Below are 144,179 nucleotides of genomic sequence, written 5' to 3'. Positions count from 1 at the left end.
AGGGGATCGTTGCAGGGGTTTGCTCGGAGGTGGCTGTGGTGATATGCATCACTGTAAATACACAAGGGGTTAATGTAAATACACTGAGACTAAGTAAACACTAGAGGGAGCACCGGAGATGTCATGACATGCAGACATACAGCTAATGAACACATAGAATAGGACACGACCAATGGGCAGTCAAGACACCCAGAGGTGACACTACAACAAGGGGGCATTACACAACCCATATATAAGGACAGGGCACACATGCTCTGTCTCTTTCCACAGGCGACACTTAGAGAGTAGGACAGGGGCAGATCAGAAGCATCACACCCACCATGTGGCTTAGAGCAGACTGGTTAGTTAGACTGAGTTACTATAGCAAGATTAGCAGGAGAGTCGAACTCATAGAGAACTGTGCTAATGGTTCAATAAATCACATTGAACTTACTTCAAAGTCTGGTGTATCTTTTGGTCAAAGCTGCATCGAGTTGCAGCTTGTGTTATCCCAGAGTACAGAACACAACATGGTACCAGTAGTGCCTGTTGAATCTATATAGTTCAACTCAACAAGATCCGTGACTACCAGCAACAGCACCCAGGCAAGACGATCAAGATTCCGGTTCCTCAGCAGCTCAGGTACCATGGCAATCTCAGTGCCAACTGGCGTGCACTCAAGCAGAGATTTGAGATTTACATGGTAGCATCCGACCTAGATGGCATGGCCGATGCTGAAAAGATAGATCTTCTACTCACCATTGCGGGTGAAAGTGCAACAGAAATCTTCAACTCCTTCAAGTACTCCAAAGGGCAGGACAAGAGAGACTTCCAGACAGTCCTGGACAAGTTTGAAAACTACTGCGAGGTGAACACAACAGAAATCGGTAAAACTGGCGCCTATACTCGCCACGAGGTAAAGGTAGGCTTGCCACAGAAACAAACGGCAATTTTGATTGGCAGCCATCTTGCGAAAGGAGCTACACATGCGCAGTTCCCGAGAAGACGCGAACCGGCGAAACAGTTGCGAAAAGAGCGCACAGTGAAGGAAAAGCGATCTGCGCATGCGCAATCCATTCCTACACTCTACGTCACAAGCGTCATGATGTCAGAGGCCCCGGACCACGCCCACTTAAAGAGGAAATGTCCGAAAATAGTGAAAAAAGATTTTAAAGCCAGAAAACACAATTCTTTCACCTGGAACGACAGCACAATGCCTGAACTTTGACCAGTAGCTGAAAGTAACCTCAGCAGAACCCTGCAACAAGCAGTTAGCACCGCCCTAAGAGATGATTTAGTCCTTGAAGACTACGACTCAGACGATGATTTCATCATTGGACGTGGCGACTTCAGTACCAAATCCGAACCACAACGAGATGTGTTGTACATTGAAGCATCCGACACAGTCATGGACGAGTTCTTCGGATTTGAGGATCCTCAGCCCAGCATAGACGACATCCCGACCCATGAGTACAGGATTCTGCTGCGGCCTGACGCCAAGAGACAGAGAGCGATACCAGCCTCCACAGCGAGCTCGTTGACAGACTCCACGATGGAAGCAACGCAAGACTCCAGAGCGCAGTCCTTGCATGAACAAGACCATGAAGGTCTAGCAACCTTATCTGAGCAACCAGCAGCAGACGATGCAAGTCTCTGACAGTCTACCCAGCTCATCTAACTGCCAAGAAGACACTGAAGGTCTACCCACTGTATGTGCGACAAGTGACAAAGGCTTCTCAATTCCCATACAAGATGTGCGACATCTCAGCGAGACTGACAGATCTTAGCTAGTATGTACAGAGGCACTCGACAATCAAAGTGAGGCTACTAGTGACTCCAGTGACACCATGTTAATTCAAACCTCATCTACTTGAGCCTCTCCACAAGAACCTGAAATGACTCCAGACGGGGAGCATCAAGAAACCAAAGGTGGGTGGGCAACACGGGAGCGCAGTGGGTTAGCCCTGCAGCCTCACGGCGCCGAGGTCCTAGGTTCGATCCCGGCTCTGGGTCACTGTCCGTGTGGCACATTCTCCCCGTGTTTGCATGGGTTTCGCCCCACAACCCATAGATTTGCAGGGTAGGTGGATTGGCCACGCTAAATTGCCCCTTAATTGGAAAAAATGAATCGGGTACTCTAAATTTATAAAACAAAAAAGAAACCAAAGGTGATTCAGGTGAACCAGAAAGGGCTCCAGCCGGGGAGCATCGACAAGCCAAAGATGATTCAAGTGAACCGGACATGACACCAGACGGGGAGCGCCGAGGAATCAGAGACGGCACGCTCAGTAGAACAGCAGATGCCACAAAGGACACTGACACAAGTAACTTTGTGAAGGACTCAAATTCTCCACTCGGTGTGGTCATTGAGCGCGACAAACACAACAAGCACGTCAATAACAACAATGACACCAACAATAGAACAACAACTGGTACGACATGGTACAACTCTGCCCATGAAGGACAATGTTACTGCTCAGCTCAGAACAATGGCGAGAGTGCAAACATACCATGGCATGTCAACGCAGCTTACCAATTCACGTTTGCTACACTATGGACAAGCAAACCAGCTTTCAGGAAAGATGTCATCAAGAATTGCTACCACAAGCATAAAAACAAAAGAGTCCACCTCAGACAATGAAATGATTTGACCATTTGAACACCTCCTGATGACTCCTTGGTTACGTAAACACCAGGACACTGACGGCGTTCACAAGGGAATGACAACATCAACATCGACACTTCCATAACACCACAAGAAAGCCACTCGACCATGTAAATTCATGAACTTTGGATTCATAACTATTATTTGTTATTGTATAATCCTCAACATCATTCTAACTATTATTTGGTATTGTATAATCCTCAATGTCATCATAACTATTCTTTGATCTTGTGGAAGGGAAGTTAATGAATTACCAATTTAGAAGCATGCTGGGAATATTGACTATATTTTAACACTGCTTTTGAGCGAAAATAAGTAGGTCAAGTAATGTAAACTAAATACTGCTTAGTATGTTGTACTGGCCTTATTATGATAAGTTGTTCTTCCGAAGGACAACAAAATGCGTACTCAAATTGTTTTTAAGCCAAGGGCAAAACATTCATATTTCCTCTTGCGTATGTCCCCAAGCTTTATCTCTTCAAAGTTGTTTATTTCACACTATAAATATAATGATTTTCGACTGTATTACTCAGAGTGCAGTGCACTAGCTTTTGCAGCTGGAACACTCTCTCTCCACAAATATATTTGTGTAAATAAATTTCCTTAAATCGAACCTCGAGGAATTTGTCTTCATTATGATTTCCACATCATCACAGTCATCATAACTTGTACATGTCATCACTTCTTTACCTGTTTTTGTTCAATTTTTCTTTAACACTGTACAGAAAATATGTAACACAAAAAAAGAGGGGGGTGTGGTGATATGCATCACTGTAAATACACAAGGGGTTAATGTAAATACACTACAACTAAGTAAACACTAGAGGGAGCACCGGAGATGTCATGACATGCAGACATACAGCTAATGAACACATAGAATAGGATACGACCAATGGGCAGTCAAGACACCCAGAGGTGACACTACCACAAGGGGGCATTACACAACCCATATATAAGGACAGGGCACACATGCTCTGTCTCTTTCCACAGGCGACACTTAGAGTAGGACAGGGGCAGATCAGAAGCATCACACCCACTACGTGGCTTAGAGCAGACTGGTTAGTTAGACTGAGTTACTATAGCAAGGAGAATCGAACCCATAGAGAACTGTGCTAATGGTTCAATAAATCACATTGAACTTACTTCAAAGTCTGGAGTATCTTTTGGTCAAAGCTGCATCGAGTTGCAGCCGTGTTATCCCAGAGTACATAACATAACAGTGGTGGCCGTTCATCAACTTCTTTGAGAAAAATTAAGCTGTCAGCAGGGGGGGGGGGGGCGGGGGGAGGGGAGCATGGGAGGTGGTTGGGGAAGGTGGCACTGTTTCTGTAAGCAATGTTGGCTGGGGTTTGTGACCGGGGGGGGATGTTGGTTACATTATTACGTTTTTGTTTTTGTTGAAATTGGATGTTTAAAATTGCAAAGATTATAAATGCCTCAGTAAAATATTTTCTAAAAAAAGGTTCCGTGGCTTCCGGAAATCCCTTCCCCGTCAGCCCCAAATTTTTCCCTTTGTGCCCCACACCCCGCTTCCCCACTGTCCTTACCCTGGGACTCCTTGAACTTATCTGGGCATCCATTTCCCGGATTTAGTCTCAGTCACCTTCATGTGTTTCCTCTTCTGTCCACTGCAGCACTGTCACTGCAGGGACTGGAGAGCTGGCAGCCAATCCGATTGGCTGCTCTCTAAGGCAGGGCTTCCTCCCAAGTGAGGGATGGATGTCTCGCCTGAAACCACTTAACACTCATTCGAGTGTGAAATGGCTGCAGGGATCTCGGAGTTGGCAGGTTTGTGGTCCCCACCAGCTCTTCGGATGGTGAGAAGCAATACCCCATCAGGCCCTGAACACGGTATAGAAACTTTTGCCCCTTTCTGTCCTTTACACTACTAAATCAAAGTTCCCATTAGAACTACTTCACAATGCTTTTACCTCTCGGCAATTTATTTGCAAGTTTGTTCCTCCATATCTTTTCCACTAGTTGGTGGCCCATAATTACATTCACCAATGTAATGATACGTTTATCGTTCCTTAACTCTGAACTATTTTGTCCTTGGCCCCACTAGGATATCATCTCTCTGGGTGGCAAAGTGGTGCAGTGGTTAGCTCTGCTGCCTCACGGCGCTGAGGACCAGGGTTCAATCCCTGCCCCGGGTCACTGTCCGTGTGGTGTTTGCACATTCTCTCCGTGTTTGCGTGGGGCTCACCCCCACAACCCAAAGATGTTCAGGATAGGTGAATTGGCCACGCTAAATTGCCCCTTAATTGAAAAAAAAAGGAATTGGGCACATTACATTTATTTTTTTAAATATATCCTCTCTGTCTGTACTACAGTGTTCCCTTTAATCCATACTGCCACTCCTCTCCCTTTCCATCCTTCGCAATCTTTCCGAAACACCTTGTATCCAGGAATATTTATTACCCAGCCCTGTCCTTATTTGGGCCACATCTCAATGACACATAACATCATATTGCTTTTAAAAAATAAATTTAGAGTACTCAATTATTTTTTTTCCAATCAAGGGGTAATTTAGCGTGGCCAATCCACCTACCCTGCACATCCTTGGGTAGTGGGGGGTGAGACCCACAAAGACACGAGAGAACATACAAACTCCACACAGACAATTACCCGGGGCCGGGATTGAATCCGGGTCCTTGGTGCCGTGAGGCTGCACTGCTAACCACTGTGCCACCGTGCCGCTCCCATGACATCATACTCCCATGTGGCTATCAACATCTTATTTTCCACAGTCCACACATTTATATACATACACAGTTCTTACTGCAATCCCTCTTATTCTGACCCTACGAAAGCCCAACGTCTCTACTTCATACGGAAGCTAAAGAAATTCGTCATGTCTGCATCGACTCTCATAAACTTCTACAGATGTGTGATAGAGAGCATCCCATCCAGCTGCATTACAGCCTGGTATGGCAACTGCTCGGTCCAAGATTGCAAGAAACAACAGAGTGTAGTGAACTCAGCCCAATGCATCACACAAGCTTGCCACCCCCACATTAATTCTGTATACACCTCCCGCTGCCTCAGGAAGGCAGACAGCATTGTCAGAGACCCCTCACATTGAGGCTTTGCCCTCTTCATTTTTTTTTTTTCATTTTTTCCAGACCCTTCCATCAGGCAGAAGGTACAGAAGTCTGAAGACCCGCACATCCAGACATAGGAACAGCTTCTTCCCCACAGCTACTAGACTCCTCATCGACTCTCTCTCAGACTAATCTGTTCCCTGTAAGAACACATATTCACGATGCCCTATGCTGCTCTTGCTCATGTATTTGCTTTGTTTGGCCTCTTATTCTGCACTGTAACCAATCACTGTTTGTCGATGTACGGTTTGTCAATGTACTCTGTCGATTATTCTTTTTTGTCTGCTAGCCCTCTGTCCAGGCTGATCACATAGAACGTGAGAGGACTGAAGGGGCTAGTCAAAGGGGCTCGCGTGTTCACGCATTTGAGGGGGCTGAAGGCAGACGTGGCAATGCTACAAAAGACACACCTAAAGGTTACAGACCAGACGAGATTGAGGAAGGGGTGGGTCAGCCAAGTGTTCCACTCAGGGCTGGACTCAAAGACCAGGGGGGTAGCGATCTTGATCAGCAAACGAGTGGCACTCGAGGCAGGGAGAATCGTGTCAGACAAGGGGGGGTAGGTACATAATGGTGAGTGGGAAGCTGGAGGGGGTGCGGGTGGTACTTGTGAACATACATGCTCCGAATTGGGACGACGTGGAATTTATGAGGCGGGTGTTAGGTAAGATCCCAGACTTAGAGTCACAAAACCTGATCGTGGGAGGGTACTTCAATACAGTCATTGATCCGGAATTGGACCGGTCAAAATCCAGGACAGGGAGGAAGCCGGCTGTGGCAAAGGAATTGAAGGGTTTTACAGAACAGATGGGGGGAGTAGATCCATGGAGGTTTGCACGGCTGAAGACGAAAGAGTTTTCCTTTTTTTCACATGTCCACAAAGTATACTCTCGCATCAACTTTTTTGTTCTGAGCAGAGCGCTAATACCGAAGGTGTTGGATACAAAGGACAAAGAACAAAGAAAAGTACAGCACAGGAACAGGCCCTTCGGCCCTCCAAGCCCGTGCCGACCACACTGCCCAACTAAACTACAATCTTCTACACTTCCTGGGTCCGTATCACTCTATTCCCATCCTATTCAAGTATTTGTCAAGATGCCCCTTAAATGTCACTATCGTCCCTACTTCCACCACCTCTTCCGGCAGCGAGTTCCAGGCACCTACTACCCTCTGTGTAAAAAACTTGCCTCGTACATCTACTCTAAACCTTGCCCCTCGCACCTTAAACCTACTGCCCCCGAGTAATTGACCCCTCTACCCTGGGGAAAAGCCTCTGACTATCCACTCTGTCTAAGCCCCTCATAATTTTGTGGACCTCGATCAGGTCGCCCTTCAATCTCCGTCGTTCCAGTGAGAACAAACCGAGTTTATTCAACCGCTCCTCATAGCTAATGCCCTCCATGCCAGGCAACATCCTGGTAAATCTCTTCTGCACCCTTTCTAAAGCCTCTATTCCTTCTGGTAGTGTGGTGACCAGAATTGAACACTCAGATACTGAGTACTCGGCAATCGCAGTGTCGGATCCAAGGGGTAGTGTGGAGAGAGGGCAATGCCCGCTGTGGAGACTGGATGTGGGGTTCCTAGCGGATGAAGCGATTTGTGGGCGGGTTAACAAGTCCATTCAGAACTACCTGGAAACAAATGATACGGGGGAGTGCTCTACAGAGATGGTCTGGAAAGTTTTGAAGGCAGTAGCCAGAGGGGAATTAATCTTGATACGGGCCCACAGAGAAAAGGCGGAACGGGCTGAGAGGGACAGATTAGTTGAGGAGATACTCCAGGTGGACAGGAGATACTCGGAGGCCCCGGACGCAGGGCTACTGAGGGAGCGGCGGAGGCTACAGGCAGAGTTTGGGCTATTATCCACAGGGAAAACAGTGGAACAGTTGAGGAAGGCAAGGGGGGTGATCTATGAGTACGGGGAAAAGGCAAGCAGAATGTTGGCGCACCAGCTCAGTAAAAGAGAGGCGGCTAGGGAGATAGGTAAAGTAAAGAGTAGAGACGGTAATACTGTCCTGGACCCAGTCGGGGTAAACGAGGTGTTTAAGTAACAAAGAACAAAGAAAAGTACAGCACAGGAACAGGCCCTTCGGCCTTCCAAGCCCGTGCCGACCATGCTGCCCGACTAAACTATAATCTTCTACACTTCCTGGGTCCGTATCCCTCTATTCCCATCCTATTCATGTATTTGTCAAGATGCCCCTTAAATGTCACTATCGTCCCTGCTTCCACCACCTCCTCCGGTAGTGAGTTCCAGGCCCCCACTACCCTCGGTGTAAAAAACTTGCCTCGTACATCTACTCTAAACCTTTCCCCTCGCACCTTAAACCTATGCCCCCTAGTAATTGACCCCTCTACCCTGGGGAAAAGCCTCTGACTATCCACTCTGTCTATGCCCCTCATAATTTTGTAGACCTCTATCAAGTCGCCCCTCAACCTCCGTCGTTCCAGTGAGAACAAACCGAGTTTATTCAACCGCTCCTCATAGCTAATGCCCTCCATACCAGGTAACATTATGGTAAATCTCTTCTGCACCCTCTCTAAAGCCTCCACATCCTTCTGGTAGTGTGGCGACCAGAATTGAACACTATACTCCAAGTGTGGCCTAACTAAGGTTCTATTCAGCTGCAACATGACTTGCCAATTCTTATACTCAATGCCCCGGCCAATGAAGGCAAGCATGCCGTATGCCTTCTTGACTACCTTCTCCACCTGTGTTGCCCCTTTCAGTGACCTGTGGACCTGTACACCTAGATCTCTCTGACTTTCAATACTCTTGAGGGTTCTACCATTCACTGTATATTCCCTACCTGTATTAGACCTTCCAAAATGCATTATCTCACATTTGTCCGGATTAAACTCCATCTGCCATCTCTCCGCCCAAATTTCCAAACAATCTAAATCCTGCTGTATCCTCTGACAGCCCTGACATCGCTATCCTCAATTGCACCAACCTTTGTGTCGTCTGCAAACTTACTATTCAGACCAGTTACATTTTCCTCCAAATCATTTATATATACTACAAACACCAAAGGTCCCAGCACTGATCCCTGTGGAACACCACTGGTCACAGCACTCCAATTAGAAAAGCATCCTTCCATTGCTACTCTCTGCCTTCTATGATCTAGCCAGTTCTGTATCCACCTTGCCAGCTCACCCCTGATCCCGTGTGACTTCACCTTTTGTACTAGTCTACCAGGAGGGACCTTGTCAAAGGCCTTACTGAAGTCCATATAGACAACATCCACTACCCTACACTGTGACCTCCTCGAAAAACTCTATTAAGTTAGTGAGACACGACCTCCCCTTCACAAAACCATGCTGCCTCTCACTAATGCGTCCATTTGCTTCCAAATGGGAGTAGATCCTGTCTCGAAGAATTCTCTCCAGTAATTTCCCTACCACTGATGTAAGGCTCACCGGCCTGTAGTTCCCTGGATTATCCTTGCTACCCTTCTTAAACAGAGGAACAACATCGGCTATTCTGCAGTCCTCCGGCACATCACCTGAAGACGGGGGGGGGTCCCCATACCAGGCTGATTACATGGAACGTTAGAGGGTTGAATGGGCCGGTCAAGAGTGCTCACGTGTTCGCGCATTTGAGGGGGTTAAAGGCGGACGTGGCGATGTTACAAGAGACCCACCTAAAGGTTACAGTCCAGACTAGATTGAGAAAGGGGTGGGTTGGCCAAGTATTCCACTCAGGGCTGGACTCAAAGACCAGGGGGGGTAGTGATTTTGATTAATAAACGGGTGGCATTTGAGACAGGGAGAATCTTGTCAGACATGGTGGGTAGGTATATAATGGTGAGTGGGAAGCTGGAGGCGGTGCGGGTGGTACTCGTGAACGTATATGCTCCAAATTGGGACGATGTGGAATTTATGAGGCAGGTGTTAGGTGAGATCCCAGACTTAGAGTCACATAACTAGATCATGGGGGGTGATTTTAACACAGTCATTGATCCGGAATATGACCGGTCAGAATCCAGGACAGGGAGGGTGCCGGCCGCGGCAAAGGAATTGAAGGGTTCATGGAACAGATGGGGGGAGTAGACCCATGGAGGTTTGCACGGCCAAGGACGAAGGAGTTTTCTTTTTTCTCCCATGTCCACAAGGTACACCCTCAGATCGGCTTTTTTGTTCTGAGCAGGGCGCTAATACCGGAGGTGTTGGATACTGAGTATTCGGCAATCGCAGTGTCTTAGTGGAGAGAGGGCAATGCCCGCTGTGGAGGCTGGATGTGGGGTTGTTAGCAGACAAAGTGTTCTGTGGGCGGGTGAACAAGTCCATCCGGAACTATCTGGAAACAAATGATACGGGGGCGGTCTCTGCAGCAACGGTCTGAGGCAGTGGTCAGTGGGGAATTAATCTCGATCCGGGCCCACAGAGAAAAGATGGAACGAGCTGAGAGGGATGGTCTGGTTGGGGAGATACTCCAGATGGACAGGAGATACTCGGAAACCCTGGACGCGGAGTTACTGAGGGAGCGGCGGAGGTTACAGGTGGAGTTTGGGCTGTTGACTACAGGGAAGGCGATGGAACAGCTGAGGAAGGCAAGGGGGGTGATCTAGGAGTATGGGGAAAAGGCAAGCAGAATGTTAGCGCACCAGCTCAGAAAAAGAGAGGCGGCCAGGGAGATAGTGTTAGACGTTAGCTGCTGTTGTATAAAGAGCCAAAGGTTCTGCTCCTTTCACAAACAGCTTTATTTCATTTTAACAGACTCTGCACAAAACTCTATCACAAAACCTGACACAAAGGCCACCTGAAGCCTCTTTACATCTCAGTGTCAATTATTGGATACTTAACATAAATGAGACAACTAATTGGAATGTCTCTTAACCCATTACTTAACAGATAGGGAGAGTAAAGGGTAGAGGTGGGATCACGGTCCTGGACCCAGTGGGGATGAATGAGGTGTTTAAGGACTTTTACAGCAAATTATATGAGTCGGAGGTGGAGTGGATGAGGCAGATTTTGGGTCAGTTGAGGTTCCTCGGGTGGATGAGGATCTGGTGGAAGGGCTGGGAGCCCCAATTGAGAAAATAATGGAGGGGCTGGAGGGCATGCAGTCGGGCAAGGCCCCGGGGCCGGACGGCTACCCGGTGGAATTCTATAAGACGTTTTCTTAGGGCAGCACGGTAGCATTGTGGATAGCACAATTGCTTCACAGCTCCAGGGTCCCAGGTTCGATTCCGGCTTGGGTCACTGTCTGTGCGGAGTCTGCACATCCTCCCCGTGTGTGCGTGGGTTTCCTCCGGGTGCTCCGGTTTCCTCCCACAGTCCAAAGATGTGCAGGTTAGGTGGATTGGCCATGATAAATTGCCCTTAGTATACAAAATTGCCCTTAGTGTTGGGTGGGGTTACTGGGTTATGGGATAGGGTGGAGGTGTTGAACTTGGGTAGGGTGCTCTTTCCAAGAGCCGGTGCAGACTCGATGGGCCGAATGGCCTCCGTCTGCACTGTAAATTCTATGTAAATCTATGTTCTCGGAGATAATGAGCCCACTGCCGGTGAGGACATTTAATGAAGCAAGAGAGAAGGGAGTCCTCCCCCCAACAATGTCGCAGGCCTCAATTTCATTGATCCTGAAATGGGAGAAGGATCTGGAGCAATGGGGGTCATACTGGCCAATTTCTCAACTGAATGCGGACGCCAAAAAGGGTTGGTTTGGGGAGAGCACCGGGTCTCGCTTTACGCAGATGACCTGCTCTTGTATATTTCAGACCCATTGGAGGGGATGGGGGAAGTTATGCGGATCCTCGGGGAATTTGGTAATTTTTCAGGGTATAAATTGAACATTGGGAAAAGCGAGATGTTCGCGATACAGGCGAGAGGGCAGCAGAAGAGATTGGGAGAGTTGCTATTTAGAATGGTAAGAAGGAGCTTTTGATATCTGGGAATCCAGGTGGCTCAGGAATGGGAGGCACTGCACAAGTTAAACCTATCCCGGCTGTAGAACAAATGAAAGAGGACTTTAAGAGATGGGACATGCTCCCGCTATCACTTGCGGGGAGGGTACAGACCGTGAAAATGACGGTTCTCCCCAGATTTCTGTTTGTCTTTCAGTGCCTCCCCATCTTCATCCCGAGGGCCTTTTTTAAACAGGTAAATAGGTTATTTTGGGCTTTGTGTGGGCGGGTAAAATCCCGTGAGTGTTGCTGGAGCGCAGTCAGGGGAGGGTGGGTTGGTGCTGCCGAACGTTTGTAATTATTACTGGGCGGCTCATCCAAATTAAAAGAAAAAAACTGAAACTGGTTAGCTCTAACTGGGGGGACCTTCCTCGTTCACAGCAAGGCCAAACTAGCCCTACTGTCATGTGAGAGTACCTTTAAGAAATAGGTGTTTAAGAAATGTACCTTTAAGAAATGGGTGTTTATCAGTGATGTCAGCGTGCGGGTGGAGCTGGGCTGTCTGTCAGCTTTTTACTTTCATTTTAGGCTGTTTGCTGCAGGGTATGTTTTAGTTTCGTTTTCAGTGTTGGAGCTAAAGCCAGACAAAGCAAGTGTACTGCTGTTCTCTCTGCCATGAAAAGACTATCTCTTGATCATTTGGTGAATTCAGAATTATAAATGTTTTCAGTAGTGAATGTAAACCTGATGTGCTTCTGTTAAAAGGTGTTTCTTTTGTCTTCTGGACGTTGTTTGGGAAGTTATTAAGGATTACTTAGTGTTGTATTCTTTGGGGGTGTTTTTGAATTAATGGTTGCTGAGATGTTCACTGTATGTTTTAAAAAAGTTAACTTGAGTTCATAGAATAAACATTGTTTTGCTTTAAAAAATACTTTTCTATTTCTGCTGTACCACACCTGTAGAGTGGGCCGTGTGCTCCCCATACTACAATCTAGTAAAAGTTGTGGGTCAGGTGAACTCCATGATACACTTTGGGGTTCTTTAAACCCTGGCCCATAACACTACCATCTCCAACCCTCCATCCCACATCCTGCTCCACTTATCTTCCCCAGGGGGGGATAACAAAAAGGACCCCCCTCCCTCCACCACAAGGATTGTCAGACATTATAAGGCCCAAACACATTTAGGATAAAGAGGTGCACAAATCCTGCATTCAACATTCAGCTTAACATGATATGAACTTATAAAATCAGGATAATCAATGGCACAGGCCTCACACCCACATTATTCACTACCCTGTAAACGGAAAAAATTGACATCAAGCAGGCAACATGATCATCAGGGAGCAAAGTCCAGGATGAAACCGAGATGCAGAAGTGCAAGGCAGTCCTCAGGATAAAGACTTCTTCACTGGCGCACGGATATAGTTAAAATCAAAGATGAGGCAGGATCAAGATCAATGAGGACTCTTCAGGATCGTTCAAGGATTCTAACGATTGAAGCACAAAACACAAAACACACACACTTCCACCATGCCATCTCACCAGAGCCCAAGTGGTCAACAACCTTGGCTCCAGCCCGGGGGGATGACTCAACCTATTTGGCCACGCCCAATCCCTCATAACCGACATCTGGAAGAGGACAACACCGGACCAATGGTCGGAAGACCACACCAAACCTTCAAAGACAGGATTAGATGTGCTCCATTGAATTTAATTTGCCCAGCCTCCAGATAGATTCCTGAAACATAGCGGCCAATTCTTGAACTCAGCTGGAAATGTCTCCACCACTTCACCTCAGGGACTGGGCTCAGCAGCACTCTTCTCCTGTTTCCCCTCCTCTCTCCCGTTCCCATCAGGATTGACGACAGGCCATGCAGTGAAACCCGACCAAAGGGAGGCGGGCTCCCCTATTGCAAGAACCTCCTCTTGTGCCTCCAGTAAAGCATCCTGTAATTCTTGGAATTGTGCCCTGATGTCGTGTACTTCAGAGCCAAGACTTTCAGCCAGATCAGCATCTTCGTTGGCAACCATCATAGAACAATAGTGCAAAAGAGGCCAATCGGGTCTGCAGCGACTCATGAGAAAAACCTGACCTGCCTACCTAATTCCATTTGCCAGCACTTGGCCCATAGTCTTGAATATTATCACGTTTGTCGATGCACACTGCACTGTCAGTGAAGCTCACAGCCCATGAGTGAATATAAACAAAACTCTGGGGGAAAGTAAAAGGATCATAAAAAATTGTGTTTTCTTTTCCATTTTCTTTTACCACCTGTGTTTTATTGAGAAATATCGGAGATGGGAAAAGGCTGTTTATCTGATAGCTATCATCCAATTATAATCAGGTGTGCAAAATCATAAGGACAGATTGGATAGGGAGAAACTGTTCCCACTTGTAAAAGGATCGAGAACAAGAGGACACAGATCTAAGTGATTTACAAATGAAGAAATTGTGATGTAAACAAAATTCACACCATGAATGGCCTGGGTCTAGAATGAACTGCCTGGACGTTTGGTGGAGGCAGGTTCAATCTGATGTGTTGGGTAGGCTGGGTCGAGGTGAACTGCACCTGATGCAGTGTAGCGAGAGACAGACTTCCAACACTTGATAAAATGCAACACGATTTTATTCAACATCCAAACTATTATACATGTTCAACTGTGGGTTCACACTATGCTGACTTGACTGGAGACCTGACACTACCTGACCAGACTAACCGAGCTACCACATGGTATAGGTACAGGCTAACTCACGAGCTCTGACTGTCTCAGAGGCTGGGTCCCGAGAGCGGGAAAACTGGTGCCCTCTGGCTTTATATTGGTTGTGTCCTGTCTGGTGATTGGCTGCTCTGTTCTGTGTGCTTACTGGTCATCCTGTGTGTCAATCACTGCCTGTCTGCACTCCATTGTATACATAGATGCATATTATGACATCTCCCCCCCTTTTTTTTTCTATATTGTGTGTGTTGAGATAATAAATATTAAGGTGCATGTGCGTGTGGATGTGTATATGTGCGTGACTATATACAGAATGTGCTAAAATGACTTTATGTACACAGGAAGGTGTCACTAGTGCAGATATAGGGCAGATGAAATGGTAATGATATTTACAGAGGTCAAAACGATAAGGTAACACAGTTGTGCAAAAGTTCAGTCTATAAGTTTAGTCTCTGCGGCGGGCGACAAATTCTGGTTGACCGAACGAGCACTTGGCTCTGTTGTGTCGGATTCTGTGGAATACCTGCTTGAGGCGATCGATGTGTTCTTGAGGAGTTGTGGACCAGATTATGACATTGTCAACATACACGCGCACCCCCTCGATACCCTCCATCATTTGTTCCATGATGCGGTGAAATACCTCTGAGGCAGAGATGATGCCAAAAGGCATCCGATTGTAGCAGTAGCGACCGAACGGGGTATTGAATGTGCACAGCTTGCGACTGGATGCATCTAGCTGTATTTACCAGAACCCCTTGGAGGCGTCCAGCTTCGTAAAGAGTTTGGCATGAGCCATGTCACTGGTCAACTCCTCTCATTTTGGTATCGGGTACCCTCATGATGTCGCGGTTTAAATCCTTGGGGTCGATGCAGATTCGAAGCTCCCCTGACGGCTTCTTGACGCAGACTATGGAGCTGACCCAGTCCGTGGGTTCTGTGACCTTTGATATGATGCCCTGGTCCTGGAGGTCCTGATACTGCTGCTTGAGGCGGTCCTTGAGGGGTGCCGGCACCCGACGTGGTGCGTGGATAACAGGGATGGCATTCGGTTTGAGCAGGATTTGGTATCATTATGGGAGTGTGCCCATGCCGTCGAAAATGCTGTGGTACTGCGTGATGATGTCATCAATTTCAGCTTGGAAGTTCTCATCAGGTGAGGCCATCGCCTGTGAGGATGACATGGTGTGGACTCGCTGAACCAAGTTCAGGAGTTTGCAGGCCCGAGCACCGAGCAGGGATGCTCTGTCAGGTCCCACGATCTCAAATCGCAGTGTCGCTGTAAATGACTTGTTGGAACTGCGACTTGGCATTAGCCACTGGCAGCTATGGCATTGCTATTGTTGTCAAGGAGCTGGCAGGCCGGTGGAAGAATGCTTGGTCTGACGCGGATGGTGTCGAGATCGGATTTGGAGATGAGGTTCGCCGATGCGCCGGTGTCCAGTTTGAACCGGGTGCGAGTCTTGTAGACTGTGAGGACAGCACACCACTCATTGTCGGGATCCACACTGAGGATCGGGAGGTGCTTCGCTGTCTTGGAGAAAGGCAGCGCATGCTTCGTAATGATGCCCACCCGGTCTGGAGATTTGAGGCACGCAGCATCAGGATCTGTTGGGCTGTTGGGGTCGGAGTCTGGCATGGCCTGCTGTATTGAACAGCGCTTCTGCGCCGTGGCTGGGATCGCTGGATGCTGGGCAGTGGAGCAGATCTGCAAATGGCTGCGTAGTGGCCAAGCTTGCCACACTGTAGACACCGTCGTGATTTTGCCGGACATTGCAGCTTTAAATGGGCGGAGCCACAATTCGGACACGTCAGGACGATATGAACTGGATCGGGCTCATCGGTCGTGGAGGCCTGTACCAATGGCAGGCTCATCGGTCATGGAGGCCTGTACCAATGGCAGGCTCATCGGTCATGGAGGCCTGTACCAATGGCGAGTGAGCCGCCAAGGGTAGTGACTCTGTGCTTCCGTAGGTACATCGTGAAGGAGAAGGTCCTGTGCTGGGCCAAGCAGAAGCGGGTGGTGCAGTGGGCTGGAGCTGGTATACGTGTATACCAGGACTTTACGGTGGAGCTGGCGAGGAGACGGACTGCCTTCAACCGGGTGAAGAGGGCACTGTACATTAGCAAGGTGCAGTGCGGCATTGTATATCCAGCGAAGCTGAGGGTGACTTACAAGCTCAGGGACTTTTATTTTGGAACGGCGGAAGCAACGGAGGAGTTTGTGAAGGCAGGACTGTGGCAGAACTGAGAAATTGAGAAATGGCCATGTGCCGATGTGACCTCATGACTGACTGTATTTTCTTCTTTTTTTGTTTCACTGCGTGCAGGTGTATGGGCTAAAGGAGCCAATGTTGTATAGATTGGGACAAGGGAAGTGATGGGACTTTCACTCGAAATTAGGGCTCTTTGGGGTGTAGGTGGATATGCGGGGTTTGTGTGCTAAAAGGGGATTTCTGGGCTTTCCTAGGGCCGGGCAAGTGGGAAAGGGACCCGGGCGGGGGCCTCCACGCTGGCCGGTTTAAGCTGGCCAGTGAACGGGAGTGAGGTGGGTGGAGGGGCTGCGGCCATCGGAGCCTGGCAGAACAGGGTCCGAGTGGTCTAGCCGGGGTGGAAAGTTGGGAGGAAGAAACCGAGGTTGGGGGGAGGAGTTTTACAAGAGGCAGTGGACGGGAGGAGTTGGTGACTGGGGGGGGGGGTTATACAACTCTTGGGTATCATGTACGGTACTCTTTCAGAGGTTGGAGGGTGTTGAGTGTAGGGGGGGGGCGGAGTGGACTCTATAGGTCAATGGTGACCATGGGCGGTCCCGGACTCCTTTTTCTTTTTCTCCTTTGCTTTTTGTTGCCACCGTGGGAGGGTTTGTTTTATTGGAGGCATATATTGCCAGGTGGGCCGTTGTTTGGGGTGGTGGAAGGATGGGATCGTTGGTATTGTTAAGGGGATTGATTTTGTATTTGTTACCGTTTACTGGTTGTGGGTGGGGTGTAAAGTTTGAAGGAAAATGTGAAAATGGAGAATAAAAACATTTAAAAAAAAAGAAAATCCTCTAGTCGCCACATTCCGGCACCTGTTCGGGAAGGCTGGTACAGGAATTGAACCGTGTTGTTGGCCTGCCTTGGTCGTCTTTAAAAGCCAGCGATTTAGCCCACTGTGCTAAACCAGCCCCAGATTCAGATAGTACATCGGATAGTGAACAGGTCTGCAGGAAAAGGTCGAGAACTATTGAAAGGACATCCCACAGCAGAAGGGAAAGATCAAGCAGTAGCAGTACAGAACGAGATACCAGGCGGGAGAGGGGACATAGTTTATCAAGATCTCGGAACATGAGTAAGACTACGAATACCAATAGGAGTAGAAGCCCACATGCACGTGAGATTTTGGTGGCTTCAAATAAATTAGATGAAAAAGTTATTAAAGAAGCTAAACAGCACAAATTGCATAGTTGGATTGAATTTTGGGTATACACGGAAGTACCGGATAGGGGACAAAGAGCTCTATCCCACAGATGGATTTGCACGGAAAAGGTTCTTCCGGATGGAACTTATAAGGCAAAGGCCAGGCTCGTGGCAAGGGGATTTGAAGAAAACTTAGAAGATCAGGATTTAAGGGTAGATTCACCTACAGCAGGAAAAGGTTATTTTAAAGATCTTCTTGGCTCTATAGCCACAAAGGCATGGGAATGCAAATCTATAGATATAAAAGCTGCCTTTTTGCAGGAGCATCAGCTCCAGAGAGACATTTTTCTCCGTCCTCCTAAAGAAGCAGCTAACACAGAAGGGGTATTCTGGAAGTTGAACAAATGTGTATATGGATTAAATGATGCATCTAGAGTCTGGTATTTTTCGGTAAGGTCAGTTTTGTTAAAGTTAGGCTGTTGCCAGTTGAAAGCAGATCCTGCAATGTTTTACTGGCACTATAAAGGAAATCTTTCTGGCATTTTTATGATGCATGTTGATGATTTTTTGTGGGGTGGGACTAGTGATTTTGAAGCTATTGTAATCTCTGGTTTGAGGAAAGAATTCAGGGTTGGAAGTCAGGCTTCCGGTGCATTTAATTATATTGGACTGGAAATTGGACGACTAAGTTAGGGGCAACTTTACGTCAGCAATCCTATTTGGGAAGCATCAGCCCAATAGCAATTAGTCGTGGCCGAGTTTCACAAAAATACGCATCCGGTGCAGACTTGATGGCCCGAATGGCCTCCTTCTGCACTGAAAATTCTATGTTCTATGAACGTCAGCGCATTCCATGCGCCATCGCGCATGCGCAGTGCGGTCGAACAACGTACGCACCTGCGCAGTCTGGGCGTCGGGTCTCGCCGTCCCTTTGGTCATGCCGCACATGCGCAGGGGCCCCGGGAAAAGCGTGCGGAATGGCCACTCTCGTCGATACTTAGGCTCTGCATTTGTGCGATGGCCTGCACCCGTTCCATCTCGTGGGAGGTTAGCTTTGCCGTTTCTGCTGCCCTGATGTGGGAGTACCGATTGTTTGTGGAGAACGCGTGTTTCGATGGCGATGGTGAGGGTGAGCTGCTTGTCTTTCAGAAGCTGCTGGCGAAGGGAATCGGAGTGGACCCTGAAAACGATCTGATCCCGGATCATGGAATCAGTGGTCGAGACATAGTTACATGACTGCGCGAGGATGCGGAGATGGGTCAGAAAGGATTGAAAAGGTTCATCCTTACCCTGAATCCTCGGCTGGAAAACGTACCGTTTAAAGCTCTCATTCACCTCAATGTCGCAGTGGCTGTCGAACTTCAGTAGGACTGTTTTAAATGTTGTCTTGTCTTCAGCGAATGTAAGGGAGTTGTAGATGTGGATGGCATGGTCCCCGGCTGTGGAGAGGAATAGTGCGATTTTCCTGGCGTCTGATGCGGCCTCAAGATCGGTGGCTTCGAGATAGAGTTGGAACTTTTGTTTGAAGATCCTCCAATTTGCACCGAGGTTGCCGGCAATGCGGAGCTGCGGATGAGGGCGGACGTTTTCCATGTCACCGGATGGCAGTTTGATGGTCAGCGCTGATTCACTCAAGGTAGGTCTGTCAAATTTTCAGCATCACTCAGCTGGTACCATGAAGTGTTGGGTAGGCTGGGTTGAGGTGAACTGCATTTGATGCAGTGTAGCGAGAGACAAACCCCCAACACTTGGTAAAATGCAACACGATTTTATTCAACATCCAAACTATTATACATGTTCAACTGTGGGTTCACACTATGCTGACTTGACTGGAGACCTGACACTAGCCTGACCAGACTAACCGAGCTGCCATATGGTGTAGGTACTGGCTAGCTCACGAGCTCTGACTGTCTCAGAGGCTGGGTCCCGAGAGAGCGGGAAAACTGGTGCCCTCTGGTTTTATAGTGGTTGTGTCCTGTCTGGTGATTGGCTGTTCTGTTCTGTGTGCTTACTGGTCATCCTGTGTGTCAATCACTGCCTGTCTGCACTCCATTGTATACATATTATGACACAATCCAGGTATTCAAGAGGACATTAGGTGATTATTTGGCTAGTTTTATAAGGCCAAAAAGGAGTTCACACTGAATAGTCCAAAGGAAATTAGTTTATTTACGATAACCATTATGTACATCACACGGTAGATCCCAACTGGATCTGCCTTGCCGTCGCCTGCTGGCTTTATATATCATACTAGACTTTGTTTAGAGCCTTCCCCGCCCCCTAAATAAGGGAGCTCATATTCTGCAAGGTATTGTTCTCACCCCGTAAGATACGAGTGGGTAAAAACAGATAGAAACAATATGTGCAAGGGTATGGGAAAAGCACTAAGTCATAATGGTCAGTTGGAGAGCACGTGCAGACATGATGACCCTAAACGCCTTTCTGTGTCGTAACAATTCTATGATTCTGATAATAAAGTCTTTATACTTTCCAATGAGTGCAGGAAGGCGGTATGCCACGTGTTGGCCAGGCCAATGGCATGGGTGTGGAGATCGGACAGTTGGAGTTTATATGGTGAATCCTCTATGTATATATTCAGCCAGAGTTCATAACTATACCTGCTCTGATCAAAGCAAATTACTGCGGATGCTGGAATCTGAAACAAAAACAGAAAATAATAGACAATCTCTTTGTCAAAGCTTTGACAAAGTCTCCAGACTTGAAACATTAGCTCCCTTTTGTCTCCACAGATGACCGGCTGAGATTGTCCAGTATTTTTTGGTTTTGTACACCTGCTCTGTACCGTCTTGTTACAAAAACCAGCAAATGCTGGAAATGGTGACCAAGGAGCGAAGTTTCTGTTGTCATTGACACTGCGCCTGGCCTCTACCTCACTGCTAACACCAGGCAATAACCTGTAATTAAATAGCGCCTTTCACGATCTCAGGACCTTGTTCATAGTGGCCAGAGACTTCAACAAGGCCAACCTCAAGAGTGTACTGTCAAAATTCCACCAGCACATCTCCTGTCCCACCAGGGGCGACAACACTCTTGACCACCGATACTCAAAAATCAAGGGCACCTACCGTTCAATCCCCCGACCGCACTTTGGGAAATCAGACCATAAGACGGTGCTCCTTCTCCCGGCATACAAGCAGAAACTCAAGCGGGAGAATCCAGCTAAGAGAGACAGCGGACTGGTCCATATTTAAGAACTCAGTGACCAACTTAAATGAGTATGCCACCACCGTGACAGACTTCATCAGCAAATGTGTGGACGACTGCGTGCCGAAGAAAGCAGTACGTACGTTCCCCAACCGGAAACCATGGCTCAATCGCGAGATTGACTCCCTACTGAAGGACAGACCTGAGGCGTTCAAGTCAGTCAACCCTGACCTATACAAGCAATCCAGGTAGGCAAAGCCATCCGAGATGCCAAGAGAGAATATCAAACCAAGCTAGTCACAGACTCTCGGCGATTGTGGCAAGGATTAAACAAGATTAACGGGCTACAGAGCAAAGCCAAGCAGTATCTCCGGCAGCAGCACACCCCTCCCCGATGAACTCAATGCATTCTATGCTCGGTTCGAGCAGGTAACCAACAGTCCGCTGTCGAGTGCCCCAGCAGCCCATAACTCACCCATACCCACCATCACAGCTTCCGAAGTCAGATCGGCCTTCCTGAAAGTGAACCCTCGGAAGGCGACGGGCCTGGACGGGATCCCTGGTCGTGCACTCATAGCCTGCACGGACCAGCTGGCAGAGGTGCTCGCGGACATCTTTAACCTGTCCCTACTCCACTCCGAGGTCCCCACCTACTTCAAAAAGACCACCATCATACCGGTACCAAAGAAGAACCAGGCAACGTGCATCAATGAGTACCGCCCGGTGGCCCTGACTTCAGTTGTAATGAAGTGCTTCAAGAGGTTGATCATGAAGCGAATCACCTCCATACTCCCAGAATGCCTTGATCCACTGCAATTCGCATACCGTCGCAACCGGTCCACAGCAGACGCCATTTCCCTGGCCCTACACTCATCGCTAGAGCATCTCGACAACAAGGACTCCGACATCAGACTCCTATTTATTGACTACAGCTCCGCCTTCAACACCATAATCCCAGCCAAGCTCATATCAAAGCTCCAAAACCTAGGACTTGGCCCCCCACTCTGCAACTGGATCCTCGATTTTCTGACCAACAGACCACAATCAGTAAGAATGAACAACACCTCCTCCACAATAGTCCTCAATACCGGAGCCCCGCAAGGCTGCATACCTAGCCCCCTACTCTATTCCCTGTACACACACAACTGCGTGGCAAAATTTGGTTCCAACTCCATCTACAAGTTTGCTGACGATATGACCATAGTGGGCCGGATCTCGAATAATAACGAGTCAGAATACAGGAGGGAGATAGAGAACCTAGTGGAGTGGTGCAGCGACAACAATCTCTCCCTCAATGCCAGCAAAACTAAAGAGCTGGTCATAACCTTCAGGAAGCAAAGTACTGTACACACCCCTGTCAACATTAACAGGGCCGAGGTAGAGATGGTTAGCAGTTTCAAATTCCTAGGGGTGCACATCTCCAAAAATCTGTCCTGGTCCACCCACGTCGACGCTACCACCAAGAAAGCACAACAGCGCCTATACTTCCTCAGGAAACTAAGGAAATTCAGCATGTCCACATTGACTCTTACCAACTTTTACAGATGCACCATAGAAAGCATCCTATCAGGCTGCATCACAGCCTGGTATGGCAACTGCTTGGCCCAGGACAGCAAGAAACTTCAGAGAGTCGTGAACACTGCCCAGTCCATCACACGAACCTGCCTCCCATCCATTGACTCCATCTACACCTCCCGCTGCCTGGGGAAAGCGGGCAGTATAATCAAAGATCCCTCCCACCCGGCTTACTCCCTCTGCCAACTTCTTGCATCGGGCAGGAGATACAGAAGTCTGAGAACTCGCACGAACAGACTCAAAATCAGCTTCTTCCCCACTGTCACCAGACTCCTAAACGACCCTCTTATGGACTGACCTCATTAACATTACACCCCTGTATGCTTCATCCGATGCCAATGCTTATGTAGTTACATTGTGTACCTTGTGTTGCCATATTATGTATATTCTTTTATTTCCTTTTCTTCCCATGTACTTAATTGTCTGTTGAGCTGCTCGCAGAAAAATACTTTTCACTGTACCTCAGTACACGTGACAATAAACAAATCCAATCCAATCATGAGGTGAACCTTTCTTGAAATGTCCTCACTAGTGATTTTGAAAAGTTGACAGCAATAAGCGAGAGAAGGAGATAACCAATGTTTAGGGGCGGTAGTGTTGGCGGGCTACACTGCGCCACCGTCCGGTGGGAGGACCGCAACAGCGCTCCAAAAGGCACATGCGCAATGAAGAATTTCACACCCGACGCACGCGCAACTTAGGAAGAGCCAGGGAGCCATTTTGTTGAGTCTGGCATTCCGGTGTTGCGTGAGGCCGAGCGGTTATAATGGCGGCTGAGAGCGAGGCCGCAGTGCACAATATTACCGAGCTCAGCACGGTGGACTTGAAAGGCGATGCGCAAATAACAAATGTGAATGCGGAAGGCAATAATAGCGATCTGTCAGAGCGGTTACATCAGGTGAAGGGTTGGGGAAGGAAGGGGGCGCGGGAGGAAGAAGGGCCTGAAATTGGGAGGCTCGACGCTGGGCGGTACTGATGCCTGTGTGGAGAGGGAGGCAGCCCAATTTGGGACGCGAGTTGCTGAGGGGGCGGAGCGTGCGACGGCCAAGGGGGGGAGGGGCGTGGAACGCGCGGCGGCTGAGGGGGCAGGGCGGCTGAGGGGAGCGCGCCCAAATTGGGCGGGTATGTTACGATGGTGTGATGGATTCGCAAGGCTGGAGAATACCCAGGGGTGGGTTGCAATGGCTGACTTGGTTCATTGTAAACTTGATGCGGGTCTAATGCCTTGGTGCCGAAGGAAAATTAGTGTCGCTGTCCAAAGCCTTAAACGAATTGACCAATGTTAATAGGATCACTGTTTTGTAGATGAGACTTCCTAATCAATAATATTGTACATTGGCTGTAAAGCTTTGCAGTGTTGGAAATATTTTTTAAAAAAGTATTTTAAGGTTTTGCAGAATTTTTCATAGTAAAACAGTCGTAACAAAACAAACTAGAGTGAACATTAATGTAGTGCAAAAAGAGAATATACAATAACAATCAAATAGATATTATCCCACGTGACTCAGTCTTCCCACACCATCCCAAGGAAGCACTATGGATTGCTGCTGCTGACATTTTAATTTTCCCCGAGAAAGTAGACGAACGGCTGCCACCTCCGAGACAACCCTAGTGTAGACCCTCTTAAAGCAAACTTTATTTTCTCAAGGCTGTGAAACCCAGCCATGTCGTTAACCAAAGTCTCTACACTCAGGGGCTTCAAGTCCCTCCACATTAATAAAATCCATCTCCGGGCTACTAGGGAGGCAAAGGCCAAGACGCCGGCCTCTTTTGCCACCTGAACTCCCGGGTCTTCTGACACTCCAAAGATCGCTATCTCTGGACTCGGCACCACCCGTGTGTTAAGCACCTTGGACATTGCCCTTGCGAACCCTTGCCATAACTCTCTAAGCTCCTGGCATGCCCAAAACATGTGGACATGGTTTGCAGGGCTGCCCTTGCACCTCATACAACTGTCTTCTACCCCAAAAAACTTGCTCATTCTCGCTGCTGTCATGTGTGCCTGGTGGACCACCTTAAATTGAATTAGACAGCCTAATCAGACATGATGAGGAGGAATTAACCCTGCCCAGGAGACCCGCTTCCAACTCCTCACCTAGCTCCTCCCACTTGCCTGTGAGCTCCTCCACCGGGGTTTCCTCCACCTCCTGTAGTTCCTAGTAGATATCCAACACCTTCCCCTCCCCCACCCAGGTGCCGGAGATCACCCTGTCCTGTATCCTCAGTGGCGGCAGCGTCGGAAAGGCCACTACCTGTTTTTTCAGGAAGGCTCGTACTTGTGGATATTTAAAGGCGTTTCCTGGTGGCAGATTAAATTTGTCCTCTAGCGCCTTCAAACTGGGAAAGCTTCCGTCCCTATGAACAGATCTCCCATCCTTCTGATGCCTGCCCTCTGTGCCAGCTCTGGAACCCACCATCCATCCTACCCGGGACAAACCTGTGGTTGTTACATATCGGGGTCCAGACCGACGCTCCCTCCACCTTCTTGTACCTCCTCCACTGTCCCCAGATCCGCAGTGTCGCCACCATCACCGGACTTGTGGAGTAACGGGTCGGCGAGAACGGCAAAGGAGCCGTTATCAAAGCTCCCAGACTAGTACCTTTACATGACGCCGCCTCCAGCTGCTCCCACGCCGCCCCCCCCCCTCTCTTCCCCCACCCCACCCATCGCCCACTTCCTAATCATAGCTATATTGGCGCCCCACATCGCCCACTTCTTAATCATAGCTATATTGGCCGCCTAGTAGTAGTTGCAAAAGTTCAGCAGCGCCAACCCCCCCCCACCCCTTCCCGACTGCGCTCCAACAGCGATCTCCTCGCGGGGTCTTATTCGCCCACACAAAGCCCGAAATGATCCTACTCACCCGCTTAAAAAAGGCCTTGGGGATGAAGATGGGGAGGCTCTGAAAGACAAACAAAGATCTGGGGAGGACAGTCATTTTCACGGTCTGCACCCTCCCTGCCAGTGAGCATGTCCCACCTTTTAAAGTCCCCTTCCATTTGCTCCACCAACCAGATCAGGTTGAGCCTGTGCAGGGCATCCCATTTCCTGGCCACCTGTATGACCAGGTAACGAAAACTTTTCTCTGCCACCCTGAGCGGCAGCTCTTTCAGTCTCTCCTCTTGCTCCTTGGCCTGGATCGCAAACAACTCGCTCTTTCACATGTTCAGTTTGTACCCTGAAAAACTACCAAAATCCCTCCGGATCCGCAGAACCTCCTCCATCCCCTCCACAGGGTCCGAAATGTACAGGAACAAATCATCCGCCTATGGTGAGACCCGATGTCCCCGCCAGTTCCTCGAGGCTCTCAGTGCCATAGCTAGCGGTTCTATAGCTAGGGCAAATAGTAATGGGGTGAGGGGACACCCCTGCCTCGTTCCCAGGTGAAGCTCGAAGTACCCCGACCTCAGCCGGTTTGTACATACACTTGCTACAGGCGCCTGGTACAGCAATTTCACCCAGCCAATAAAGCCCTCACCAAACCCGAACCTCCCCAGCGTTTCCCACAGGTACTCCCACTCCACCCGGTCAAAGGCTTTCTCTGCGTCCATTGCTATTACCAACTCTGCCTCCCCTCCCTCTGAGGGCATCATAATAATATTCAAAAGTCTCCGGACATTGGTATTGAGCTTGTCTGCCTTTAACAAACCCAGTCTGGTCTTCCTCTATCACCCCTGGGACGCAATCCTTAATTCTTGTGGCCAGAATCTTAGCTAGCAATTTGGCATCCACGTTTAAAAGCAAAATCGGCCTGTATGACCCGCAATGTTCCGGGTCCTTCCCTCGTTTAAGAATGAGTGAGATCAAGGCCTGTGACATTGTTGGGGGGAGGGTTCCTTTCTCTCTAGCCTCATTGAAGGCCCTCATCAGGAGCGGGCTCAATATTTCCGAAAATTTCTTATAGAATTCTACCTGGTAACCGTCTGACCCCGGGGCTTTACCCGATTGCATGCCCTCTACACCCTTGGCAATCTCCTCCAATTCAATCGGAGTCCACAGCCCCTCTACCAGGTCCTCTTCCACCTTTGGAAACCTCAACTGGTCCAAAAATTGCCTCATCCCTTCCGCTCCTGTCGGGGGCTCCGACTTGTATAGTTTACAAGACTGGGAGGAGGTAGTGGAAGCAGGGACGATAGGGACATTTAAGGGGCATCTTGACAAATATATGAATAGGATGGGAATAGAAGGATACGGACCCAGGAAGTGTAGAAGATTGTAGTTTAGTCGGGCAGTATGGTCGGCACGGGCTTGGAGGGCCGAAGGGCCTGTTCCTGTGCTGTACATTTCTTTGTTCTTTGTTTACGAAAGAACCCCTTAAAGACTCCGTTCACCCCGCCCCCCTGGATCCAAGACCATGTTACCCTCCTTATTCTTTACTCCCCCGATTTCCCTGGCTGCCTCCCTCTTTCGCAGTTGGTGTGCCAGCATTCTACTCGCTTTCTCCCTGTACTCATAGACTGTGCCCCTTGCCTTCCTCAGCAGTGCTACCACTTTCCCTGTGGTCAGCAGTTCAAACTCCGCCGGCAGACTCCACTGCTCCCTCAGTAGCCCCGCCTCGGGGGCCTCCGCATCTCCTGTCCACTCGGAGTATCTCCTCCACCAGTCTCTCCCTCTCTTTTCCCTATGGGATCGAATGAGCTCCCCTCTGACAACTGCCTTCAGAGCCTCCCAGACCGTTGCCGCTGCTACCTCACCCGTATCGTTTGTTTCCAGGTAATCCTGGATGTTCCTGCTAATCCACCCGCAAACCTCTTCGTCCAGCCCCACATCCAGTCTCCAGAGTGGGCGCTGCCCTCTCTCCTCACTAAGCCGCAGGTCCACCCAGTGCGGGGCATGGTCCGAGACTGTGATTGCTGAGTATTCTGTCCCTGCCACCTTTGGGATTAATGCCCTGCTCAAGACAAAGAAGTCTATGCGGGAATAAACCTTATGAACGTGGGAGAAAAAAGAACTCCTTCGCTCTCATCCCCAGCGAACCTCCAGGGATCCACCCCCCACCCCCATCTGCTCCATAAAACCCTTCAGTTCCTTAGCCACTGCTGGTTGCTTCCCTGTCCTGGACTTCGACTGGTCCAGCTCGGGGACAATGACTGTGTTAAAGTCTCCCTCCATGATCAGGTTGTGTGACTCTAAGTCCGGGATTTTGCCTAGCATGCGTCTCATAAATTCCACATCGTCCCAATTCGGATCGTAGACGTTCACAAACACCACCCGGACCCCCTCCCACTTTCCACTCGCCATTATATACCTGCCCCCCCCCTTATCTGCCACAATTCTCCCAGCCTCGAATGCCACACCCTTACTGATCAGAATTGCTACTCCCCTGGTCTTCGAATCCAGCCCTGAATGGAACACCTGGCCTACCCATTCCTCTCTCAATCTCATATGATCTGCGAGCTTTAAATGTGTCTCCTGAAGCATTGCTACGTCTGCCTTTAACTCCTTTAGATGCGCGAACACGCGCGCTCTTTTGACCGGCCCATTTAAACCCCTCACATTCCACGTGATCAGCCTGGACGGGGGGCTAACCCCCCCCCCCCCTGCCGACTAGCCATCGCACTTTTTTGGCCAACCTCCAGCCCGCGCCCTTCGCTTCCTCGAGCGCCCCCACAGGGAGCCCCCGACCCTCAATTGGTACCCCAAAATTGATACCACCTCTGTCAGCAAAGCAGCATCCCCCCCTCCCCTCCCCTGCCCCCCCCCCCCCCCCCCCCCCCAGCAGCCCCACAACCCAAAAACCCCCACCAACCACCAGCTGAGCACTTGCTCACCCCCCCCCCCCCCCCCCCCCCCCCCACTACGCTCCCAAGAGTCAGCTGACCCTAGCAACTCCCGCCCCTGGCGCCGATCAGACTGTCGCCTCATTGTCCGGACCCCTCTCCCCACATGAATAAACTAATTAAACTACCTCTCCAGCCCCAGTGAGTAAATAGTAATACGAAACGAAAAATAAAACCGAAGACACTAACATTGCCCCGTGAGGAGACACTTGTTGAACCAACTTCCCGAAAAATCGCACTAAGTACAGGGCCCCCTCCGTATCTCAACTTTGCTGAAAACCACTGCACCCTCCAGCCACCACCGCAGCCCTTACACGCACCCAACATTGTACACGATCTTATATTAGAAACGGTACTGTGTTACCCAGCCCCACCGCCGCATTCCACCAAAGCTTAACTGTCTTTTAATTCGAGTCCAGCTTTTCTTGTTTGACGAATGACGACGCCTCATCCGGCGTCTCAAAATAGTGATGCCATTCCTTGTACATGACCCATAGCCTCGCTGGGTGTAGCATCCCAAATTTCACCCCCTTGCTGAAGAGGGTCGCCTTCACCTGGTTGAATCCAGCACGCCTCTTGGCCAGATCCTGGTATGTGTATCACGCTGTTCTCCCACCTGCTGCTCCATTTTTTTGCCGACCACAAGCCAAGTTCCTTGTCCGAGAAGCGATGAAATCGCACCACCATGGCCCTCGGTGGTTCATTCGCCTTGGGCTTCCTTGCGAGGGCTCTGTGCGCCCCGTCCAGCTCCAGGGGTCGAGGGAATACCCCCATCCCTATCAGCGTCTCCAGCATCTTGGACACACATGCTCCCGCTTCCGACCCCTCCACACCTTCGGAGAGGCCCACAATTCTCCAGTTCTGTCTCCTGGGCCTGTTTTCTAGGTCCTCCAGCCTCTCCTGCCACTTCTTGTGGAGGTCAAACTGCGCCTCCGCCTGAAGGGCCAATACGACCAACTCGTCCTCATGGTCGGATAGCTTTTTCTCCATCTCCTTAATCGCTTTCCCTTGTGTCGCCTGAGTTGCGATCATTTGGTCTATTGATGCCTTCATCGGGGCCAGCATGTCCTTTTTTAAGATCAGCAAAGCAGCCCCTAAGGAACTCCTGTTGCTCCTGTGACCACTGCGCCCATGGACCCTGGTCTATACCGGCCGCCATGCCATGCCTCAGCGCCCGCTCCGCACACTTCTGTCTGTTGGGACTTAAACGCTTCACCTGGCCACTCCTGGCCCAGCTATCCATACAACAGAGAGGGAATCCTTTTGGCAGTGTTCGCTTCACTAATCTGCCCCAAAAAGTCCGTGAAAACTCCTAAAAAAGGTCCGAGAGTCAGTTCCAGACGGCAGCTGCCGTGACCATGGCCGCCACCGGAAGTCTCGTCACCGCTTCTTCAATGGCCTTTGCAAGATCTTTTCGCAGTTGTTCCCTCTGCTGCTGGGATTCAGCTTTAATAAAGGCCATCAAGTCAGTTAGAAGCCTTTGAGCTTGCCCTTCTCCTGCCTGCATGCTTTAAGAAGCTTTTGTCTTTGCTGCAGCACCAGCCAAATCCCTCACTGTTTCTGCCGGGTCTGGTAACCAAGCGACATAAAATTCCTGGGGGAAAGTTCTCCTCCAACATTCACCTACATCTTTTCAACAAAATTCAACCCCGTATTGATTTAAAAAGAGCTCTTTTCTGTAACCTTGGGCAGGAGCTGCCTTGTATGTGACCACTTACTCCATGGTCCACACCGGAAGTCGCAGCGTTGGAAATATAACATCCCATCAGTGCTGATGGAGGTCATTCGGCCCATGGAGTCTGCACGTCTGAAAGAACACCTCCCTGGCCCCACTCCCCCACCTTATCCCCTAAGTCCACCTACCCTGCACAGATTTGGACACTAAAGGGCAGTTTTAGCTTGGCCAATCCACCTAACTTGAACATCTAATAATAATAATAATAATCCTTATTGTCACAAGATGGCTCACATCGCAATGAAGTTACTGTGAAAAGGTCCTAGCTGCCACATTCCGGTGGCTGTTCGGGTACACCGAGGGAGAATTCAGAATGTCCAAATTACCTAACAGCACGTCTTTCAGGACTAGTGGGAGGAAACCCACACAGACACGGGGAGAATGTGCAGACTCCGCACAGACAGTGACTCAGCCGGGAATCGAACCCGGGACCCTGGTGCTGTGAAGCCACAGTGCTAACCGCTGTGCTGCCCTCTGGACTGTGGGAGGAAACTGGTGCATGCAGAAATGAGAACATGCAAACTCCATACAGTCCCCCAGAATCTGCTGTGAGGCAGCAGTGGTACCCCAATGTGCCACCGTGCCAAAAAGACTACTTGTAAAACTCATAGTATTTCACATTGTTATTCATGAAGGCCCGTCTTCTCAACCTTGCTCCTCGCTTGAGATAATAAATGTGATCATCAGGTTAAATCACCACCAGTCAGCACCCTCCCCTCAAAGGAGAAAGCAGCCTATTGTCATAGAATCATAGAAGTTTACAGCATGGAAACAGGCCCTTCGGCCCAACCAGTCCATGCCGCCCAGTTTTTACCATTAATCTAGTCCCAGTTGCCCGCACTTGGCCCATAACCCTCTATACCCATCTTACCCATGTAACTATCTAAATGCTTCTTAAAAGACACAATTGTACCTGCCTCTATTACTACCTCTGGCAGCCCATTCCAGACACTCACTACCCTCTGAGTGAAGAAATTGCCCCTCTGGGCCCTTCTGAATCTCTCCCCTCTCACCTTAAACCTATGCCCTCTAGTTTTAGACTCCCCTACCTTTGGGAAAAGATGTTGACTATCTACCTTATCTATGCCCCTCATTATTTTATAGACCTCTATAAGATCACCCCTAAACCTCCTACGCTCCAGGGAAAAAAGTCCCAGTCTATCCAGCCTCTCCTTATAACTCAAACCATCAAGTCCCGGTAACATCCTAGTAAATCTTTTCTGGACTCTTTCTAGTTTAGTAATATCCTTTCTATAATAGGGTGACCAGAACTGCACACAGTATTCCAAGTGTGGCCGTACCAATGTCTTGTACAACTTCAACAAGACGTCCCAACTCCTGTATCCCATGTTCTGACCAATGACACCAAGCATGCCGAATGCCTTCTTCACCACCCTGTCCACCTGCGACTCCACCTTCAAGGAGATATGAACCTGTACTCCTAGATCTCTTTGTTCTATAACTCTCCCCAACGCCATACCATTAACTGAGTAGGTCCTGGCCTGATTCGATCTGAGACGATGGTGACTTTACCATTACCTAATATTTTTGCATTGTAAGAGATATGTATCAAGATGGCCCTCGAGATGTGAAGCTTCATTGTAAACCCCAAATAGGCAGCTGGATTAATCAGTGGAAGCAAATTGGTTTATTCCTGTTTTCACTGTCAAATATTTCAAACATGAATTTCAACAGTCTGGCAGCAAAACCCAACAGCTTGTATTTATATAACATTTATAATGTAACAGCAATATCCCATGGTAGCAGAAAAAGTCCTGTGCCCTAATTGGCATTGAAGAGTGAAAATTTACCCAGATCACCGACCAACTTTTTTCTCAAGCAGCACCACCAAAAAACAAATTCACTTCTTATTCATCTCAATCCTGCACCATGCTGTGCACTTATTGACTGCCACTTTTGCCTATAAAAAAGAATAATGTCACTCATAAAGTAATTAATTGTGATATGTCTTGGGGAAGCTTTGAGAACAAGAAAGGCACTTAATGAATTTTCATTCCCTCTGTGAGGGAGTTGCTACAAGTCGAGACTGAACTGACATATTCATCATTGCTAACTCTTGTTAAGGAGAGGTAAATATCACAGAATTGTTATGATGCAGAGGCCATTTGGCCCATCGTGCCTGCACCAGCTCTCTAAACTAACATCATGACTTAGTGTCATTCCCTTGCCTTTTCCCATACCCCTGCACATTGCTTCTATTCAAGTAATCATCTAATGACCACTTGAATGCCTCGATTGAACATATCTCCATCACACTTTCAGTCAGTGCATTCAAATCTCCACTTCGCTGCCTTCTCTCCAAGGCGAATAGTCCCAACCTCTCCAATCTATCTTCATAAAAGAAGTTTTTTATCCCTGGAAACATTCTTGTAAACCTCTTCTGCACTCTCTCTCTTGCATTCACATTCTTCCTATAGTGTGGTGCCCAGAACTGTACACAATATTCCAGCTGAGGTCTAACTAGTGTCTTGTATAAATTCAGGAAAACTTCCTTGCTCTTGTATTCTATATCCTTATTAATAAAGCCCAGAATACTATATGCTTTATTTTTAAAAAAATATATATTTTATTCAAATTTTTCGGCCAAACAAAACAATACAAAGGTTTTCCCTTTTCACAACAATAAAACAATATAAATAACAGTGACCGTTTTAACAAGTAAAAAAATAATATATAAACTAAATGGCAACTGCCATAACAAAAATAATAACTCTCCAGATAATAAAATCAAACAATCCAATATACATAACCAAGTACAAATATCTATACAAAAACCGCCCCTGAGGACCCCCCCCCCCCCCCTCCCCCCCTGGGTTGCTGCTGTCACCTTCCCATTTCCTTTATCGTTCTGCGAGGTAGTCAATGGAACGGTCGCCATCGCCTGGTGAACCCTTGAGCCGAACCCCTTAGCGCAAACTTTATCCGTTCTAATTTTATAAACCCTGCCATGTCATTTATCCAGGTCTCCACGCCCGGGGTTTGGCTTCCTTCCACATAAGCAATATCCTTCGCCGGGCTACTAGGGTCGCAAAGGCCAAAACATCAGCCTCTCTCGCCTCCTGCACTCCCGGCTCTTCTGCAACCCCGAATATAGCCAACCCCCAGCCTGGCTCGACCCGGACCCACACCACCTTCGAAAGCACCTTTGCCACCCCCACCCAGAACCCCTGCAGTGCCGGACATGACCAAAACATGTGGGTGTGGTTTGCTGGGCTTCTCGAGCATTTCCCTCACCTATCCTCTACCCCGAACAATTTACTGAGCCTTGCTCCGGTCATATGCGCCCTGTGCAAAACCTTGAATTGTATCAGGCTTAGCCTGGCGCACGAGGACGACTAGTTTACCCTACGTAGGGCATCAGCCCACAGCCCCTCCTCAATCTCCTCCCCCAGTTCTTCTTCCCATTTCCCTTTCAGCTCATCTACCATGATCTCCCTCTCGTCCCTCATTTCCCTGTATATATCCGACACCCTACCATCCCCCACCCATGTCCCTGAGATCACTCTATCCTGAATCTCCTGTGTCGGGAGCTGCGAAAATTCCCTCACCTGTTGCCTCGCAAAAGCCCTCAGTTGCATGTACCGAAATGCACTCCCTTGGGGCAACCCATATTTTTCCGTCAGCGCTCCCAGACTCGCAAACGTCCCATCTAAGAACAGATCTCTCAGTTGCACAATCCCAGCTCTCTGCCATGCTCCAAATCCCCCATCTATTCTCCCCGGGACAAACCTGTGATTATTTCTTATCGGGGATCGCACCGAGGCTCCCGTCCTTCCCCTATGCCGTCTCCACTGCCCCCAAATTTTCAGTGTTGCCACCACCACTGGACTTGTGGTGTATTTCTTCGGTGAGAACGGCAACGGCGCCGTCGCCAGTGCTTGTAGGCTGGTTCCTTTGCTGGACGCCATCTCCAGCCTCTTCCACGCCGCTCCCTCCCCTTCCATCCACTTACACACCATTGAGATATTGGCGGCCCAGTAGTATTCACTTAGGCTCGGTAGTGCCAGTCCCCCCCTATCCCTGCTACGCTGCAAGAACCCCCTCCTCACTCTCGGGGTCTTCCCAGCCCACACAAAACTCATGACACGTTGCTCGATTTTCTTGAAAAAAGCCTTCGTGACCATCACCGGAAGGCACTGAAACACAAAAAGGAATCTCGGGAGGACTACCATTTTGACCGCCTGCACCCTACCCACCAGTGACAGGGGCACCATGTCCCATCTCTTAAAATCCTCCTCCATCTGTTCCACCAATCGTGTTAAATTAAGCCTATGTAAGGCTCCCAACTCCTGGCTATCTGAATCCTTAAGTACCGGAAATCTCTTGTTACCTTCCTCAGCGGTAAATCATCTATTCCCCTGCTCTGCTCCCCCGGATGCACCACAAACAACTCACTCTTCCCCATATTCAATTAGTACCCTGAGAATTCCCCAAACTCCCTGAGTGTCTGCATTATCTCAGGCATCCCCTCCACTGGGTCCGCAACATACAGCAATAAATCATCTGCATACAATGATATCCGGTGTTCTTCTCCTCCCCTGAGTACTCCCCTCCACTTCCTGGAGCCCCTCAGTGCTATGGCCAGGGGCTCAATCGCCAATGCAAACAGTAGCGGAGACGGGACACCCCTGCCTCGTCCCTCTATAAAGACGGAAGTAGTCAGACCTCTGCCTGTTCGTGACCACACTTGCCACCGGGGCCCTATACAGCAGCTGTACCCATCCAATAAACCCTTCTCCAAAACCAAATCTCCTCCGCACTTCCCACAGATAGTCCCACTCCACTCTGTCGAATGCTTTCTCGGCGTCCATCGCCACCACTATCTCCGCCTCCCCCTCTGGTGGGGGCATCATCATCACCCCTAGCAGCCTCCGTATGTTCGTGTTCAGCTGTCTCCCCTTAACGAACCCAGTTTGATCCTCGTGGACCACCCCCCGGGACACAGTCCTCTATCCTCGTCGCCATCACCTTGGCCAGGAGCTTAGCATCTACGTTTAAAAGGGAAATGTTCTTGTAGGACCCACACTGCAGCGGGTCTTTTTCCTTCTTCAAAAGGAGCGATATCGTCGCCTCCGACATAGTCGGGGGCAACTTCCCCCTTTCCCTGGCCTCATTAAAGGTTCTCGTCAAAAGCGGGGCCAGTAGGTCCATATATTTCCTATAAAATTCCACTGGGAATCCGTCCAGTCCCGGGGCCTTCCCCGCCTGCATGCTCCCAATCCCCTTTACCACCTCCTCCATCTCAATCTGTGCTCCCAGTCCCGCTCTCTCCTGCTCCTCCACCTTCGGGAATTCCAGCTGATCCAGGAAACACATCATTCCCTCCTTCCCTTCCGAGGGCTGAGCTTTATATAACCTCTCATAGAATGCCTTGAGCACCCTGTTCACTCTCTCCGCTCCCCGTTCCATCTCTCCCTCCTCATCTCTCACCCCACCTATCTCCCTCGCTGTTCCCCTCTTCTAGAGTTGGTGGGCCAATAGCCCACTCGCCTTCTCTCCATACTCATACTGTACTCCCTGTGCCCTCCTCCACTGTGCCTCTGCCTTACCTGTAGTCAGCAGGTGAAATTCCACATGTAGCCTTTGTCTTTCCCTGTACAGTCCCTCCTCTGGTACTTCTGCATATTGCCTGTCCACCCTCCGAAGTTCTTTCAACAATCGCTCCCTTTCTTTACCCTCTTGCTTCCCTTTATGTGCCCTTATGGATATCAGTTCCCCTCTGACCACCGCCTTCAACGCCTCCCAGACCACTCCCACCTGAACCTCTCTGTTGTCATTAAGCTCCAAGTACCTTTCGATACACCCCCTCACCCTTAGACATACCCCCTCATCCGCCAGTAAGCCCATATCCATTCTCCAGAGTGGGTACTGTTCTTTTTCCTCTCCTACCTCCAGGTCTACCCAATGTGGAGCGTGGTCCGAAATGGCTATGGCCGTATACTCCGTCCCTGTCACCTTCGGAATCAGTGCCCTTCCCAAGACAAAAAAGTCTATCCGTGAGTATACTTTGTGAACATGGGAGAAAAATGAGAACTCCTTACTCCTAGGCCTACTAAATCTCCAGGGATCTACTCCTCCCATCTGCTCCATGAAGTCCTTGAGCACCCTGGCAGCTGCCGGCCTCCTCCCGGTCCTGGACCTCGACCGGTCCAGCCCTGGATCAAGCACCGTATTGAAGTCTCCCCCCATTACCAACTTTCCCGCCTCCAGGTCCGGGATACGTCCCAACATACGCCTCATAAAATTTGCATCATCCCAATTCGGGGCGTATACGTTCACCAGAACCACCGCCTCCCCTTGCAATCTGCCACTCACCATCACATATCTACCCCCACTATCCGCCACTATGGTCTTTGCCTCAAACAATACCCGTTTCCCCACTACGATAGCCACCCCCCTATTCTTCTAAACCCGAATGAAACACCTGCCCCACCCATCCTTTACGTAGTCTGACCTGGTCTATCAGTTTCAGGTGCGTCTCCTGCAACATAACCACATCTGCCCTTAATTTCTTTAGGTGTGCGAGTACCCGTGCCCTTTTAATCGGCCCGTTCAGCCCTCTCACGTTCCACGTGATCAGCCGGGTTGGGGGGCTCTTTACCCCTCCCCCTTGTCGACTAGCCACCCCCTTTTTTAACCCAGCTCCTCACCCGGTTCCCACGTACCCGTATATCCCACCGACGGTGCCCTCCCGCCTCGACCACCCCATCCCATAACAGCTCCCCCTTCTCCTTAGCAGCAGCAACCCAGTTAACCGCCCCCTCTCTCCGCTAGATCCCCCTCTAGCGTAGTTGCAACCCCCATGTTGCTCCCAGAAGTCAGCGAACTCTGGCTGACCTCGGCTTCCCCCCTTATCCTCGGCCCCCACTGTGCGAGGCCCCCTCCTTCCTGTGTCCCCGTTCCCGCCACAATTACCATAGCGCAGGAACAAAGCCCGCGTTTCCCACTCGGCCCCGCCCCTAATGGCGCATTTCCCTTCCCCTTTCCGTCCCACCGACGCCCACAGTTCCTCATACTCTTTCCCCCCCCCCCCCCCAAACATGGGGAAGAGAGAAAAGTTATAGGATCACAGAATTAACAAATTGAAAAATCCTCTCCCCCCCCCCCCCCCTTCCCCTTCCTCGCCCCACATAATCACCCCACCACTTTGTCCCAGAAGCTCTTTCTCTCGCCAGACTATTCCAGCTTCTCGTCCACAATCAATGTCCACGCCTCTTCTGCCGTCTCAAAGTAGTGGTGCTTCCCTTGGTGTGTGACCCACAGTCTCGCCGGTTGCAACATTCCGAATTGAACCATCTTTTTGTGAAGCACCGCCTTAGCCCGATTGAAACTTGCCCTCCTTCTCGCCACCTCCGCACTCCAATCCTGGTATACGGTGATCACCGCGTTCTCCCACCTACAGCTCCGAGTTTTCTTTGCCCATCTGAGGACCGTCTCTCTGTCATTGTAGCGGAGAAACCTCACCACTATAGCTCAAGGTATTTCTCCAGCCTTTGGTCTTCGCGCCAGAACTCGATAGGCTCCCTCCACCTCCAAAGGGCCCGTCGGGGCCTCCGATCCCATTAGTGAGTGAAGCATCGTGCTCACATATGTCCCGACGTCCGCCCCTTCTACGCCTTCGGGAAGACCCAGCATTCTTAAATTCTTCCTCCTCGAGTTATTCTCCAGTGCTTCCAACCTCTCCACACACCTTTTGTGCTGCGCCTCGTGCGTTTCTGCCTTCACCACTAGGCCCTGTATTTCATCCTCTTTTTCAGCAGTCTTTGCCTTCACGACCCGAAGCTCCAGCTCTTGGGTCCTCTGCTCCTCCTTTAGCCCTTCAATCGCCTGTAATATCGGGGCCAACACCTCCTTCTTCAGCTCTTCCACACAGCGCCGCAGGAACTCTTGTTGCTCCGGGCCCCATAACAAACGGCCACCTTCTGACGCCATCTTGCTTTGAGCTTCCCTTCCTTGCCGCTGCTCCAGAGGATCCTCCGTAATCCGGCCGCTATCCTCTCCCTTTTCCATGCGTGTCCGGGGGGATTCCCTTCTGGTTTACCGCACAGTGTTTTTAGCCGTTTAAATTGCCGTTGGGGCTCCTATTAAGAGCCCAAAAGTCGGTTCCACCGGGAGATGCCGAAACGTGCGACTCAGCTGGTCATTGCCGCACCCGGAAGTCCACACTATATGCTTTATTAACTGCTCTCTCCACCTCCTGTCCCCTTCAATGATCTATGCACATAATACACCCAGGCCCCTCTGCTCCTGCAACCCCTTTAAGAATATTACCCCTTATTTTATGTGTCTCCATGTTCTTCCTACCAAAATACATCGCCTCTTGGTCTCCTCTGGAGGTTCCCAGCATCACACATGTCAGTCTTCAACCAATATGATTCACTCCATGTGATATCAAGAAACTGCTGAAGGCGCTGGATACTGCCACGGCTATGGGCCCTGACAATATTCCAGCAATAGTACTGAAGACTTGTGCCCCAGAACTTGCCGCATCCCTAGCCAAGCTATTCAATACAGGTGCAGCACTGGCATCTACCCGGCAATGTGGAAAATTGCCAAGGTGTGTCCTGTACAGATAAAATGGGACAAATGCAACCCAGCCAATCATCGCCCCATCAGTTTACTGTCCATCATCAGCAAAGTGATGGAAGGAGTCATTAACAGTACTCTTACTCCGCAATAACCTGCTCACGGAAGCTCAGTTTGGGTTCTGCCAGGGTCACTCAGCTCCTGACCTCAGTACAGCCTTGGTTCAAACATGGACAAAAGAGCTGAATGCCAGAGGTGAGAGTGACTGCCGTTGCCATCAAGGCAGCATTTGACTGAGTATGGCATCAAGGAAGCCTAGCTAAACTGGAGTCAATGGGAATACTTTCCAATGGCTGGAGTCATACCTGCACAAAGGAAAATGGTTGTGGCTGGAGGTCAATCATCTAAGCTCCAGGACAACACTGCAGGATTTCCTCAGGGTAGTGTCCTCGGCCCAACCATCTTCAGCTGTTTCATCATTGACCTCCCATAATTTATTTTTAATATAAATTTAGAGTACCTGATTTTTTTTTTTTCCAATTAAGGGGCAATTTAGTATGGCCAATCCACCTACAATGCACATCTTTGGGTTGTGGGTGACGCACACGCAGACACGAGTAGAATATGCAAACTCCACACGGACAGTGACCCAGAGCTGGGATCGAACCCAGGTCCTCAGCGCTGCAGGCAGCAGTGCTAACCACTGCACCACCGTGCCGCGTCTACCTCCCTTCCATCATAAGGTTAGATGTGGAGATGTTTGCGAACGACTGCACAATTTGCAGCACCATTCGCGACTCCTCAGAAAAGGAAACGGTCCATGTCCAAATGCAGCAAGACCTGGACGATATTTAGGCTTGGGCTGACATGTGGCAAGTTACATTCATACCACATAAGTGCCAGGTAATGACCATCTCCTGCAAGAGTGGATCTTACCACCACCCCAAGACATTCAATAGCATTACCATCGCTGAATCCTCCACAATTAACATAATGAGGGTTACCATTGATCAGAAATTGAACTGGACTAGCAGGTCAAAGCATAGGAATCCTACGGCAAGTAACTCACCTCCTGACCCCACCCAAAGCCTTTCCACCATCTACAAGGCACAAGTCAGGAATCTAATGGAATACTCTCCACTTGCCTGGATGAGTGCAGCTCCAATAACACTCTAGAAGCTCTACCCCATCCAGGACAAAGCAGCCCGCTTGATGCTCCTTCCACAAACATTCAAACCCTCCACCACCAACGAACTGTGGTAGCTGTGTGTACCATCTACAAGATGCACTGCAGTACTCACCAAGGTTCCTAAGACTGCACCTTGCAAACCCATACCACCACCGTCTAGAAGGACAAGAGCAGCAGATACTTGGGAATGTGACCACCTGGAGGTTTCCCTCCAAGTCACTCACCACTCTTGACTTGGAAATATATTGGCGTTCCTTCACTGTCACTGGGGCAAAATCTGGAACTCCCTCCCTAACAGCACAGTGGGTGTATCTACACTTCTGAGGACTTCAGTGGTTCAAGAAGGCAACTCACCACCACCCTCTGAAGAGCAACTAGGGATGGGCAATAAATGCTGGCCTAACCAGCGACACCCACATTCTGTAAATTAATTTTAAAATAACCCTGGTAAACCTCTTCTATACCTTCACCAAAGCCTCCACAACCTTCTGGTACTGTGGTGACCAGAATTGAACGCTATATTCCAAGTGTGGCCTAACTAAGGTTCTGTACAGTTGCAGCATGACGTGCCAATTTTTACACTCAATGCTCCAGCTTATGAAAGCAAGCATGCTGAAATGATGAAGTTGTTTTAAGTATTCTTTCTTGACTACCTTCTCCACCTGTGTTGCCACTTTCAGTGACCTGTGGACCTGACCACATCCCTCTGCCTACTCAACCTTTCCTCATAAGACAACCTCTTCATTCCAGAAACCAACTTAGTTGGTCACCTGCTTCTGTGTAGTGTACTGTATGATCGAAGAATATCACTGGAGTTATACTGGACATTCCTAGTCTGTTGAATTAGTAATGAGCAAATGGACCACTTGGATCTGCTCATTTTTGTTTTTAGTAACTTGACTCACACAATGTTAATTGCTGTCAACAGTCAAAGGAAGAGGCAAGAGGAAATCCTAATGAAATTTCAGGCACTCCAGAAACTCCTGTCAATAAAATACCAGAGGAGATGGGGAAAGGTAGGAAATTAAGTAACTTTCTGAAAATGGTGAAGTTGTTTAATTTTCCGTATTGGTGTATTTTTCTAGGTGTTGGTAAATATAAGACATTTCCATGCTGGCAGTTACAATGTTGAAATTAAACTGGAAATCAGGTGCTCGATTCAAGTTTACTATGGGTTATATGTATGAAATGAAAATTGCTTATTGTCACAAGTAGGCTTCAAATGAAGTTACTGTGAAAAGCCCCTAGTCGCCACATTCCGGCACCTGTTCGGGGAGGCTGTTACGGGAATCGAACTTTGCTGCTGGCCTGCCTTGGTCTGCTTTCAAAGCCAGTGATTTAGCCCTGTGCTAAACAGCCCCTATGTAGAGCAAAACTCTGATGACATTGCTTCAGCTTCAGAAGAGTCTTATTTTTGACCAGACTTCTGAGAATGCTACATGAGATTGGCTAAGTGGTTGCATGTCTTGTTAATTGTTTGATTGATATTTATTGTCACATGTACCGAAGTATAGTGAAAAGTATTTTCTGAAAATATGTACACAGTATGTACATAGTAGACAAAAGAATAATCGACAGAGTACATTGACAGTGGTGCATCAACAGGTAGTGATTGGTTACAGTGCGGAACAAGAGCAGCATAGGGCGTCGTGAATAGTGTTCTTACAGGGAACAGATCAGTCCAAGGAAGTAGCGTTGAGGAGTCTAGTAACTGTGGGGAAGAAGCTGCTCGTATGTCTGGATGTGCGGGTCTTCAGACTTCTGTACCTTCTGCCTGATGGAAGGGTCTGGAAGAAGGCAATGCCTGGGTGTGAGGGGCTTCTGACAATGCTGTCTGCCTTTCTGAGGCAGTGGGAGGAGTAGACCGAATCAATGGAAGGATGGCAAGCTTGTGTGATGCGTTGGGCTGAGTTCACCACACTCTGTAGTTTCTTGCGATCTTGGGCCGAGCAGTTGCCATACCAAACTGTAATGAAGCAGGATAGGATGCTCTCTATGGCACATCTGTAGAAGTTTGTGAGAGTTGATGCAGACATGCCAAATTTCTTTAGCTTCCGTAGGAAGTAGAGATGTTGTTGGGCTTTCTTGACTGTTGCATCAACGTGAGTGGACCAGGACAGACTGTTTGTGATGATGACCCCCCCCCCCAAGGAACTTAAAGCTGTTGACCATGGGGGGGGGTCATGATATGCTTCCTGAAGTCGATAATTAGTTCCTTGATCTTTCCAGCATTTAGAGAGAGGTTGTTTTCAGTACACCATGCAACCAAGTGATCTATCTCTTTTGTAGTCTGATTCGTCGTTGTTTGAGATACCACCCACGACAGTCATACCATCTGCAAACTTATAGATTGAATTGGAGTTGAATCTTGCCACACAGTCGTGTGTGTACAGGAAGTACAGTAGACGACTGAGCACACATCCTTGCGGGGCCCCGGTGTTGAGGACTATTGTGGAGGAGGTGCTATCCTATCCTGTCAGATTGCAGTCTGTTGGTGAGGAAGTCAAGGATCCAGCTGCACAGGGAGGGGTCAAGTCCAAGATTGTAGACTTTGGTTATTAGTCTTGTTGGGATAATGGTGTTGAAGGCGAAGCTGTAGTCTATGAACAGCATTCTGACGTAGGTGCCCTTGTTGTCGGGAAGTTCGAGAGTTGATTGTAGGGCCAGAGAGATAGCATCTGTCTAATCCACAGATAGCATCTGTGATGATCCACAGTAACCAGGTCACTGACCCAAAATATTTTGCTGGAGACTTTTATGTCTGTGAACAAGAAGCTTCCTACTGAACAGTAAGCCCAACTCTCCAAAGTTTAAGGACATTGGTCTAACCCATAGAATCATTATTAGCCAACAATCTGATGAGGGATTTTGATAGATGGGTCAAGACACCTCTATTGGGATCAGTAACCAGCGGACACAGATATAAGATAATTGGTTACATTTCTGCATGGAAACAGGGAATCTTTCAGCATGTTACGCAAAGCCTGAAAAGATGATGGAAGCAAATTCGGTTTTTTAAGTTTAAAAGGAGCCATGCACCTGTACGGAAAAGGAAATGAAAACAAAAGAGAAACGGCAAAAAGATCAGAGGACCCAGAAGCAAAACGACAGTACACAGGCACAGAAGAAGCAGGACATGGGCAAATTTCCCAGAACAGAGGAAGTCCCAACAAACTAGGGAGGGACAGGTTAAAGTCTGAAGGCGGCAGATAAGTCAAAGAACAAGGACAGGAATCGTGAACTGATCCTGTTCAGTGAAGTTGAGTGAGGAGCAGAAGAAGGCTCCAGGTTTAAAATTAGAACTGCTGGAAGCAGACTTGAAGGAAATAAGCTGTGAGAAGCCAGGAGGTCATTGGACTCAACCAAAGGTTGGTGACTCCTTATGTGGCCAGTAAAGCAGTGGTGTTCTGTTGGCACAGCTGGGTATCTGAGAGATTGCATGGAAGGCAATGCTTAAATGCATGTGGCAATCCAGGGGAGAGGAACATCAGAAGGAGACGTTGTAACCCTGGAGGTGGATCTGTGGTGAAATCATCTGAGAGGGAATGTTGTTTGGGAGAGGTGTTCAAAGTTAGTTCTTAGAGAATGCCTGCTGTGAAAAACAGAGTTCCAGTGAGACCAGCTGGCTCCCGATGTGACAAACATCTGAGGAAGTTGATGAGATGCATCTAGCGTTGCATCTGTCACTTGGCTTCAGAGTGTGTCTATTAATTTGCATGGACTGTGTACTGAGAGCATAAGATAGATGCCACCTCCGGGCGAACGCTGACAGCGATCCTCTCGAGGCAAACTTAATTTTCTCCAGCCCGAGAAAGCTCGCCATGTCCGGAAGCCATACTTCAGACTTCGGGAGCTTTGAGTCCCTCCATGCCAACAGTATTCATCGCCGGGCTACCAGGGAAACAAAGGCCAAGACGTCGGCCTCTTTCTCCTCCTGGACTCCCGGGTCCTCCGAACCCCAAAAAATTGCCACCTCCGGACTCATTGCTACCCTAGTTTTCAATACCCGGGACATGACGTCCGCAAATCCCTGCCAGTACCCCCTTAGTTTAGGACACGCCCAGAACATGTGTACATGGTTCGCTGGTCTTCCGGCACACCTAGCATACTCGTCCTCCAGCCTAAAGAATTTGCTCATCTGGGCCACCGTCATGTGGGCCCGATGTCCGACCTTGAACTGGATCAAACCGAGCCTGTCGCATGTTGCGGTCGTATTTACTCTACTCAAAGTGTCTGCCCATATGCCGTCCTCTATCTCCCCCCGAGCTCCTCCTCCCACTTATGCTTCAGTTCTTCGGTCTGTGGCTCCTCTGCTCCCATTAGTTCTTTATAAATGTCAGAGACTCTCCCTTCTCCCACCTCCCCTCTGGAAACTACCCTGTCCTGAATCCCCCTTGGTGGGAGGCGTGGGAAGGATGGCACCAATCTGCATATGAAATCCCGCACCTGCAAGGACCTGAAATCATCCCACCGCCAGCCCGAACTTCTCCTCCAACACCTTCATGCTCGGGAAGCTCCCTTCCAGGAACAGATCGCCCATCCTTGCAATCCCGCCCTCCGCCATAATTGGAACCCACCGTCCATATTCCCCGAGGCAAATCGGTGGTTACTGCACATTGGGGACCAAACCGATGCTCTCGCCTCCCCTTTATGCCTCCTCCACTGGCCCCAGATCCGTAGAGCCCCCACCACTATAGGGCTGGTGGAGTATCGTGCCGGTGGGAGCGGCAGAGGCGCCGTAACCAAGGTTGCCAAACTGGTGCCCCTGCACGAAGCAGCCTCCATCCGCTCCCAAACCGACCCCGTACCCACCATCTATTTCCTTACCATGGCTATGTTAGCTGACCAGTAGTAGTTGCTAAAGTTCGGCAATGCCAGCCCCCCCATCCCCTCGGTTCGTCTCGAGCATCGCCTTCCTCACCCATGGGGACTTTCCTGCCCAAACAAATCCCAGGATAATTTTATCCAGCCTCTTAAAGAAGGACCGCGGAATTAAAATGGGGAGACATTGAAATATGAACAAGAATCTCGGGAGGAACGACATCTTCACCATCTGCACTATCCCCGCCAATGACAGCGGGAACGCATCCCATCTCCGGAACTCGTCCCTCACTTGCTCCACCAACCGGGACAAGTTTAGCTTATGCAACTTACCCCAGTCTCGTGCTACTTGTATCCTTGGATATCTGAAACTTTCCCCTTCCAGCCTGAAGGACAGCCCCCTCAGCCTACTCTCCTGACCTCTCGCCTGCACTACCCGTATCTCGCTCTTTGCCATATTCAATTTATATCCTGAGAACCGACCAAATTCCCTCAGGGTTTCCATGATTCCGTCCATCCCCGCCATTATTCTCTTTATTCTCTCTCTCTCTCTCTTCCCCCCCCCCCCCCCCCCCTGGACCAGCCCTTTCCCGACCCTTGAAGCTCTCCGAGCATTTGCCAGCGGCTCTATAGCCAGCGCAAACAGCAGTGGGGAGAGGGGGCATCCCGCGGGGCAGTCTGAAGTAGTCAGATGTCGTCCTGTTCGTCCTCACACTACCCTCTGGGGCCGATTATAGCAGCCTAACCCAGTCAATGAATCCCATTCCGAACCCAAAACGTCCCATAAATAATCCCACTCAACCCGGTCGAAAGCCTTTTCGGCATCCATTGCTACCACTACCTCTGCCTCCCTGCTCTCCGGGGGCATCATAATCACATTGAGCAGCCTCCTTAGATTGACCACCAGTTGCCTGCCCTTTACGAACCCGGTTTGGTCCTCCGCAATCACGTCCGGTACACAGTCCTCAATTCTAGACGCCAAGATCTTGGCCAGTAACTTAGCGTCTGCGTTAATCAAAGAGATCGGCCTATCGGACCCACATGCCTCCGGGTCTTTATCCCGTTTCAGTATAAGCGAGATAGTGGCCTGCGACATCGTCACGGATAAGACCCCTCTGTCTCTTGCCTTGTTGAACACCCTGACCAGCACCGGCCCCACTATCTCTGAGAACTTTTTATAAAACTCCACCGGGTATCCGTCCGGCCCCGGGCTTTACCCAACTGCATGACCTTCAGGCCCCCCAGTACTACTTCGGTCCTGATCGGGGCCCCCAGCCCGTCTACCAACCCCCTACCTACTCTTGGGAAGGTCAGTCCGTCCAAAAGGTGCCTCATCCCCTCTGGTCCCGTGGGGGGTTCCGAGGTGTACAGATTGCTATTGAAGTCCCTAAACACCCGTGTTCAGTCCTACCGGGTCCCCCACCAGGTTTCCCTCCCCATCGACTACCTTTCCTATTTCCCTAGCCACTTCTCTCTCTCTTAGTTGTTGTGCAAGCATTCTGCTAGCCTTCTCCCCATGCTCGTATATTGCGCCCTTTGCCCTTCTAAGCTGCTCTATGGCCTTCCCTGTAGACAACACCCCAAACTCGGTCTGCAGCCTCTGTCGTTTCCTAAGTAACTCTGGCCTCGGGTACTCCGCATAGCTCCTGTCCGTCCGTAAAATTTCCTTAGTCAGTCGGTCCGTTTCTGCCCTGTCTGTCCTGTCCCTATGGGCTCGGATTAAAATGAGCTCCCCTCTCACCACTGCTTTCAGCGCCTCCCAGAGCACCGCTGCTGAGACTTCTCCAGTATCATTTACCTGCCGGTAATTATGCATGCATTTCCTCAGCCTCTCGCACACCGCCTCGTCTGCCAGCAGCCCAACTTCCAGCCTCCTTCTATGGAGGCGCTGAAAGCTATCTTTGCAAATCTGCAGATCAACCCAGTGCGGAGCATGGTCCGAGATGGTAATTGCCGAATATTCTGCACCCGTCATCCCTGTCAGCAAGTCCCTGCTCATGATAAAGAAATCGATTCGGGAATACACCTTGTGGACGTGAGAATAGAATGAAAACTCCTTCACCGACGGCCGACTAAATGTCCATGGGTCAGCTCCCCCATTTGCTTCATGAATCTCAGTTCCTTTGCCATCGCTGGCACCCTACCCGTTTTTGAACACAACCGGTCCAGGCCAGGATCAAGAACTGTGTTAAAGTCCCCGGAAGTGCGTCGTCTTTCATTAACAGGCAACTAGTATAAACTAATGTTTGGTCTATGTTGAATTTTAATTGTTCATCACAGTAAATATCTTAATATGAAATCTTGTACTTTGGTTCTTTCCATTGGTCATTAGGAAATTCGTCTCTCTTTAAAAGTTTTTGGTATCTCCCAAGGGTGAAGAGCAGGGGAGTGGAAATGATTGAGTAAATACTTCAAAGAGCCTGTACAGAGACATGATGTTCATAGAATTATACAGCACCTTTTATGCTGTATGAATCTATGAACAAACAGTGGCTTCTAATGTCCCCCTGGCGAATTTGTTTTCTGGCAATTTTTAAACTCCATAATTTTTCCGATCCTTAATTTGAGTACAACGAAATACTAGCTTCATATTTATATTTGCTGTAACTGTAATAATTTAAACATGTTCTCTTCTATCCCCCCCCCATAGAAAAGGAGACTATAACTAAAGATTTGAGGGAAGCTCATAATTCCGTTCTTACGGAGACACCAGCTGAAGACTTGCAGCTATTGGCACAATATATGATTGTCACAGACTCCTATCAGGATGAGGATCATTCCTTAGTCAAGCAGCAAGTGGAGAACATGCTTACACTGGATGCGGACAATGACATGCAGCTGGATGCACCCAAGGCAGATTCTACACAAGTCACCAAGGAAAAGATTGTGTTTATGATTGGAAATTCAAGTGAGATGGAAAATTGCCAGCACAAGTGTCAAATGCAAGAGGAAAGCATTGAGAGTACAAAGAAAGAACTGTATCCAGAAACTGAGCAGAACAATGGCAAAACCATGAAAGATGAAGGAGCTGGAAAAGCAGATGAGAATGATCCTTCGATTGTAGTGGATCGGGAACCTAATAAGAGGTTTGCTCATTAGTTCTCAACCTTATTTCTATTCATACTAAGATGATTCTGATAAAATATCTGAAATGGGCCTATGTAACAGTGTTAATTGTGACCTTTATGTGCTGGCTAAAAGTTCTTATTAGTTTATTTCCTGTTCTGTTAGAGGCTGCATCATTTTTCTTTTTTTTCCTACTCTCCTGTAACTCACCAGATTAGCCACATAGAATCAAAATGGTGCCATTCGACCCATCTTGTCCATGCCAACCCAAAGACACTTTTTTTAATGATTTCAGGAAGTTGATGAGAGATCCAAAGCATCTAGGGTTGCATCTGTCACTTGGCTTCAGAGTGTGGGGTGTCTTACCACCAACCCGGGCAGCAAATTCCAGACTCCCATTATCCTCTGCATAAAAAAAGTTGTTCTTCATGTCCCCTCCGTCTACTTATCATGTCCCCTTCTGCCGCTTATCTTGAATCTGTGTCCCAGGGTTCTAGAATTCTCCATCAAGGGAAACAATTTTATCCTGTCCACTCTATCGCTCCCCCTCATAATTATGTATACCTCAATTAAGTCACCCCTCATCCTTCTTTGTTCCAAGGAGAATAACCCCAATCTTTCTTCGTAGCTGACATTTCTAGCCTGGCAACATTTTTGTAAGCCTCTCTCCAGAGCAATTATGTCCTTGCTGTATTGTGACCAGAATTGCGCACACTACCAGTATTTTATACAATTCCAACGCTGTATCCTTACTTTTATTTCCTATATCTCTTCCAATGAAGGAGACCATTCCAAAACAACCGTGTCTACTTGAACTGATGCCTTTAGGGACCTGTGTACTTGTACGCCAAGATCTCTCACTTCATCTACCCCTCTTAGTATATTCCCATTTATTGTGTACATAACTGTTTGACCTCCCTAAATGCATGACCTCTCACTTCTGTGTAAAATTCCATCTGCCAGGGCAGCATGTGGCGCAGTGGACTGCGGCGCTGAGGACCTGGGTTTGAATCCCGGGTTTGCACATCTTCCCCATGTCTGCGTGGGTTTCAACCCCACAACCCAAAGATGTGCAGGTTAGGTGGATTGGCCACGCTAAATTGCCCCTTAATAGGAAAAAAAATAATTGGGTACTCTATAAATTTTTTTTTTTTTAATTCCATCTGCCACTTATCGCCCACTTCACCAATCCATCTATAACATTTTGGAAATTATGGGCGGATTTCAGTGGAAATATTTCTCAGTTCATTTGTGGCGTGAGGTTCTGGGAGTTTCCCGCCGGCTCTGCTGGTGAGTTCCCCACCGTTATCCAATGACGCCCTAGTCACTTTTTGGGGGACTTTCTCACAGGTTTAGCCCACACTTTGAATTTCTTTCAGCACTTGGAATCAGAGATCGGACTGCCATTTTGAAAGGGTGCCCCGATCTCTTAGTGAGTTTGTGGGTCCCCCACACTCCCCACCCATGGCCAATGTCACCCCCCCACACACATGGGCACGGCCCAATACCAGCCTAAGTGAGGACACCCTGTTATGTGGTTCCTGAGGGTACCCCCTCTTCAGACCCCCCCTTTCCAGGACCATCACCCATCACCCCCCCCCCCCCCCCAAATCTCCCAGAGACCCCTATGTACCTGCCATGAACGCCCCCCACCCAAATCTGCACACCCATCAAATCCCTCCATCCACCCTCCCTTCATGGGCATGCTCTCCCCTGCCCCTTATCCTTGGCAGTGCCACTTGGGCACCCTTGTACTGGTAGTGCTCCTGTCAGCTTGGTAGTCTAGAGTGGCAATGCCAAGATGCCAGCTGGGGCAGTGCCATGGTGCCTGCGTGCCAGGCAACCACCCTGCACTGACCCTGACCACCCAGAGGTCTCCAATAGCCCGGGGGATTTCCGAGGCGCTGTTCCATTTGTGTGGACCAGGGCTGAACGGAGCCTGGCTGCAGCCTCACTGGGGAGGCCGGTAGATCCCAGGTAAGCTCGCCAAAGTCAGTTTAAAACCGACTTTGTCGAGCACCGTTTGGTCACGCCCCTTTTGGGCGTGATTCTGATTCCGATGCCTCGTGGGACTTGGGGAGATCCGGTGAGGCGTGAAGGCTGCTGGGAAACCCGCGGGAGGCCTCTCCCAGCATCTACTGGCCATACCGCGCTTGAGCAAGAGCGCAACACGGATGGTGGATCGTGCCCTATAGCTATCCTCTAAACTGTCCACCACTCTGCCAATTTTTTGTGTCATCTGCAAATTTCACAATCGCGCTCCACACATTCATTTATTTCCTATATCTCTGCCAACGAAGGAGACCATTCCAAAACGACCGTGCCTACTTGAACTGAGGCCTTTAGGGACCTGTGTACTTGTACGCCAAGATCGCTCACTTCATCTACCCCTCTTAGTATATTCCCATTTATTGTGTACATTATTGTTTGGCCTCCCTAAATGCATGACCTCTCACTTCTGTGTTAAATTCCATCTGCCAGGGCAGCATGTGGCGCAGTGGACGGCGGCGCTGAGGACCCGGGTTCGAATCCCGGGTTTGCACATTCTCCCCATGTCTGCGTGGGTTTCAACCCCACAACCCAAAGATGTGCAGGTTAGGTGGATTGGCCACGCTAAATTGCCCCATAATTGAACAATAAGTAATTGGTACTCTAAATTTTTTTTTTTTTTTTTTAATTCCATCTGCCACTTATCGGCCACTTCACCAATCCATCTATATCATTTTGGAAATTATGAGCGGATTTCAATGGAAACATTTCTCAGTTCATTTGTGGAGTGAGGTTCCGGGTCTTCCCCGCCAGCTCTGCTGGTGTGTTCCCCACCGCTATTCAATGACACCCTAGTCACCTTTTTGGGGGACTTTCTCACTGGTTTAGCCCACACTTTGAATTTCTTTCAGCCCTTGGGATCAGAGATCGGGCCGCCATTTTGAAAGGTTGCTCCGATCTCTAAGTGAGTTTGTGGGTCCCCCACACTTCCCACCCATGGCCAATGTCACCCCCCCCCCACACACACTCATGGGCATGGCCCAATACCAGCCTAAGTGATGACACCCTGTTATGGGGTCCCTGAGGGTACCCCCTCTTCAGGCCCCCCATTTTCAGGACCATCACCCCACCCCAACCTCCCAGAGACCCCCATGTACCTGCCATGAATGCCCCCCACCCAAATCTGCACACCCATCAAACCCCTCCATCCACACTCTTTTCATGGGCATGCTCACCCCCCTGCCCCTTATCCTTGGCAATGCCACTTGGGCACCCTTGTACTGGCAGTGCTCCGGTCGGCCTGGTAGTCTATGGTGGCAATGCCAAGGTGCCAGCTGCGGCAGTGCCATGGTGCCTGCGAGCCACTGCGAGGGCCAGGCAGCCACCCTGCACTGACCCTGACCACCCAAGGGTCTCCAATAACCCAGGAGATTTCCGAGGCGCTGTTCCATTTGTGTGGACCAGGGCTGAACGGAGCCTGGCTGCAGCCTCACTGGGGAGGCCGGTAGGTCCCAGGTAATCTCGCCAAAGTCGATTTAAAACTGACTTTGTTGAGCACCGTTTGGTCACACCCCTTTTGGGCGTGATTCTGATTCCGATGCCTCACGGGAATTGGGAAGATCCCGTGAGGTGTGAAGGCTGCCAGGAAACCCGCGGGAGGCCTCCCAGCATCCACTGACCATACCGCGCTTGAGCAAGAGTGCAACACGGCTGGTGGATCGTGCCCTGTAGCTATCCTCTAAACTGTCCAGCACTCTGCCAATCTTTGTGTCGTCTGCAAATTTCACAATCGCGCTCCACACATTCATGTCCAAATCATTAATATATAACACAAACAGTGAGGGTCCCAATATCGAGCACTGAGGAACATCACTTGATACAACTATCCAATTGCAAGGGAAGCCATCGACCATTATCCGTTGTTTCCTGTTACTAAGCCAACTGGCCCTGGCGACTTATCAACTTTCAAGAATTACAATCCTTCGAATACTTCCTTTCTCTTTATGATTATCCTATCCCTGGGCAGCACGGTGGCATAGTGGTTCGCACTGCTGCCTCATGACGTCAAAGACCTGGGTTTGATCCCGGCCCAGGGTCATTGTCAGTGTGGAGCTTGCACATTCTCCCCGTGTCTGCATGGGTCTCACCCCCACAACCCAAAAAGATGTGCTGGGTAGGTGCATGCTAAATTGCCCTTAGTGTTGGGTGGGGTTACTGGGTTATGGGGATGGGGTGGCGGTGTTGGCCTTGGGTGGGGTGCTCTTTCCGGGAGCCGGTGCGGACTCGATGGGCCGAGTGTCCTCCTGCGCTGTGCATTCTATGATTCTATGAAATTGCCCCTTAATTGGGGGGAAAAAAAGGATTGGGTACTCTAAATTTATTTTTTAAAATGATTATCCCATCCAGTATCTCTGTGTTCTTTCTGGGCTACTATCTCTTCATCATCCATTTCCTTTGGTAACACGGAGACAAAATATTCATTTACAACTCTTCCCGCAGCCTCTGCATGTACATACAAGTTCCCTTCTTCATCTCTGACAGGTTCCATCTTTTCTTTAACTAACATTTTACAATTTATATATTGGTAATACATATTTGCGTTTTCTTTAACTTTATTTGCTAATCTTTTTGTCATGCCCTCTCTGTGATTTCCTTATTTCCTTTTCAACCTCGTCCCTGCACTTCAAACTCCGGGCACCTCTCGCTCGATCAAATTCCGGGCTCCTCTCGCTCGATCAAACTCCGGGCTCCTCTCGCTCGATCAAACTCCGGGCTCCTCTCGCTCGATCAAACTCCGGGCTCCTCTCGCTCGATCAAACTCCGGGCTCCTCTCGCTCGATCAAACTCCGGGCTCCTCTCGCTCGATCAAACTCCGGGCTCCTCTCGCTCGATCAAACTCCGGGCTCCTCTCCCTCGATCAAACTCCGGGCTCCTCTCCCTCGATCAAACTCCGGGCTCCTCTCCCTCGATCAAACTCCGGGCTCCTCTCGCTCGATCAAACTCCGGGCTCCTCTCGCTCGATCAAACTCCGGGCTCCTCTCGCTCGATCAAACTCCGGGCTCCTCTCGCTCGATCAAACTCCGGGCTCCTCTCGCTCGATCAAACTCCGGGCTCCTCTCGCTCGATCAAACTCCGGGCTCCTCTCGCTCGATCAAACTCCGGGCTCCTCTCGCTCGATCAAACTCCGGGCTCCTCTCGCTCGATCAAACTCCGGGCTCCTCTCGCTCGATCAAACTCCGGGCTCCTCTCGCTCGATCAAACTCCGGGCTCCTCTCGCTCGATCAAACTCCGGGCTCCTCTCGCTCGATCAAACTCCGGGCTCCTCTCGCTCGATCAAACTCCGGGCTCCTCTCGCTCGATCAAACTCCGGGCTCCTCTCGCTCGATCAAACTCCGGGCTCCTCTCGCTCGATCAAACTCCGGGCTCCTCTCGCTCGATCAAACTCCGGGCTCCTCTCGCTCGATCAAACTCCGGGCTCCTCTCGCTCGATCAAACTCCGGGCTCCTCTCGCTCGATCAAACTCCGGGCTCCTCTCGCTCGATCAAACTCCGGGCTCCTCTCGCTCGATCAAACTCCGGGCTCCTCTCGCTCGATCAAACTCCGGGCTCCTCTCGCTCGATCAAACTCCGGGCTCCTCTCGCTCGATCAAACTCCGGGCTCCTCTCGCTCGATCAAACTCCGGGCTCCTCTCGCTCGATCAAACTCCGGGCTCCTCTCGCTCGATCAAACTCCGGGCTCCTCTCGCTCGATCAAACTCCGGGCTCCTCTCGCTCGATCAAACTCCGGGCTCCTCTCGCTCGATCAAACTCCGGGCTCCTCTCGCTCGATCAAACTCCGGGCTCCTCTCGCTCGATCAAACTCCGGGCTCCTCTCGCTCGATCAAACTCCGGGCTCCTCTCGCTCGATCAAACTCCGGGCTCCTCTCGCTCGATCAAACTCCGGGCTCCTCTCGCTCGATCAAACTCCGGGCTCCTCTCGCTCGATCAAACTCCGGGCTCCTCTCGCTCGATCAAACTCCGGGCTCCTCTCGCTCGATCAAACTCCGGGCTCCTCTCGCTCGATCAAACTCCGGGCTCCTCTCGCTCGATCAAACTCCGGGCTCCTCTCGCTCGATCAAACTCCGGGCTCCTCTCGCTCGATCAAACTCCGGGCTCCTCTCGCTCGATCAAACTCCGGGCTCCTCTCGCTCGATCAAACTCCGGGCTCCTCTCGCTCGATCAAACTCCGGGCTCCTCTCGCTCGATCAAACTCCGGGCTCCTCTCGCTCGATCAAACTCCGGGCTCCTCTCGCTCGATCAAACTCCGGGCTCCTCTCGCTCGATCAAACTCCGGGCTCCTCTCGCTCGATCAAACTCCGGGCTCCTCTCGCTCGATCAAACTCCGGGCTCCTCTCGCTCGATCAAACTCCGGGCTCCTCTCGCTCGATCAAACTCCGGGCTCCTCTCGCTCGATCAAACTCCGGGCTCCTCTCGCTCGATCAAACTCCGGGCTCCTCTCGCTCGATCAAACTCCGGGCTCCTCTCGCTCGATCAAACTCCGGGCTCCTCTCGCTCGATCAAACTCCGGGCTCCTCTCGCTCGATCAAACTCCGGGCTCCTCTCGCTCGATCAAACTCCGGGCTCCTCTCGCTCGATCAAACTCCGGGCTCCTCTCGCTCGATCAAACTCCGGGCTCCTCTCGCTCGATCAAACTCCGGGCTCCTCTCGCTCGATCAAACTCCGGGCTCCTCTCGCTCGATCAAACTCCGGGCTCCTCTCGCTCGATCAAACTCCGGGCTCCTCTCGCTCGATCAAACTCCGGGCTCCTCTCGCTCGATCAAACTCCGGGCTCCTCTCGCTCGATCAAACTCCGGGCTCCTCTCGCTCGATCAAACTCCGGGCTCCTCTCGCTCGATCAAACTCCGGGCTCCTCTCGCTCGATCAAACTCCGGGCTCCTCTCGCTCGATCAAACTCCGGGCTCCTCTCGCTCGATCAAACTCCGGGCTCCTCTCGCTCGATCAAACTCCGGGCTCCTCTCGCTCGATCAAACTCCGGGCTCCTCTCGCTCGATCAAACTCCGGGCTCCTCTCGCTCGATCAAACTCCGGGCTCCTCTCGCTCGATCAAACTCCGGGCTCCTCTCGCTCGATCAAACTCCGGGCTCCTCTCGCTCGATCAAACTCCGGGCTCCTCTCGCTCGATCAAACTCCGGGCTCCTCTCGCTCGATCAAACTCCGGGCTCCTCTCGCTCGATCAAACTCCGGGCTCCTCTCGCTCGATCAAACTCCGGGCTCCTCTCGCTCTTTCCAGCTCCGGGCTCCTCTCGCTATTTCCAGCTCCGGGCTCCTCTCGCTATTTCCAGCTCCGGGCTCCTCTCGCTATTTCCAGCTCCGGGCTCCTCTCGCTCTATCAAACTCCGGGCTCCTCTCGCTCTATCAAACTCCCACCACATATTAGAGTATTTACCCCTGTGGGCTGTTCACTGATGGCACCAAAATTAAATTTAGATGATTTTTCTACAGTAAGGATAGTAAGAGACATCATAAAACATATACTTGTGAAATGGACAAATACAAGGCAGGCTTCCAGAGGACAAATACTGACAAAATGGCAGACATTTTGTAGATGGAATTTATACATAAGTGTCACAAGTAAGCTTAAATAGAACATAGAACATACAGTGCAGAAGGGAGCCATTCGGCCCATCGAGTGCACCAACCCACTTAAGCTCTCTTCCACCCTATCCCAATAACCCCTCCTAACCTTTTTGGTCACTAATTTATCATGGCCAATCCACCTAACATGCACGTCCTTGGACTGTGGGAGGAAACCGGAGCACCCGGAGGAAACGCACGCAGACACTGGGACAACATGCAGACTCCGCACAGACAGCGACCCAGCGGGGAATCAAACTTGGGACCCCGGCGCTGTGAAGCCACAGTGCTATCCACTTGTGCTACCGTGCTGCCCCGCAGATCCAGAATTGATGGTGCTAGATCCAGCTTCATATGCAGAATTGTTGGTGCTAAGTCCAGATTTATATCTGGAATTGTTGGTGCTAGATACAGATTTATATAGAGAATTGACGGTGTTAGCTCCAGATTTATATCCAGAATTGTTGGTGTTAGCTCCAGATTTATATCCAGAATTGTTGGTGTTAGCTCCAGATTTATATCCAGAATTGATGGTGCTAGATCCAGATTTATATCCAGAAGGCTTACATTAACACTGCAGTGAAGTTACTGTGAAAATCCCCTATTTGCCATACTACGCCGCTTGTTCGGGTACACAGAGAATTTAGAATGTCCAATTTGCCTAACAAGCACATCTTTCGAGACTTGTGGGAGAAAATCGGAACACCCAGAGGAAACCCATGCAGACATGGGGAGAACGTGCAGATTCCGCACAGACAGGGACCCAAACCGGGAATCGAACCGGGGTTCCTGGAACTCTGAGGCAGCAGTGCTAACCACTGTGCTACCCAGCTGCCCATAATGCAGCAAATTGTGAGAAAGCATGAGGGGCAAAATATACTAAATGGTATAATTTTGAAGGTGGTGTAGGAACAGCGAGAAAGATTGGAGAGTTTACACCAGGTATTTGAAGGCGTCAAGACAAACTAATAAAGCTGTCAAAACAGCATATAGTATAATAAAAGTGAAATACTGCAGATGTTGAAGATTTGAAATAAAACCAGAAAGTACTGGGAAAGCTCAGCCAGTCTGGCAGCATTTGTGGAGAAAGAAAGAGTTACCGTTTCAAGTTCAGTAAGACTGCTTCAGAACTCACAAATAAAGGATCCTTGACTTAAATAAAGTACGAAGTCTTACAACACCAGGTTAAAGTCCAACAGGTTTGTTTCGATGTCACGAGCTTTCAGAGCGCTGCTCCTTCCTCAGGTGAATGAAGAGGTATGTTCCAGAAACACACATATAGACAAATTCAAAGATGCCAAACAATGCTAGGAATGCGACCATTAGCAGGTGATTAAATCTTTACAGATCCAGAGATGGGGTAACCCCAGGTTAAAGAGGTGTGAATTGTATCAAGCCAGGACAGTTGGTAGGATTTTGCAGGCCAGATGGTGGGGGATGAATGTAATGCGACATGAATCCCAGGTCCCGGTTGAGACCGCACTCATGTGTGCGGAACTTGGCTATAAGTTTCTGCTCGGCGATTCTGCGTTGTCGCGCGTCCTGAAGGCCGCCTTGGAGAACGCTTACCCGGAGATCAGAGGCTGAATGCCCTTGACTGCTGAAGTGTTCCCCGACTGGAAGGGAACATTCCTGCCTGGTGATTATTGCGCGATGTCCGTTCATTCGTTGTCGCAGCGTCTGCATGGTCTCGCCAATGTACCACGCTTCGGGACATCTGCAGCGTATGAGGTAGACAACGTTGGCCGAGTCGCACGAGTATGTACCGCGTACCTGGTGAGTGGTGTTCTCACGTGTAATAGTGGTATCCATGTCGATGATCTGGCACGTCTTGCCGAGATTGCCATGGCAGGGTTGTGTGGTGTCGTGGTCACTGTTCTGAAGACTGGGTAGTTTGCTGCAAACAATGGTTCGTTTGAGGGTGCGCGGTTGTTTGAAGGCAAGTAGTGGGGGTGTGGGGATGACCTTGGCAAGATGTTCATCGTCATCAATGACGTGTTGAAGGCTGTGAAGAAGATGACGTAGTTTCTCCGCTCCGGGGAAGTACTGGACGACGAAGGGTATTCTGTCGGTTGTGTCCCATGTTTGTCTTCTGAGGAGGTCGGTGCGGGTTTTCGCTGTGGCGCGTTGGAACTGTCGCTCGATGAGTGCCATATCCCGTTCGTACGAGGGCATCTTTCAACGTCTGTAGATGTCTGTTACGCTCCTCCTCGTCTGAGCAGATCCTGTGTATACGGAGCGCTTGTCCATAGGGGATGGCTTCTTTAATGTGTTTAGGGTGGAAGCTGGAGAAGTGGAGCATCATGAGGTTATCCGTGGGTTTGCGGTAAAGCGAAGTGCTGAGGTGACCGTCCTTGATGGAGACGAGTGTGTCCAAGAATGCAACTGATTTTGGAGAGTAGTCCATGGTGAGTCTGATGGTTGGATGGAACTTATTAATGTCATCGTGTAGTCGTTTCAGTGATTCTTCGCCGTGGGTCCAAAGGAAAAAAATGTCATCTATGTATCTGGTGTATAATGTCGGTTGAAGGTCCTGTGCGGTGAGTAGGTCCTGTTCAAACTTGTGCATGAAGATGTTGGCGTATTGGGGTGCGAATTTGGTCCCCATGGCTGTTCCGTGCGTCTGGATGAAGAACTTGTTGTCGAAGGTGAAGACGTTGTGATCCAGAATGAAGCGGATGAGTTGCAGAATTGCGTCTGGAGATTGGCAGTTGTCGGTGTTGAGTACTAAGGCTGTTGCAGCAATGCCGTCGTCATGGGGGATGCTGGTGTAGAGTGCCGCGACGTCCATTGTGACGAGGAATGTTCCTGGTTCAACTGGTCAATGGGTGCTGAGTTTCTGTAGGAAGTCCGTCGTGTCGCGACAGAAGCTGGGTGTACCTTGTACGATGGGTTTCAAGATGCAGCACGGTAGCATTGTGGATAGCACAATTGCTTCACAGCTCCAGGGTCCCAGGTTCGATTCCGGCTTGGGTCACTGTCTGTGCGGAGTCTGCACGTCCTCCCCGTGTCTGCGTGGGTTTCCTCCGGGTGCTCCGGTTTCCTCCCACAGTCCAAAGATGTGCGGGTTAGGTGAATTGGCCAATGATAAATTGCCCTTAATGTCCAAATTGCCCTTGGTGTTGGGTGGAGGTGTTGAGTTTGGGTAGGGTGCTCTTTCCAAGAGCCGTAGCAGACTCAAAGGGCCGAATGGCCTCCTTCTGCACTGTAAATTCAATGATAATCTATGATTAATCTAGGACAAAGGTTTGGCACAACATCGTGGGCCGAAGGGCCTGTTCTGTGCTGTATTTTCTATGTTCTATGCCCTCGATGTAGCCAGAGAGGTTCTCACACAGGGTACCATTGCCTGAAACGATAGGGCGGCCTGGTGTGTTGGCCTTATGTATTTTCGGGAGGCAGTAGAGATCTCCAATGCGGGGAGTACGTGGAATGAGAGCACGTAGGGTGCTCTGAAGATCTGGATCCAAGGTCTTGATCAGTCTGTTAAGTTGGCGGATGTGTTCCTTGGTCGGATCTGCGGGTAACTGTCTGTAGTGTTCTTGGTTGTTCAGTTGTCGGTATACTTCTTTGCAGTAGTCCGTTCTGTTCAGTACGACGGTGGCCCCCCTTTTTGTCTGCTGGTTTGATGACGATGCTGCGGTTGGTCTTGAGAGTGCGGATGGCATTGCGTTGTGCTTGGGTGACGTTCGGGGCTGTCTTGTGAATGCGACTGATGAATCTGGCATTGACGCGACTCCTGACGGCTTGAGCATACATGTCGAGTCTAAGGCAGCGGCCTTCCGGAGGGGTCCAATTTGACTCTTTCCTCTTCGGTTGCCGCACCGCAGATCTCTCGGTCTGCTGTTCCGGTTCATTGATAGTCTGCTTGAGTTCGCTGTTGGCCTCTTGGGGTCTGTGGAAGAATTCCCGGAGCCTCATTCTCCTGATGAATTCCTCCGTGTCTGCCGCGAGACTGATGGGGTCCATTTTGGTGGTGGTGCAGAAATTGAGCCCTCTGCTGAGGACTTCGATTTCGTCTGGTTGAAGGGTGTAGTCTGACAAGTTGACAATAGATTTCCCTGTATTGTTTTCTACTGTGACACCGGGGGTGGCTTGGTTGCTGCCGGTGGTGATGCCAAGTTTCTCAAGCTTTCTGTTCTTGGTGTGCATATAGGTGGCATAGTATTGTTGTCTCATCTGTTTGACGGTGTTCCGCAGCTGGTCTGCTGCATCCTGAGCGCAAGTTGAGAATATGGCCTCTATCTTGGTTTCCAGGTTGCGTTGTCTGCTGTAGAGCTGGCGGACGAGGTGGTTGAGGAGTGTGAGAGAGGTGCGACGGCAGAGTCTCTCAGCGTAGACCTGTTGGACTTTAACCTGGTGTTGTAAGACTTCGTACCATACCTTTGTAAGTCAGTGGTAAGGCCTCATCTCAAATAAAATGTTCAATTCTTGTCATCAGATTTTAGAAGGATTTGAATGCTTTAGAAAGGGTGCAGATGTGATTTACTAGAATCATACCAGGGATGAGAGACTTCCCACTACATGGCAAGAATAGAGCAACTGGGATTGTTCTTAGATGAGAGAAGGTTAAGGGGAACTTTCATAAAGGTGTTAAAAATTGCGAGGTTTTGATAGAATGAATAAGGAGAAACTTCTTATTGCCAGAAAATTCAGTAACAAGAGGCCGGAGATTTAATCAAATTGGCAAAAAACCTGAGATTTGAGGATTTTTAAATTAGGGAAGTGCTCTGATGTGGAATGCATTTCCTGAAAAGTACTGTGGAAGCATATTCAATAGTAATGGTCAAAATGGATTCGGATGAATATTTGAAAAGGAAAGATGTGTCGGACTACTGGGGTGAACTATTTGGATAGGACTGATAAGGAGTTTGCCAGCACAATGGACTGAATGATCTCCTTTGGTGGATGATGATTCTGTTTGCAGCAGAGATGGGAGATGTCATTGAGACATCCAAAAATACTTAATTTATAGTGATAAGTAACTGATTCTGACTATACTTTGGTAGGTGAGGAAGAGTTTGTTTTAAAAACTGAATAGAATTGTTGATGCTTAACTTTGATATTTGTAAGCCATTTTTAAGACTTTCTAATTACTCAAATCCAATTTTGTACTTTCAGCTCCACTAAGGATGTCAAAAATACTAATAATCAAGCAAATCCAATGAAAGGTATGCTATAGATTCTAAACAGTGAAAATAATCTGAAGTTTGGCTTGAATGATACTATTAGAAGCAATTATTTGTATATATTCTTCTACATAATATGTATTTTTTTAGATAAATTTAGAGTACCCAACTATTTTTTTTTTTAAGGGACAATTCAGCATGGCCAATCCACCTAACCTGCACATCTTTGGTTTGTGGGGGTGAAACCCACGCAGACACGGGGAGAATGTGTAAACTCCACACAGACAGTGACCAGGGCCGGGGTCCCAGATCCTCAGCGCCGTAGACAGCAGTGCTAACTACTGCGCCACTGTGACGCCCCCTCTAGATAATATGTATAGCTACAACTCAACCCCCCAGTCATAAAAACTGAACTTACTGCAGTCGTCTGGTTTAATTGTGAAGTTTGTTACATCCAAAACACTTTCAGAAAGACAAAGAACAATAACTTGCATTTATAGAAGTTTTGAGTGTTGCTAGCAGCTAAACCAGGCATTGTCAAACTCAGGGGTGCGACCCGCAGGTTGGTCGCGGGCGGGTGTCGGGAAGGTTGCGGAGCCGTTTGTGGTGGCGCTCCCGATCATGCAAATCTGCGCGCAACAGCCCCAGCAGCCGGCTTTTAATAATGCCGGCTGCGAGCGGCCTTCAAAATGGCCAGGAACAGATTTTAAAAATTGGGCCGCACTGCGCATGCGTGCCCCATCAGCGGTGCGCATGCGCAAAACTATGCACATGCGCACCGATGATCGGGCACGCATGCACAGTGGGGCTGCATTTTTTTTTTATATGGTCGCAGCCTTTTTTTTCCCAAGTTTGAGGGGGGCCATAGGGACCATTGGGGACAAAGGGACCCAAAACCATTTCCTCCATTTTTGTCAGCAATAAACAAGGTAAGAGAAAATGGTGGGTTGCGCAGTTCGACCGGCGTGGGTCGCGAATGTCGGCCAGGTTGGGTCCCGAAGGTTGGCCGGTTGGTAAAAATGGGTCTCCGGGGGAAAAGTTTGAAAAACACTGCAGTAAACCACAGCAGAAGTAAGTCTTTAAAATTATGTTTTGAAGTTCATTAGTTAGCATTTAGCTGATCTGTACAAGAGATCAATATTGAAGATGTTTGTTTCCTTGTATGTATGGTGCTATGTAAGCTGGTATTTCTTCCTGTTTGTGTATTTCGGATTGTAACCTGCAAGTTTCTTTGATCATTGGTTGATTGCAGGAGGCGACAGAGTTGTAGCATGTTTGTTCTGATGTTCCGGGGACTTCAACTTGAAGGCCCCATTTGCGCTCTTTCCTCTTGTGTGAACAGATTTGTTCGATGTGGTTTGAAAAGTTAGGAAAAGAACGGCTTCATTAGTCTATGCGTCCTGTTGGCTTGTATGAATTGACCTTGTCTGCAAAATAGTCAGCAGTCCCTGGCTGTAGTGAGTGAATCACTACAAAACTGGGATCCAGCAGCCGAGGTGTGTAAAAGAAAGGTGAATGGCAAATGAATAATCTTTTGTGTTTTTCTGGTAATCTGCAAATATTTGCTCATTTTCCGTAACTATACTTATCTGCAAGATATTACAGATACTAAATTAAGCCTGATAGGTCAGACCTGGAATTATTCCGTATTCAAGAGTTTAAATGGAAATTTGGGCCGGGATTCTCCGACCCCCCCCCCGTCGGGTCGGAGAATCCCCAGGGGAGGCGCAAATCCCGCCTCGCCGTCCCAACGCTGGCTGCCCTATTCTCCGGCGCCGTTTTCCGGGGGCCGTTGACAGTGGGCCCCCCGGCGATTCTCCGGGCCCCGATGGGCCAAGTGGCCATCCAGTTTTGGCCAGTCCCGCCGGCGTGAATTACTCACCACACGCACGGCAGGACCTGGCAGGTAAATGTGCGGGGGTGGTCGTGGGGGGGGGGGTGCCACGGCTGCCTGGCCTGCGATCGAGGCCTACCAATCCTGCAGGCAGGCTATTTCTGTGGGGGCCGCCTTTCCTCCGTGCGGGCCCCTGTAAGGTTCCGCCATATTGCCCGCGGGCCGGCGCGGAGAAGAGGACCCCCGCACATGCGCGGAAATACGCCAGCCGCTCCGCGCATGCGCGAGATCACACCAGCCCTTCAACGGGACTCCAGCGGCAACGTAGCCCCCGAAAGTTTGGAGAATTCCTCACTTTCAGGGACTGTTGACGCCGGAGTGGTTGGCACCGGTTTTCCCGCCGGCGTGGGGACTTAGTCCCCTGAAGGGAGAATCCCTCCCCTGATATCTGCTAGTAGCATTTTGACAAGGTGCTTGGGAGAGGAAGAATACAGAGTAGGATTAAATTTGAAGTGACGTCTGGCTGCCAGTTGGAGAAATTTTGTTGCTTCCAGACTTTGAGTTTTAACCAATATTTGTATTCTGTAATGCTGTATTACGAATTCTGTGATGAAGAGAGTGTTTTGAAGTCATTTATGAAGTACCTGGACTGCTAAAATATATTTTAATTCTTTAATAATGAAGCAACTTTTTTTTTTTAAAGTATAATGTTCTGGAGAGATGATTAGCACAGTGGTAAGCACTGCTGCCTCACAGCATCAGGGACCTGGGTTCGATTGTATGGAGTTTGCACGTCCTCCCCGTGTCTGTGTGGGTTTCCTCCAGGTGCTCCGACTTCTTCCAAGTCCAAAGGTGTGCAGGTTAGGTGGATTGGCTATGCCAAATTGCCCCGTAGTCTCCAGAAATGTGCAGGTTAAGTGGGATTGGGATGTGCAGGTTAGGTGGGATTACGGGTATAGGACGGAGGAGTGGGCCTAGGTAGGATACTCTTTTGGAGGGTCGCTGCAGATTCGATGGGCTAAATAGCCTCCTTCTGCACTGTAGGGATTCTGGAAGATTCTATGGAAGTGTAAAAGTTAGATTGCGTCTGAACGCTGTGGGAGCACTTTTTTTGTGAAAATATGGGATGAAAGTTTGCACCTGTCGATTTGTCTCAACAGGAGTTCTGAACTTGACTTGGGTGTTTGCTGCCTTCCACATTGTACTCTTATGAAGGTCACATTAATTCTTCTCATACTTGGTTCTTGATTAGCCATGGTTTCATTGAATGGCGGAGTAGGCTTGAGGGTCTGAATGGCTACTCTTATTTTTTATGTTCTTGATCGGACTGCTAGTTAGTGACCTCCAATGCTCTCCTAGATTGCTGACAACTGTAACCTTACAGTCCATATTGAGGTTGGATGTGTAAAATGTTAGATATAAGCCAAGTGAAGTCATTAGGAGTAGTGAGATAGTAAATGAGAGTATTTATTTTTTGCTGTGTCATCTTTAATACTGTTAGGTCAAGCAATAGTGAAACATAATGAAAAAGCTCAGTTCATGGTCCCCAGAGTTTGCTTTGCTGTTTTCTGAGCTAATGTAAGCCAAAAGTTTTTGTTTTTATATTACTGATTAATGAGCATTCCTGTTATTAAGGGCTGTCCAGCAACCATCGTACTTCTGATGCCAAAGGCAAGAACCCGTTGGTGGGTGGCCGGTGTTCTACAAAAGAAGGAACTTGCGTAAAGAACCTCTCCAGTAAAAATGGCACGGTGAGAATTGTATGAGTGATATGAACTGTCACCCTTTTTGATAATTATCAAATTTAATTTGGGGACCAAGAGAAGGGTTAGTGTGTCACAGTACACTTACAAAAGACGTGTGTGAAAATACATCTGTAGTTTTGACATTGAATAGATATTGTGTGTTCTCTGCTAAATCTGAAATGCAACTCTGATCCTTTTGTCAGTCTTAAATCCTCTTATAGGACTGATGGTAGGAGCACTTTCCATTCAGCAACAACAACTTGTTATATAACACCTTTAACATAGTAAATTATTCTAGATTTTCGTGCATGTATCAATGCAAGATATCCTGGAAGCTGTTGGGATGCCTTCAATTTGCCCCAGTCACATCTCCCACAAGTCTTTATGCCTCTGAACTGAGTCAGTAGACAGCTCTAAGGGATATGGCTGATGATGCTCCTGAGGAGCCCTACCACTGATGCAGAGGAAAAATGAAACCAGAGACATATGAGCACAATACTGATAGAGCTAGTCATTGAGTTTCTCCAGTTGCAATTAAGGTGCCTGAACAGATCTGGGAACACCCTTCAGTATGTACCTGCAATGGTGTTCTGAATGATAGGGGTCTGGTGTACAAAATATTGCACTCTTTTCTCATCTTCTACTTTTGACATACCATGCTCCTCTAGGTTAATGGCCATTTTGTGGGTTGGAAACCTCAATAGAGATGACTGGACAATGGAGACTTTTGATTTTTTTTTTTTTACATTTTCAAATACATTAAGATAAGTGACCTTGTTATAAATTGCAGATGTCCTTTATACAGACTATAGTCTTCCTCTACCACTTCCTTTTAAAGTGACAAACCATTGGTGAATGCAAGCATGTACTTGGTCACCTACTGCATCTGACTATCCTTGCAGGTGGCCACTCTTTCCATCATGGGCATCAACACAAATGCCTCAGACATCATGGAACTCATGCTAGGGCTGGACTCCTCCAGTCTCTCTTCAAGGGTGTGCAGTGCCTCTACAATAGCTGACAGAACCCTTCACATTTCCCATTGCTGCTCCATTGTGTCCTCTTTGTGGATGGTACCCAAATGTTCAGCATCTGTGTTCAGCTGAGCACAGCTCAGAATATTCCGTGCCCTCTGGGTACTCTCGATTCCTGTCATTGTCCTCAACACTTGCTGCTACTCACTTGTGATTTGCACTGCACTATGTGACAACCAGCTGTTTCCAGTCACACCTATTTGCTTTGAGAGGCTGCCCTCTTCCCATCTGCAGAGCACAATAGTTCTAGTCCTCCACCTACAGTCTGACTTCTCGGAATGCATCAGAGAACCGGGAGGCAGACTTCCCACATAGCACATTGATTCTTCAGATTTGCAATGAAGTCATTCTGACCCTTGACAGAATCCCTTTATATCAGCTTCCATTGACAGGTGTGCCTCATCATGACACCCATAAGACATAGGAGCAGAATTAGGCCACTTGGCCCATCGAGTCTGCTCCGCCAGCCAACCATGGCTTCTTTCTCACCTGAGGAAGGAACTGTGCTCTGAAAGCTAGTGATTCGAAACAAACCTGGGTGGATTTTTAACCTGGTGTTGTAAGACTTCTTAGTGTGCTTGGTTGTTGACGGTTCTTGATCGTGAGGATATGGAGATGTTGCATACATCTGCAATCCAATGACCACTCGTGTGGTCAAATAAAATATGTATTTGTATCTTCAGGCTAAAACTGAACCGGACCACAAAAGGTCCACAGCGGAGGAGGGTAGAAATGTGACCGGTTCCAAATCAAGTTACAGTCCCAAAGTTAAGAATGACCGAGGGCAATCTGGAGACAAGTAAGTGATGCTGCTGCAGCTGCGTCTTACATTGTTATTGCTCAAACAGCATGAAATGTTGCAGAAGATTTTCTAAAATTGTAAGTATTACTCTATTCTCCTTGTGTATTATATATGTCCATTATTCATCTGTGTTTGTAAGTATTTTGTTATTTTGCTTTGCTAGTATAATTTGATTTCTGTACTCACTGGAGTTCAGAAGGATGAGGGGGTATTTTATTAAAACTTGCAGAATACTGAGAGGCCTAGATAGAGTGGACTTGGAGAGGATGTTTTTCCATTAGTAGGAAAAATTAGAACCCAAGAGCACAGCCTCAGACTGAAGAAACAATCCTTTAAAACTGAGATAGGGAGAAATTCCTTCAGTCAGAGGGTGGGTGAATCTGTGGGACTCTTTGCCGCAGAAGGCTGTGGAAGCCAAATCACAGAGATAGATAGGTTCTTGATCAATAAGGGGATCAGGGGTTATGAGGAAAAGGCAGGAGAATGGGGATGAAAAACATGTCAGCCATGATTGAATGGGAGAGCAGACTCGATGGGCCAAATAGCCTAATTCTGCTCCTATGCCTTGTGGTCGCCATAGAATCATAGAATTTACAGTGCAGACGGAGGCCATTCGGCCCAACGAGCCTGCACCGGCTCTTGGAAAGAGCACCCCACTTAAGCCCACACCTCCACCCTATCCCCGTAACCCAGCAACCCCATCTCACCTAAGGGTAATTTAGCATGGCCAATCCACCTAACCTGCACATCTTGTAGTCATCTGCTCAAGAGTATCACATAATGAACCAGTTTCCTTTTTCATTATTTTTTAAAATGTTTATTAAAAAATGCTCATAATAAACGTAATCATACAAAACAATGAACCAATGTTTTAAAAAAAAATTTAGAGTACCCAATTCATTTTTTCCAATTTGGTGTGGCCAATCCACCTAGCCTGCACATATTTGGGTTGTGGGGGCGACACCCATGCAAACACAGAGAGAATGTGCAAACTCCGTACGGACAGTGACCCAGAGCCAGGATCGAACCTGGGACCTCGGCGCCGTGAGGCAGCAATGCTACCACTGCGCCACTATTCTGCCCACAATTAACCAAAGTTACGCAATAAAAGAACAAGACTAACCAGCAAAATCCGATGTTAAATTAACCCCCAAAAACTAAACTAAAGACCCTAACAGCTGACAGTGACCAGCTCCTTAAAAAGGAAATTGATGGCTGCCATCTTAGGTAGAACCCTTCTACCCCCTCTAATGATGTAATTAACCTTCTCCAAATGTAGAAAAAACATGAGGTCTCCCAGCCAAGCTGAGGCACTGGGTGGAATAGGAGACCTCCACCCAAGCAGAACCCTTCTCCGGGCTATTAACGAGGCAAAGGCACAGACATCTGCCTTTCCTACCATCTGAAGCACAGCGAGTATGACTCGCCGAAAATGGCCTCCAGCGGACATGGATCCAAATCAACATTGAGTATCTCCGACATGGTGTTGAAGAAAGAGACCCACAAGCTTACCAACTTGGAACAGAACCAGAACATATGAGTGTGGTTGGCCGGCCCCCAGGAGCAACGCACACACTTGTCATCCACCCCAGAGAAAAATCACCTCATCCTCGCTTTAGTAAAATATGCCCTGTGCACCTCCTTGAATTGTATCAGACTTAGCTGAGGTTATGAAGATGTGGAGTTGGTCCTGTGAAGGGCGTCACTCCATACCTCATCTTTCAGAATTGGACCCAGCTCCATTTTCCATTTCGCCCTCCCTTCACTCAACGGAGCTGACTCCGCTTAGAGGATATGGCCATATATGCCCGAAATAGTCTCCCCGCCAGGCCCGGCCAAAGACAAAATCCCCTTCAACAGGGAAGAGGGTGATGCCAAGGAAAAGGAGAGAAAAGCTTTGCGCGGAAGAATCTTAAATCTAAAAACTGGAACCAGGCAGTTGGAATTTCTCCGCCAGCTCCTTAAAACTGGCAAACTTCCCCTCCGCAAACAGGTCTCCAAACCTCCCGGTTCGGGCACCGAGAGGAAAGGGACGATGTTCAGCAGGCCACGTATATTGGCTGACAATTGCCAACCCTGAACAAAGCTGTCTGATCCACCGATATCACCTCTGGGAGGCATGGCTCCAGACGCAGCGCCACCACTTTGGCAAGTAACTTAACATCCGCATTTAAGAGTGATATGGTTGATATGACCCACACTCTGTTGGGTCTTTGTCTTTCTTGAGAATCAAGGAGATGGAGGCCTGTTGTGCAGGTAGAGGGCAACGAACCCTGTGATAAGGAATTATTAAACATATCCAAGATTAAAGGGACCAACTGCTCTACAAACTTCTTATAAAAATTAAATGGGGAAGCCATCTGGGCCAGGGGCTTTACCAGTCTGCACAAACCCAATGCATTTCAAGATTTCAAAAGCAGCATTAACCTGAGGAGCGGCAGAAACCAGGCTGCTGGTCGAGTCACGTACCTACACAATCTCCCTGGAAGCTGCCTGTCGCTTCAGCTGGTGAGCTAAGAGGCGACGGGCCTTCCCCTATTCATAAAACATGCCCTTCGAGCGTTGCAGCTGGCCCCCCGCTCTGTCTATTGACAATAGCTCAAATTGTGTCTGCAGCTATTTCCTACAAAGGACCACCTTAAGGGCTTCACACAGCGTTTTATTAAATTTTATATATTCCCCAATGATGGTGGACATGCATTCACAAAATTCCTTGTCTGCTAATAAGTGTCCAGCCTGACTTCCGGGTGCGGCGATGACCAGCTGAGTCGCACGTTTCGGCAGCTCCCGGTGAAACGGACTTTTGGGCTCTTGATAGGAACCCCAACGGCAATTTTGACGGCTAAAAACACTGTGCGGTAAACCAGAAGGGAATCCCCCCTGGATACGGATGAAAAAAGGAGGAGAAAGTGGCCGGATTGCAGTGGATCCTTTAGAACAGCGGCAAGGAAGGCAAGCAAAAACCAAGATGGCGTCGGAAGGTGGCAGTTTAACATGGGGCCCTGAACAACAAGAGTTCTTGAAATGCTGTGTGGAAGAGCTCAAAAAGGAAATGAAGAAAGAGCTGTTGGCCCCGATACGATAGGCGATCGAAGGGCTAAAGGAGGAACAAAAGACCCAGGAGCTGGAGCTTCGGGTCGTGAAGGCAAAGGCAGCCGAGAATGAGGACGACATACAGGGCCTGGTGGTGAAGACGGAGATGCATGAGGCACATCAGAAACGATGTGTGGAAAGGTTGGAGGCACTGGAGAACAACGCAAGGAGGAACAACCTGAGGATTCTTGGTCTTCCTGAAGGTGCGGAGGGAGCGGACGTCGGGGCATATGTGAGCACGATGCTGCACTCGTTAATGGGAGCGGAGGCCCCGGCGGGTCCGTTGGAGGTGGAGGGAGCATACTGAGTGATGGCGCGAGGACCGAGAGCAGGAGAAATTCCCAGAGCCATAGTGGTGAGATTCCTCCGTTTTAAGGATAGAGAAATGGTCCTTAGATGGGCAAAGAAAACTCGGAGCAGTAAATGGGAGAACGCGGTGATCCGCGTTTATCAAGACTGGAGTGTGGAGGTGGCGAGAAGGAGGGTGAGTTTTAATCGGGCCAAGGCGGTGCTTCATAAAAAGAAGATAAAATTTGGAATGCTGCAACCGGCAAGACTGAGGGTCACATATCGAGGGAGGCACCACTACTTTGAGACGGCGGGTGAAGCGTGGACTTTTATTGTGGAAGAAAAACTGGAATGAGCGGGTTATTAAAAAGAACGTTTGAACAAAGTGGTGGGGCGAATGTGGGGGGCGAATAGGGGGGAAAGAGGAGTTTTATGTACGAATCCTGCGATGTGGTAACTTTTCTCTCTTCCACAGGTGGTGAAGGGGGGAGGAGGGGAGGTGGAGGAGATGGGGCGTTGGTCATTGGGGGCGGGGCCAAGGGAGAAGCGCGGGCTTGGTTCCCGCGCTATGATAATCATGGCGGGAATAGAGAAGCAGGAAGGATGGGGCGTCGCACGGTGCGAGCCGAGGTCACGGGGGGGAAGCCGAGGTCGGCCAGAGTTTGCTGACTTCTGGGAGCGACATGGGGGGAGTAATTACGCTAGCGGGGGGGATGGAAGGGGGGAATTACTGGGTTGCTGCTGCTGGGGAGAGGGGGGAGCTGGTATGGGAGGGGATGGGCGGGGGGGGCACCGCCTGGGGGAGATACAGCTGCGTGGGAACCGGGTGAGGAGCTGGAAAAAGGGGGTGGCTAATCGACAAGGGGGGGGGTAAGGAAGCCCCCCAACCCGGCTGATCACGTGGAACGTGAGAGGGCTGAACGGGCCGATAAAGAGGGCACGGGTACTCGCACACCTTAAGAAACTTAAGGCAGATGTGGTTATGTTACAGGAAACGCACCTGAAACTGATAGACCAGGTTAGGCTACGCAAAGGATGGGTGGGGCAGGTGTTCCATTCGGGGCTAGATGCGAAAAACAGGGGGGTGGCTATATTAGTGGGGAAGCGGGTAATGTTCGAGGCAAAGACTATAGTGGCGGATAACGGGGGCAGATACATGATGGTGAGTGGCAAACTACAGGGGGAGACGGTGGTTTTGGTAAACGTATATGCCCCGAACTGGGATGATGCCAATTTTATGAGGCGGATGCTAGGACGCATTCCGGACCTAGAGATGGGAAAGCTGATAATGGGGGGAGATTTTAACATGGTGTTGGAACCAGGGCTGGATAGGTCGAAGTCCAGGACTGGAAGGAGGCCGGCAGCAGCCAAGGTACTTAAAGATTTTATGGAGCAGATGGGAGGTGTAGACCCGTGGAGATTTAGCAGACCTAGGAGTAAGGAGTTCTCGTTTTTCTCCTATGTCCATAAAGTCTACTCGCGAATAGACTTTTTTGTGCTGGGAAGGGCGTTGATCCCGAAGGTGAGGGGAACGGAGTATACGGCTATAGCCATTTCGGATCACGCTCCACACTGGGTAGACTTGGAGATAGGGGAGGAAACAGGAGGGCGCCCATCCTGGAGAATGGACATGGGACTAATGGCAGATGAGGGGGTGTGTCTAAGGGTGAGGGGGTGCATTGAAAAGTACTTGGAACTCCATGATAATGGGGAGGTCCAGGTGGGAGTGGTCTGGTAGGTGCTGAAGGCGGTGGTTAGAGGGGAGCTGATATCAATAAGGGCACATAAAGGGAAGCAGGAGAGTAAGGAACGGGAGCGGTTGCTGCAAGAACTTTTGAGGGTGGACAGACAATATGCGGAAGCACCGGAGGAGGGACTGTACAGGGAAAGGCAAAGGCTACATGTAGAATTTGACTTGCTGACTACGGGCACTGCAGAGGCACAATTGGAGGAAGGCACAGGGTGTACAGTACGAATATGGGGAGAAGGCGAGCAGGTTGCTGGCACACCAATTGAGGAAAAGGGGAGCAGCGAGGGAAATAGGGGGAGTGAGGGATGAGGAAGGAGAGATGGAGCGGGGAGCGGAGAGAGTGAATGGAGTGTTCAAGACATTTTATAAAAAATTATATGAAGCTCAACCCCCGGATGGGAGGGAGAGAATGATGGGCTTTTTGGATCGGCTGGAATTTCCCAAGGTGGAAGAGCAGGAAAGGGTGGGACTGGGAGCACAGATCGAGGTAGAAGAAGTGGTGAAAGGAATTAGGAGCATGCAGGCGGGAAAGGCCCCGGGACCGGATGGATTCCCAGTCGAATTCTATAGAAAATATGTGGACTTGCTCGCCCCGGTATTGACGAGGACCTTTAATGAGGCAAAGGAAAGGGGACAACTGCCCCGACTATGTCTGAAGCAACGATATCGCTTCTCTTAAAGAAGGAAAAGGATCCGCTACAATGCGGGTCCTATAGACCTATTTCCCTCCTAAATGTAGATGCCAAGATCCTGGCCAAGGTAATGGCAATGAGAATAGAGGAATGTGTCCCGGGGGTGGTCCACGAGGACCAAACTGGGTTTGTGAAGGGGAGACAGCTGAACACGAATATACGGAGGCTGTTAGGGGTAATGATGATACCCCCACCAGAGGGGGAAACGGAGATGGTAGTGGCGATGGATGCCGAGAAAGCATTTGATAGAGTGGAGTGGGATTATTTGTGGGAGGTGTTGAGGAGATTTGGTTTTGGAGAGGGGTATGTTAGATGGGTGCAGCTGTTGTATAGGGCCCCGATGGCGAGCGTGGTCACGAATGGACGGGGATCTGCATATTTTCGGCTCCATAGAGGGACAAGGCAGGATGCCCTCTGTCCCCATTATTGTTTGCACTGGCGATTGAGCCCCTGGCGATAGCGTTGAGGGGTTCCAAGAAGTGGAGGGGAGTACTTAGAGGAGGAGAAGAACACCGGGTATCTTTGTATGCGGACGATTTGTTACTATATGTGGCAGACCCGGCGGAGGGGATGCCAGAAATAATGCGGATACTTGGGGAGTTTGGGGATTTTTCAGGGTATAAATTGAACATGGGGAAAAGTGAGTTGTTTGTGGTGCATCCAGGGGAGCAGAGTAGAGAAATAGAGGACCTACCGTTGAGGAAGGTAACAAGGGACTTTCGTTACCTGGGGATCCAGATAGCCAAGAATTGGGGCACGTTGCACAGGTTAAATTTAACGCGGTTGGTGGAACAAATGGAGGAGAATTTCAAGAGATGGGATATGGTATCCCTGTCACTGGCAGGGAGGGTGCAGGCGGTTAAGATGGTGGTCCTCCCGAGTTTCCTCTGTGTTTCAGTGCCTCCCGGTGGTGATCACGAAGGCTTTTTTAAAAAGGATTGAAAAGAGCATCATGGGTTTTGTGTGGACCGGAAAGACCCCGAGAGTGAGGAAGGGATTCTTACAGCGTAGCAGGGATAGGGGGGGGCTGGCACTACCGAGTCTAAGTGAGTATTATTGGGCCGCTAATATTTCAATGGTGAGTAAGTGGATGGGAGAGGAGGAGGGAGCGGCGTGGAAGAGATTAGAGAGGGCGTCCTGTAGGGGGACTAGCCTACAGGCTATGGTGACAGCCCCATTGCCGTTCTCACCGAGGAACTACACCACAAGCCCGGTGGTGGTGGCTACACTGAAGATTTGGGGACAGTGGAGGCGGCATAGGGGAAAGACTGGAGCCTTGGGGGGGGGTCCCCGATAAGAAACAACCATAGGTTTGCCCCGGGGTGAATGGATGGGGGATATGGAATGTGGCAAAGAGCAGGAATAACGCAACTGAAAGATCTGTTTGTGGGTGGGAAGTTCGCGAGTCTGGGAGCACTGACCGAGAAATATGGGTTGCCCCAAGGGAATGCATTCAGGTATATGCAACTGAGGGCTTTTGCGAGGCAACAGGTGAGGGAATTCCCGCAGCTCCCGACACACGAGGTGCAGGACAGAGTGATCTCAAAGACATGGGTGGGGGATGGTAAGGTGTCAGATATATATAGGGAAATGAGGGACGAAGGGGAGACTATGGTAGATGAACTAAAAGGGAAATGGGAAGAAGAGCTGGGCGAGGAGATCGAGGAGGGGCTGTGGGCAGATGCTCTAAGCAGGGTAAACTCGTCGTCCTCGTGTGCCAGGCTAAGCCTGATTCAGTTTAAGGTATTACACAGGGCGCATATGACTGGAGCACGGCTCAGTAAATTTTTTGGGGTGGAGGATAGGTGTGCGAGGTGCTCGAGAAGCCCAGCGAATCATACCCATATGTTTTGGTCATGCCCGGCACTACAGGGGTTTTGGAGGGGGGTGACAAAGGTGCTTTCAAAAGTAGTGGGGGTCTGGGTCGAACCAAGCTGGGGGTTGGCTATATTTGGGGTTGCACAAGAGCCGGGAGTGCAGGAGGCGAGAGAGGCCGATGTTTTGGCCTTTGCGTCCCTAGTAGCCCGGCGCAGGATATTGTTAATGTGGAAAGAAGCCAAGCCCCCGGGGGTGGAGACCTGGATAAATGACATGGCAGGGTTTATAAAGCTAGAGCGGATTAAGTTCGTTCTAAAGGGGTCGGCTCAAGGGTTCACCAGGCGGTGGCAACCGTTCGTCGAATACCTCGCAGAAAGATAGATGGAATGGAAAAAGAAGGCAGCAGCAGCAGCCCAGGATCGGTGGGGGGGTGGGGCGGGGGGGGAACCAGAAGGACTCTCAGGGTTGTCAATATATACTGTATAATATGTATAGGTCGTTGCTACAGATAATTATATATTGGACTGTTAAATTATATTTTTGGAGAGTGTTACTTGTGATAAGGCAGTTGCCAATTAGGGTTAGTTTACATTTTTGTTATTTATTATTTATTCATTTTCTGTTTATAAAATAGGTCATTGTTATTTGTGTTGTTTTAATATTGTGTAAAGGATGCACAATGTACTGTGTTGGTTGACCAAAAATTTTCAATAAAATATTTTTTTTAAAAATAAATAAATAAGTGTCCAGCCTCCATGGCGGATGCTGGGAGAGACCTGACTAGTGCCAAATCAACAAAGTGTGGGGCATGGCCTGAAATCACAATCGCTGAGTAAACAGCCGCCACTCAGAAGGGAGGAGAGCTACCCACCACAAACAAATCGATCTGCAAGTATACCTTTTCTTTTAAATATAGAGTACTCAATTATTTTTGTTCCAGGTAAGGGACAACTTAGCATCCATCTACCCTGCACATCTTTTTTTGGTGTGGGGGTGAGACCCATGCAGACACGGGGAGAATGTGCAAACTCCACATGGACAGTGACCCTCCCCCCGTTTATGGGTCAGGACGTAGAGACACAACCTTCCATCAACATTGACCACGGTCGTCGGCAGCTTCACATACCTTGGATCAACAACCAGCAATCTGTTCTTGATACAGCAATCAGCATCAGGATTGCCATGGCTGATTGATTGATTTATTGTCACATGTTCGAAGTACAGTGAAAAGTATTTTTCTGCGGCCAAGGGAACGTACACAGTATGCACAGTAGACAAAAAGAATAATTTTAAAAGTACATCGGTAAATAGTGATTTGTTACAGTGCGGAACAAGGGCCAAACAAAGTAAATACATGAGCAAGAGAAGCATTCGGCATCGTGAATAGTGTTCTTATAGGGAACAGATCAGTCCGAGGGAGAGTTGTTGAGGAGCCTAGTAGCTATGGGGAAGAAGCTGTTCCTATGTCTAGATGTGCGGGTCTTCAGACTTCTGTATCTTCTGCCTGATGGAAGAGTCCGGAAGGGGGCAAAGCCTGGGTGTGAGGGGTGTCTGACAATGCTGTCTGCCTTCCTGAGGCAGCAGGAGTTGTAGACAGAATCAATGGGAGGGTGGCAAGCTTGTGTGATGCGTTGGGCTGAGTTCACCACACTGCAGTTTCTTGCGTTCTTGGGCCGAGCAGGTGCCATTCCAAGCTGTGATATAGCTGATAGGATGCTCTCTACGGCACATCTGTGGAGGTTTTTCTTTAGCTTCCATAGGAAGTAGAGACTTTGTTCGCCTTTCCTGACTGTTGCATCAATGTGAGTGGACTGGGACAGACTGTTGGTGATGGTGACCCCCAGGAACTTAAAGCTATCGACCATCTCCACTTCGGAGCTGATGATGTAGATCCGGGGTGGGGGGGGGTCGTGCTATGCTTCCTGATGCCGATGATCAGCACCTCTAGGTTGTTTTCGGTACACCATGTAACCAAGTGATCTATCTCCCTTCTGTAGTCTGATTCGTCGTTGTTTGAGATACGACCCACCACAGTCGTATCCTCCTCAAACTTATAGATCGAATTGGAGTTAAATATTGCCACACAGTCGTGTGTGCACAGGGAGTACAGTAGAGGACTGAGCACACATCCTTGCGGGGCCCCGGTGTTGAGGACTATTGTGGAGGAGGTGCTATCCTATCCTGTCAGATTGCAGTCTGTTGGTGAGGAAGTCAAGGATCCAGCTGCACAGGGAGGGGTCAAGTCCAAGATTGTAGAGTTTGGTTATTAGTCTTTTGGGGATAATGGTGTTGAAGGCGGAGCTGTAGTCTGTGAGCAGCAGTCTTGATGCACGTGTCCTTGTTGTCGAAGTGTTTGAGTGTTGATTGTAGGGCTGCAGCTATGTCAAAATTGAAAAGTTGAGCATGGACCAACAAATTAGCTGAAAATATAAAGCTCCATGTGTTACCAGGCTTGTGTTGTCAGTGCCCGCCTTTACAGTAATGAGGCATGGACAAATTTCGCAAGCTACAATAAACGGCTGGCCGGTTTTCACCTGCACTGCCTCTGATGAAAATTGGGCACTGCCTCAGATGCATATTGGGTAGTTCCTGGCAAGGCAGAGTGCTGAGTGTAGAAGTGAGCCAGTATGCAGGGATCACCAACATATTTGCCCTCATGACCCGAATAAAAATATATATATTTTAAATATTTGCCCTCCTGAGTCAGGGGTGACGCCATTGTCTGGAGTTTTCACATTTGCGTTGGTTTCCTTCAGGTGCTCCTGTTTCCTCCCACAGTTAAATTGTGCACCGTATGTCTTGACGTTGGTGGATAATTGTCCTTTTCTACTTGTCAAGAGAGCATTAGCTGATCGTGCACATCTGACTCAGTAAGACGAACAGGAGGATCCTGTTTCAAACTCCTCCCCCTTCCAAATCCAACCTCCCTCCTTCCTTTCCCCTTCCCTCTTTCACTTCCCTTGCCTTCCCTTTCCTCCTTGCCTTTTTGCCTTGCCTTCCCTCCCCCACATTCCCTCACCCCCTCCTTCCCTGTTTGCCGTCTCTTCCCTGACCCCGCTTCCCTTCCCCACCTTCCCTTCCCTTCCTCACCGTTCCTTCCCTCCTTCCCTTCCCCCTCCTTTTGAATGCCATCATATCACTCATCTTCACATAAAGGAGCGTAGAGGCAGTCCTGCAGGGGATACTCATGGAGTAGGGAGAGGATAAATTCTACCTGGAGAGTGCGGCCTTCACTCCCCTTCAGGAAGAAGGGCCAGAAATCCTCATGGAGCAGGGAGAGATTAAGCGCACCCCAGGGAGCATGGCTTACAGCATTCACCTTCAGGAAGAGGAGCGAAGAGGCGGACCTGCAGTAGAAACCTGCAGATTGGGAAGAGGACTGTCAGAGAACCCGGGGAGTGTACTGAATTTGGGGGAAAAGGTGAACAGTGACCTCACAGCAAAGCCACAAGTTGATTGATCAGTGAGTTCTTGGGTAGATTGTGGAAATAGCTGGAAATTATAAAAACATAAAGTTTTCAATCATTGTAAATAACTAAAGTATGTTGAGTATTAGTCGGATTTATCAGTGCCAGTAAGGTTATCACAATTGTACAATTTATTAATTTAAGGCCTCGTAAAATAAAGTTCAGATAAGTAAACCAAAGTTAACATAAATGAAGTTAAGGCAAAGAGGACAGCTTGGTCACATTGACTACATGTCCTGTAAGATGGGGAAGTTGTGGACACTTAACAGCGACCTAGGTGACCACATGCCGCCAGTGTCCCTAGCTGTGTTTCAGAACTCAAGTGGCGGTAGAATCGCTGTGGTGCATCCACAAGGCTGAGAGCTATGGATAGCACATTCAGCGAGGTGGCCATGCCATAGGTTAGGAACACGGAAGCTGAAAGGGCATGGGTGATTGCTAGGCAGTCCAAGAGAACCAGACCAGAGTCTCTTGAAGTCCCACTAGCTATTTGGTTTTCTGTTTTGGATGCTGGCGAGTGTGTTGGTTCCTCAGAGGAGTGCACTCGATGAAATTTGTGGCACCATGAGTGCCTCAACTGTAGAAGGGGGAGAAGGGCCGCACGGTAGCACAAGTGGATAGCACTGTGGCTTCACAGCGCCAGGGTTCGATTCCCCGCTGGGTCACTGTCTGTGCGGAGTCTGCACGTTCTCCCCATGTCTGCGTGGGTTTCCTCGGGGTGCTCCGGTTTCCTCCCACAGTCCAAAGACTGTGGAGGAGGTTATGTGGATTGGCCATGATAAATTGCCCTTCGTGACCAAAAAGGTTAGGAGGGGTTATTGGATTACGGGGATAGGGTGGAAGTGAGGGCTTAAGTGGATCGGTGCAGACTCGATGGGCCGAATGGCCTCCTTCTGCACTATGTTCTATGTTCAAGAAGGGGGGAAAAACAGTAGTGATAGGGGATTCATTAGTCAGGGGAACAAACATGTGTTTCTGTGACCATAACTGTGACTTCAGGATTGTTTGTTGCCTCCCTGGTGTCAAGGTCAAGGATGTTACAGAAAACTATAGGACATTCTTCTGGGGAGGGTGAACAGCCAGAGGTTGCAGTCCACGTTGGCACCAATGACTTGGGTTGAAAGAGGAATGAGGGCTTGAAAGCGGTTTTGGGAAGGAAATTGGAAAGCAAGACCTCTAATCCAGTAATTTCAGGATTACTTCCAATCCCATGTGCTAGTCAGCATAGAAATTGGAGAATTGAACATGTAGAACAGTGCAGGAGAGAGGGCGTTAGATTTCTGAGGTGTTGGGACCTGTTCTGAGACAAGTGGGACCTGTACAAGATGAACAGGCTGCATCTTACAGGACTGGGACTAACATCCTTGCAGGAAGATTCACTAGTGCTTTTGGGGAGAGTTTAAATGGGTTGGGAACCTGAGAGAGACGTCAGATTTGAGAGAAGCAAAACTGGTAAAAAGAAGTAGAAAAGTAGAAAGCAAAAATAGAATACAGGCAAAGCAAAGGATCAGGGTGAGAATAATGTTAACAAAGCAGAATTAAAGGCACTCTATCTGAATGCACATAGCATTTTTAAAAGGTTGATGATTTGAATGCAAAAGTTGAGTTTCATGGGTATGATTTAATTGCCATTATGGAGATGTGGCAATGGGGTGACCAAGGTTGGGAACTGAATATCTGGATATTTGTTATTTAGGAGGGGTTTCAGTTTACACATATAGCCTGGGTTAACCAAATCCCGAATGCTGTGGAGGAGGAATTCCTGGAGTGTGTTTCTGGAGCAGTACATTGAGAAGCCAATTTGGGATTAAACTATTTTGGATTGATTTATTTAAAAAAAAAAAAAAAATTTAGAGTATCCAATTCATTTTTTCCTAATGAGCATAAAGGTGGACTGTAAAAGCTTCTTTTTGGTATGTGAAAAGGAAAAGATTAACTAGGACAAATGTGGGCCCATTACAGGTGGGAGCAGGCAAATTTCTAAGGGCGACCAGGGAAATGGCAGAGAAACTAAGCAATTACTTTGCATCCGTCTTCACTGAAGAAGAAACAAAAATTTTTCCAGAAATGCTAAGTGGCCAAGGGACTTGTGAAACTGAGGCACTAAAAGAAAGTAACATTAGTAAAGAAGTAGTACTTGAAAGGATAACGGATTGAAGGTTGATAAATTCCCCATACCAGATGAGCTTTATCCCAGAGTGTTGAGGCAGGTGGCTAGAGAGATACGGGATGCATTGGCAGTTGTCTTTCAAAATTCTATAGATTTTGGAAAGGTCCTGCAAACTGGAAAGTAACAAATGGAACCCCAATATTTAAAAAGGAAGAGCGTAAATGAAGAACTACCAGATCTGCTATTTTGATGTCAGTAATGGGGAGAATGTTAGAATCTATTATAAAAGATGTAATAACTGGAAACTTGGAAAAGAATGGTAATATTGGGCAGAGTCAACATGGATTTATGAAAGGCAAATCATGTTTGAAAAATTTGTTGGGAGTGTTTTTGAGGATGTTAAAGGATAACCAATGGATGTATATTTGGATTTTCAAAAGGGTTTAGAAAAAGTCCCACACAGGAGGTTAGTGAACAAAATTAGAGCGCTTGGCTCTAGTGGGATTAGTGGGAAATACTGGTATGGATTGGCTAACGGACAGAAAGCAGAGAGTAGGAATAAATGGATCATTCCCAGGATGCCAGACTGTTACTAGTGAGAACCCATAAGGATCTGAGCTGGCGCCACAGCTCTTTGCAATCTATGTAAATTATTTGAATGTTATAATAACCAGTTATAATATTTCCAAATTTGCTAATGACACCAAACTGGATGGGGATGTAAATTGTGAGGAGGGTGCAAAGAAACTTCTAGTGAAGTTGGACAGGCTAAGTGAATAGACTAGAACATGGCAGATGGAATATAATGTGAATAACTGAGGTTATTCACTTTAGCAGAAAACAGAAAGGCAGATTACTTCTTACATGGTGAGAGGTAGGGAAGTGCAGTTGTCGAAAGGGACCAGGAACGAAAGAGAAAATGCTGGAAAATCTCAGCAAGTCTGGCAGCATCTGTAGGGAGAGAAAAGAGCCAATGTTTCGAGTCCGATGACTCTTTGAGAAAGCTAACAGACAGAGAAAATAGGGACCAGGATTCCTTGTTCATGAGTTATTAAAAGATAGCATGCAGGTGCAGTAAGCAATTAAGAAGGCAAATGGTATGTTGACCTTCATTGTGAGGAGATTTGAGTACATGATAAGGATGTTTTGCTGCAATTATGTAGAGCCTTTTGAGACCTCACCTCGTGTATTATGCACAGTTTTGGTCTCCTTGGCTAAGGAATGATGTACGTTCCATACAGGGAACAAAATGGAACTTCACAATATTAATCACTGGGGTGGCATGTTGTCTTATGAGGAGAGATTGAAGAGACTAGGTCTGTATTCACTCAAACTTTGAAGAATGGAAGGTGCCCTCACGGAAACTTACAGAATTATTACAGAATGTGGCAGGCTGGATGTAGATGAGATGTTCCCCGGCTTGTGAGCCTAAAACCAGGGGACCATTCTCAGAATAAGGGACAGCTATTTAGAACTGAGATGTGGAGGAATTTCTTCACTCTGGGTGATGAATCTTTGGAATTCTCTACCCTAGAGGTTTTGGGAACTCAGTGATTGAGCTCGTTCAAGACAGAAATGAATTGTTATCTGGAGACTCGTGGCGGCACTGTAGCACAGTGGTTAGCATTGTTGCTTCACAGCACCAGGGACCTGGGTTCAATTCCCGGCTTGCGTCACTGTCTGTGCGGAGTCTGCACGTTCTCCCCGTGTCTGCGTGGGTTTCCTCCGGGTGCTTCGGTTTCCTCCCACAGTCCCAAGATGTGCAGGTTAGGTGGATTGGCCATGCTAAATTACCTAGTGTCCAAAAAGGTTAGGTGGGATTACTGCATTACGGGGATAGAGTGGAGGTACAGGCTTAAGTAGGGTGCTCTTTCCAAGGACCAGTGCAGATGTGATGGGCCGAATGGCCTCCTTCTGCACTGCAAGTTCTATGACATCAAAAGATATGGAGATAACACAAGAAAGTGAGGTTGATGATCAGTCATGATATAATTGAATGGCAGAGCAGACTCGATGGGCCGAATGGCCTACTGTTGTTCCTACATATACCCAACTACCCTCCTACTTTCCTGGAAAAGCAGGAGCCATTTTGTTTATTTGCAGACCGACCCTCACGAATTTCACCCTGTATCTGTCATGTTAGTTACGCAATACAATGCGTTGTTGAATCAATGGCTCATTGAGGCTGAACAAAATAAGTGGCCCATCGAATAAGCTTAATGCTTCCCATTACATTTTATTCTAGTTCACCGTAACTAGATTCATTACCTTATTGCATTTATAAAATCCCATTAGCATTTAAAATTCAATGTACTTTGACTCCACTTCAGGTCATCTGCTCATGGGAAAAGCAATAATCAAACCTACAGCCAAGGAGACTTCAGGAAGCGGGAGAATGATGACAAGAATGACAGGCACAGAGAAATGGATGAACGCAAATGCATATCTTCACATTCAAGTAAGGGAGGTTGAGAGAATCATGTGATGCCTGAGAGCATTGGATTAGTACATAACCATGTGGCCTGGCTTTGAATAACATACCAACCTTTGGAATATAAGGCCCCCTCTCCTAGTTGTAAGGGTCCCAAATGAACGAGTTTGGGAAATATTTTTCCCCACCAAAATAACCATGGAAAAGCTGCAAAGATGGTTCTGAGTTGGAAATGGAAATGCTGCAACAAGATATTTGAGGGTGTTTTCTTTGAGGTTGAGTTTAAAGTTAATTACTTGGGTAGATTAGGGGCTGAGTTCCTCTGTGTCTGGCATGGAAATGCTGCTCTCCAGCATTGATCTACCTCTCCTTAATGAGACCAGATACACCAATAAAAATCCAATTTGTAAGTTGTACTCATTTGACTTCGAGCAGGCAGTCCATGTTTTGGTATACTTGTATTCTAAATCTCAATTCAGATACCTCTGATTGGGTTGTAAACCCCAGTTAGACTTGCCATTGCCTATTGAATGTCGATGATATTTTGCCCGACTTTGCTGGAAGTGTGAAAAGAAATGGCATGATGCTGGCTGCAGGACATCTGAGATCCAATCCAATAGGAGGATTGTGAAATAACCAGCTCAAGAGAGATGGAATGTGAGTTAGAATGGTGAATTCAATGTGAAATTAGATACAGAGAGTGAAATAAAGAGAAAGAAATATTGGGTTACAGGAGGAAAAAAGTGATAAAGGCAGATTGCAATAAAATACAATACAATAAACATTCAGGCATCATGTGGTCCATCATGTGAATCCAGACAGAGTTGGCCGACAGCAACTACCTCGCTCTGCGCAAACTGCCAAAGTTCCTGTTTCCAGGATCAGGATATCCCTTTCACGGTGGAAGAGGACCCGAGGATGACAATGAAATATGAAAGCCAATAAACAAAAATTGAAATTTCATCCTACAGGCAGGGCTCCAGAACTCAGCAAGACTCCAGGTGATGCCAAATAAATGTGGGAATGCTGTAGGAGATGCAGCTAAATCCAGAATATTTGGCTCATCTGATTTGATATACTTGCAGTAGACATTTTGGTAGCGAACAATTGCAAGTAAAGGATATTTGCAAGTCCCTCGGGTATCACTAATTTACAGGTAATTCCTTCCAGTCTTTGATTTTCTGTTTTAACTGCAGATCTCAGTGTTACTAACAAAATTCTGCCTATCATTCGCTGTCTGGCAATTGCTGAAATAAAATCAAGACGTGTTGTCACAATGTATACATATCAAATACACAGCAGTGGGTCAGTTTCATCTCTCTTCAGGAACCCAAAGTTCAGAGAGGAAGAGGCCGGGGAGAGAAAGGAGCCGCAGCTCGGAGAGGCGGAGGAGGAGCCGCATCTCGGAGAGGCGGAGGAGGAGCCACAGCTCGGAGAGGCGGAGGAGGAGCCGCAGCTCGGAGAGGCAGAGGAGGAGCCGCAGTTCGGAGAGGCGGAGGAGGCGGAGTAGAGAAAGGAGTCTGAGCGTAGAGAGATGGAATAGTAAAGAGAGGATGAGGGTAGGTTCTTTGTTAGTGTGATTAATTATTGCAAGTAAACTTAAAAGGATTACAGATGGAATGTAATATTAGATTTATCCACATAATACTACTGTCATTACAGTTCTTGCAGACTGAAGCATGGGGTGCTCACATTAGGCTAATCCGAGAGGTTTAAATAATCTCAAAGTCCTGATGTGTGTATTGCTTCTAGTCAAAGTAATTAATTTCTAATCAAACAAAATCGGGGCAGCACGGTAGCCTTGTGGATAGCACAATTGCTTCACAGCTCCAGGGTCCCAGGTTCGATTCCGGCTTGGGTCACTGTCTGTGCGGAGTCTGCACATCCTCCCCGTGTGTGCGTGGGTTTCCTCCCACAGTCCAAAGATGTGCAGGTTAGGTGGATTGGCCATGATAAATTGCCCTTAGTGTCCAAAATTGCCCTTAGTGTTGGGTGGGGTTACTGGGTTATGGGGATAGGGTGGCGGTGTTGACCTTGGGTAGGGTGCTCTTTCCAAGAGCCGGTGCAGACTCGATGGGCCGAATGGCCTCCTTCTGCACTGTAAATTCTATGAAATCTATGACAAGGGTGGCACAGTAGTTAGCACTGGATTCACTTACAACCTTGAGTGACTGGAGTTTGCATGTTCTCCCCTGTCTTCGTGGGTTTCCTCTGAGTGCTCCGGTTTCCTCCCACAGTCCCAAGATGTGCAGGTTAGATAGAGTTGAAGATATAGGATGGGGAGTGGGCTTGGTAGGGTGCTCTTTTGGAGGATAGGTGCACTTTGCATTTCTGTATAATATTATTTGGTATCCAATTAAGGTTATTAAATTAAATTTTTAAACCCAATCCAAAAAAGAAATTGCATCTCATGGAATCAGTAACATTGTATGTGGGTTGATCCTGAATGGGCAAGATGGGGATATTTTCTTTTCATTGGGGGGAAAGTCTTGTAAAGGCTTTTGGGAGCTACTTGAAAAGTGGACCAACTTACTATAAACCCTACAAACATTATTGCTGAATTTTAATTCTGCTTCTGCTTTTTGAATTGTAAACTTTTGCATTGGCTTAGCACTCGGACCAATCCACAAATTGGTCCTTTCTTTAAAAACCAGGGTGTGAAGCTGTAGAATACCCACTTTTAAAATGCTTTCTAAATGTGTTTTTTTTCCTGAATTTACTATTTGGAATGTCTTGCTGCTCAAACTGAAACTGCTCACGGGTTCAGCGTGTAATAATTATCATCGTCTGCCCGTAGGTTCACAGAGCAACCAGTGAGATCTGCCCCCCACCCACCCCAACCTCATCCCATACAGCATTAGCTTCACCTTTTGTTAATCCTAATTTCTTGGTCCATCTTCCTCCTAAAAGACACATCATTCCCTGATTTTCGAATTGCTTTTTTTGAACTTCACGTTTGGTAAATTTCACACTGTGAATTGGTAGATAGTATGGGGAATCTTTTTTAAAAACAAAAGACCTGCATTTATATGGCACCTTTCATGTCCACTGAACGTTCCAAAATACTTCAGAACCAATTAAATACTTCTGTAATGTAGGAAACAAGGCAGCTAATTTGTGCACAACAAACACCCATGAGCATTAATGTAATAATGACCAGATAATCTGTTTTTTTACGTTGATTGAGGGATAAATATTGTCTTGAACACAGGATGTACCCCATCCTCCTCTTCTATTGTGACATGTAATCCTTTATATCCACCTGAGGGGGCAGACAGTCTAGTTTTATAACATCACATCCAAAAGGCATTATTCTCTTGTCTTCAGACAGTGATTGAAGAAGGTGAAAGGTTCTTGAGCTTCTGGTATTTCCTTAAACGCTCACTTCTGAAGCTAGACAGTGAATATTCACTGGGTATTCAACCATGGAGGGAACATCACAATGTTTGCCTGATTTGCACTGGACACTGCATAGGCTACAGGTCTCAGCAACATGCAGGCGTACTGCAGAATTAGCTATGTCTCTAGTCAAGTCATTCCAAGGTTAGCCAAATCACTGATATCTACCCAACAATGTACAAAGTTGCCTGTCCTTGCATCAAAAAACAGGACAATTTAAACCAGCTGAGTTGCTTCCCTTCAGCCGTAAAGTGATGGAAGAGGTTGCTGACCGTGACACCAAATGGCATTCCTTCACCAATAGCCTGTTCACTGATGCTCAGTTTTGTTTCCACCAGGGTCACTGGCTGTGAGACTCCATTGCAAATTAAGTACTGCATTTTCTACATTGCAATAGTGACTATACTTCAGAAGTGCTTAATTAGCTATAAAGTGCTTTAGGGCATGATGAGATGATAAATGTGCTATGGAAGTATTTGTTTTTTGTTCACGGTAGTTACTTTACGTGAACTTTATATGAAGGATGGTGCCATACCCAGTGGTACATTTGTAATGTCTCCTTTTGTAAGTTTGCAGATTTGTAATGATATTCCATGCGTATAAGAATTCGCTTTTCTTATAGGTTATGTTTCTATGATCCCTTGTTATATGCTTTTATTTAGAGTTTTAGCTAATCCGCTTGAGGTGGGAGGATGGGAAAGATCCATCATGTGCAGAATGAATGGCCTAACCACCTTCCGTGACTTTACAGTTTCATTGGCAACTAGTTTGGCACACAAATTCAGGCTTCTGGTTTTGAAAATTACCATCAATGTTCAATTATTTTCTTGCCTTGGAAAAGCAGACTCCAAGATCCAGGAGTCAACACACAAGATCTCCCAACAGAAATCGATCAAGAGATGTATTCACAGATAAAACTCATGAGTTGAAAGAACAACTATGGCATCTAGATCCCAAGGAAGCGTTATGGGCCGTTGAAAGACGCAGGTTAGTGCACTGAAGATCCATATTGCTTTTGAAACAGTGCAGTTTTGCACCAAAGATTTCTACAGAGAACAAAAAACTGACAATGTTGGAGATGTGAAACACTGAGCAAGTCAGACAGATACCGAGACTTAACGTTTCTATTGTATTGTTTTGTTGTGTAAAATATCTTCCGCGGATATTTAAAATCAAGGGGGTTACTCACTTTTCTTAACTTTGGGGCAGGGATGGATGTCTTTTATCATCTTGGCTATTTCATTTTGCTGCTTCTCTCCTTTCCTGACATCTACTAATTGTTTTGGTTCCTTGTTATGACCTAAATCATGCGGAACCTGTTACCTCACCAAAGTGGCTGCCATGATTTGAGCTTCTTCATTGAGCTTTGGTGTCCAATTGTACAACAGAGTATACACATCTAACATCTGTGGCCTTGTCTGCCTTTGCTCTATTTGTAGTATGATGTGGAGATGCTGGTGTTGGACTGGGGTGAGCACAGTAAGAAGTCTTACAACACCAGGTTAAAGTCCAACAGGTTTGTTTCAAACCACTAGCTTTCAGAGTACTGCTCCTTCCTCAAGTGAATGAAGAGATATGTTCCAGAAACATATATATAGACAAAGTCAAAGATGCAAGACAATGCTTTGAATGCGAGCATTTGCAGGTAATTAAGTCTTTACAGTTCCAGAGATAGGGGTAACCCCAGGTTAAAGAGGTGTGAATTGTCTCAAGCCAGGACAGTTGGTAGGATTTCACAGGCCAGATGGTGGGGGATGAATGTAATGCGGCATGAATCCAAGGTCCCGGTTGAGGCCGTACTCATGTGTGCGGAACTTGGGTATAAGTTTCTGCTCGGCAATTTTGCGTTGTCGCGCGTCCTGAAGGCCGCCTTGGGGAACGCTTACCCGGTGATCAGAGACTGAATGCCCTTGACTGCTGAAGTGTTCCCCTTCGTTGTCATGCGATGTCCGTTTATCCACTGTCGCACCGTCTGCATGGTCTCGCCAATGTACCACGCTTCGGGACATCCTTTCCTGCAGCGTATGAGGTAGACAATGTTGGCCGAGTCCCACGAGTATGTACCGCGTACCTGGTGGGTGGTGTTCTCACGTGTAATGGTGGTACCCGTGTCGATGATCTGGCACGTCTTGCAGAGATTGCCATGGCAGCGTTGTATGGTGTCGTGGTCGCTGTTCTGAAGGCTGGGTAGTTTGCTGCAAACAATGGTTTGTTTGAGATTGCGCGGTTGTTTGAAGGCAAGTAGTGGGGATGACCTTGGTAAGATGTTCGTCTTCATTGATGACGTGTTGAAGGCTGCGAAGAAGATGTTGTCGTTTCTCCGCTCCGGGGAAGTACTAGACGACGACGGGTACTTTGTCGGTTGTGTCCCGTGTTTGTCTTCTGAGGAGGTCAGTGCAGTTTTTTGCTGTGGCGCGTTGGAACTGTCGATTGATGAGTCGAGCGCCATATCCCGTTCGTACGAGGGCATCTTTCAGCATCTGTAGATGTCTGTTACGCTCCTCCTCGTCTGACCAGATCCTGGTGTTGTCGGTGTTGAGTACTGAGGCTGTTGCAGCAATGCCGTCGTCGTGGGGGATGCTGGTGTAGAGTGCCAAGACGTCCATTGTGACGAGGAATGTTCCTGGTTCAACTGTTCAATGGATGCTGAGTCTCTTTAGGAAGTCCGTCGTGTCACGACAGAAGCTGGGCGTTCCTTGTACGATGGGTTTCAAGATGCCCTCTATGTAGCCAGAGAAGTTCTCACACAGGGTCCCATTTCCTGCTACGATAAGCCGGCCTGGTGTGTTGGCCTTGTGTATTTTATTTATATTTATATATGTATGCATGTTTCTGGAACATACCTCTTCATTCACCTGAGGAAGGAGCAGTGCTCTGAAAACTAATGATTTGAAACAAACCTGTTGGACGTTAACCTGGTGTTGTAAGACTTCTTGCTATTTGTAGTAAGGATTGGTGTATGGTGATCAGAGAAGTTATTGTGCCTAATTTCTCTTTTCAGTTCAACTGCCTGAAATTGTTAATCTGCACAGACCAGATATCAAAATTTCCCAGTCTTGTGTGGCATAGAGCAGCGGATAATGTTCTTTGAAGTGGAAGTACTTTCTTTCGCTATTTGTCCCACCACCCACAATAACATAAGTTTAAACCACAGAGCCACTGATTGACGATGACCAACTGATATTTTGAGATCAAATTCTGTATTGCATCAAATTTTCTCATGAAGATTGTCAATCACTAGCCTTGAGCATTGTATAGTTATTGCAGTTTTAAGTGTCTTATTTTTAGGGTTTGTTGATGTTGATCCTTCAACCAATTTTAGTTTACGGTGAATGTGACTTGTGGTTGTGGAAACCTTGCATCTACATATCTAGTCATGAAGTGTTGAATTTGTGTTTTCCACTAGAGAACGTGAGATATGGGAAGAACAAGCCATAGAGTTACTGGAAAGGGATCTGGAGCGATTGCAGCTTGAGAGGATGTGTCTCGAAAGAGAGAGATTGGACGAATCAGTCCCGCAAAGGGAGAGATTATTATTAGAGGAGGTAAGGAGAAGGAATTGCAGATGGAAATCTGAAAATGCCCTTTTAATGTAATTCTTTGTTAATCTGTCTTTTCTGGATCTGTTAACTTCTCAGTCCCTTTCCTTTAAGTGTTAATTTCTGCACCTGGACTGTGATCTATGGCCACTGAGAAGATGTTTGTGCCAGACATGTTGTGGTGTCCCAATTCCACTTTTAATATGTTTTATCTTAATTGGCTGAGAGATTGGATAATTAACTCATCTGAATTGTGGTTTTTGGTGCTTTCTAGAGTTCGCACAAACTCTCAATTTTGTTTACTAATGTCAGAACAAAATGAGGGCACACACCATTAATTTGTCTTCCGCGTGTTTAAAAAAGACTAGACCTTCAAACTAGTTTTCTTTCAGTCAAGGGATGAATTTCCTAGTGTGTCAAATTAGCTGAGGGGACCCAGATTCGAACCCCAGGTGGTGAATTAAATAAAATCTAGAATTAAGTTGACAATGAAACCTTTAACAGTTGTGATTTAAAAACCCATCTGATTCACTAATGTCCTTTAGAGAAGAAAATCTGTCTTCCTTATCTGGTCTGACCTACAGGTGGTTCCACACCTACAGCAATATTGTTAACTCTTAAATGCCCTAGCATGACACTCAGTTGAATCAAAATTTTAAAAGGAATGCACCTGGATAGACTATTCGGCATCAACCTAGGCACCGGAAAAGACAGTGGCAAAGTGAGCTCTGTCGACCTTGCAAAGTCCAAAATTGGGAGAACTGTCTCAAAGACAAGCCAAGCAAGCCTGACATAGTCATACTCACGGAATCATTCCTTCCAGCTAATGTCCCAGTCACCACCGTGACCATCCCTGCATAAGTCTCCTCCCACCAGCAGGACAGACCCAGCAAAAGTGGCAGCACCATGATATATGGTCGGGATTGAGTTGCCCTGGGAATCCTCAACATCAAATCCGGATCCCATGAAATCTCATGACATCCGGTTAAATATCACAGAATCATACAGTGCAGAAGAGGCCGTTCGGCTCATCGAGTCTGCACTGACACATGAAAAACACCTGACCTGCCCAACTAATCTGACTTGCCAGCACTTGGCCTTGAATATTCTGATGTGCCAAGTGCTCATCCAGGTACTTTTTAAAGGATGTGAGGCAACCCGCCTCTACCACCCTCCCAGGCAGTGCATTCCAGACCTTCTGGGTAAAATGTTTTTTCCTCCAATCTCTCCCAAACCTCCTGCCCCTCATCTTGAACTTGTATCCCCTCGTGACTGACCCTTCAATTAAGGGGAACACCTGCTCCCTATCCACCCTGTCCATGCCCCTCATAATCTTATACACCTCAATCAGGTTGCCCCTCAGTCTTTTCTGCTCCAGTAACAGCCCAAGCCTATCCAACCTCATAACTTAACTTAAATATTCCCTCCCAGGCAACATCCTGGGGAATCATCTCTGCAGCCCCTCCAGTGCAATCATATCCTTCCTATCATGTGGCGACCAGAATTGCACAGACTACTCCAGCTGTGGCCTCACCAAAGTTCTATACAACTCCAACATGACCTCCCTGCTCCTGTAATCTGGGCAAGGAAATCTTCGGCTGATTACCATGCACTCCCATCACCTCACCTCTCTGAGCTCAATGTGGAACAACATTTGGAGGAAACATTCAGGGTGGCATGGGCGCAGAATGTACTCTGGATGGGGGAGGGCTTTAATGGCCATCACCAAGAGTGGCTTGGTAGCACCACTACAGGCCAAGCTGACCGAGTCCTAAAGGATATCGCTGCGAGACTGGTTCTGTGACAGGTGATAAAGGAACGAACTAGAGGAAATAACATACTTGACATCATCCTTTCCAACCTGGCAGCCGCAGATGCATCTGTCCATGACTATATTGGTCGGCGTGACCATCGCACAGTCATTGTGAAGACCATGTCCCGTCTTCACATTGGAAATACCCTCCATTGTGTTGTGTGGCACTACCACTGGGCCCAGTAGGATAGATTCCGAACAGATTTAGCAACTCAAGACTGGGCAACCATGAGGCACTGAGTCAGCAGTAGCATATCCCTGCTCTACCATTACCATCAAGCCAGGGGATCAACCCTGGCTCCATGTAAGGTGCAGGAGGGGATGCCAGGAACAGCACCACGCATAAAATGAGCTGTTGACCTGGTGAAGTTACAACACAGGACTACTTGCATGCTAATCAGTATAAGCAGCAAGTGATAGACAGAGCTAAGCGATTCCACAAGCATGGAATCAGTTTGAAGCTCTCCATTCCTGCCATATCTAGACTGAATGGGAGTGGACAATTAAACAACTCACTGGAGGAGGCGGCTCCACAAATATCCCCAACCTCAATAATGGGGTAGCCCAGCATATCTGTGCAAAGATAAGGCTAAAACATGAAATGAAATGAAATGAAAATCGCTTATTGTCACAAGTAGGCTTCAATGAAGTTACTGTGAAAAGCCCCTAGTAGCCACATTCCGGCGCCTGTTCGGGGAGGCTGTTCCGGGAATTGAACCATGCTGTTGGTCTGCTTTCAAAGCCAGCGATTTAGCCCTGTGCTAAACAGCCAATCTTCAGCCAGAGTGCAGATTAAACATCTACAACAATCCTCAGCCAGAGTGCAAATTGGATTCAATGATCTCCAATATCACATGCCAGTCATCAGCCAATTCCATTCACTCTACATGATATCAAGTAAAGACTGAAGGCACTGGATACTGTAACGGCTATGGACCCTGACAATATGGAGGCAATAAAGACTTGTGCTCCAGAACTTGCCGTGTCTCTAGCCAAGTACAGTTCCAGTACAGTTACAACACTGGCATCTACCTGGCAAAGTGGAAAATTGTCCAGCTATGTCCTGTACATAAGAAACAGGATAAATCCAATGAGGTCAATTCGCGCACCATCGGTCTTTACAATCATCAGTAAAGTGGTGGATGGATCACCAACAGTGTAATCAAGCGGCACTTAATCAGCAATAATTTGCTCACTGATGCTCAGTTAGTTTGCGTTCCACCAGGTCACTTAGCTCCTGACCTCATTGGATCAGACATGAAAAAAGCTGAACTCCAGATGTGAGGTCAGGTGTGACTGCCCTTGATATCAAGGCAGCACTTGACCACATGTGGCATCAAGGAGCCCTAGCAAAACTGGAGTCAATGGGAATCGGAGAAAACTCCACCAGTTAGAGTCATAACTAACACCAAGGAAAGATGGCTATGGTTGTTGGAGGTCAATTATCTGAACACCATTTGCAACTCCTCAGATCCTGAAGGAGTCCATATCCAAATGGAGCAAGACCTGGGCAATATCCAGGCTTGGGCTGACAAGTGGCAAATAACATGCATGCCACACAAGTGCCAGGCAGTGACCATCTTCAACAAGAGAGAATCTATAACTTTCATCCCTTGACATTCAATGGCACGCCCAATGCTGAATACCCTACTATTAACATCAAGGGGAGTTGCCATTGACCAGAAACTGAACTGGACTAGCCATATAAGTACTATGGCTGCAAAAGCTGGTTAAAGGCTAGGGATCCTGAGGCTGTTAACTCACCTCCTGACACCCCAAAGCCTGTCCACCATCTGCAAGGCACGAGTCTGAAGTGTGATGGAATACTCCCCACTTGCCTGGATGAGAACAGCTCCAACAGCACACAAGAAACTTGACATCATTGTTATGGGCCACGATTTAGAGAACCCCAGAGTGTATCATGGAGTTCTCCTGACCCACAACTTTTAATAGATTGTGGTATGAGGAGCACACGGTCCACTCTACAGGTGTGGTACAGCAGAAATGGAAAAGTATTTTTTACAGCAAAACAATGTTTATCCTATGAACTCAAGTTAACCTTTTTAAAACATAGTGAACATCTTGGCAACCATTAATTCAAATACAACCCCCAACGACTACAACACTAAGTAATCCTTTAAGCTTTCCTTTTAACATCCATAAGACTTGAAACACCTTGGGCGAAATTCTCCGGAAACGGCACGATGTCTGCCGACTGGCGCCCAAAACGGCGCCAATCAGACGGGCATCGCGCCGGCCCAAAGGTGCGGAATGCTCCGCATCTTTGGGGGCCGAGCCCCAATATTGAGGGGCTAGGCCGACGCCGGAGGAATTTCCGCCCCGCAAGCTGGCGGAAACGGCCTTTGTTGCCCCGCCAGCTGGCGCGGAAATGACCATAAGACCATAAGACATGGGAGTGGAAGTGAGGCTATTCGGCCCATCGAGTCCACTCCACCATTCAATCATGGCTGATTTCAACTCCATTTACCCGCTCTCTCTCCATAGCCCTTAATTCCTCGAGAAATCAAGAATTTATCAACTTCTGTCTTAAAGACACTCAACGTCCCGGCCTCCACCGCCCTCTGTGGCAATGAATTCCACAGACCCACCACTCTCTGGCTGAAGAAATTTCTCCTCATCTCTGTTCTAAAGTGACTCCCTTTTATTCTAAGGCTGTGCCCCCGGGTCCTAGTCTCCCCTGCTAATGGAAACAACTTCCCTACATCCACCCTATCTAAGCCATTCATTATCTTGTAAGTTTCTATTAGATCTCCCCTCAACCTCCTAAACTCCAATGAATATAATCCCAGGATCCTCAGACGTTCATCGTATGTTAGGCCTACCATTCCTGGGATCATCCGTGTGAATCTCCGCTGGACCCGCTCCAGTGCCAGTATGTCCTTCCTGAGGTGTGGGGCCCAAAATTGCTCACAGTATTCTAAATGGGGCCTAACTAATGCTTTATAAAGCTTCAGAAGTACATCCCTGCTTTTATATTCCAAGCCTCTTGAGATAAATGACAACATTGCATTTGCTTTCTTAATTACGGACTCAACCTGCAAGTTTACCTTCAGAGAATCCTGGACTAGGACTCCCAAGTCCCTTTGCACTTCAGCATTATGAATTTTGTCACCGTTTAGAAAATAGTCCATGCCTCTATTCTTTTTTCCAAAGTGCAAGACCTCGCACTTGCCCACGTTGAATTTCATCAGCCATTTCTTGGACCACTCTCCTAAACTGTCTAAATCTTTCTGCAGCCTCCCCACCTCCTCCATACTACCTGCCCCTCCACCTATCTTTGTATCATCGGCAAACTTAGCCAGAATGCCCCCAGTCCCGTCATCTAGATCGTTAATATATAAAGAGAACAGCTGTGGCCCCAACACTGAACCCTGCGGGACACCACTCGTCACCGGTTGCCATTCCGAAAAAGAACCTTTTATCCCAACTCTCTGCCTTCTGCCTGACAGCCAATCGTCAATCCATGTTAGTCCATGACATCTCCGGGCTGTGCATGTGCGGGAGCGTCAGCGGCCGCTGACAGTTTCCCACGCATGCGCAGTGGAGGGAGTCTCTTCCACCTCCGCCATGGTGGAGACCGTGGCGGAGGCGGTAGGGAAAGAGTGCCCCCGCGGCACAGGCCCGCCCGCAGATCGGTGGGCCCCGATCGCAGGCCAGGCCACCGTGGGGGCACCCCCCCCCCCCCCCCCCCCAGGACCCCGGAGCCCGCCCACGCCGCCTTGTCCCGCCGGTAAGGTAGGTGATTTAATTTACGCCGGCGGGACAGGCAATTTATCGGCGGGACTTCGGCCCATTCGGGCCGGAGAATCGAGCGGGGGGGCCCGCCAACCGGCGCGGCGCGATTCCCGCCCCCGCCGAATATCCGGTGCCGGAGACTTCGGCAACCGGCAGGGGCGGGATTCACGCCAGCCCCCGGCGATTCTCCGACCCGGCGGGGGGGTCGGAGAATGTCGCCCCTTTTACCAGAAGCACATCAGGTTAAAGTCACTACTGTTATTAGTTTTAAATCACCAGGATCAATTTACAGTCTTTAGATTGCAGAGAGAGACTCTAATAGAACTTCTGGCTGTGACTGCAGCTATCCAGCTCTGAAAACGAAAGTAAGCACCCCCTGCAGCAAACAGCCTAAAACAAAAGTAAAAAGCTGACAGACAGCCCAGCTCCACCCACACTCTGACATCACTAATAAACACCCATTTCTTAAAGGTACTCTCACATTACACCATCCAGGAACAAGCAGCCCTCTTGATTGCCACCCCTTCCACAGACATTCTCTCCTCCACCACCACGCCCAGTGGTAACAGTGTGTACCATTTACAAGATGCACTGCAGAAACCCTCCAAGCCTCCAAGATGGCAACTTCCAAATCTAAACAAGGACATGAGCAGCAGACACATGGGAGTGCCACCATCTGGAAATTGCCCTCCAAGTCACTCCCAAGAACAAAGAAATGTACAGCACAGGAACAGGCCCTTCGGCCCTCCAAGCCCGTGCCGACCATGCTGCCCGACTAAACTACAATCTTCTACACTTCCTGGGTCCGTATCCCTCTATTCCCATCCTATTCAAGTACCCATCCTGACTTGAAAATATATCGTCATTCCTTCACAGTTCGAATCCATAGAATCCCTACAGTGCAAAAGGAGGCCATTCGGCCCATTGTGTCTGCACCGACCCTCTTGAACAGCACCCCACCCAACTCACTGCCCCAACCTATCCCTGCGACCCCACCTAACCTGATATCTTTGGACTGTGGGAGCAAATCGGAGCACCCAGAGGAAGCACACACAGACACTGGGGGAATGTGAAATGTTTACCCAGGCCGTCACCCAAGGACAGACTCAAAGCTGGGTCCCTGACGCTGTGAGGCTGCAGTGTTAACCACTGTGTCACCATCCCACCTGTGCGGGGCAACAATCCTGGAACTCCTCCCTAATAGCATTGTTGGGCATACCTACACCAGTTCTGGTCACCCTATTGTAGGAAGGATATTGTTAAACTAGAAAGAGTGCAGAAGAGTTTTACGAGGATGCTACCAGATCTTGATGGTCTAAGTTATAAGGATAGGCTGGGACTTTTTTCCCTCGAGCAGAGGAGGCTTAGTGGTGACCTTATAGAGGTCTATAAAATAATGAGGAGCATAGTTAAGGTAGATAGTCAACATCTTTTCCCAAAGGTGGAGGAGTCTAGAACTAGAGGTTTAAGGTGAGAGGGAAGAGATACAAAAGAGACTAGAGGGGAAATTTCTTCACACACTGGGTGGTGAGCATCTGGAACGAGCTGCCAGAGGCAGTGGTAAAGGTGGGTACAATTTTTTCCTTTTAAAAAAAACAGTCCGACCGTTACATGGGCAGAATGGGTATAGAGGGATGTGGGGCAAATGTGGGCAAGTGGTACTAGCTTAAGATGGGGTGTTTCTGTGTGTCCAGCTCACTCCCAATTTCAGGATCCTCACCCTTGCCCATTGTGAGAGTGGATACGAGTGTGTGTGGGTGATGAGAATCCTGAGCCTGGGAGTTAATATGGACGATAAGGGAATAGTGTAGATGGGCTTTAGAGTGGTTTCACATGTCGGCGCAACATCGAGGGCCGAAGGGCCTGTACTGCGCTGTAATGTTCGATGGAAACTGGGTGGCATGGACAAGCTGGGCCGAAGGGCCTGTTTCCATGCTGTAAACATCTATGACTCTACACATGGACTGCAGTGGTTCTGGAATGCAGCTCACCACCTTCTGACGAGCAATTAGGGATAGACAATAGATGCTGGTTTAGCCAGCAAAGCCCAGATCCCATGAATGACTTAAAAAAGGTAGAAAAGTATTGAGAGTTAGCAGTAATCCTTGTGTTAGTTATGGGCTGAGCTATAATCTTTGGTAAAATGTACAAGCCTTCTTTCAGAATGTGTTCCTTTTGAATAGGAAGCAAAGAAAGCACAGGAGCAAATTTACCGAGAGAGGGAAGAGCTAATCCAGAAGATGTGCTTTGAAGAATCTGCAAAACGACAGTTTGCTGATGTTGGGTAAAGCAAACTTTGTTTTTCTTCCAGTTCTCAAGCAATGCAGACAGAAGGTGTCTAATTGGTGAGAACTTGTAAATATGCAGCTCCCTTAATCGCTCATTCGGTAAAAATATGATTTGGCTAGTATGACTACTTCCGACTGTTGCTTGACTAGTCTGTGATACAGTCTCCAAATTGTGAAAGGTCCCCAGATGTTTGAGGGTGACCATCAAGATTCAATCCCTGTTTAGTATTTACTTAGCTGGTTTTCGCAGAACCAGTCTTCATCTAAAATGTGTATTCCAATCTGCCCTGTTTCTTTTACTTCAATTAACCTTTGTCACCACGTGGGAGAGGAAATGAGAGAATGGTAGAATAGTGGTAATACTACTGGACTAGTAATCCAGAGGCCACAATGAATTAAATAAACCTAAAATAAAAAGCCTGTCTCCGTAATGGTGACTATGAAAATAACATCATAACCCATCAGGTTCGCTCATGTCTCCATGGAAGGAAAGCTACCATCCTTAGCCGGCTGACCGACGAGTCACTCCAGGTCCACAGCAATGTAACTGACCTCTGAAATGGCCTAGCAAGCCACCAGTTTTATCAAAACCGCTAAGAATAGTCAAATAAAAATGAAACCACATGTATACCCAGCATCTACCTGTGCATTGGATATGTCAAAGGCATGCCCAGTCAACCCTCAAAGACCTCTCAAACATCTGAGGACCTTTCACAATTTGGAGACTGTATCACAGACTAGTCAAGCAACAGTTGGAAGTAGTCATACTAGCCAAATCATACCATGCAGCCAATGCCCCAGACTCCTCCATCACCATTCCTGTTATCTCCTGTCCCACTAGCAGGACACACCCAACAGAGGTGGCAGCAACAGTGATATACAGTTGGGAGGGAATGGTCCTGGGAATCCTCAGTCACGAGTTCAGATGCATAGCTTCAAGTCAAACCTGGGTAATGAATCCTACTGATTACCACCTACCTCCATTGCCGCCTCAATGGATGAATCTGTGCTCTCCCATGACACCACTTGAATCATTTGGAGAAATGTTTTAATGTAGCATTCGAAAGACAATATCTGACATTGCTGCCATAAAGTAAAATTCCCTTCAAACTAATTTAAGTGACCTGTGTGAGAGACCTTTCTCTATTTACTATCTTAAATTCTTTCCTCCCCACCACCCCTTTAAATTTCTCTTATCGAGTGAATATATTAGACCATATGATCAGAAGATATAGGAGATTTAGGCTATTCGGCCCAGTGAGTCTGCTCCATCATTCGATCATGACTGATGTGTTTCTAGCACGGTGGCGCAGTGGTTAGCACTGCATGCCTCATGGCACCGAGGTCCCAGGTTCGATCTCGGCTCTGGGTCACTGTCCGTGTGGAGTTTGCACATTCTCCCCGTGTTGAATGGATTTCGTCCTCACAACCCAAAGATGTGCAGGGTAGGTGGATTGGCCACGCTAAATTGCCCCGTAATTGGAAAAAATTGATTGGGTACTCTAAATTTATTTTAAAAATTAAAAGAATGACTGATCCGTTTCTTCCCATTCTCCTGCCTACTCCCTGTAATCCCGATCCAAAGGCACTCGGTGATTTGGCCTCCACAGCCTTCTGCGACAATGAGTTCCACAGATTCACCATCCTCTGGCCGAAGAAATTCTTCCTCGTCTCTGTTTTAAAGGATTGTCCCTTCAGTCTGAGGCTGTGCTCTCGGGTTCGAGTTTCTGTGACGAGTGGAAACATCCTCTCCATGTTTACTCTATCTAGGCCTCTTAGTATTTTGTATGTTTCAATGAGATCCCCTCTTACCCTTTTAAACTTCATCGAGTACAGAGCCAGAGTCCTCGACTGCTCCTCATCAAATAAGTCCTTCATTCCTAGGATCCTCCCTGAGAACCCCCTCTGGATCCCCTCCAAGGCCAGCACATCCTTCCTTGGATATGGAGCTCAAAACTCCTCATAATATTTCAAATGGGGTCTGACCAGAGCCTTATACAGCCTCAATGGTAAATGAAATGAAAATCGTTTATTGTCACAAGTAGGCTTCAAATGAAGTTACTGTGAAAAGCCCCTAGTCGCCACATTCCGGCGCCTGTTCGGGGAGGCTGTTACGGGAATCGAACCGTGGTGCTGGCCTGCCTTGGTCTGCTTTCAAAGCCAGCGATTTAGCCCTGTGCTAAACAGCCCGGTACATCTCTGCTCTTGTACTCTAGCCCCCTCAAAATGAATGCTAACGTTGCATTTGCCCTCCTAACTGCCAACTGAACCTGCATGTTAACCTTGCTATAATCCTGAACTAGGGCTCCTAAGTCCCTTTGTGCTTCAGATTTCTAATGCCTTTCCCCATTTAGAAAATAGTCTATGTCTCTATTCGTCCTACCAAAGTGCATAGCCTCACACTTTACTGTGTTGTATTCCATCTGCCACTTTTTTGCCTGTCCAAGTCCTTCTGCCGCCTCCCCGCTTCCTCAACACTATCAGTCCCTCTACTTATCTTTGTATCATCTGCAAACGTAGTAACAGTGTCCGCAGTTCCTTCTTCCAGGTCGTTAATGTATATCGTGAATCGGTGTGGTCCCAACATTGATCCTTGCTGAGCACAGAACACAAGTACATCCACAAAACATCATCTAATACATAACCCCTCCATGTTCCAACCCAATCCACTTTCCAATTATAATAAAAATACAAAAAATAACCCACAGCACAGAACAACAACCCCCACTCACCCCCACCCCCACCCAGCTGACGTTTACCATTCCTTAAAGAAGGAAATAAACAGCTCCTCCTCTGGGCAGCACGGTGGCACAGTGTTTAGTGCTGCTGCCTCATGGCGCCGATGACCCGGGTTCGATCCTAGCCCAGGGTCACTGTCTGTGTGGAGTTTGCACATTCTCCCTGTGTCTGCGTGGGTCTTGCCCTCTCAACCCAAAAAGATGTGCAGGGTAGAAGGTAGGTGAATTGGCACACTAAATTGCCCCTCGGTTGGAAAAAAAGAATTGGGTAGTCTAAATTTATTTGATTTTTTAAAAAGAAAATAACTATTCGTCTGACCCCCTAATGGCAAATGTTATCGTTATCTTTTCCAAATTAAGGAATTCCGCCAAGTCACTCACCCACCTTGCCACCTTTGGCGGCTTCGGATCCCACCACCCTAACAAGATCCACCTCCGTAATATAAACTCCCCCATAACTACTGCCTTCAGCGCCTCCCACAGCACAGCGGCAGAGACCTCCACTTTTTTTGAACTCTACATAAGTGCATATGGCCACCCTTATCTTTTCATCTCCTTATCGGCCAACAACCCCACATCCAGCCTCCATTGTAGCTGCTGGGAACCCCTTTCTCCACACACAGGCCCATAAAATGTGGCGCATGATCTGAGACCACGATCAGCGAGTACTCCGTCCAAACCACCCCCGCCAACAATGTCTTGTCCATGACAAAGAAATTGATTCGGGAATACATGAGAAAAGAACAAAAATTCCCTCGGCCTACCAAACTGCCACAGGTCCATCCCCCCCCCCCCCCCCCACCCCTAGTATTAAGAACAATGTTAAAATCCACGCACCCCCATAATCAACCAGTGCGTGTCAACATCCGGAACCTTCGCCAGCACCCTCTTCATAAAATCTACATCACCTCAGTTTGGGGCAGAGATGTTCACCAACACCACGGACTCACCCTCCAGCCTCCCTCTCGTCGTCACATCCCTACTCCGTGGATCACCCACTATGCTGCTAGCTGAAAAGACCATCTTGCTAATCAGTACGTCAACCCCCCCCCAACGTTCATATTGGATTGGATTTGTTTATTGTCACGTGTACCGAGGTACAGTGAAAAGTATTTTTCTGCGAGCAGATCATTAAGTACATAAGAAGAAAAGGGAATAAAAGAAAATACATAATAGGGCACCACAACATATACAATGTAACTATATAAGCACTGGCATCGGATGAAGCATACAGGGTGTAGTGTTAGTGAAGTCAGTCCATAAGAGGGTCGTTTAGGAGTCTGGTAACAGTGGGGAAGAAGCTGTTTTTGAGTCTGTTCGTACGAGTTCTCAGACTTCTGTATCTCCTGCCCGATGGAAGAAGTTGGAAGAGTGAGTAAGCCGGGTGGGAGGGATCTTTGATTATACTGCCCGCTTTCCCCAGGCAGCGGGAGGTGTAGATGGAGTCAATGGATGGGAGGCAGGTTCATGCGATGGACTGGGCAGTGTTCACGACTCTCTGAAGTTTCTTGCGGTCCTGGGCCAAGCAGTTGCCATACCAGGCTGTGATGCAGCCTGATAGGATGCTTTCTATGGTGTTAGGGTCTAACCCTGAATGAAACACCTGCTCCATCCACCCTTTCCTCAATCTCGCCTGATCCGCAACCCTTTGATGCATCTCTTGCATAAACACCACATCTGCATTCAAATTCTTTAAATGGACGAAAACATGGGACCTCTTGATCGGTCATTTGGTCCCCCAATGTTTCAAGAGATCAGTCTGGTTAGAGAGCTCGACCCATTCCCCTCCCCCCACTCTAATCAGCCGTAGCCACTTCAATGCAGCCACCCATCTTCCGGATCCTCTCTCAATGGCCACCGCCATCCCCTCCTCATCCCAGCCAACCTCCAACAACAGTCCCTTCAAAATGGCAGCAACTCACCCCTCCCTCCCCCAAACACAAGAAGTGCCGCCTCGCCAGGCAAACATCCCCACCCAAGCCACAAACAAGACCAACAACAACACAGCTCGAAAACTCAATTCCCCCCCCCCCCCCCCTCACTTCCATTAACTAGCTTATCTGCTCGCAGGATGACCCCCGACCGAGGCAAAAGACTAATTTCCTCTGTGTCAAAGCACCCTTCCAACCCCCTCCCGCTCTCCCTCCCTCCTGCCGTTACCCACCAAACCCCACACATTTCCCGTTTTAAAAACTTACCTTGCAGGAGAAGCAGCCTTCAGTTTTTCAGCGGTAGAAGCGAGAGCAGTAACCAGGGAGCTGTCAGGAAGGTAAGTTTCCCTTTTTAAAAACTTGCCTTACAGGAGCGGTGAGAGGGAGGAGCTGAGTGGGAACGGTCGAATTGCGCTCTGGGAAGGTGAGTGAACTGATATATTTGGGCAGCGGCTGAACCCGAGACACTACACGTGTAGTGTCTCCCACCCGCCCTCCTCCTCTAACCAAAAAAAAAGACTGTGGTGTGTTGATAAGGTAAGGTTTTTCTATTTCTATTTTTATCATGTGATTGGTAACAATTTTTATTTTATTTTTCCTTTTTCATTTATCTATTATTTGATATTATAGTTGGACTAAGTTAAGCTTAAGATTAAAAATGGCAGGAGATCTCAGACCCGTGTTATGTTCCTCTTGCTCAGTGTGGGAGCTCAGGGACGTGGCTGATGTCCCTGACTACTTCACGTGCGGGAAGTGTGTCCAGCTGCATCTCTTGGACCACATGACGGCTCTGGAGCTGCGGATGGACTCACTTTGGAGCATCCGTGATGCTGAGGAGGTCGTGGATAGCACGTTTAGCGAATTGGTCACACCGCAGATTAGGATTGCTGAGGGAGAAAGGGAATGGGTGACCAATAGGCAGAGAAAAAACAGGAAGACAGTGCAGGTGTCCCCTGCGGTCATCTCCCTCCAAACCAGGTATACCGTTTTAGATACTGTTGGGGGAGATGGCACACCAGGGGAAGGCAGCAGTAGCCAGGTTCATGGCATCGTGGGTGGCTCTGCTGTACAGAAGGGCAGGAAAAAGAGTGGAAGGGCTATAGTCATAGGGGATTCAATTGTAAGGGGAGTAGATAGGTGGTTTTGTGATCGAAAACGAGACTCCCGAATGGTATGTTGCCTCCCAGGTGCATGGGTCAGGGATGTCTCAAATAGGCTGCAGAACATTCTGAAGGGGGAGGGTGAACAGCCAGTTGTTGTGGTGCACATAGGCACCAATGATATAGGTAAAAAACAGGATGAGGTCCTATAAGCAGAATTTAGGGAGTTAGGCGCCAAGTTTAAGAAGTCGGACCTCAGAGGTAGTAATCTCAGGATTGCTACCAGTGCCACGTGGTAGTCAGAGTAGAAATGAAAGAATAGACAGGATGAATGCGTGGCTTGAGAGATGGTGCAGGAGGGAGGGGTTCAGATTTTTGGGACATTGGGACCGGTTCTGGTTGATGTGGGACTATTACAAATTGGACGTTCTACACCTGGGCCGGACTGAAACCAATGACCTTGGGGGGTGCTTTTGCTAACGCTGTTGGGGAGGGTTTAAACTAATGTGGCAGGGGGATGGGAACCAAATGAGGAGATTAGTGGACAGTAAGGAGGTAGTAACTAAAGCCTGTAAGGAACTAGATCATGAAGTCAGCGTGACTAAGGGGAAGAGTAGGCAGGGAGCAGATGATGAACGCAAAGGGACTGGTGGTCTGAGGTGCATTTGTTTTAATGCAAGAAGTGTAGTAGGTAAGGCAGATGAACTTAGGGTTTGGATTAGTACCTGGGAGTATGATGTTATTGCTATTACTGAGACTTGGTCGAGGGAGGGGCATTATTGGCAACTAAATATCCCAGGATATCGATGCTTCAGGCGGGATAGAGAGGGAGGTAAAAGGGGTGGAGGAGTTGCATTACTGGTCAGAGAGGATATCGCAGCTGTGCTGAAGGAGAGCACTATGGAGGACTCTAGCAGGGAGGCGATATGGGCAGAGCTCAGAAATAGGAAGGGTGCGGTAACAATGTTGGGACTTTACTACAGACCTCCCAACAGCAAGCGTGAGATAGAGATACAAATATGTAAACAGATTATGAAAGATGTCGGAGCAACAGGGTGGTGGTGATAGGAGATTTTAATTTTCCCAACATGGACTGGGATACACTTAGTGTTAGAGGTCTAGATGGAGCAGAATTTGTAAGGAGCATCCAGGAGGGTTTTCTAGAGCAGTATGTAAATAGTCCAATTCGGGAAGGGGCCATACTGGAGCTGGTGTTGGGGAATGAGCCCGGCCAGGTGGTTGAAGTTTCAGTCGGGGATTACTTTGGGAATAGGGATCACAATTCCGTAAGTTTTAGAATACACACTGACAAAGACGAGAGTGGTCCTAAAGGAAGAGTGCTAAATTGGGGGAAGGCCAACTATACCAAAATTCGGCAGGAGCTGGGGAATGTGGATTGGGAGCAGCTGTTTGAAGGTAAATCCACATTTGATATGTGGAAGGCTTTTAAAGAGAGGTTGATTAGAGTGCAGGACAGACATGTCCCTATGAAAATGAGGGATAGAAATGGCAAGATTAGGGAACCATGGATGACGGGTGAAATTGTGAGACTAGCTAAGAGGAAAAAGGAAGCATACATAAGGTCTACGCGACTGAAGACAGACGAAGCTTTAGAAGAATATCGGGAATGTAGGACCAATCTGAAACGAGGAATCAAGAGGTCTAAAAGGGGTCATGAAATATCTTTAGCAAACAGGGTTAATGAAAATCCCAAAGCCTTTTATTTATATATATTTAAGGAGCAAGAGGGTAACTAGAGCAAGGGTTGGCCCACTCAAGGACAAAGGAGGAAAGTTATGCGTGGAGTCAGAGAAAATGGGTGAGATTCTTAACAAGTACTTTGCATCGGTATTCACCGAGGAGAGGGACATGACGGATGTTGGGGTTAGGGTGTTTGATTACTCTAGGTCAAGTTGGCATAAAGAGGGGGGATGGGTTGGGTATTCTAAAAGGCATTAAGGTGGACAAGACCACCGGTCCGGATGGGATCTATCCCACGTTACTGAGGGAAGTGAGAGAGGAAATAGCTGGGGCCTTAACAGATATCTTTGCAGCATCCTTGAACACGGGTGAGGTACCGGAGGACTGGAGAATTGCTAATGTTGTCCCCTTGTTTAAGAAGAGTAGCAGGGATAATCCAGGTAATTATAGACCGGTGAGCCTGACGTCCGTGGTAGGGAAGCTGCTAGAGAAGATACTGAGGGATAGGATCTATTCCCATTTGGAAGAAAATGGGCTTATCAGTGATAGGCAACATGGTTTTGTGCAGGGAAGGTCATGTCTTATCAACTTAATAGAATTATTTGAGGAAGTGACAAAGTTGATTGATGAGGGAAGGGCTATAGATGTCATATACATGGACTTCAGTAAGGCGTTTGATAAGGTTCTCCATGGTAGGCTGATTGCGAAAGTGAAGTCTCATGGGGTCCAGGGTGTACTAGCGAGATGGATAAAGAACTGGCTGGGCAACAGAAGACAGAGAGTAGTAGTGGAAGGGAGTTTGTCAAAATGGAGAACTGTGACCAGTGGTGTTCCACAGGGGTACGTGCTGGGACCACTGTTGTTTGTGATATACATAAATGATCTGGAGGAAGGTATAGGTGGTCTGATTAGCAAGTTTGCAGATGACACTAAGAGTGGTGGAGTAGCAGATAGTGAAGGGGACTGTCAGAGAATACAGCAGAATATAGATAGATTGGAGAGTTGGGCGGAGAAATGGCAGATGGAGTTCAATCCGGGCAAATGCGAGGTGATGCATTTTGGAAGATCCAATTCAAGAGCGAACTATACGGTAAATGAAAAAGCCCTGGGGAAAATTGATGTACAGAGAGATCTGGGTGTTGAGGTCCATTGTACCCTGAAGGTGGCTGCGCAGGTCGATAGAGTGGTCAAGAAGGCATACGGCATGCTTTCCTTCATCGGAAGGGGTATTGAGTACAAGAGTTGGCAGGTTATGTTACAGTTGTATAAGACTTTGGTTCGGCCACATTTGGAATACTGTGTACAGTTCTGGTCGCCACATTACCAAAGGATGTGGGTGCAGAGGAGGTTCACCAGGATGTTGCCTGGTATGGAGGGCGCTAACTATGAAGAGAGGTTGAGTAGATTAGGATTATTTTTATTAAAAAGACGGAGGTTGAGGGGAGACCTCATTGAGGTCTACAAAATCATGAGAGGTATAGACAGGGTGGATAGCAAGAAGCATTTCCCAGAGTGGGGGACTCAATTTCATTGGGTCACGAGTTCAAGGTGAGAGGGGAAAAGTTTCAGGGAGATATACGTGGAAAGTTCTTTATGCAGAGGGTGGTGGGTGCCTAGAACGCATTGCCGGCGGAGGTGGTAGAGGCGGGCACAATAGCGTCATTTCAGATGTATCTAGTCAGATACATGAATGGGCAGGGAGCAGAGGGATACAGAACCTTAGAAAATAGGCGACAGCTTTAGATAGAGGATCTGGATTGGCGCAGGCTTGGAGGGCCGAAGGGCCTGTTCCTGTGCTGTAATTTTTCTGTGTTCTTTGTTCTATTACAAACATCACTACCCTCATCATGGGGCGGCAAAAAAGATACAAAACTCTACATTTGCACAATTAACTCCACAGTGTGGGTAGTAAAAACATAACCCCACGCAAAAACATACATCTCCCCCTCCCCTCCCAGATTACAAACCTCCAGTCCGTGAACCCAACCAAGCTTCACAGCTCCAGGGTCCCAGGTTCGATTCATGGCTTAGGTCACTGTCTGTGCAGAGTCTGAATGTTCTCCCGTGTCTGCTTAGGTTTCCTCCCACAGTCCAAAGATGTGCAGGTGAGGTGGATTGTCCCTGCTAAATTGCCCTTCGTGTCCAAAAGAGGTTAGGTGGGGTTACTGGGTTACGGGGATAGGGTGGAGGCATGGGCTTCAGTAGGATGCTCTTTCCGAGAGCCAGTGCAGACTCAATGGGCCGAATGGCCTCCTACACTAAGTTCTATGAAAATCTAATGTTCTCAAATGTCCCCCAATCCATGGTTCCTTATGAAATTACTCGCCTCTTTCGGCATGTCGAAGTAATGCTCCTGTCCCCTATACGTGACCCACAGACTAGCAGAGTACAGCATCCCAAACTGCATCTTGTTCCTGAATAGGATGGCCTTGACCCTATTAAACCCAGTCCGCCGCTTGGCCAGCTTTGTTCCCACGTCTTGGTAGATATGGATCGTATGGTCATCCCAAATGTACTTCCATCTCCTTCGCCCACTTCAGAATCTTCTCCTTATCCAAGCACCGATGCAGCCTCATGATGAATTTCCTCTATCATAGTGTGGTCACTGCCCCTAAGGTTCCTCCACCTTAAGTTCCCTAATCAAGTCTGCTTCATTAAGGGCGGCAGGGTGGCACAGTGCTTAGCACTGCTGCCTCACAGCATTGAGGACCTGGGTTCGATCCCAATCCCAAGTCACTGTCCGTGTGGAGTTTGCTCATTCTCCACGTGGCTGCGTGGGTCTCACCCCCACAACCCAAAATGTGCAGGGTAGGTGAATTGGCCATGCTAAATTGCCCCTTGGAAAAAATAATTAGTTACTCTAAATTTATTTTTTAAAAAGGTCTGCCTCATCACCAAATCCAAAATGGCCTGTTCCCTAGTGGGCTCTACCCACAAGCTGCTCCAAAAAACCATCTCTTAGACATTTATCATGGCAAATCCACCTAACCTGCACATCTTTAGACTGTGGGAGGAAACCGGGGCACCCAGAGGAAACCCACGCAGACACTGGGAGAAAGTGCAAACTCCAACAGTCATCTGAGGCCGGAATTGACCTGGTCCCTGGAGCTGTGAGGCAGCAGTGCTAACCACTGTGCTACCGTGCTGCCCTGATTTTCTCAGTCCGCCTGCATCTTGAACTCCCCCATGATTATTGTATTATTGCCTTTCCTATATGCCTTTTCTATCTCCTTTCTTTCTGTCTCATAACTATATCCTCCCAAACAACAGCAACATACATTTATATGGTCCCTTTTAAATAAAAAGGCTTTTAAAGTTTAAAAAGGGGAAAGGGTGTTACAGATGATAAATGGCACAGCAACAGGTCATGCGGTATTTATACTCCACTCGAGCCTTCTCCAATCTTTTCTCATCTAAAGCTATCGTAATCCTCTGTTCTCTTTTCTCTCATGTTTGTCTTGCTTTTCCTTAATTGCGTCTATACTATTCTCCTTAGAGCAGAGAAAATTAAGAGGTTACCTTAGTGAGTTGAACAATATTGACTGGGTAAAGAAGAGTATTCTGTTTCCATTAGTTATTAAGTCAGTGACTAGGGATCACAATTTCAAGATGGTCAGTGACTAGGGATCACAATTTAAAGATGGTCAGCAAGAGAACAAGGAGTGAGATGAGGAGAAACAACTTTATTCAGTTGTTAGGATTTGGAATGCGCTGCCTGGGACAGTGGTGGAGGCGGATTCCATAGGAGGTTTCAAAAGAGAACTGGATATATATTTTTAAATGATGAGTTTAAGCAGCTGGGGAATGGGGCTAATAATAATCCTCGTTATTGTCACAAGTAGGCTTACATTAACACTGCAATGAAGTTACTGTGAAAAGCCTCTAGTCGCCACATTCCGGCACCTGTTCGGGTACACTGAGGGAGAATTCAGAATGTCCAATTCACCTAACAACAAGTCTTTCGGGACTTGTGGGAGGAAACCAGAGCACCCGGAGGAAACCCACGCAGGCGCAGGGAGAATGTGCAGACTCCACACAAACCTACTCAAGCTGGGAATCGAACCTGGGACCCTGGCACTGTGAAGCAACAGTGCTAACCACTGTGCTACCGTGCTCTCCATCGGGAGCCAGTGCAGATGCGATGGGCCGAATGGTCTCCTGTGCCGTAAAATTCTATGTTTCTATTCACTTTAACCTCTCCCAATGGTAGCGAGGTCCACATTTTCACCATTCTCTGGGTAAAGGAATGTCATGAATTCCGTTAGTTTTCTTGGTGATTATCTTGCACTCATGGTCTCTGTTTATGGTCTTCCCCACAAGAGGAAACATTTTCTCTCGATTAAATCTATCAAAACCTTATGAAGTAGGGGTAGGGAGTTCCTGAAGTCTTGTCAGCAATAGTGAGATGAATGAGTTTACAGAAGATCAGTTGGACAGCTCAAAGCTGCAAGATGGAATTTAAGGCTGGAGGGCGTTGCCAACATGGCATGACATGAAGCTGTGGAAGAATTAAGAGATCTGAAGGTTTAATACTTTGGGGATAGGGGATCATCTGACTTCTGATTGGGGGGGGGGGGGGGGGGGGGGCTGCGCGGGTAGTGGTTAACCCAAGGCAAATTAATGAACGTGCAGAACTTTGTGCAGGCCAGATATATACAGCTAAGTTTTGGACCAAGACCATCTCTGTACTTTGAAGGATGGATGCTAGGTTGGCATGGAGAACATTGGAGATTTGAGCCTAAGATTACATAGACATGGATCAGTGTTTCAGCAGCAGGAGAGGTTGGGGTGAACAATATTGTGGATATGGAATTAAGTCATCTTGATGATAAATTGTGGGATTGAGCAGAATGTCAAGGTTTTCCATGGTCTGGTTCAGGCTTCGCAACTAACAAGAGAACAATGGAGTCAGCAACACAGGGGCTACGGCAGGGGCTAAAAATTGAGACTTTAGTCTTAATTGGATAGAAGAAATTTTTATTCAGCTATTGGCAACCAGTTTGACAGCTGAGAGCAAGAGTTGTGGCGTCAAAGGAGGTTGTGGCGTCAAAGGAGGTTGTGGCGTCAAAGGAAGTGGTGAAACTGCTTGCCATCTAAGTGAATCTAAACTGCACCTTCCCCATGCCTCTAATTTCCTTCCTGTAATAAGAGTTGTCAATGCTGTTGCTTTATTGGTGCATGGCACTTATTTATCATTGCCCATTCTTTGTATTCATTGTCCATATTAAACCTAGAATCTCATTTATTATATAGCATTTACTAATTAAATTCTAGATTTTGTTGTTCTTCCTTTCTGTTGAGAAATGCAACATTTAGAATATGTTTCCATTCTTTGTTCTTTTTCCCAGCAGATGCTGACTGGACCATGTATCTGTCATAGTTACTTGTTGTTTTGAGTCCGTTGACCCCAATACAAAGATCCAAGTATTCATTTTCTTTTCCCATTAGAACGCACAGAGCATGGGAGTGGGAAACAAGGCAAGATTGGGAAGGTAGAGAAATATTAAGAAGGGAATTGGACCAAGTGAGGTACGAAAGGTTATGCCTCGACAGAACGATACTGGAACCAACGACGCAGGACAGGTTACGACTCTTCTTGGATAGGGTAAGGAGAGCAAAGCAAAGTGTAATAATGACTTGTAGACACTATCACATTATCTTTTTTGGTATTTAATTTCTGTGCAAGCTGCTGTTGTTTTGGGGGGCTTTGATTATCCAAATATGGACTGGGATAGTAATAATGTAAAGAGCAGAGAGAGGAGAGTTCCAAGAGTGTGTTAAGGACAATTTTCTACAGTGGTATGTTTCCATTCCAGCAAAAAAAGGCACTCGACCTGATTCTTGGGAATTAGGTGGACCAAGTGATAGAAGAACATTTAGGGGATATTGATCATTGTATCATAAGGTTTAGATTGGCAATGGTACAGCACAAGAAACAATTGAGAGTAAAAATAATTAACTAGAGGAAAGCCAACTTCAGTGGAGTTAAGAGTGACTCTTTCCCAGATAAATTGGAATTGAAGATTAGTTTGCAAAATAGTAAGTAAATAAGGGTTGCCTTTAAAGAAGTCCAAGTATAGTCTAGTAATATTCCTACGAAGGAGAAAAGTAGGTGAACAAATAGAGAAATCCCTGGATGACTTGAGAAGTAGAAATTTAAGATAAAGCCGAAACGGTCTGCTTGTTCAGATATCGGGTGGATAATACAATTATGGGGATGAAAGTTTTTTTGCTACTTGGCCGCCTCCAATGTTGCCAAAGCCAGGAGCAAATCTTGGGGTGCCGCCAATCAGCCTTGCACCAATCCAAGCTCAGCTGCCGTAATTCTTCCCACCAGAATGTCACACTCTGCTGCTGGCTGCTTGGAGGATCCATGGGGTTTGATGGGCCTAATAGGGGTGGATTTGGGGGGAGCAGAAGCCTGAGGTTTCAGCAGGCCTTCAGACGTAATTGGTGTGGAGATAAGAGCAGCGGTGCCCAAGTTTCCTTGATGTCCGGCTGGTAGGGATGAAAAGGGGGTTAGAATAGGGTCTGCTGAGTGATTGGGAGGAATGTGGTTGGGGAGAGGTGCTGTTGCATGAGTGGGGGAGGGGGGTTTGGAAAGTGAGGCGTATGTGTGAGGTGGGGCTGATTACAATGAGTTTGTGGGAAGAAGGGGCCTCACTGAGCCTACTGTCACCAGGAAATATGAAGAGCTTGACTGAAAGCGGGGCAGCACGGTAGCATTTGTGGATAGCACAATTGCTTCACAGCTCCAGGGTCCCAGGTTCGATTCCCGGCTTGGGTCACTGTCTGTGCGGAGTCTGCACATTCTCCCCATGTGTGCGTGGGTTTGCTCCGGTTTCCTCCCACAGTCCAAAGATGTGCGGGTTAGGTGGATTGGCCATGCTAAATTGCCCATAGTGTCCAAAATTGCCCTTGGTGTTGGGTGTGGTTGCTAGGTTATGGGGATAGGGTGGAGGTGTGGGCCTTGGGTGGGGTGCTCTTTCCAAGAGCCGGTGCAGACTTGATGGGCCGAATGGCCTCCTGCACTGTAAATTCTATGAAAAAAAAATCCATGAAACCTCAGTAAATGAAATAGCATTTTTACGAAATACTTTAAAAACAGATATTAGGGTGGCACAGTGGTTAGCACTGCAGCTTCACGGCACGGAGGTCCCAGGTCCGATCCCGGCTCTGGGTCACTGTCCGTGTGAAATTTGCACATTCTCCCCGTGTCTGTGTGGGTTTTGCCCCCACAACCCAAAGATGTGCAGGGTAGGTGGATTGGCTACACTAAATTTCCCCTTAATTGGAAAAAATGAATTTGGTACTCTAAATTTATTTTAACAAACAGATATTTTCATATTTATGTGATATATATGATGCACAAATTTTTTACTTGTATACTAAATGCTACCATGATGCTTTTATTGTTTTGTTTTTGTTGGTGTCTGGGGTCATTCCCGTATGTGGATGTCACTGACAAGGACAGCAGATGTAGCACAGTGGTTAGCACTGCTGCATCACAGCTTCAGGGTCCCGGGTTTAGTTGTATGATGGCAAGGGCATGGCAAGGTACTAAATTGATATTTTGCATCTGTCTTTACCTGGGAAGAAGATGTTTCACAGCTCATAGTGAAAGAAGAGGTCATTCAGACAATTGAAGGGTTTAAATTTGGTAAGAATCAGATATTGGCTGTCTGTACTTACACTAAAACGTTGATGAGACACCAGGACTAGATGAGATACAACTAAGGATACTGAAGGAAGTGCACATGGAAATTGTGGAGGCATTGGTTATAACTTTCCAGTCCTCCTTAGACTTGACGTGGAGATTTGCCAGAGGACTGTAGAATTGCAAATGTTACACCCTCATTCAAAAAAAGTTATAAAGATGAGCACAGCAACTACAGTTTTGTCCGTTTAATCTGCATGGTGGGGAAGCTTTTGGAAACCATACTTCGGGACAAATTTAATAGTCACTTAGAAAAATGCAGGTCAATTGAGGAAAGACAACATTGATTTGTTAACAACAAATCATATTTACCTACTTTGCTTGAATTTTCTGAGGGGGTAACAGAGGGTTGAAGAGGGTTGATATGGTGCCACATAATAAAGTTATAGCTCATGGAATGAAAAGGATAATAGAAATTGGCTGTCAAAAACAAAGCGCATGGTGAATGTTTTCTTTTACTTGAAGATTTATATTAGCGTTCTTGGCAGGTTATGTTAGAAGCCCTGCTTTCCCTGATATATACTAATGACCTAGACCTGAGTGTACAGGGCAAAATTTGTGGATAATGCAAAACGTGGAAGCATGAACATGAGGAGGATAGTGTGGAATTTCAAAAGGACATGGGCAGCACGGTAGCAAAGTGGTTAGCACTGTTGCTTCACAGCGCTAGGGTCCCAAGTTCGATTCCCGACTTGGGTCACTGTGCGTAGTCTGCACGTTCTCCCCATGTCTGCGTGGGTTTCCTCCGGGTGCTCCGGTTTCCTCCCACAAGTCCCGAAAGACATGCTGTGGTGAATTGGACATTCTGAATTCTCCCTCCGTGTACCCAAACAGGTGCCAGAATGTAGCGACGAGGGGCTTTTCACAATAACTTCATTGCAGTGTTAATGTAAGCCTACTTGTGACAATAAAGATTTTTTTTTTAAAAAAATAATTTGGAGTAGGCAGACAGGTGTCAACTGAGATTTAATGCCGAGAAGTGTGGTGATTAATGTTGATTGGAAGAATGCAGAGAGACAACACAAAATAAAAGGTAAAATTCTAATGTGGATACAGGAGCAGAGGGTCCTGGGTGTATATGTACACAAATTAGAACATAGAACATACAGTGCAGAAGGAGGCCATTCGGCTCATCGAGTCTGCACCGACCCACTAAAGCCCTCACTTCCACCCTATCCCCGTAACCCAATAACCCCTCCTAACCTTTTTGGATACTAAGGGCAATTTAGTATGGCCAATCCACCTAATCTGCATGTCTTTGGACTGTGGGAGGAAACCGGAGCACCTGGAGGAAACCCACGCAGACACAGGGAAAACGTGCAGACCCCACACAGACAATGACCCAGCGGGGAATCAAACCTGGGACCCTGGCGCTGTGAAGCCACTAGTCTAGCCACTTGTGCTACTGTGCTGCCAAATTATTAAAGATGGCAGGACATATTGAGGAAGGTTTTTTTCATTCTTTCATCGGATATTGGCATTGCTGGTACACTACTCCTCTCACCATTAATTCCATATATTACCACCTTTTCTGGCAGTACTCCTTTCAAACTACATATCTTCTTATCTCTCACCATTAAAGACTAACTTGCTCCTGTATCTTAAGATCTGAATCACCGTACGTACTTCACCTTGCGCACACACAAGTAAATCTTGCCCCCACAAATAAAATCCTTAGAAGGTTCTGCCATATCTGATATATCCGTCCAACTTCTGGACAGGCTATACACTCCATTGTGCCTCTTCCACTGGAACAATGTTTTTTCTTCCCAATTTAATAAACCCCACTGGCATATTTTGTTTTTCTGAGTCACGTCTTCCCAGTACTTTTCCTAAGCCACCGACACTGTGACTTCACATGTCAAACTTTATAACAATGAAAACACTTACGTTTTCTTATCTCTCTTCCAGTATCATAGGTTTCCTTTTTAACCCCTCAGGCAAACTCTCCTTAACATCTCCAACTAGACGTCTTTTGCCTTGACTATCTGTGAATTTCTCATTTCCCCAGATTCCATCCTTCACAAATTGAAATTGATGTTGGAAACCAGACTTTGCTTTAATAATAATAGTAATAACCTTTTATTGTCACAAGTATGAAGTCACTGTGCAAAGCCCCTAGTTGCCTTGTGAACAAGTTCAAAATAATCTGCATTTCTGCTGCCTATGCAGCAGTTTTAATTCTGCTCTTTCAACATGAATTCTCACTACTGGGACTTCCGGTTGCGGCTATGCTGAGCTAAGTCACACGTTCGGCAGCTCCTGTCAGAAACGGACTTTTGGGCTCTTTTTAGGGGCCCCAGCCGCATTTGTTCTACGGTTCCCAGTGTGGGAAGGCGACAGTACGATTCCCCCGGCATTGTATGGATTGGACCAGGAGCGGAGTGGTGAAAAAGGTGATTTTGGTGCAGCGGAAAATGCGAGGGAGGAGAACCAAGATGGCGGCGGGTGGAGACCAGGCAACGTGGGCGCAATGGCCGCAAGAGCAGCAGGAGTTCCTCGAGCGTTGTTTTGCGGACCTGAAGGCAGAGCTGTTGGAGCCAATGAAGGCATTGATCGATAAGCTGGTCGAGACCCAGAAGGCCCAAGGGGCGGCGATCCGGGAGGTGCGCCAAAAGGCCTCGGAGAACGAGGACGAGATCTTGGGCCTGGCGGTGAAGGTGACGCTGCGCAAGAAGTGGCAAGAAAAGTTCGAAGACATGGAGAATCGTTCGAGGAAGAACCTTCGGATTCTGGGTCTCCCGGAGGGAGTGGAGGGGTCGAATGCTGGAGCATACGTGGTCACGATGCTGAACATGCTGATGGGTGCGGGAGCTTTCCCGATGCTCCTGGAGCTGGATGGGGCTCACCGAGTCCTGGCGAGGAGGCACAAGGCCAACGAGCCGCCGCGGGCGGTAATGGTGCGGTTCCACCGCTTTGTGGACAGGGAGTGTGTCCTGAGATGGGGCTAAAAAGGAGCAGAGCAGCAGGTGGGAAAACGCAGAGATCCGTATATATCGGGACTGGAGCGCAGAGGTACCCAAGAAGAGGGCCGGGTACAACCGGGCTAAGGCGGTTCTGCATCGGAAGGGGGTGAAATTCAGGATGCTGCAGCCAGCGCGATTGTGGGTCACGTTTAAGGACCGACACCATTACTTTGAGACGCCGGAGGAGGCATGGACCTTTATCCAGGCTGCAAAGTTGGACACGGACTGAGGGTTTGTTGGGAGGTGGTGTCGAGAGGGGGGGTTATTGTGTTTTGGGGGAAGTTCTGTTCTGTTTTCTTTGGTGCTGGGTGGGGTTGGGTAAATGGTTCGAAGTGGGGGTTGTGTGAGAGTGTGGGCGTCGGTGGTTGGAAGGACGGGGCCCCGCCGGGGGCGGGGGGGGGGATGGGAGGTCTGAGGTGGGGGAGCTGAGAAGGCCGCAAAAGGGAGCTGCGCCAGAGTGGGCGGGGCCAGCTTGGTGGAAAGCGCGGGCTTTTTCCCGCGCTAGGGAAAGAGGGGGGCAGGGCTGGGGGGGAAGGGCGGTGTTGGAGAGGAGCGCACGCTGACTGCCAGGCGGGGGAGGAGCGATTCTCACACTGGGGGGTCGACGGAGAGGCCGGGGTCAGCAGGAGTCAGCTGACTTACGGGAGTGCGGTGGGGGGAGCAATACAGCTAGGGGAGGACCTAGCATGTGGCTGGCCTAGAAAGGGGGCTGGCTAGTCGGCGGGAAGGGGGGGGGGCCCGATCCGGCTGAAAACTTGGAATGTGAGAAGCCTGAATGGGCCGGTCAAGAGGTATTCGCGCACCTGAAGGGACTGAAGGCAGATGTGGTTATGCTCCAGGAGACACATTTGAAGGTGGCAGATCAGGTTAGGCTGAGAAAGGAGTGGGTAGGGCAGGTTTTCCACTCTGCGTTGGACGCGAAGAGTAGAGGGGTGGCGATCTTGGTGGGGAAGCGGGTGTCGTTTGAGGCGCTGAACATCGTGGCAGATAATGGAGGTCGGTACGTGATGGTGAGTGGTAAGCTGCAGGGGGTGCGGGTGGTACTAGTGAATGTATATGCCCCGAATTGGGACGATGCCGGATTCATGAGGCGCATGTTGGGTCGGATTCCGGACATGGAGGCAGGGAGATTGATAATGGGGTGGGGGGGCTTCAACACGGTGTTGGACCCAGCTCCAGGTCCAGGATGGGTAAAAGGCCGGCGGTGGCCAAGGTGCTTAGGGGGTTATTGGACCAGATGGGGGGAGTGGACCCATGGAGGTTTGCCAGGCCGGGGTCCAGGGAATTTTCCTTTTTTCCCCACGTCCATAAAGCCTACTCCCGGATAGATTTCTTCATTATGAGCAGGGCACTAATCCCGAGAGTGGAGGGCACAGAATATTCGGCCATAGCTATCTCCGATCATGCCCCGCATTTGGTGGAGCTGGAGCTGGGGGGGGGGGGGGGGGGACCAGCGCCCGCTGTGGCGCCTCTATGTGGGACTGTTGGCGGATGAGGAGGTGAGCGGGCGGATCCGGGGGTGCATTGAAAGATATTTAGAGGCTAACGACAATGGGGTGGTGCAGGTGGGGGTGGTCTGGGAGGCGCTGAAGGCGGTGGTCAGGGGAGAGCTAATCTCCACTAGGGCCCATAAGGAGAGGAGAGAGGGAGGAGAGGAGAGAGAGGGAGAGATTGGTGGGGGAGATATTAAGGATGGATAGGAAGTATGCAGAGGTCCCCGAGGAGGGATTACTCTAGGAGCGACGAAGCCTCCAGGCCGAATTCGACCTGTTGACTACCAAGAAGGCAGAGGTGCAGTGGAGGAAAGCGCAAGGGGCGGTGTACGAATATGGGGAGAATGCGAGCCGGATTTTGGAACATCAGCTTCGGAAGCGGGAGGCAGCGAGGGAGATTGGAGGAGTTAGGGATAGAGGGGGGAACACGGTGCAGAGTGCGGTGGGAATAAATGGGCTATTTAGGGACTTTTATGAGGAGCTGTCGGTCTGAGCCCCCGACAGGGATGGGGGGATGCGCTGATATTTGGATCGGCTGAGGTTTCCGAGAGTGGAGGAGGAGCAGGTGGTTGGGCTAGGGGTACCGATTGGGCTGGAGGAGTTGGTTAAGGGGTTGGGGAGCATGCAGGCAGGGAAGGGCCTGGGGCCGGATGGGTTTTTGGTGGAATTCTACTGGAAGTACATGGACCTGTTGGGCCCACTACTAGTGAGTACTTTCAATGAGGCGAGGGAGGGGGAGCCCTGCCCCTGACAATTTCCAGGGCGCTGATCTCGCTGATCCTGAAGCGGGACAAGGACCCATTACAGTGTGGGTCGTACAGGCCGATCTCGCTCCTCAACGTCAAAGCGAAGTATTGCTAACTTTCTCCTTGGTTCAATTGTTCTGTTTTATTACCTTTGCTCTCGAGTCGCCAGGTATCTTTATGATACCGCCATGAGGTTCAAGTCCGAGTACTGATCAATAACCTAATACACCGATTAGTAAGATTCAAATCAAAGCACATTTATTGTACACAGTAATCGCTACTCATGCACAAATTCTACGTCTAACCTACTTCTACAACTAACAGGCCTATACTTAACTTCGGACTGGCCCACCAGGTCAGGGGAACAAATGGCATTTCGTTCGGGTTCTGAGTCTGCGGGATTCTAAGCTGGTACGGATTGGTAGCTAGGAGTGCCTATCTCGTAGCGAGCGTTGAATTAAGACTTACTTCGTTCGGCGGTCACTGCACCGATCACGGTCAATGTTGGTTCGTGTTGCTGGGTGACCCGGGCAGGACGAAGAGGTGAAGAGAGCGATTTGAACTTGGGGCTTAACTCTTCTAGTCGCCAGGGGCTTCCTGCCTTTTGGGGCGGACCCTGTACCTGGTCCCAAGTGATTGGACTGTGTCCCAATCGCTTGGTTCGATTTCTCCAATACTGGAGCGGTTCCCTGATCGATGGGTGGTCTTGAGGTGCTCGTTCACCTCCTTTTGTGTAGGCTCCTGCTGGCGCCGAGGAGTCTGGCTTTGCTTTGTGTGTCCAAAATGTTACTTATTGTTCCCGGGGATTGCTCATCAGTATGCAAATGGCTGCTACATTGTTTTTTAAAAAATATATATTTATTAAAGTTTTTCAACAAAACAATTTTTTTCCCCTTACAAACAATGAACCCCCCCCCCCCCCCCCCCGTAACAAAATAACACCAAATCGCCCTGAGCAAGGTATATACATGGTAAGATGATATATTTACATAGGTTTATACACTGGCTCTCGCCCATTCGTGCCAGTTTCCCCCACCCTCCATGTTATCCCCCGCTCCTCCATCCCCTCAAGCAATCTCTCGTTCCCCCCTCCCCCCAGGGTTGCTGCTGCTGCTGACCGACCTTCCTCTAACGCTCCGCTAGGTAGTCTAGGAACGGTTACCACCGCCTGTAGAGCCCCTGCGCAGGCCCCCTTAAGGCAAACTTAATCCTCTCCAACTTTATGAACCCAGCCATGTCGTTTGTCCAGGCCTCCACGCTAGGGGGCTTCGCCTCCTTCCACATTAGCATAATCCTTCGCCGGGCTACCAGGGACGCAAAGGCCAGAATGCCGGCCTCTTTCGCCTCCTGCACTCCCGGCTCGTCCACTACTCCAAATCTTGCTAGCCCCCAGCTTGGCTTGACCCGGACTTTCACCATCTGAGATATTGCTCCTGCCACTCCACTTCAGAACCCCTCCAGTGCCGGACATGTCCAGAACATGTGGACATGGTTCGCCGGGCTCCCTGAACATCTTCCGCATCTGTCCTCGACCCCAAAGAACCTGCTCAACCTCGCCCCCGTCAGGTGCGCTCTGTGAACCACCTTAAATTGTATCAGGCTGAGCCTGGCACATGAGGAGGAGGAATTAACCCTACCCAGGCCTTCAGCCCACAACCTTCCTCGATCTCCTCCCCCAGCTCCTCCTCCCATTTACCCTTCAACTCTTCTGCTAGCGCTTCCCCCTCCTCTTTCATCTCTTGGTGTATTGCCGAAACCTTGCCCTCCCCGACCCATACACCCGAGATCACCCTGTCTTGAATTTCCTGTGTCGGGAGCAGCGGGAATTCCCTGACCTGTCGCCTCACAAAGGCCCTCACCTGCATATATCTGAATGCATTTCCCGGGGGTAGCTCAAACTTCTCCTCCAGTGCCCCTAGGCTCGCAAATGTCACGTCGATGAACAGGTACCCCATTCTTCTAATCCCCGCCCGGTGCCAGCCCTAGAACCCCCCGTCCATCTTCCCCGGGACAAACCGGTGGTTACCCCTGATCGGGGACCACACCGAGGCTCCCACTGCACCCCTATGCCGTCTCCACTGGCCCCAGATCCTTAACGTTGCCGCCGCCACCGGGCTCGTGGTGTACTTTGATGGCGAGAGCGGCAGCGGTGCCGCACCAGCGCCCCCAGGCTCGTTCCTTCGCAGGACGCCATCTCCATCCTCTTCCATGCCGCCCCCTCTCCCTCCATAACCCACTTACGGATCATCGCCACGTTTGCTGCCCAGTAGTAGCTCCCTAGGTTTGGCAGCGCCAGCCCTCCTCGGTCCCTACTGCGCTCCAGGAACCCTCTCCTTGCCCTCGGGGTTTTGTTCGCCCACACAAACCCCATAATACTCCTACCTACTCTCTTGAAAAAGCCCTTGGTAATCACGATGGGGAGGCACTGGAACACAAACAAAAACCTCGAAAGGACCACCATTTTTACCGACTGCACTCTACCCGCCAACGAGAGCGGCAACATGTCCCATCTTTTGAAGTCCACCTCCATTTGGTCCACCAACCTCGTCAGATTCAATTTGTGTAGGGCCCCCAGCTCCTGGCTATCTGGATCCCTAGATACCGAAAACTCCCCTCCGCCCTCCTCAGCGGTAGGTCCCCTATCCCTCTTTCTTGGTCCCCTGCCTGTAGTACAAAAAGCTCGCTCTTCCCTACATTGAGCTTATAGCCCGAGAACTCCCCAAACTCCCTCAAAGTCTGCATGACCTCCACCATCCCCTCCATTGGGTCTGCCACGTACAGCAGCAGGTCGTCCGTGTATAGCGACACCCGATGCTCTTCTCCCCCGCGGACCACCCCCCTCCATTTATTAGACTCCCTCAGTGATATGGCCAAGGGTTCGATCGCCAATGCAAACAACGGGGGACAGAGGGCACCCCTGCCTCGTTCCTCGGTACAGCCGAAAGTACTCCGACCTCCACCGGTTTGTCACCACACTTGCCACCGGGGCGCTGTAAAGGAGCTTAACCCAGCTAATAAACCCTCCCCCGAACCCAAACCTACGCAACACCTCCCAGAGGTACTCCCACTCTAATCGGTCAAAGGCCTTTTCTGCGTCCATGGCTGCCACTATCTCCGCCTCTCCCTCCTCCGATGGCATCATTATCACGTTTAAGAGCCGCCGCACATTCGTATTTAATTGCCTGCCCTTTACAAATCCCGTCTGGTCCTCATGTATCGCCCCCGGGACACAGTCCTCAATCCTCGTGGCCAGCACTTTTGCCAATAGCTTAGCGTCCACATTAAGGAGCGAAATCGGCCTGTACGATCCACATTGCAGTGGATCCTTGTCTCGCTTCAGAATCAAGGAAATTGTCGCCTCCGACATTGTCGGGGGCAGGATCCCCTCCTCTCTTGCCTCGTTAAAGGTCCTCACTAGTAGCGGGGCCAACAGGTCCGCATACTTTCTATAGAACTCCACCGGGAACCCGTCCGGCCCTGGGGCCTTCCCCGCCTGCATGCTCCCCAAACCCTTACTCAGCTCCTCCAACCCGATTGGTGCCCCCAAACCAGCCACCTCTTGCTCCTCCACCCTCGGGAACTGCAGTCGGTCCAGGAATCTTCTCATTCCCTGTTTTCCCCCACCTGGGGGCTGGGATCTGTACAGCTCTTCGTAGAAGGCCTTGAATACCTTGTTTATTTCCGTTGCACTCTGGGCCATGGCTCCCCCATCATCTTTGACTCCCCCTATTTCCCTCGCCGCCGCCCTCTTACGGAGCTGGTGTGCCAGCATCCGACTGGCCTTTTCCCCGTACTCGTGGGTCGCCCCCTGCGCCTTCCTCCACTGTGCCTCCGCCTTCCCTGTGGTCAACAGGTCAAACTCCGTCTGGAGCCGTCGCCTTTCCCCAAATAATCTTTCCTCCGGGGCCTCTGCGTATCTCCTGTCCACTCGCAAAATCTCCCCCACTAACCTTTCCCTTTCCCTGCCCTCTGTCTTCTCCCTATGAGCCCTGATGGGGATTAGCTCTCCCCTGATCACCGCCTTCAACGCCTCCCATACCACCCCCACTTCACCTCCCCGTTGTCGTTGGCCTCCAGGTACCTTTCGATACACCCCCTTACCTTCCCACACACCACCTTATCTGCCAGCAGTCCCACATCCAACCGCCACAGCGGGCGTTGGTCCCTCTCCTCTCCCAGCCCCACTTCCACCCAGTGCGGGGCATGGTCCGAAACGGCTATGGCCGAATACTCTGTCTCCTCCAACCTCTGGATGAGCGCCCTGCCCAGCACAAAGAAGTCTATCCGGGAGTATGCCTTGTGCACGTGGGAGAAGAAAGAAAATTCCCTGGCCTGCGGTCTTGCAAACCTCCATGGGTCCACTCCCCCCATCTGGTCCATAAACTCCCTGAGCACCCTGGCCGCCGCCGGCCTCTTTCCAGTCCTTGATCTGGAGCGGTCTAGTGCTGGATCCAGCACTGTATTAAAGTCCCCTCCCGTTATCATTCCTCCTACCTCCAGGTCCGGGATGCGCCCCAACATGCACTTCATGAATCCAGCATCATCCCAGTTCGGGGCGTATACATTTACCAACACCACCCACGTCCCTTGCAACCTACCACTCACCATCACGTATCTCCCTCCATTGTCCGCTACGATAGTGTTGGCCTCAAATGACACATGTTTTCCCACCAGAATTGCCACCCCTCTATTTTTTGCGTCCAGTCCCGAGTGGAATACCTGTCCTACCCATCCCCTTCTTAACCTAACCTGGTCCGCCACCTTTAGGTGTGTCTCTTGGAGCATAGCCACGTCTACCTTCAGTCCCTTCAAGTGCGCGAACACTCGAGCCCTCTTCACCGGTCCGTTCAGGCCCCTCACGTTATCAGCCGGACTGGAAGGACTCTCACCCCCACCCCTGCCGACTCGCCATCTTCTTTTCTGGGCCAGTCCCGTGTCCGCGTCTCCCTCACCCTCCAGGCCCCCAACCGGGGGACCTCCGTCCCGGCCACCTCTTCTGTGTCCCGTTCCCCTTCGGCCAGTGCAGCAGCAACCCTGTTTCTCTCTTTCTTCCCCCCCCCCCCCCCCCCCCCGCTAGATCCCTGTCTAGCTTTTTTGCTCTCCCCCCCCCCCCCCCCCCCCCCATATCACTCCCGTAAGTCAGCTGACGCCTGCTGACCCCGGCTCTCTTCCCCCCCCCCCCCCCCCCGGTGTGGGAATCTCCCCATCAGTAGACGTTCCTACGTTCCCCCTCCCACCTTTCTTCCCGCACGCGGGAGAAAAACCCCACGCTTTCCAGTGCCTGCCCCGCACCCCCTGACGCAGCTTCTGTTGCGGCCTTGTCTCTCGTCCCCAGCCCATATAACATTCCCTGCGCTTGCTTGCCCCCCTATATACAACCGCCATCATACTTCAACCCTTAAATACCCCCCACCCTCACAAACCCTCAATTAGAGTCCAGCTTTTCAGTTAGTATAAAGGTCCACGCCACTTCGGGCGTTTCGAAGTAGTGGTGTTGGCCGTTATATGTGACCCACAGTCGCGCTGGCTGCAACATTCCAAATTTCACTCCTTTCCGATGCAGCACCGCTTTGGCCAGGTTGAAACCCGCTCTCTGCTTAGCGACCTCCGTGCTCCAGTCCGGGTATATTCTAATCTCAGCGTTGTCCCACTTGCTGCTCCGCTCCTTCTTGGCCCATTTCAGGACCCTCTCTCTGTCTGTGAACCGGTGAAATCTCACCACCACCGCCCTTGGCGACTCGTTTGCCTTGGGCTTCCTCGCCAGCACCCGGTGCGCCCCTTCCAGCTCCAGCAACCCCGGGGTGGGCCTCCGCGCCCATCAGCGCCCCGTTCATTGTGCCCGCATATGCCGCGGCGTCGGCCTCCTTCAGGGAGACCCAGGATCCGCTGATTCTTTCTCCTCGACCTGTTCTCCAGGTCTTCGAGTCTTCCCGCCCACCTCTTGTGTCGCGCCTCGTGCTGCTCCACTCTCACCGCCAGGCCCAAGAGCTCGTCCTCGTTCTGGCTGACTCTTTTCTCTACCTCCTGGATCTTAACCTCGTGGGCCTCCTGGGTGATCCCAAGTCCTTCAATTTACGAAAGCATAGGCACCAGCATATCCTTGCGCATCTCCTCGCGCTGCTCTTCGAAGCAGCACTTGATGAACTCCTGCAGCTCCCCTTTGTCCCTGGCTGCCGCCATTTTGTTTTTTTTACCCTGCTTCTCACGTTGTTCCAGTGCCACTTTTCTGGCCGTTGCACTTCAGGTCTGTTTCATAGGCGTTGGAGGGGGACCTTCTCTTCCCTTCCCCACGGGTTTTTGTCGAAAAAAGTTCCATTGGGGCTCCTCTAGCGAGCCCGAAAGTCCGTGGTAGCGGGAGCTGCCGACACGTGCGGCTTAGCTCCGCATCGCCGCACCCGGAAGTCCCGGCTGCTACATTGTTATGGTGATGGTCGCTGGTATCGATGTTGTCTGGCCTTTTGCAGAGTTTTAATACACAGCAAACCTGCACCTGCCGGTTTCTGTCTTGTTGGCTGACTTTCCCATCAGCCTTTGCCGTTCGCCATTTTAAATCGGGAGTTGGCCAATTTAGGTGGCTACAGAAGTTGTTGGCGAAGGCGCTGGCTACCAGAATTGAGGACTGTGTCCCGAGGTGATTCACGAGGGCCAGACGGGATTTGTGAAGGGTAGGCAGTTGAACACCAATGTGCGGAGGCTCCTCAATGTAATTATAATGCCTGCAGTGGAGGGGGAAGGGGAGGTAGTGGCGGCTTTGGATGCGGAGAAGGCCTTCGCTAGGGTGGAGTGGGAGTATCTTTGGGAAGTGCTGAGGAGGTTTGGGTTTGGGGAGGGGTTCATCAGTTGGGTTAGGCTACTTTATGAAGCCCCGGTGGCGAGTGTGGCCACGAACCGGCGGAGGTCGGAATACTTTCGGCTGTACCGGGGGACGAGGCAGGGGTGTCCCCTATCCCCCTTGTTGTTCGCATTGGCAATTGAGCCTTTTGTCATGGCACTGAGGGAGTCCAGGAACTGGAGGGGACTGGTTCGGGGGGGGGGAGAGGAACACCGGGTGTCGCTGTATGCCGATGATCTGTTATTGTATGTGGCGGACACAGTGGAGGGGAAGCCAGAGGTTATGCGGATCCTCAGGGAGTTCGGGGACTTTTCCAGATATAAGCTTAACGTAGGGAAGAGTGAGCTCTTTGTGATGCACCCAGGGAACCAGGGAAGGGAGATAGACGAGCTTCCACTGAAGAGGGCGGAAAGGAGCTTTCGGTACCTGGGGATCCAAGTGGCTACGAGTTGGCGGGGCCCTGCACAAGCTCAGTTTGACGCGGCTGGTGGAGCAGATGGAGGAGGATTTAAAAGGTGGGATATGTTGCTACTGTCGTTGGCGGGTAGGGTGCAGTCGGTGAAAATGACGGTCCTTCCGAGGTTCCTCTTTGTGTGCCTTCCCATCCTGATCCCTAAGGCCTTTTTTAAACGGGTCAGCAGGAGCATTATGGGATTTGTGTGGGCGAATAAGGCCCCAAGGGTAAAAAGGGTGTTTCTGGAGCGTAGCAGTGACAGCGGAGGGCTAGTGTTGCCCAATCTATGTGGGTACTACTGGGCTGCCAATGTGGCGATGATCCGTAAGTGGATAATGGAGGGAGAGGGTGCGGCATGGAAGAGGCTGGAGATGGCGTGCTGTGTGGGCACGAGTCTGAGAGCGATGGTGACGGCACAGCTGCCGCTCCTGCCGACAAGGTACACCACGAGTCCGGTGGTGACGGCGACTCTGAAAATTTGGGGGCAGTGCAGGCACCACAGGGGTGAGATAGAGGTCTCAGTTTGGTCCCCGATCCGAGAGAACCATCGGTTCGTCCCGGGGAGAATGGATGGGGGTTTCTGAGCTGACATCGGGCAGGAATTAAAAGAATGGGGACTTGTTTATAGATGGGATGTTTGCGAGCCTTGGGGCGCTGGAGGAGAAATTTGGGCTGCCTCCCGGAAACGCCTTCAGGTACATGCAGGTGAGGGCGTTCATGAGACGGCAGGTGAGGGAATGTCCGCTGCTTCCAGCACGTAAGATTCAAGATAGGGTGCTCTCGGGAGTGTGGGTTGGAGAAGGCAAGGTCTCGGCAGTCTATCAGGGGATGCAGGAAGAGGAGGAGACCTCGGTGGGGGAGCTAAAGGGTAAATGGGAGGAGGAGCTTGGGGAGGAGATAGATGAGGGTCTGTGGGCTGATGCCCTGGGTAGGGTTAATTCTTCCTCCTCTTGCGCCAGGCTTAGCCTGATACAATTTAAGGTTCTTCACAAAGCGCATATGACAGGGGTGAGGTTGAGTAGGTTTTTTGGGGTAGAGGACAGGTGTGTGAGATGCTCAGGGAACCCAGCGAACCACGCCCATATGTTCTGGGCGTGTCCGGCGCTGGATGGGTTTTGGAGAGGCTTGCCGAGGACTGTGTCTAAGGTGGTGAACACCCGGGTCAAGCCGAGCTGGGGGTTAGCATTATTTGGGGCATCGGACGAGCCGGGAGTGCAGGCTGCGAAAGAGGCCGGTATTCTGGCCTTTGCGTCCCTGGTAGCCCGGCGGAGGATTCTGCACCAGTGGAAGGATGCGAAGCCCCCAAGCGTAGAAGCTTGGATCAGCGACATGGCAGGGTTCATTAAATTGGAGAGGGTAAAGTTTGCCTTGCGAGGGTCTGTACAAGGGTTCTTCAGGCGGTGGCAACCGTTCCTAGACTTTCTAGCGGAATGTTAGGAGGTGGTCAGCAGCAGCCTTGGGGGAGGGGGGGGGGTGGTGTTCAGGTAGGTGTTTGTTATTGTTTCATGGGGGGGTTTGTACATTGGGGGAATTTGCGATATATTCAACCAACACTACCCAGGGCAGCTTGGTGGCGTAGTGGTTAGCACTGCTGCCTATGGCGCTGAGCACCGGGGTTCGATCTTGGCCCCCGGGTCACCGTCTGTGTGGAGTTTGCACACTCTGCCCGTGTCTTTGTGGGTTTCTCTCCCACAAACCCAAGAGCACCCTACTTACGCCCACACCTCCACCCTAACAAAGTAACCCCACCTAACGTTTTGGGACACTAAGGGCAATTTAGCATGGCCAACCCACCTAACCTACGCATCTTCGGGCTGTGGGAGGAAACCAGAGCACCCGGTGGAAAACCATGCAGACGGGGGAAACGTGCAGACTCCGCACAGACATTGATCCAAGACGAGAATCGAACCTGGGATCCTGGAGCTGTGAAGCAACAGTGCTAACCACTGTGCTACCGTGCCGCCCTATTCTCTAGACTCTGGAATAGTTCCTACAGATTGAAGGGTAGCTAACATAACCCCATTATTTAAAAAGGGAGGTATAGAGAAAACTGAATTATAGACCAGTCGGCCTAATGTGGGTAGTAGGGAAAATTCTAGAGTCCATTGTAAAAGATTTGATAGCAGAGCACTTGGAAAACAGTGGCAGAACCAAACCGAGTCAGCATGGATTTACAAAAGGGAAATCATACTTGACAAATCTACTGGAATTCTTCGAGGATGTAACTAGTAGAGTTGATGAAGAGGTTTATTTGGACTTTCAGAAGGCTTTCCACAAAATCCCACACAAGAGATTAGCATGTAAAATTAAAGCGCATGGGATTAGGGGTAGTGTACTGCGATGGATAGAAAACACGTTGGCAGACAGGAAACAAAGAATAGGAATAACCAGGATTTTTTCCAAAAGGCAGGCAGTGACTTGTGGGGTACTGTAGGGATTGGTGCTGGGACCCCAGCTATTCACAATATATCTTAATGATTTAGATGAGGGAACTAAATATAATATCTCCAAATTTGCAGATGACACAAAGGTGGGTGGGAGGGGGAGCGAGCGAGCTGTGAGGAGGATGCAGAGATGCTTCAGTGTGATTTGGATAAGCTGAGTGTAGCGCACAAAGACTCCGAGAGACGAATAGAGTGAAGTCGATGAGGCTTTATTAAGCGTGACTGTTCCCCCGCAGTTCAGTAGTAGACTGGCCTGCGGGGGAGGACTCCTGGTTCTTATACTCCGCCTTCAGGGCGGAGCTAGAGGTCAACGGCCAACCAGGACCCGGGATCTGTCAGTCAATGACATCACGGCTTCACAGTCCCACATGACCCCTAATGCATACTACCACACTGAGTGAGTGGGCAAATGTATGGCAGATACATATAATGTGGATAAATGTGAAGTTATCCACTTCGGTATAGCAAAAACAGGAAGGCAGATTATTATCTGAATGGCAATCGATTGAGAGTGGGGAATGTGCAACAAGACCTGTATGTCCTTGTACACCAGTTGCTGAAGGTTAGCGTTCAGGTGCAGCAGATAACAAAGAAGGCAAATGGTATTATTGGACTTCATGGCAACAAGGACAGGAACAGAGATGTCTTCCTGCAATTTTGCAGGGCCTTGGTGAGACTACACCTGGAATATTATGTGCAGTTTTGTTCTCCTTATTTGAGGAAGGATGTTATTGGTATAGAGGGAGTGCAGCAAAGGTTTACCAAAAAGATTCCTGACATGAGAAGAGATTACATGGGTCTCCAGTATTACATTCGCTGGATTTCAGAAGAATGTGGGGTGATCTCATAAAAACCTAGAAATTCTTACAGGACTAGATAGGGTAGATGCAGGAAGGATGGTCCCGATGGTGGATGTGTCCAGAACCAGGAGTCACAATCTAGACCATTTAGGATTGAGATGAGGAAATATTCCTTCGCCCAGAGAGTGGTGAGCCTATGGAATTTGCTGCCACAGAAAGTAGTTGGCGAACATTGTTTTCAAGAAGGAGTTAGATATATCTCTTGATGCGAAAAGGATCAAAGGTTATCAAAGGAAGGTGGGAATAGGCTGTTGAGTTTGATGAACAACCATGATCATAATGAATGGCAGAGCCCCGAATCTCAAAGGGCCAAATGGCCTACTCCTGCTCCATTTTCAATGTTTCAATGACTTTCCTTCCATCATAAGGTCAGGAGTGGGAATGTTTGCTGATGATTGCATAATGTTCAGCGCCATTCGTGACTCCTCAGACACTGAAGCAGTCCTGGCGGATTGGAAATTAGCAAACGTGACACCACTGTTTAAAAAAGGAGGTAGGCAGAAAGTGGGTAATTATAGGCCAGTGAGCTTAACTTCGGTAGTAGGGAAGATGCTGGAATCTATCATCAAGGAAGAAATAGCGAGGCATCTGGATGGAAATTGTCCCATTGGTCAGACGCAGCATGGGTTCGTAAAGGGCAGGTCGTGCCTAACTAATTTAGTGGAATTTTTTGAGGACATTACCAGTGCGGTAGATAACGGGGAGCCAATGGATGTGGTATATCTGGATTTCCAGAAAGCCTTTGACAAGGTGCCATAGATAAAGATGCATTATGGGGAAAGTAGTAGCATGGATAGAGGATTAGTTAATTAATAGAAAGCAAAGAGTGGGGATTAATGGGTGTTTCTCTGGTTGGCAATCAGTAGCTAGTGGTGTCCCTCAGGGATCAGTGTTGGGCCCACAGCTGTTCACAATTTACATACATGATTTGGAGTTGGGGACCAAGGGCAATGTGTCCAAGTTTGCAGACGACACTAAGATAAGTGGTAAAGCAAAAAGTGCAGAGGATAATGGAAGTCTGCAGAGGGATTTGGATAGGCTAAGTGAATGGGCTAGGTTCTGGCAGATGGAATACAATGTTGACAAATGTGAGGTTATCCGTTTTGGTAGGAATAACAGCAAAAGGGATTATTATTTAAATGATAAAATATTAAAACATGCTGCTGTGCAGAGAGACCTGGGTGTACTAGTGCATGAGTCGCAAAAAGTTGGTTTACAGGTGCAACAGGTGATTAAGAAGGCAAATGGAATTTTGTCCTTCATTGCTAGAGGGATGGAGTTTAAGACTAGGGAGGTTATGCTGCAATTGTATAAGGTGTTAGTGAGGCCACACCTGGAGTATTGTGTTCAGTTTTGGTCTCCTTACCTGAGAAAGGACGCACTGGTGCTGGAGGGTGTGCAGAGGAGATTCACTAGGTTAATCCCAGAGCTGAAGGGGTTGGATTACGAGGAGAGGTTGAGTAGACTGGGACTGTACTCGTTGGAATTTAGAAGGATGAGGGGGGATCGTATAGAAACATATAAAATTATGAAGGGAATAGATAGGATAGATGTGGGCAGGTTGTTTCCACTGGCGGGTGAAAGCAGAACTAGGGGGCATAGCCTCAAAATAAGGGGAAGTAGATTTAGGACTGAGTTTAGGTGGAACTTCTTCACCCAAAGGGTTGTGAATCTATGGAATTCCTTGCCCAGTGAAGCAGTAGAGGCTCCTTCATTAAATATTTTTAAGATAAAGATAGATAGTTTTTTAAAGAATTAAGGGTTATGGTATTCGAGCCGGAAAGTGGAGCTGAGTCCACAAAAGATCAGCCATGATCTCATTGAATGGCGGAGCAGGCTCGAGGGGCCAGGTGGCCTACTCTTGCTTCTAGTTCTTATGTTCTTATGTCCAAATGGCGCAAGACCTGGATAATATCCAGCTTTGGGCGACAAATGGCAAGTAATATTTGCTCGACACAAGTGCCAGGCAATTACCTTTTCCAACAAGAAAGAATCTAACCACTGCCCCTTGACATTCAATGGCATTAGCATTGTTGAATTCCCCACTATCAACATTTTGGGGGTAACCATTGATCAGAAACTAAACTGAACTGACCATATAAATATGTTGCTACAAGAGCAAGTCAGAGGCTCCAGGCTCTGCGGTCAGTATCTTGCCTCCTGACTCCCCAAAGCTTGTCCACCATCTACATAGTACAAGTCAGGATTGTGATGGAATACCTTCCACTTGCCTGGACGGGTGCAGTTCCAACAACACTCAAGCCTGACACCATCCAGGTCAAAGCAACCCGCTTGATTGACACACCATCCACTTCACCACGATGCACAGTGGCAGCAGTGTGCAATTCCACAAGATGCACTGCAGGAACTCACCAAGGTTCCTTAGACAGCACCTTACAAATCCCCGACCATTGCCATCTTAAAAGTCGCGGGCAGCAGACCCAGGAACACCACCACCTGCAAATTCCCCTCCAAGCCACTCGCCATCCTGACTGGAACTTTATTGCAATTCCTTCACTGTCGCTGGGTTAAAATCCTGGAACTCCTTCCCTAATAGCACTGTCGGAGTTCCTAGACAACAGAGAATGCAGCAGTTTAAGTCGGCAGCTCGCCACCACCTTCTAATGGGCAATTAGGGATGGATATAAATGCTGGTTTAGCCAGTGACCCCCACATCCCATGAATGAATTTTAGAAATATCAGGAAACACTTTTTCATAATCAAAAGTTTGTGGATGCTAGATCAGCTGAAAACTTCGCACAAAATTGTGATAATTTTCATTAGATAAGGGTAATAATTAGCATTATGAAGCATAACGATAAATGGAGTTGAGATACAGAACAGCCATGATCTAATTGAATGAATAAATAGGCTTAAGGGCTGAATGGCATCCTCCTATTCTTGTTTCCTCTGATGAGGTGAATAGATGTGCATGCACAGTTGGAAACATTCTCATCTTCAAGGTGGTAACCGGCCCTGTGCACATGTGCAGCTTGTTCTTTTCGTGTTTTTTGTAAGTTTAAGGGAAGCCCTCCACCTGCACAGAAGAAAAAAACAAAAGAAAATCAGATTCCAAAAGAAAAACACCATTACACAGAGAGGAACAGAAAGGGCAGGACAGGAGCTGCAGAGACCAGACTTCCCAGGAAAACAGAAAGTCTGAGAAACCAGGGAGTGGGAATAAAAGAAAGTTCCAGGAAGACACTTGAGTCCAAGAACAAGAATCTGGGGCTCGATTCTCCGACCCCCCACCAGGACGGAGAATCGCCGGGGGCCGGTGTGAATCCCGCCCCCACCGTGTCGCGAATTCTCCGTCACCGGAGAGTCGGCGGGGGCGGGCATTGCGCCGGTCGGCGGGAATCCCCTGGCGATTCTCCGGTCCGCGATGGGCCGAAGTCCCGCCACTGTCAACCCACGCCAGCCGCCGTGGATTGAACCACCTTTGGGACGGCAGCGCGGGCGGGCTCCGGGGTCCTGGGGGGGGGGGGGGCGATCTGGCCCCGGAGGGGTGCCCCCACGGTGGCCTGCCCGCGATTGGGGCCCACCGATCTGCGGGCGGGCCTGTGCCGTGGGGGCACTCTTTTCCTTCCGCCTTCGCCATGGTCTCCACCATGGCGGAGGCGGAAGAGACCCCCTCCACTGCGCATGCGCGGGGATGCCGTGAGCTGACGCTCCCGCGCATGCGCTGCACGGCAAAGTCATTTCCGTGCCAGCTGGTGGGGCACCAAAGGCCTTTCCTGCCAGCTGGCGGGGCAGAAATCAGTCCGGCGCGGGCCTAGCCCCTCAATGTGAGGGCTCGGCCCCTCAAGATGCGGAGACTTCCGCACCTTTGGGGCGGCGCGATGCCCGACTGATTCGCGCTGTTTTTGGCGCCGGTCGGCGGACATCGCACCGATATCGGAGAATACCGCCCCTGGAATAGATCCTATTCGGTGAAGTTGAGTGAGGAGCAGAGGAAGGCTCCAAGTTTGAAGAGAAAAATCTGCAGGAAGCAGACTTAAAGCAAAATTTCTGCGAGAAGCCAGAAAATCCATGGCGACAACCAGAAGTCTGTAACTCTTTACTGAGCCTGTGAAGCAGTGGTGTTCTGTTGACACAAATGAGCATCTGAGAGACTGCGTGGAAGGCAGAGCTCGTGCATTTGACGATCCAGGGGAGAAGAACATCGGAGGGAAATGTTGAAACCCTGCATGGGGATCATTGGTGAAGACACCCAAGAGAAGGTGTCATTTGGGAGAAAAGTTAAGGTGTGTTCTTCAAGTGTGAAGATCGGAAGCCTCGTGTAAAAGAGAATTCCAGTATGACCAGTTGGCTCACAGTGTGACAAGCATCTGGAGCTTGGGGGTGTGGGAGCTGATGAGAAACCTGTAGAAGTTGTGTCGGGTGGCACGGAGCTGTGTCTGACTACAGTTCGCATATTGGTTTACATAGGCTGTGTACCTACTGTAAATATTAAAGCAGAAGGTAGATTTTGTAACTTGTGTTATCCCTACAAATCTAGGGCAGCACGGTGGCGCAGTGGGTTAGCCCTGCTGCGTCACGGCACTGAGGTCCCAGGTTCGATCCCAGCTCTGGGTCACTGTCCGTGTGGAGTTTTCGCATTGCCCCCGTGTTTGCTTGGGTTTCGCCCTCACAACCCAAAGATGTGCAGGCTAGGTGGATTGAACACGCTAAATTGCCCCTTCATTCGAAAAATTAATTGGGTACTCTAAATTTAAAAAAAAATAAAAATCCCTACAAATCTGTACATGTGTAAAGGTATAGCTGGGATGCAGGAATGGTGTATTATAGTTAATCTTTTCTTCTTCAGTAGATGTTTTATTGCTTTGTTAAAAGTTCATCGTCAGTCCTTTTCATCCATGTCGCTAAACAAAAAATAAAAGCTACGATCTATTGAGCTGTGGATCCACTGTGGGACCTGTCTGTCCAGTCATAACATCAGCTGCAGTTGTTAACAGTCTATTTTATTGTCTCTATACATTCCAAATTTTGCTCAAAAATCTTCATTGCTAAGAAAATTGTTGAGAAAGGATATGCCTTTCTTATTGCATGAAGACCACCAATACCTCTTCGAAGCACTGAAATGGTCGTTATCAGAGCAGCGACATTACAATTTTATGATCCGAGTGGGGTGACACAGGTAGAATTCACTCAACATAGTTCCTGCGCTGGCCTCTTTTTTGTAATAAGCCACACAGCTCCCACCTGGTTGCAAGAAGATTTCCTTCCAGCTTTGATTATTGTCATCAATGAACTAAATCCCCCTGCTTGTTTTACTCTTGGAAACATATAGAACATACAGTGCGGAAGGAGGCCATTCGGCCCATTGAGTCTACACCGACCCACTTAAGCCCTCACTTTCACCAAATAACCCCCCTAACCTTTTTGCTCACTAAGGGCAATTTATCATGGCTAATCCACCTAACCTGCACGTCTTTGGACTGTGGGAGTAAACCGGAGCACCTGGAGGAAACCCACGCAGACATAGGGAGAACGTGCAGACTCCACACAGACAGTGACCCAACAGGGAATCGAACCTGGGACCCTGGTGCTGTGAAGCCACAGTGCTATTCACTTGTGCTACCGTGTTGCCCTGTAGCTTCAATATTGGTGACAGTGAGGATTCAAACCAATGCTAATCTTACAGATTGAAAATTAAATTAATGGAGTAGATGCACTGAAATCAGTGGAAAGAAAAATCAAGTAGGGCATAGAAGATCATGACTGAATTGACCCCACATAATCTTTGACTCTCTTGTCGATCAGAAATCTGTCCAACTCAGCCTTGAATATACTCAGTGACTCAGCCTCCACTGCTCTCTCTGAAAGAGAATTCCAAACACAGCAACCCTTGGAGTAGAAATTCCTTTTCATGTGCGTCGTAAATGGGAAACCCCTATCTTTTTTTAAATAAATTTAGAGTACCCAATTATTTTTTTTCCCAATTAAGGGGCAATTTAGCATTGCCAATCCACCTAACCTGCATATTTATGGGTTATGGGGGTGAAACCCACGCAGACACTGGAAGAATGTGCAAACTCCACACGGACAGTGTCCCAGGGCCGGGATTCAAACCCGGGTCCTCAGTGCCGTAGGCAGTAGTGCTAACCACTATGCCATGTGCCATCCTGGAAACCCCTATCTTTAAACTATGCCCCTTAGTTCTACATTGCTCCACGGAAAGAATCCTCATTGCAGCATCTACCCTTCAAAATAGGCAAGCAAACCATTCATGCTAACACTCAGATGTCACAATGGTGGCTCACCACTACTTTCTGATGGGCAATTAAGGCTTTAAATGCTGGAATAAAAATAAAGCGCTATAAAAATTCAGATCTGGCAGCATCTGTGAAGAGAGAAACAGAATTTGTGTTTCAAGTTCAATATGGCTCTTGTTCAAAATAATTGCTGGTGTTGCCCATATCCTATGAAAAATAAAGAACTCTAACAAAGCACTGAGAGGCCATATTAAGAGAATTGGGCTTTAGTTACCACATTATAAAAAGATTATTATATATATATATATATATATAAGGTTATCAAAGCCTCAAAGCTCATTGCCCACATTGAGAGGATTGTTTGTGGTTTTAGTTACCATACGATATAAAAGTTATTAAATGTTTTGTTTGGTCCTAGAAGGATAATCTCTATCACTATAGAAAGGTGGTTAGTGGCTGTGCATATTGAGCTGTCATCCATCCTCAGGGTTGTTACTTGACTGAATCCAGGCACGTTGATCAGATTATTGGATGTGGTCATGGAGTTCAGGAGGGAGAGGCTAGGCTGGAATATGTCCTGGACAAGACCTGCAGCTGGCTCACGGACACATTGAGGCTGCTGAGACAGAGGCAGCCATCGGGGGTTGGGGGGGGGGGGGGGGGGTTGCTAAAATGATTGAGGAGGTCCAGGCTGTCAGGGAGGGAGACAAGCCGACTCCCAGATCTACTTGGCCTGCAGGCAGCTCAACTCAGCAGAAGGCTGGCCAGTCGGTTTCACCTGGGCACCAGGCTCCGGAGCTGGCTCAGGACGCTTGGTCAGGCAGCAGTTGCCACGGGCCAAATCCTTTGCTCCATCTCCAGACCTTGCAAAGCCAGCCATACCTCTGGTCGCGTCACTTCGATCAGCGCCGTCGATGCAACTGGATCTGGAGAAGCAGAATGGGTGGCCAGTCATCAAACGAGCATTTACCATCCAAGGGTGCTCAGGAGGTGCTGGAGCAGTGCTGCTGGGGACTGAAATAAGGAGGATTTTCTTTTCACTCGGAGTGGTGAATCTTTGGAATTCTCTACCCCAGAGAGTGTGGAAGTTCAATCATGAGGATGTTCAAGACAAAAGTTGGTAGGTTTATGGATACTAATGACATTAAGGGATATGGCAATAGTGTGGGAAAGTGGCATTGAGGTAGATGATCAGCCATGATCTAATTGAATTGCGAAGCAGGCTTGAGTGGCTGAATGGTCTACTCCTGCTTTTGTGTTCCTAAAATTGCAGCAATAATTTGAATGATAGGGAAGAGTGACATTTTAATCTCACTTGAAACTGAGCATGGGGCAGCACGGTGGCGCAGTGGTAAACATTGCTGCCTCACGGCGCCGAGGTCCCAGGTTCGATCACGGCTCTGGGTCACTGTCTGTGTGGAATTTGCACATTCTCCCCGTGTTTGCGTGGGTTTCGCCCCCACGACCCAAAGATGTGCAGGCTAGGTGGATTGGCCACACTAAATTGTCCCTTGATTGGAAAAATTGAATTGGGTACTCAATTTATTTTAAAAAAACAGCCTGGCTCATAGCTTGGGAAAAAGATGCATTTTTATGATGAATATATATTTGTTTACAACAACATGCAGCAACCTGACATGCTCTTTCTACACAGGAAACGTTAAAAGGGCAAGAAAAAAGTTACCGTGAAAGGGAAGGCCTACTCCCTATGTACTATGAAGAAGCTTTGATAAGATCTGATACCGGGTAAGATGATCATTGTGTCACTCAACTTAAAGGAAGGAATTTAAATATAAAGAACACTCTAATTGTCACAGAATTTTAAAATTAATTTACAGGATGTGGGTGTCACTGGCTAAACCAGCATTTATCGTCAGCTTTTTGTTCTTAGGCCAGCATTTGTTGGCCATCCATAATTGCCCTTGTGAAGGTGGTGATGAGCTGCCTTCCTGAGCCACTGCAGCCCATGTGGTATAGGTACACCTTCAGTGCTATTGGGGAGGAAACTCCAGGATTGTGACAGTGAAGGACGATATATTTCCAAGTCAGAATGATGAATGATTTGGACGGAAACGTTCAGCTAATGGGGTTCCCATGTGTCTGCTGCCCGTGTCCTTCTAGATGGTAGCTGTTGTGGGTTTGGAAGGTGCTACCTAAAGAGCCTTGGTAATTTGCTGCAGTGTATCTCGCAGATCGTATACATGCCTGCCACTGTTCGTTGGTGATGGAGGAAATAAATGTTTCTGTAAGGGGTGCCAATCAAGCTGGCTGCTTTGTCTTTAATAGTGTTGAGCTACTGGAGTGTTGTTGGGATTCATTCGGACAAGTGTAGAATAGTCCATCACATTCCTGACTTGTGCTTTGTAGATGGTGGACAGGCTTTGGGGAGTCAGGAGGTGAGAAGCTCGCTGCAGGATTCCTAGCCTTTGACTACTCTTGTAGCCACAGTTATTTATATGGCTGGTCCAGTTGAGTTTCTGGTCAATGGTAATCCCCAGGATGTTGATAGTGAGGGATTCAGTGATGGTAATGCCATTGAATGTCAAGAGGCGATGGTTAGATTCTCTCTTGTTGGATATGGTCATTGCCTGGCGAATGTTACCTATTTCATAGAATTCAATCCCCATAGTACATGGCAAAAAAACACCCGGAGTACGAATTATAAAAGGAATTTGATTCATTCAGATCTCCCAAATATTATGTTCTCAGCATGTTGTTGAACATAACAAAGAACTAGAAAGAGGAGAAGACCATATAACTGATCGAGCCTGCCCATTTAATTTGATCCTGGTTGATCTTGGGCATCAACTGCTCCCATATCCTTTGATTCCCTGAGAGACCAAATACCTTGTCTATCTCAGTCTTAAATATGATCAATGATGGTGCATCCACAACCCATTGGGGAAGGGAATTCCAAAAATATTACACTCCTAATTGATCAAACCTATATCTTGGAAATGTGCCCACATGTTCTATTTTCCCAGCTAGGGGAAAGTAATGTCTTCCCTATCAAACCTTTTCATAATCTTGAATATTTTGATAAGATCATGTCTCATTCTTCTGAACTCCAGAGAACATAGGCTCAGTTTCCTCAGCCTCTCATCATAGGACAACCCGCCTGCCTGGAGACCAATTCTGTGCAGAAAGATAGATCATATGGTGGACAGCATTACAATTATTGATTTAATGACTCCAGTTCTATTTTTATTTATTTGTGGGATATGGGTGTTGCTGTCTTGACCAGCATGTATTGACTGTCTTCACCCCCACCCCCAAATAAACATAATGCGAACCCCACCCTCAGTGGGATTCCTGGCACAGGTTGGCATTGCCAAGGCATGTCCCTTTCCTCCCGGAAATTATATTTGACCTTTGCGCCCACGGGGGTATCCCCGCGAATGATTCACGTTTTTCAGAACCTGTTGTAAAATGTATTTAAATGATGTTTCCACCTTTTCTGGGCGTGGAACTCGTACGTCACCAGTGAGAGCCGTAGAAAATCGGAAAACTCAATCTCGCCAACAAGAATCACATTTTCTGATTCTCCCAGGATTTTCCGCCTGTGTCACCATTCTTGCTGGTGGCTAAAATCACCTCCCAAGTCTTCAGAAAAAATCTGGTTAGAGAGTAAACAACATTGAACCAGGGTGTGCAGACATAATCTAGTCCTCATTTTAAAGTAATAATGCCATTGTTTAATATATGATTTTAGATTTATTCTTGATCTAAAATTATTGTGGAAAGGGAATATTGGATTTCGCAATGCTGGGCTGGTGGAATGTAGGGTTTGACTCCCTGGTGGTTTTGTAAGAGAGGTAGAGAGCATAAACCTGGCAGCAATTAGTCTGGATATTGCACAATTTATTTTTTCTCTCACTACACACTCTCTGTCTCCTTTGCCCCTCTTCTGTCGCTGTCAGTCTTTTCTCCATTCCTCCCTCTATTTCTTTATCTGTTTTGTCTCTCTCACCTTTTATTTTCTTTGTCTTGGCAGTAAAGATATTACATTTTTTAACAAGTGATTATTAGTAGCTTCCAAAATTCAATGTATACCATCTTTTTCCAAATCTCTTGCCCTTTTTGAAATGTAAAAGTGCGTAACATACATTTAATTCGCTGATACTAACTAGGAATGCAGCTTTTTGAATGGTACAAGACGAGTCTCGCGAACAACAGCAACCAGAAAAGACATGATGCAAGGTGCAGGCAGCATTGCACCATAGTACTGAATTAGAGACTGTGGGTTGGGTGAAGCTCTCCACCTTTATTGCAAGTAGAATTGGTAGGTCTTGCATGTAAGTAATGCAAAAAGCCATCCTGTTGTTGGAGTTTGTAAAACTCAAAGTAGTAAGTAAAATTAATTTGTAAACATATCTGCAACAGCAGCTTAAAACCATGAAAATGTGAAGCTTGCAGTAATTACACATTATGTATTTGACTTTTCTTAAAGATAAACACATTACGCTTGAATGGAATAAATAAACTACCAGTGTTCCAGATCCTTTATCTGGCAGAGAAAGGATACTGCACCAAAGTTAGGAATTGTCTTGATTTTAGCTTTGGCAGTATGCCTGTGAAGTCTGTTCAATCTTTGGTTATGAGGTTTCAAGTTAAATGTGTGTCTCCAACACTATTTCCCCCCCTTCCCATGCCAATATTAATTTGTTCTTTTTATTTTGAGCAGATACAGCCGAGGTTCAAGTGTTAACCCTAGCTGGTTGATGGAACGGTTTCCTGATCATACTTCATGGAGAATGCTGGGAACGGATCTGACACGTAGTGCAGTTGTCAAGAGGAGTCTGAAAAGATTACACAGGATTGAACTCGCAGAGGCTCAGCGGACTGACCCTTCACTGGAGGCTGTGCGATACCAGGCCATGAATCCCAACAACAATGCAAATACTGAAATGGGGGGCACATTCCTGTACAAGGAAGGGATTTTGATTCGGCGATGGAGTCCAAAGGAAGGCTTTTTAAAGGGGGCAGAAGTGTATGAGGAGATAGTAGTCCCTGAGCTATATCGTGAAGAAATATTGAAGGTTGCTCACAACATTCCATCCTCTAAACACCAAGGCGTTAAGCATACAGGACGCCGTGTGCTGCAGTATTTCTACTGGCCGTCGGTTTTCGTGGACGTAGCACAGTATTGCAAAGTTTGTGAAATATGTCGCTATTCACATAAACTGGGAGATACAGAAAATGTGGGGTTACGTCCCTTACCTACAATAAACATACCATTTAAAAGGGTAAGCATCGATGTAGTGGGTCCACTACCCTTCACAACCAACTCTGGGAAAAGGTACATCCTGATGATGGTGGATTGTGCATCCAGGTACCCAGACGCAACAGCACTTGCCTCAGTGGAAGCAGATATAGTTGCCATGGCCTTGCTAGTGATGTTTATACGGTTTGGGTTTCCAGAAGAGATCCTGTCTAATCAGGGTGAAAATTTCATGGCGCAGTTGGTTATGCAAATGAAAAGGCAGTGCCAAGACAAGCAGCTCCGCAGCAACTCGTACTGTCCCCAAGTAAATGAGCTGGTGGAGAAATTCAATGGAACACTGAAACAGATACTGCGCACCTACGCTGAGCAGAACCCTTGCGACTGGGATGAAAAGCTTCCATATCTTCTCTTTGCCTGCAGGGAGGTGCCACAACAGTTAACTGGATACTCTCCCTTTGACCTTCTATATGGACGCCGGGTATATGGGACATTGTTACTGATCAAAGAGGCTTGGTTAGGGAAGTGCTTTGGTGCAGATAAAAACATAGTGGAGCATGTGCTGAATGCACGGGATGCCTTAATTAGTTTAATTGAAAGTATTCCAGAAGAGCAGGACCACTCTCTAAGTAGCCAAAATCTCTGGTACTGCCATAACGCTGGGACCCGGGCATATGACATAGGCCAAAGGGTGCTGGTGCTACGGCCTGTGAAACAACAAAAAGTGCAGCTTCACTGGGAAGGTCCATATAGTGTGGTTGAGCCAGGGAAATACGTGTATTACACGGTTGAAATACCATTTAATAAATTTAGAATTTACCATGTTAACATGATGAAGCCTTACCTCGAGTCCTAGGTGGTTACTGTGGTAGAGTCAAATCTTTGATTTTTAGTTTGTTTCCTTGTTTAGAGATTATATGGTTCCTTGATTTAATTAGAGTTATTCCTCTGATGAAAAAATAAACATTTTAAGACCCAGAACCAATAAACAACCCGACTGATTGATTGGTGTGTTCAGTAATGTGTGAATTGCTGGTATCACACTATAGATATCCTGTATATTCGTCCTTTAACTTTGTGGGACCCTTGTCCTATTTGGTGAGAAGTATGCATGAGGTTTTATCAAGGGAAAACAATACCAGAGAGTTCCCAAGTGATAAATGAGAGTTTAAAAGCAAAGTGGGGAGGGTGGCTCAGTGGTTAGCACTGTTGCCACATGGCGCCGAAAACCCGGATTCGATCCCAGCTGTAGGTCACTGCCCATGTGGAGTTTGCACATTCTCTCTGTGTCTATGTGGGTCTTACCCCCACAACCCAAAGATGTGCAGGATATGTGGATTGCCCAGACTAAAATTGCCCCTTAATTGGAAAAATAAAAATAATTGGGTACTCTAAATTTATTAGAAAAAATAATAAAAGCAAAGTGGATTTGAAGGAAAAAGAAGTCTATTGTAACTTGTGTCTGAACAGATTGTCAACTTCTCATCCATTGCTTGCACTTGAAGGAGATGATGATTTGAGCAGGATAACAAGAAGGGCTGAATTCACCATGAGTGACAAGAACTATTAATGCCAGAGACTCTTCAATTAAACCAGAAGGGTATTTAACTCATTACAGACTTTCTCAATGTATATTTATTTGTATAATTAAATATATATGTACTTTCCATATCTGCTGAATATTGTGCTTCATATTGCTGTTTACTGCTGTTAAATAAAGTAATTAGTTGTTTTAGTCTGTAAACACCTGGTCGGCATAGTAATATCCACTGTTCAGAGAGGATTAGCCAGCACTGTGCAAAACTGAAAGACGTTCACAGCAGATTACTGCAAGAAAGGTCCTTGATTAAGGAATCAAAAGGGTGCTGTGTCGAGATCATAACAGATGACGGTTATCAAAAACCAAGTCAGGTAATTTGGGACAGCAATGGAAATGTGTTGAAATGGAAGAAAAGCGGCGTGGCACAAGTGTCAGAATAATAACAGCCTGCATACAAGGTAGCACAGTGGTGCAGTGGTTGGCACTGGGACTGCGGCGCTGAGGACACGGGTTCGAATCCCGGCCCTGGGTCACTATCCGTGTGGAGTTTGCACATTCTCCCCATATCTGTGTGGGTTTCACCCCCACAACCCATAAATGTGCAGGTTAGGTGGATTGGCCACGCTAAATTGCCCCTTGGGAAAAAATATATAAATAATTGGGTACTCTAAATTTATTTTAAAAAGCACTGCTGTCTCACGCCGCCGAGGACCTGGGTTTGATCCTGGCCCCGGGTCACTGTCCGTGTGGAGTTTGCACATTCTCCCCGTGTCTGCATGGGTTATACCCCCACAACCCAAAAAGATGTACAAGGTAGGTGGATTGGCCACACTAATTGGAAAAACTAATTGGCCCTTAATTGGAAAAAATAATTGGGTACTCTAAATTTATATTTAAAAAAATAACAGCTTGCATACAGCATCTTTAACGTCAAAAAATTAGGTGCTTCGTAGAGACTTAATTGGGGGGGGGGATAGAAGTTTATCAATTAATTAGTTGGACGGACTTAAAGTAGAAGACAGAGGAAGTAAGGTGGATGGTTTGACGGTAGGAAATCCAGTGCAAAGGTAGTAGAAAGCACAGCCAGGCGATGGAAGAGCACATAGGGTTGTTGCACAAGAAATCAGAGAATGGATCTTGGAGGTTTAAGATTTACAGAGACCAGAAAGAGAGGTTTTACATTCAAGGCTGTTAATTGTAGTCAAAACAGAAACTGCTGGAAATGCACAACATGTCTGGTAGCATCTCTGGGGAGATGAACATGGTTGACGTTTCTGATGACCTTTTGCCAGAGCCAGGGAAATTGAAATGGCTGGTGCCATGCTGGCAGTTCTCTGTGAAAATGTCTAGAGAGAGTAAGAGGCCAAAAGTGCTTTACAGCCAATTTTGAAGAGTAGTTACTGTTGTAATGCAGGAAAGTCAGATGAGGCCTTGATTTAGCATCTTGCCTGTAAGGCAGCTTCCCACTGAAGCACTTTCTAGCAGTTTACTGGGAATGTCGGTCTTGATTTTTACAGAAGTCTTTAGAGTAAGACTTGAACCGACAACCTTCTGATTCGAAGAAAAGAACACTACCACCAAGCTACATTTATGGTGCCTAATTCAAGTTGATGTGGATGAAGAACAAACACTCTGGGTGGAACTGGATGCCATCTGGCATTTTGAAGTTAATTCAAAAGGCATTCTTGCGCAAATTAACCTATTTAATCTAATAGATCATAGATACTCCATGGCTTGGACCAAAATTTCTTATTTTTATCATACATAATAATCTCTTATTGTCACGAGTAGGCTTCAGTGAAGTTACTGTGAAAAGCCCCTAGTAATACGTCACAGTGACATTCTGTAACAGGTTTTGCTTTGAAAGTGTGTTCCACTGTTACCCTGACTCAGCAAATTCTTCAGTATTTCTTGAGGCCTTAACCACTGTGCATGAAAACTAATAAACATTTGAAAAAGGAAATTGACACTATTCATTGTAAGTGCAGATACGGATTGAAGTTGTTCTTCACCTGAATCCCAACCCCAAATAGCTTAGAATGGAATTATGAATGGTATTTCATTCCAATGGTTTGGCTTTGCTGGATTCTAAAGTCAGGATCTGACATATAAAAGCAAATTCTTGCTTTCTATTTTTTACAATATATTATTTGAAACATAGCAAAACACAGCCCGATAGCATCAATAAAACGGATAAGTAGCGCAAACAGTTTGTGGATTTTTGGTTTAGCAGTGTCGTCAAAAGCTCCCCCCCCCCCCCCCCCCCCCCCAAGTTGCTGGTCATGAGCAGGTCCTTAAAGATGGCGATGGACTGTCTCCACCTGGAGCAGAACTCTTCCTCTGTCCCACTGATATCAAGATTGATTTTCTCTAGTTTGAGGAATTCTAGGTTCGCTAGCCAGTCTGAGGCCTACGTGGCGCTGCTGATTTTCACCCCAGCATGATTTGTTGCCAGGAAATCAGGGAGGCGAAGATCAAGACATCGGCCCCCTTCCCCTCAAAAAGGTCCGGCTGGTCCAACACCCCAAAGATCGCCACCAGACATGGTTCCATCCTAACCGCCATGACGTCAGATATGATTTTGAAGAAGGTGGCCCAGAATTTTACCAACCTTGGACAGGACCAGAAGATGTGGGAGTGGTTTGCCAGCCCTCTCTAGCATTTCTTGCATTTATCCTCCACCCCAAGAAAGAGCCTAGTCATGCATGCTTTGGTCAGGTGTGCCCTGTACACCACCTTCAGTTGCCTCAGGCCCAGCCTGGCGCACGAGGAAGTGGAAGAAGTGTACAGAATCTCGTCCCAGAGTCCTCCCTCTAGCTCAAGGCCCAATTCCTCCTCCCTCCTTCTCCCATGTTTCATCCAGGGGGGCTCCTATTTCCTCCAGCAGTCGCCCATATATGTGAGTGCTTTTCTTCCCCCCAACTCATCCTGCGAAATCAAGCTGTCCAGCATGGTTTAGCACAGTGGGCTAAACAGCTGGCTTATAATGTAGTACAAGGCCAGCAGCCCGGATTCAATTCCTGTATCGGCCTCCCCGAACAGGCGCCGGAATGTGGTGACTAGGGGCTCTTCACAGTAACTTCATTGAAGCCTACTTGTGACAATAAGCGATTATTATTATTATAGGTGTGCTTAGGCAGCAGAGGGTAAAAGGGGTCCTCCCTGTGGAGAAAGTCCCATATCTGGAGGTATCTGAACTTGCTCCCTTTCAGGAGTTGAAACTTCTCCGTTGCCAACTTGCCATCCACGTACATGTCCCTAAAACACATCACCTTTTTGCAGGTAGCATCCACTCCCGCTGAGATGAATCTGCGTTGTTAAAGATTATTGCCAAGATGGACATGTCCCTCAGCTTGAAGTGGTGTTTAAGTTGGTTCCAGGCCTCTAATGATGCTACCACCACTGGGCTCGCGATAACCTGGCTGGGGAGAACAGGAGTAAGACAGTAACCAGTGCCCACAGGGAAGTCCCTACACAAGATGTTTCCTCCATCTGCACCCTTTCCACATTCACAGCCCGTGAGATTTGGCGGTGCCAGACCTCCCGAGCGCCATCTCTGAAGGATGGTTCTATGAATCCTAGGGTTCTTCTCAGCCCATACGAAGGCAGAGATCAGCTTGTCTACCTTGGCAAAGAGTGATTTGGGGAGGAAGGTCGGGAGCGACCAAAAGACTAACGGGAACCTTGGCAGGATGTCATTTTTATCATCTGCACTCTCCCCACCAGGCAGAGCAGGAGTGAGTCCCACCTTCGCAGGTTCACCGCTTCCACCAAACTAGTTTGGTTCAATTTGTGGAGCTGGGCCCCGTTGTGCGCCATCTGGAACCCCAGTTCTAAACTTAGTTTGGGCCAACTTGAACGGCAGTGCTCCCAGTTCCGCCTCTCCACCCTGAGGGTTAACTCTTACTCAGGTTAGTTTGTATCCTGAGAAGGCTCGAAACTCTCTCAGGAGCTCCATTATCTTTTCCGTGCTGGCTAGGGGGTCCGAAACGTAGAGCAACCGGTCATCCGCTTAATG

At 48.4% G+C, this 144,179-nt stretch overlaps 1 protein-coding gene across 3 annotated transcripts; it reads left to right on the top strand.

Moving 5' to 3' along the window:
* Window positions 1–23,147: 23,147 nt before the first annotated feature.
* LOC140395289 (uncharacterized) lies at window positions 23,148–140,365 on the top strand. Of its 3 annotated transcripts, none has more exons than XM_072482867.1 (14): window positions 23,148–23,302; window positions 40,633–40,720; window positions 47,176–47,611; window positions 60,334–60,383; window positions 63,811–63,926; window positions 65,638–65,753; window positions 81,305–81,432; window positions 82,732–82,964; window positions 85,646–85,791; window positions 88,211–88,349; window positions 96,096–96,196; window positions 109,119–109,275; window positions 135,055–135,146; window positions 138,085–140,365. In XM_072482867.1, exons 1-14 carry the CDS (start codon window positions 23,219–23,221, stop codon window positions 139,475–139,477), a joined length of 3,279 nt encoding a protein of 1,092 aa, XP_072338968.1. In that variant the 5' UTR covers window positions 23,148–23,218; the 3' UTR covers window positions 139,478–140,365. The 3 variants fall into 3 exon arrangements, with proteins under 3 accessions (XP_072338968.1, XP_072338964.1, XP_072338965.1); XM_072482863.1 differs by having other exon boundaries at window positions 23,161–23,350; XM_072482864.1 differs by having other exon boundaries at window positions 23,162–23,350; window positions 85,649–85,791.
* The last annotated feature ends 3,814 nt before the right edge of the window (window positions 140,366–144,179 follow it).

This window comes from Scyliorhinus torazame, chromosome 18, assembly GCF_047496885.1.
Source record: "Scyliorhinus torazame isolate Kashiwa2021f chromosome 18, sScyTor2.1, whole genome shotgun sequence".
Lineage (NCBI taxonomy): Eukaryota > Metazoa > Chordata > Chondrichthyes > Carcharhiniformes > Scyliorhinidae > Scyliorhinus > Scyliorhinus torazame.
The sequence above is the reverse complement of the archived record's forward strand: the minus strand, read 5'-3'. Positions and strand labels throughout refer to the sequence as shown.

Bases quoted from the DNA above. Each gene is read 5' to 3' on its own strand.
- LOC140395289 (XM_072482863.1), top strand. From the start codon at position 23,219: ATGGCGGCTGAGAGCGAGGCCGCAGTGCACAATATTACCGAGCTCAGC. The intron at 63,927-65,637 runs GTGAGAATTGTA...TTGTATCTTCAG, and splicing joins TCTCCAGTAAAAATGGCACG to GCTAAAACTGAACCGGACCA. The intron at 85,792-88,210 runs GTTAGTGCACTG...GTTTTCCACTAG, and splicing joins TGGGCCGTTGAAAGACGCAG to AGAACGTGAGATATGGGAAG.